The sequence below is a fragment of the Ptychodera flava genome, chromosome 4 (assembly GCF_041260155.1).
Source record: "Ptychodera flava strain L36383 chromosome 4, AS_Pfla_20210202, whole genome shotgun sequence".
Lineage (NCBI taxonomy): Eukaryota > Metazoa > Hemichordata > Enteropneusta > Ptychoderidae > Ptychodera > Ptychodera flava.
In genome coordinates, this window is record NC_091931.1 from 13,152,194 (window position 1) to 13,295,842 (window position 143,649).

The window sequence follows — 143,649 nt, forward strand, 5'->3', positions numbered from 1 at the left end:
AATATAATATGAGCAAAGACTGAGGGGAGTACTGCTTTCTTTCATATTGCGAATCCCACCAACGACACGCTGCCAGACTTGAGAATGATGTATACTCTTAGGCATATCAATGCACAAAGGAGTTCAGGCGAATCTGAAGAGTAAAGGACGTAAATAAAGCTTTTGAATAAAGTGTTGCCGCATCTTTCGAATGTTAAATGTTTCTTTTTATAATATTCACACATACAAAATTCTTGAAATAGTAAATCATAGTTTGTTTTAATGTCCAAATGTTCACTGCTCAGTCTCATTCATTCTGCTATTATATGTTTTCCTCTAGCGGTTCTATTGCTGCTGTACGATTTATTTCAGAGTAACCAGATTCCAACAACACGAGACTGTGTGCAGTGTACTATCAGCGGTTGATCCGGCGCGATTTCACACATGAAACACGCTTCAAGAAATAACCCAATTTAATTTCGTCCACGAGTTTCATCAAATTCTCATTAGACTTGTTCGATGAGTCCGTTTAGTCTAAAAGTGTTCACGTTGGAATGAAATGGCGGATATCATTTTCCAAACTAAATTACCTTCGCTTGTGCGTCCAGAATATGGAATTTAAACAAATAAACGAACGGACAAATGAAAAGAAGGAACTGTGGACTAACCTTCACCAGCAAGAATAAAACAAACACGATTTGTGCTTCTGTGTCGACAACATCACAGTCGAGTCAAACTAGTCTCTTCTCGGGAGGTAGATAAACAGCTGTGATATGTGATATTCAGAAACCCTTAGGCGTAAACTTTGGCTTCAATAAGTGCATGGGCTCATCGTTCTTCCTCAATTTAGGCTAATTGACCACCGAGACGAGATATGGCAAATTAGTGAATGTATCGAATCTCGGAATGCCCACTTCTGCTGGTGAAAGAGTTCGATTCTCATCCTTTCGCCAATGCTCTATACAAACAACCCGAAAACATCTGTTTACGACAGGTAACCGTCAACAAACTGATGGCTAATTTGGATAACGTTTCACTTTACACGGCATTTTCGCCAAAAGCCCCTTTTTTTCAAAAATGCATTCAATTTTCGGTAATTATCAGAGCAATGGTAGGGTTTATTTTTAACATAACAAGCAGTACGGTTATTGGATGAATATATATATATATATATATATATATATATATATATATATATATTATATATATATATATATATATATATATATATATATATATATATATATATATATATATATATATATATATTCGGGGCGTTCACTGTTGGCACTATGCTGCGCTCATGGTATGTATTGCCGTTGGAGCACTCTGGTGAGTCCATATTTTCAATCCTCAACAATGTGTAACCGTACACTCTGTGGCCCAAGTTCAGAGGTTGCCATAAGCCATTATGGTGATAACCGGAGGGCACATTGTATACATTTTGTGTATTTCGCTCACTGCTTTAATAGTAGTTAGAGCACTCTGAGATTGTTTGGGCAGCCTCTTGCGTAATATAAGGGGCGTTCACTGTTGGCACTATGCTGCGCTCATGATATGTATTGCCGTTGGAGCACTCTGGTGAGTCCATATTTTCAATCCTCAACAATGTGTAACCGTACACTCTGTGCCCAAGTTCAGAGGTTGCCATAAAGCCATTATGGTGATAACCGGGAGGGCAATTGTATACATTTTGTGTATATATATATATATATATATATATATATATATATATATATATATATATATATATATATATACATATATATATATATATATATATATATACACACATGAGGGCACATTGTATACATTTTGTATATATATATATATATATATATATATATATATATATATATATATATATTACTTCAAATACATCATAAAAACAATATTTTCATGCATTCTGCAATCTTCAGACAAGATTGAAGGATGCACGATACTTAAGTTACAAGTTATTTTGTACTTGAAGTAATTTGTGTTATTGTTTATAACGCTCTGCTTTTAGCATTGCTCTGCTTTGAGCATCGAGGACTGTAATTTTCTACGAGTATATATATATATATATATATATATATATATATATATATATATATATATATATATATATAATATAGTGTGTGTGTGTGTGTGTGTGTGTGTGTGTGTGTGTGTGTGTGTGTGTGTGTGTGTTCAGTGCGTGGGAACAAGAGTAATTTCAATTTTGCTTATCATGATTTTAATCGCTGTTTTTGAATATCAACATTTCTATTTCTGCGATCACGAATGAGAAACGACAACGGAAATAAAATTGTCTTTTTCTACATTGTCTATTTTCAAATAGTGCATATTTTTGACCAGAATCAATATTATATTTATATCAAAATTTAAGGTTTTTTACCCTAATATACACCTCCTTCCTCAAGTAAATTATTGTCACCATATTAAACTTTCGATTCTCAGCTTTTTTTAAAAATATATAGTACGAAGGAGTTTTCATGTTACCTTTGATGGGAAATATTGCTTAGGGAAGTGTCGATAACGTGCAAGGTCATTTGAAGTTTTGTCCTGTGTTGTTTTGTCCCATATTATTTGACCTAGCAGTTTCTGCACCGTGCAGCCTGTCTGGACTGTTACCACTACATCACACGACGATCAAAGAAAATTTGCTCGCTACTTTTAAATTCGCTGCAGGATATTAACACTCGCTGCATACAGGCGATCTGAAAATCTCGCGGTGCCCCTCCCAGCATAGAAGTCAGATCATATTTGTTAACGTGAAAATCGACAATGTTTTATCGATAACGAGTGTAAAACACTGTTATGTATGCCGTAACTTCTTCAAAAATCTGTAAAATTAGTTAGTTTTGATAAAAACCCAGGGCTATGTTTAGTTGAATGGTCTGGTGAACCGACAATAAAGAGCTTTGCTTCTCTGAAAACTCTCCGCGTATGTTTTAGAGAGTGTGTTCAGATTTGAACAAAACGAGAACATTCACACTAAGACATTTACTATTTCACGACAAACCGTCAACTATTGATGCCCGTCAACAGATGCAGATGCGATACATGTACACAGATTCTCAGAATTTCAACAGTTGACCAAAATCCAAGTTGTTTAATTACTGCGGAACTTACGGAACTCTCTCTTAAATGACGTCACACGGTTCATGATCAATAGCGTCTCGCTTACACACGTTACTCAGTACAGGGGTTAATACGTGTATTTACTTACCTATGAATTCACAAATGATGATGGTACAAATCCCTCCAAACCTACCCTGCAAAAGTTTTAATTTGATACTTTTGGCATCGTCTTAATAATATCAAAGGCGCATGAGGATTAGTATTCCCCTGCGAACATGACATTTTCTCTGTCTTTGAAAATGGCATTCACTCTTTCTGTAAGACAGGTAACCTGACCCGCTGTAGGATACAGTATACACGGCTCGAAACCAAAAGACTCAAACTTCTCCTCAAACACTACTAAAGTAGTATGCATCTCGAAAGTGAAAGACTATATTTTTGCTGAAACTTTCCTCAAAGAATCTTTCAACCCTTCTCTTTCAAAAAAACCAATAACAAAAAATAGAGGGTCACCGTGTGAAGTTTGAACAAATTACCCAAGATATTACCGATATTTAAAATTCAACATGGCCGCCACCCCGATGTTAACCCTATTGGGAAAATAACATTTGTATTTTCGAAAAACTATAAGACGGATAAAAATTTTCTTACACCAAGGGCTTTAAAATGAACCCCGACAAGTGGTATATTGTAAAAGTTTGAGGGTCCGAATCTCTTTCCCCGTGGCGCATTCTACCTTGATGAAGGCATTCTCTTTCAAAATCAGAAATAAGGAAAATCAGGGGTTAGATATTTAAAGATAAATACCGAATCACAAAAACACTTTTGCGTTATTAACTAAACTTTATGGCAGCTCTTTGCCTTTCAATAGCTTCCTATATAAAGTAGGGTTTCCTTGGAGACCGTGACGACAATACTTTACCGTCGATTTCAAACCTAATCTTGTGCGGAACACTTGAAATTTAAAATGACAGCCATCCCTCTGTTGACTTGTAGATTTTCACCAAAAAATGGCGAAGACTTTATTCGTAGACCCGTCAAGTATCGTGAGAATTTGATAGTCCGCGAATGCATGTTCTCGAGGTACATTAATATATTCTTTGATTTTACAAGGACTATTAAATATAGACCATGATAACTGATGGCATCCTTTGATAGATTTGCATCGCCCTTCAGAACATACAGAAGGCATGTTTGGTGTGTTAATCTGCCGTGACAAGAAAATGAAATGTGATCGCAGACTGAGGATTAATAGAGAAAACCTCCTTCCGTACACCTGTCAACTCAGGTGTTGAGATAACGTAAAAGCGAAAATAGCAAACACATTATTTTAACCGTGCAGTATTTGAATTGTCGTATGACTGTAATCTTTAAACTGAAAGTTAAGGTTGTCAATAAACTGGTAGGGTGGAACATGTGTGTCCCTGCAATCCAGGCTAACGATTAGAATATAGATGCGTCCTCTTAATTCAAGTAAAACCATACAGACATAATTTTCTTCGTGAAAAAGCCGTTACACAGCTCAATGAGCATTGGCTTTTCTCGGCGATTAAAAATGTTGCAACCTCTGCTTGAGATATTTATTTGTTGCCGTCGCTAAACTTTTTAGCTTTGATGAAGAACGGCAAATTTCAACACAGTGTACTCGGTCCATCGAACGGATTCAAACTTTCATATTTGGCACGCGCACAAACAGTGTTGTAAGTAAAATTCACAGACACATTTCCAGTGTTCAAGCCAAGTGATGATACCCAGGCTAACCATTTAATTGTACATGCAACGTTTACGTCTCACGCTCAGATTTGTGGTACTAATCTAAATGCACTGTAGAGTGTATACGTCAATCACTGGACACACTGTTATTCCCAATTACTCATGTTCCCGGTTTTCCATGATGCATTGTACGTACAGAGACGTATGGGAAAATTGCCTTAGCAATAAGGCCTGATTGCAATGCCTTTGCTTTGAGGATGTTTACTGTACGTCCATTCCGGCAACGTGCATCGTATGTATCCGTCCTGTGGCACAAATTTACCATATTGATTATGAGTTCGGGCTGTGAATGTGTATTACTATGATTAAAGGTATACTAGTACCGCGAGCGTAAGTAGCCGCAGTCTACAGAAATTCGGACTGACTTATTTTCAGTTTTGCGCCCGTGATTACTACCTTAGATTGTAGTCTGACTTCTCTACGTATGATTATGGTTTCTTTTGGTTGTCATTGGTGGTGATGCAGTTCAATTTCCCCTTTTCTAAAACCGCAAGTTTCAAAGATTTCGTCAAAATTTCGGAAAATATCTATTATTACATGTAAAATAATCGAACTGCAATGTCATTTGAATAACCATTATTGCATCGTCGTATGCAAAGTACTATAGTATTACCCTCGTTGCGGCATCATGGAACGGAAAGTATTGCTTTCGGCAATGCCCTACTGACCCTCAACCAATGATAGGGAGTAATGTTGTGCCATTTCCCTGGTAGTTGCACTGCACTCTAACGGAAAATAGATATACATATCCATGTGTTCCAAAAACATCTTTGAGAACGGGCGTTTTTGTTCATCATCAATTTTGTGAAAAAAAGACAAAACACAACTGTAGGCCTACCTAACCCGCAAAGGATTTCAAATACGTGATGTATATTTTGAAAAACCGTAAAAACTAAATTATGAGTTTTTCATTTTAAGAATGGTTTCAACCCGGAGGTTTAAGATGCAGGAAGCATTATAAGGCTGTACACTGATGTGTTAGTATCATTAACAATCTTATTTCTCCAGTAATTATCATGGATGTAGCTATATTGTAACATTATCTCTCCTTTCCTAGCTATAATGATTTAGGTTTTGTTTTCTTCTATTTTGCCCCTTTACATCAATAAAGAGCTGGGGTTTTTTTGAAAGAGTTCCTTAAGGCCCCACTCCATTTTTTTAGCCCTTGCTTTTTGAGAACAAATAAATACATCGAGCACCCCATTTTTTTTCTTAGGTAGGATATACAACAGTTTTAAGCATGCTAGAACTAACCCTAACCCTAATTCTAAACCCCTGCTAAAGTTGTATTTGATGTGCTTCTTTCAAGGAAAGTTCAAGGTGTGAGGGGGCCTAAAGGAACTCTTGCCATTTTTTGATGTTTATGAATTTTATAGAATAAGCATGGATACTAATCAATCTGGAAGCTGTGCCACCGTCGAGGTCATTCCGCTAGGAGCGAGTTTATTTCCTCTGAGTGTCTCCGACTAAATCACAGTAAAATATATGTACACGGTGCTCCAAGATAATCTCAATTTCTTGGATGGCTGCAGTATTTTGTGTCAGAAAATAATGAAACACCGTGACGATGAATCAAAAATAAGTGTTAAGTTCTTGAAAACCGATTATCCAGTAAGATGATCCGTTTCCGATAACATCGCGCGAGAAAATGTGTTAATTATTTTGCTTGCAAAGAGAAAGAATAGCGGCAGTTTTCAATTAAATTTTAGCATTTTGTAATTTGCTTTGCTTTTATCTCTGGCAGAATACAAAAGCTTACATTTTATTCTCACCGCTTTCACTGAGATTTATCATTTTTTCCAATTTTCTATCTGTATTACCGTTATCGAAATAATTGTCGAAAGGCGAATTAAAGACAGCAATAGCGGGGAGTGTTTTGCCTTTGTCCATGCCCATTGTGCGTTTCGAAACTGAAAGTCCCAAACTTTTGCGCAAGCTGCCCGTAAAGAAATTATAAACCATTCCCGAGTCACAATCAAGATTTCTATTTTCACAAAATCAAGTCAGTGAAAACGGTATTTACTACATGAGCTTCAAAACAGGCCCGTATAAGTCGTAGACCCAAGTAGGAATGTAAACGTTTGAGAGTCCGAATATCTGTCCCGACGCGCAGTCTACCTTTTAGGTATTATTTCATTAAAATAAATGACGTGTTCTAAGTACGTAATGATTCCAGACGAAATTTCTGCTTTATTCAAAGTTACTGTGGTGTTTTTATTTCGCGAGAAGGTTCCGTTCAGCACTCTGTATAGAGTACGTAAAAACATGCCCTTACTTTTATTGAAAACTTAGAGAAAATAGCTGCACTTATTATGTCTATAGGGGAAGAGGATCGCTCTTTGAAGCAAAGGTGAATGATGTCCTATACCGCCAGAGTCTAAAATATCTTACATCGAAGAAATAACACGTGTGTTTTCTACCCAGTACCAAGTGACACGAACGGACAATTGATGTTTTTTATTTTCTAATTTTGGTCGTCCTGCAATATTTTCCACGTCAGCATCTTCCACGTCAGCATCGTCGATTTAAGAAAGTGACGTGATTGTGTACATGTAAGAAATCCAAAATTGTAAAGATTAAAGGGAAATTAGATATTGGAGGAATGAAGAAGAAACAAACCACGTTATTTTTTACACCCAACACTTTGGTTGCCTGTCTCTGGTCTCTGCAGAAGTTCCCTCATGGGCGATCCCGTACAGAAGTTTGATGCGTAAAGTTTATACCCAAGTTACCGTGCGGCTGATTCCCTATTGTACCACGCTCTACTTAGTGACTAGTGACGAGAGACTACAATACTGCACGGATTTCCACGTTTATAGAGCAGCTTAATTAGTGTTTAATTAGTGTTTGAGGCAACGTTCCACTTTTGAAAGATAGCTGCTCCATTAAATTGCTCAGAAGGATCATTTTACAGTCTGGATTACGAATCAAACCGACAGATTGTACAGCAGATTATTAGGACCAATAATAATGTTGACTTTTGTGCGACTGAAATTGTAGCGTCTTGTGATGTAATATTACAGAAATGTCATCTTCAAAAAGGAAATTGATGATGGCTCAGTCTGTAATATGAGGATGAAGGATGGAGTGTTGAATACGAAGCAAAATAAATTATAGATAGTTCTGTATCGGATTTCAAGATCCCAAGCTCCATTGTAAAGTTTTCAAAAACACATTATACAATTGGTAAAGTTAGTATGAAGAATACAACAAGATAAAGTATACACTTAACATCTTTGTAAAGAAAATGTCCTATTAATAATTATGTCATACCAGTATATTGATGGAGCAAATACAGCGATCTGATTGGTCGAGACGCGAAAACAACCGCGGTATATTGGCGATATATCACGGCTGGCATACGCGCGAGCTCACAGCTTGAGCAAAAATCCGTTTTTGAGGTTTCATGCCAGAATTTCAATATACTGTTATGATATAATAGCAATAAATCACACCCAGCGACGGTATACCACTCGATTTTGACCAGTTCATTATGCACTCGCTATCGCTCGCGTGCATATGTCGTGAACAGGTCAAAATCTCGTGGTATACCGTCGCTGGGTGTGCTTTATTGCTTTAATATCGAATAAACAGAATTTACGCAAATTTCTCTCATTTGATAGACTATGATGTTTAACAAAAATTCGGAAGGGCGAAACTTATGTTACACCCGGATTATGGATTGCACTAACGAAAAACCCCGAAGCCAAATTTACGCAATAAACCACTCCAGCGACTGTATACATAATTATCATATACCCATGCCCATATTGCTACATCCTAGTGACGTTCAACGTAAAATATCAGCCGTGATATGCACGATGAACGTCATCAGTTTTAGAGTTTTCCCGAACTACATTAGCAGTTTGTTGGTAAACAACGTAAACAACAAAATGGCTGCCGCTCCCCGCCTGCGAAGCGATGTCGCCGACGTAAAAACTTGAAGGGCTTCGAGGAACACGGGTATTTCTGGTTGCAAAATACGGAAATATCACGTTGAGTCTTGAAATGTTTTCCCATGGTATTTTTTTGGTCAAGTTCTAGCAAACATTCTGCCGTTGCGACAACTGTTGACATGGCAACTCTAAAGGTAAACTAACAAAATGGCGTCCCCTCTCCGCGCGAGCTCCGTGCCGTACGACGATCGAAATCAGAATAGATTTAAAGCTGAGCAGTTTTTGATCGGTTACAGTTGTAATAGCATATTGCACCTTAAAATGTTCCTTCTGTATGACGATTTTGTATCCCGGTGTCTTTCATCTTGGGATTCATTGAGATATGGACGACTTGCAGTGATCGCGATGCCGCGCGTGATGTTGACATCTTCGTCGTATACTTTATGAATGAAGCCTGTTCACATAAACATTCTGATATTTATGTGCAAGGCGTAATAAAGTAAAGCCTCAAAATTAAAGGTTTTTCGTTCTATTAGTAAAAATTCCCTAAAATTATGGGCATGGGTATTTGATAAATCGGTTATTACCCAATATCGCCTGTTCCTTGTGTCGTATCAGCATTCGTGTCATTTGTGCTGCGTCTTACACTCGACTTCGTCTCGTGTCTGACGCAGCACAAATGACACTCATGCTGATACGACACAGGAACAGGCGATATTGGGTAATAACTTTTAATTTTTGTATCTACTGTAGAGTTCGCGTTCCGTGCCACTGTCGCTGTGAAGGCAGTGAGGCCCTGAACCATGCATTATTTCAATATTATGCATGTTGCGTAATTTTTTCTTAACCCTTTCACCCTTTCACCCCAAGTTCCCTTTGTAGAGGTCCAACTTTACCATAGAAAACAATGGATTTGGGACAAACCATGGTGGTGAAAGGGTTAAACTCGCCGGTAAGGTCATTGTTATTGCAGAACCAACCGTTTTGTACTTTTAAAATCATGACGAAATGGACGATGCTCAACTTGTCAATACAGATCAGCCTGTATGCCTTGTCAAATATCATTCATAAAATTTTAAGTTTGATTTATTTTTAATCATTTAATAATTATGCAAATTAAGTACTTTAATTAATTACATTATGTCGCAAATCATAAAACTCATATCTGAGCTCCGGCTTATAACCTGGCCCTTGTAATTGGTTGGGGACAAGTTCTCATAGTGCACACATATTTTATTACATAGAAGTAGCCAATTCCTCAATGTAATCATGTATAACAGAGGTCGGTATGAATGCAGATCATTCACCCTATTTGGCTTACTCTCTTTATTCTCTTCCATATTCTGAGAACACATTCCTCTTCTCTTCCTTGGCCAGCAGTAGAAGTGCAATGCGTATTGTTTAATATTTCCCTCTATATTTTTCATTTCACTAATGTATACCTATCGGCGCAGAGTGAGGCGCCTCTGTTCTCTTACCTCCATGAAAGATCAATGAACGGGGATGAACTTCCTTCCCCTTCTCTTTGTCCCGCATTTTAGATTTATACTGCTTGCAGTTGTCAGGCTTTTAAGGCACGCACGTGCCATCGTTCATCCCGTTTTGCTCATCTGCCTAGTGAATGCCACAGCGGGGAAGGGTGCTAATGATGGATGCCTTGAATTGAACTCACAAAAGTGTTGCGAAACTGAAATGCGATATATTCTCGCTCGGTTGTAGTCAACTTCCACGATGCATTAGTAGTGTTAACGCCATAATTCTTTATAAGCGGAAGCCACTGAACGAAAACGAAAATATTAGCCAAAAGGCTGATATGTTTACCTTCTAATGTTCAGTTACAGAGCAGCTACCGACTTCACTAGCCAACTGTGCGAAAGAGACTTTCTCAGCGCTGGCTTTGGAAAATGAAGCACGACAGACGGACGCATGGGATTGACGTTCCTCGTTGTGATATTGCTTTGCCAGAGACGTTGACAGTCTCTTTCTCACCACAGTGCCATGGACGAATGTGATCGTGGCTGTGGTTGCTATATGAGAACTTGATCGATCTGATGTCGAGCAAAGTAAATTGTAAGCCTCTGCAAGACACACAAACGACTGAACACAGCAATTTTTTCCAATTTGCCATTTTTATTAGTGTTTGCCATTGCTGGTTGACAACTCAAAATGTATCCTGTATTAAGTCACTCGACAAAAAAAAAGAAAAGAAAGAAAAAAGAAAAGAAAAATGCGTTACCATCTTCAGTCACTTATATGACATAAGTGATAGGTACGGCGTCAAAAGTTCAATTTCATGTGAAATACTAACATATCTATTCCAGGTACACAGGAACTTGATCAAGAGACACCACTGAGTCAACATACTCAATCTGAAACCAAGGTGTAAGTGTAGCTAGACGCTTATGCTAAAGGGCGAGACACTGTGGGGAACCAAACACCTTATACACGACGACTAGGATGTCAGTTAAATGTATAATTATTCTCCACTGAGGACTAAAATGCCAGCGTGGAGCCTCTAACAGTTCTCTTTCTAATCATTAGGAAAGTTCTCTTCTATCTCTTTTTATACAATTTTCCAGAGTATTGTCACGTGTGGTCCGTCTGTGAGGAGTGATATTAATAACGTAATTGCTTGGCGTGTCACTAAATGTGGGACCAGGCCCTGCCAGGCTATCAATTCCTTTTATTCAATTCTGTAACTTGTGACGCCACCTTGAATCATAGGCGGTGAGAATACTTTGTGTTATTCGCCCTCAAGCGCCAGAATATGCTGAATTTTGGTGGGATAATAGAAGTTGGCTTTCAAGTCAACTAGAAAAACGATAGAGACTTGGCATTTGGATAAAAAAACAGTAAGTTTTCCCAAGACCTCACCAAAGCTTAAAACTTAATAGCTTACAAGTATATTGATCCAGTCGCTTTGGCCTTCTTATGTCGAATGAAGGAAGTAATCACGTGATGGCCAATTTCGGGGATGGAATATTACATATGACGAATCGCCCAAAAACCTACACATTTTATCGCGGTGCTAAATCATAGAAGACAGTCCCTCAACGCTTCACTGTCTAAGGTTAACTGAACGTGTACAATAAAGAACACATAACACTGAACAAAATAGAAAGTTTCTACTCAAGGTTGCCATTTTAAGATACATACTGTAAGGCGACAGCACACAGTACAATAAATTACCCACAATTCAGTTTGCTTTGTACACACGACATTAAATTTTTCATAACTTTTCGGTACTGCCTGAAATCAATAATATAAAACCTCTAGATACTCGATTAATTATATCTATTGAAAGTACGATTAGATATTTCAATATAAATTTCAAAGAAACCATTAAATAACCGTAAAAGTAACATTCTGCAGGTACTACAAATGCCATACTTTTAGGCAGCAAGTTATGACAACGAAACTGAAGGGGTCATTGTCTGAGGTTACTTAGCATGCAAATTTCTTTTGTCTTTCTGTTTGGAAAAAAAATCAATATCCTTTTGTTTCATATAGCAGGTGCAACTAGTCTCCCTACTTTTCATTACATTATTCTGTATGGCTGAAGACACAATCAGTGGAAAATTTTACAATAATGCTATCTCCTCTCTCAATCAAGCATAATTTTCTAAATCATTTAAAATGGGAATTGAGAAGAATGGTGTCCTCAAAAGTACGATTTCACAATTTAAAAAACTAGTATGTGAATTTGTCTACAAATGGGAGACACAGTAGATTTCACTGAGGAGTTTCCGTGTGTACAAATCATGATGAATTATGGGAAATCTTCAGTACTGTGAAGGGTGTACGGGAGAATCTCGCTGAATCACAGGGAACTCTGACTGAGTAACAGTGAACAAGTAAATAAAAAGTAGAAAACTAAAAAAAGGCCAAAAGTAGACAGAATAAACAAAAACAAACAAGTAAACGAAAACAAAAGTAAACAAGCAAACAAACAAACGACTGACGGATCGATTGTGAGACTCCATGAAACAGACTATAGTCTGTTTCATGGAAGTCTTCACAGTCGCTCGAGAGCTATTCAGCTCTGGGACTATTCGCCCCATAGACGAGTATACAGAAGCGAGTTCTCGCTTCTGTATACTCGTCTATGGGGCGAATAGTCCCAGAGCTGAACAGCTCTCGAGCGACTGTGAAGTCTTCATGCCGGAAAATGCCGAGAGGTTTTGACCGTTTAAGAAGGGCTTGACTACGCAGTTTCTGCGTAGTGAAGCTTCATTACGTATTCATGGTGACCCCTGGCCAGCTGTCAATAACTTTGGGGGCTTTTGTCTTTTGGCCTGCTTTGCATATGCGTCGTTGGACACGACCTGCCAATCACCCAGGTAGTCAATTAAACTATTAATTGACTGTTTACCGACCCAATTAACACTATCCAGCAGTATCAGTCATATGTTAATCGCGTGGCCCGGGTGGGCACAACGTGGGAACGCGTGTATTTCTATGTGTACGTTTCACTTGTGGTGTCGTTTGTAACATCATGCTTTTGAAGTCCTTGTTTCACTTACAGTATTACCTTCAAGGTGACGGGCTTACTATTAATGTTCAGTATCATTGCACCGAGTTCTGCCCACGGTGAAAACCACCTGTTTTGCCTGCTAATTACTGTCCGTCGCTGCCCGTCCTGAATGTAGCCTATCATAGCTACAGTAATCAGTCAATATATAATACCCCGCGCCTTATACTTTCTATATACACTTGTAAAATCATAGTCCGAGCCGTAAAATTTTTGACTTTCGATCCGATATACAGGTTGATCGTTGAATCGCACCGGCGCATCCATGTTTACTTGCCCAATAAGCTTACTACTCTGCAAAGGGTGGGTAGATGGAATTCCAGGGCCAAAATGAACACCGGGGCGAAACTTTTTGTGAATCCATGTGAAAACATAAATCATTTATCTGTTTTGATATATACTCCTTAATTGTAAGTTTGATCAAAACCGAGACCACATTCAAGGGCTATGCAGACTGTCCATGTACGCACACACAGGCAACCACGGTGAATATCAGCGTCAGCGGCATAACTATCGGGTCGTAAATCGATCGGCGGTTTGGGGGCCCTGGACTATGATTTTATAAGTTTATATCACAAACAAATGTTGTGGAATATTAAGATATCGACCTATTACTGTATTGAAAAGGCCAATTTCGTGACGGGCATTGCTAGAAGAATGACGGGCAGGGACGGCAGTAATTAGTAGGACTGTTTCTTTGAATACTGTTCGATATTAAGTGACGGTCAAACTTTTGGGTGGTGCGCGTGACCGGCGGCACTGACACAAACTGGTTTGACAAGCATATAATTCAGGTTTTGTTCAGTGTTGTTACCATTTGTCCGTGGTGGAAAACATTGACGGAAAACCAGAGAAAACGGTCCCGCTCCGAGAACAGCCCCGAGACGGGGACGGCCACACTTGTGGTGTTGTTTGTACCATTGTGCGTTTGAAGCCCTCGTGTTATCTACAGTATTACCTTCAAGGTGACAGGCTTACTATAAAAGTTCAGTGATCATGGCATTGAGTAAACGTGTTACATGTCATGATGTAAATCACGCAATGTTTTTTTTTTTTTTACATATATCCCAAGGATTTGTTTTCGCTTTCTTTTGCCCTCGCGAAGTTTGCGAAAATTTCTCGCTCTGAAAAAATTTCCGGCCACAGTATCATTGAACCCACTCATTTTTTTCTGGGTGACCTGTGACCAAATGTATGTAATAGTTAAGTCGATCATGCGGGGAAATAAAGGAGTATTAAAAGCAAAGTTCTATTCGTCTATGTCCGTTCATTGTCAAAAGTCAAGGCAAAATGGTGATCCTGAATGATTTCATGACCATTGGGCGATAGAACTTTAATTTACTCTGCAGTGCGCCTGTTCCGATACACAAACATTACGACACTTTGTCTGGGTAGGTATTAAATTTGGTCTGGCCGAGAAAAAAAAGGCAATCAAGACCATAGTCCAAGTTTTTAGAAAACTAACTGGGACACGAACGGGATTCGTGAATCAAATTTTGTTGAGCTTTACAAGCTGTCTGGTTCACGGCTTATTGTGCACAGGCCGCGTCTTTGCCCTTGCCATCGTGTCATTGAACTTGTAAATGGACGCATCAATTTAAACGATTTCTTTTTATGAATGTCCGTAAGTTCATAATCAAACACCGATTCGTTTGAAATTCGTTTGCCTGGTACAAGCAGGCTTTGTCATCGCGACGATTCACGTGCTGCCGCGGGGCCGTTTTCTCGGACGAGGCGTGGGGCCGTTCTCACTTGTTACCTTATGACGCAAATCAATAGCGGGCACTTAGGTTTTGGTCAAGGTACTTGGCAATTTATTCGAAGTTTGACACCAGAACTATAAAACCAATAACTTCAGGGATAAAAACAGCAATACCGCCACCGCTACCACCAACAATAAATCATCATCAACAACATTAACAAAACGGGTAGACATAAAAAGCCAAAAAATGGTTTTTGGATGCGAAGATGGCTCTTGCCATATAAAATCACTGACAAACAGTAATTGAAAAAAAACCCAAACAAATGTAAAGGACGGGTGCATGTGACGAGATAACGTATCGCATTTTTAAAGTGTACAATATCAACTTACCTCGCACTTTCGGTCGTGTAAACACTTTGGGGGAGCCATTGAGCCATTGAACTCTTCTCTTCTCTTCTACCACAGACAGTTCTCGCTATACTGTCTATGTTTATAAAAATAAAGTCATCTGGCATTTTGAAATTTCTGTAGGCTCATATCGAAGTCGGGCGATTCCATGGCTCTTTGGGGCAATTAAGTGTACGTCGAGCTTAAGGAATGTGGTTACATTCGCGATGTTTTATTCGAAATCATTTATTCTAGGGCAAATGCACACAATTTATGCCGTTGGAAATACTGGCCGCTCATAAACAAGACAATAAACTCAATATGTGTGCATCTTTACTTTTATTGTCAAAGTGCCAACGACACCTACAAAATACAGAATAGTTCAGTCCAGGTATTTGCAACTGTGCCATCAGACTGGTCAACCGAAAATCAACCATAGGTGTCTTTTGGCACGCGTATACGCCAGACACCTAGGCGACGGTAATCCGCACCACTTATCACTATCTTGAAGGTACTCCTCCCCCTATACCACTGGCTATCCCGCCCTCAAGGCAATACGTCATTCGACCAAGCATTGTTATTGTAATTTCCTGCATAAAATTAACAGCGAGGTCAAACGGTCAAAACCTCTCGGCATTTTTTCTCATGTTACAATTTACCCGTCAGTCGTTTGTTCGCTTGTTTACTTGTTTGTTTATTGTCTATCTTCCTTATTTGACCGTTTTTGTCTCGCAATTGAGTATTTACACTGTAGGTTTCAGTGGGGCATATCGACTACGGGATCGGTAGATCGAGCCGAAAAATCGATCTACTTAGTACCAAGCTAACGAGCGCCTGTGTACAGGATCATACCATAGACCCTAAAAACGGATTTAGGGTCTATGATCATACACAGCGGCAGCTAACAAAGCTGTTGCGAATTAAAGGGTATTCGTATATGTAAGCGAGTAGGAAAATGTTATTCTTTGCTAAGTGGACAACTTGGAATCCATGAAACCAAGAATTGGATTCCACTGTTGGGGCGTCTGAGTAAGATCATGTGGCGAGTAGAGGGCAATAGGTAACTTTCGTGATGGGAGAGAGCCAGTAGGGAATTTTCCTGTGTTGGGAGAGTGGAAATCTTGTGAGCGAGCGGGGACGATTTTCAAATCGTGCTGGGAAGACAGTTGCAAGCAACTGTCACTCTTCTCCAAGAATTGTATGTTTGATTGGACTGAAACTATGGTCGTACTAACGTGCTCTTATCGAGATATATGTGTGTAAAAAAAACAGACCCTAGTGAACCAGTCAATATTGAAAGACTTCCTGGTTTGGATAAAGCGGGTCATTTCAACACACACAGCGTACAGAAGGTCGAGAGAAATGTCGAATTGTAGAACTGAATTAAGAATAGAATGTTGAATCATAAAATTGAATTCAGAATAGTAAAACTGAAAGTAGTAATTTTCGCATGAATTGGACGCCATAAGCATTGATTTTTTATTCCACCCGATCGTGTAAAGTGCGCCCTCAAAGTCAGAGGTAAACATACAAACAGGGGTCATGGGAATGCCAGGAGGCTGCGGTCCAGTCCAGAAAATACACCCTTGATAACTGAAAGTATCGTCTCTAATGGCGATACCTCTGACGCTGGAATGGGCTCGTTTTTGTTCATATTGCGTATTTTTATGCTCGCTGATAATATAGGAGAATATAACATTCTTACATATCCCATGTTGTCGTTTAGTCAGAATTGTGCAAACCATGATAAAAATGGTATCTAGAGTAGAAATTACAGTTCAAAAAATATCACGATCAAATGAAACAAATGATTGCATAAGGTGTCTTTGTTTGCCCCCAAAGGTAGCACAACAAACACCTAATTGTAAGGAAAAGGTAACTTGATTTAAACAGTTTGAAATGCTTTTTAAGGTTCATGGTGGAGAGCAAATGTTCAAAATTATATAACTCTTAAAAGTTTTAACAAATAGTTGAGATGAAGGTATGGCACAGCTGTGCCATACCTTCAAATTTGGAAAATGACATTGCATGAAATTTTCTCGGTGGCTTTTAAAAGCATACAGGCACCCTAACACACCACTACTAATTCATTCATCCAAACAGTCCCTTGTGATAATGCAACAATATTCACGCCAACACCTTCAAGCCTTCAAAGCAGTAGTAAAACTATATTTTTGTTGAGGATGAGTTAGGAGGGTAAATATCGTTAGCAATTCCCTTTGGTAAAAGCAAGGCAGTCATATTTTTTGGGGGGGGGGGGGAGCTGCAATGTCACAAGGGTTCCTTACCACTCCCCACTGAGGTTCTCTTTATGGGAAGCTACAATGTTACTACGGTTCCTAAACAACTGGTACTCATCAAGTTCCCAGACTCTGGCAAAAAAAAAAAAATGACATCGAAAAAAGGTATGTATGATTGAGAGTGATTTAATGTACACAGTGCATACATGAGAGCTGACCCTGTTAAGTTGAAAAGTAGGACTTCAAGAATTTCAGAACAAATTTGATTTCAAAATTCATAGAAAAGCTGCTATGCTTGTAGTGTAATGTTCCGATTAGTCTTCAGTTATTTCCACATTAAACACATTTCTACGAGGTAAAAATTTGACAGAGTGAATCGCCTGCTTGTAAGCATCACTATATCTAGTGTCGTGGTTTAAATTAGTATGTTGATTTCAAGCACACTATTGATGATTGCCACACTGGCATGCTTTGACTTCTTTGTACACGGTAAAACACTCGGTGGCCAAATTGCAAGTTTGATTGTTCTTAATGGAAATACCGACACAAACTGTCCAAATTAAAGCAATCGATGCATTGTCAATTCATAGTGCTAAGACTAACAAGACTTCCCATTACTTAATAGGTATATGTAAAAATGCCCGCATGAAAGAGCACAACGGAAAACACCTTTGTCAACATCAATATGTCTTGGTCCTCACTGGGTAGTTTATACAGGTACGTACACTGCAGACCAATCAATCAGAAATCACCGTTTCGAGTTGTCAAGCATGACTGCAACTTGGCTTACCAATAACCATTGCTCCATCACATGTCAGCAATCACATTTAAGTTCTGTTACCACAACGTAACTGAAGACTGCTGCATAAACAGATCTGTATGTTCTTTCCTTTAACTTAGATTTTCTCTCACGATGTCACAACATGACATCACTATAAATTCCACCTAATAATTATAGTGGTAAAATGAAATGTTTTGCACATTGTTACAAATGTCACATGCCATATTTGGAAAACAAAGGAAACACACATGACATCACTGTCGTCATGGTGTATCCAACACACTTGCTGATACATGTACTCAACTATGGCAATTTTTCATGTTGATATAAGCAACCAGCAAACTTCCTCAGTAGAAAATTGTTCTTGCTGTGCAAATCATAGTTTTCCACCGCAAGGACTATCCTTCCACAGGGTGTAGGCCATTTCTTTGTTCCAGCTTCCTGGCTTTACTACAAGATCTGTTCATTCCTTTTCCAGTTGCATCACACCAGTACATGTAGGTTATGCCGTGAGATACTTCCTGGCGTAGAACTGAGCTTTCCTTTCAAATGCTGCCGACTTGATGGGCGAGTTTGGTTCATAGAATGGATTCATTGCGTTCTAAATGATAGAAAAAAAAAGAAGACACCAATTAGAAATGACAGCGTGATTTGACTGGGAGCCTGATAAACACTGTGTGTGGTTAGTTTTCTGAAATCACAGTTACCATATTGAGTGGAGGAAAGGGTGGTATGACGATGAATAACACTTGACATGCTTTAGCAGAGAGTCTTCAATGTTACTTGACTTCTGAATTTGGAAAAGATTCTCACTGTGCATCATCACGTGTCATCAGAACATCAATGTAAACACTTAAATGTATAAGTCAGTTGATAATCATCTGAAATACACCATCAGAAATGAATCAGTTAAAGGGACAAAGTCACCCATTTTTCATGAATTTTGTTTGATACAAGATACTACTTATATTGTTTGACATGTCGAAAGATACTGAATGAATTGGTGACCATGCATATATTCGACCCCCTTTTTAGACACAATACATGAAACCATCGCGAAAATGCATTAATGGTCATGACCATTAATGCATTTTCGCGATGGTTTCATGTATTGTGTCTAAAACCGGGGTCGAATATATGCATGGTCACCCATTCATTCAGTATCTTTCAACATGTCAAACAATATAAGTAGTATCTTGTATCAAACAAAATTCATGAAAAATGGGTGACTTTGTCCTCTTCAATGAACCCAGCAACTTCCCAAAACAATGATGCACCAAGTTTTTATCATTTTTACCAAACATGGCAAAATAAAAGTAGCTGGCTGTTAAGATATAATCATTTAGAAACAAGGCCAGTAAATTGAATTATACGATTCATGAAATGTTGTACTATTACCGTTATATACTCTATGCCTGCAGATTATTTTGACAAGGAATCTAAAACAAAGCACAAAGTTACCTCTTGTGAACAAAATAGCTGGCATCTCAGTACCTAAGGTCAAAATTATCTGCTGATTTGGCCCCTTGTTGTTGCCCTAACATTTCCAAATACAGGTGTAATACCGTACCTTGACGTAAACTTCATAAACTTCTTGGAAGAAGTTTTTGATGCCATCTTCATTTTTCACATCATGTAGCATCATGAATCTCATACGTTTTCAGAGGTCAAGGAGAAAGAGAGCTTTGTAATTTTTTGCATGTTTGAAATGAGTAAGATCATATTAAAGGGAGAAAGTAGGCCATTTTTCATGAATTTTGGTTGATGCAAGATACTACGTACATGTATATTGTTTGACATGTTGAAAGATAATGAATAAATGGGTGACCATGCATATATTCGAACCCGGTTTTAGACACGAAACCATGGCGAAAATGAATTAATGGTCATGACCATTAATTCATTATCGCGTTGGTTTCATGTCTTGTGTCTAAAACCGGGGTCGAATACATGCATGGTCACCCATTCATTATCTTTCAACATGTCAAACAATGTAAGTATTATCTTGTATCAAACAAAATTCATGAAAAATGGCCGACTTTGTCCCTTTAACATATGAAAACAGAAGAAGTATTTTCAATGTTACAATCCCTTCTTTCACTAGAATAAAGGAACTGTCACAACCAGTGTTGACTGAAAAGATATGAGCGGTTCACTAATCTTTTCAAAGACTCTGTACAAGAGATGCATTGTAATGTGGTGCCTGTGGGTGTAAAGACTGCTAGAGGCACGTACATCTGGATGTCTACTGTCAATCAAAGCAAGCTTTCAAGAAAAATAAATATAAGGTTACTGATTTTGGATAAATACGGCTTCCTAAACATAGGGAAGGGCAATGAAGCAGGCAGATGACAGCGTTACTGAGATCAACAAATCTTCCACTTTATTTGACAGTATTTGATAATAGCATGGAACAAGTACCTACATTATCTGCAGCGAATATTTTAATTAGGCCGAACAAAAGTATGGGCGTTTCCAGTAACATGGCTCTGAAAATTAGGGCAGGTTCATGTTAGGAGAAATTTTTTTTTGATTTTTATTTTTTGTTGGCTGAGACCCATAAAATACGGTAACATTCTGAATAAAATTCCAAAAAATATAGGGCTGATTTTTAAAATATGTAATAACTTCTTGCCAAGCATACAGCAACCCAAAGTTTAAATCATTAACATAGATACGACGGTCATGAAATGTTTTAAAGCAGATTAGCACCTCTGTTGTCAAATGCTTAAATATTAATGAAGACAATAAGTATGAAAGTAATCTTGTACTGATGAAATTGGCAAAAAATATTGAATGAATGTATGTCTTTTTCCCCAGACCTATGATTTCATATATTACTTCCTTCTTTGATAAAACTGATAACAGGCTTGGCCTGACAGAGGACTCTGATCTCTCACTTTTAACCCTCTGACCAATACCACAAGTGTGAATGCTGTGACGCTAACAATAGAAGTTGGACTGTTGGCCCTTCACTTAAATATGATATGGTGAACAGACTGAAAGACAGTCAGGTAGGGTTTGTGATTCTGAAATTTGGAAAGGATATGACCAGCAGTTACGAAGGCTGACACAAACCATTCATTGAACTTGTCAACAGTCTTCAAATACCTATAATGAACAAAACATCCAAATTAGAACAACACAATGTCTGTTACTAACACAGCATGAAATCAATGACATGTAAATGGATGGGAAACTAAGGTTTTCTATGACTTCATGGTGGAATATTTGTGTGAGCAAGAGAGACACTATGTTAACCCTTTGAGTACTGCAATTATTCCAAACAAAATCTTTGTGTAACATTTTACTAATTTTTATGAATTTTTCTATAATTTTTGTGACGATGTTGAACAACATGGACATTAATTTTCATTGCCTACAGTTTTTTATCAAATTTTGGTAAAAAACTGTCTTTGTTATATTTCAAAAAAGCCAAAAAAATTGACTTTGGCACTCAAAGGGTTGTAAGCTAATCATGAAACCATAATAACGATGGATCTGTCTAACATGTACTGAGAGGCCTTAAAATATTTGGTAATAGACAGCAAGGGTGATATTGCTGTTGAACTTGTTATGAAGTACTGCACCTGTGTGAATGAGTTGCCTGTGTCCTGGGATGATCAAATCAGGCAAACCACACAGTTGATCAACGGTGTACCTGTACATGTTGGCACTTGACAAACTAACTCAAATATACAGCCCAGTGTATCTTCAGGTTCACACATCATGATTCCAGCAACTGCCATGTTGCTAGACGAATACAAACCATTCCCATGTTCATGGTTCCTATCCAATGCCAAAGCAATCTCTACATGCATGGAAAGCATGCCTCTTGTACACTTACATGTTATTTGTGGTCCACATGTGTTCGTCTACCAGATCCAAGGCTGCATGAGCAATGAACTGATTTAAATGTCTGTGGTCATCTTTCTGTAAAAATAATATTATAAAATATCAGAGAAAGATATTTAGTATTTTAAATATCTTTATGTAATACTCTTAAAGCCCCATTGTAGTTGTACCTTTTATCATTTTCTTTTGATCCATAAGATTGTTTGAGATCAATCGCTAGTTATGTAAAAATGCTCACTAGAGTGACACCACAGAATGTTATTTAAAACATTGGCAATGAATGTAAAACTTAGATTTAAACTAAATGTTTTTTGACTTGCAACTGAAATATAGATGACGCATAGAAGCCCACATGAATATACTTGTAAGTGATCAGATCCAGCACTGAGGATTGGAACATTGACGTTTTCAAACACATTTTGGCTGAATATTAGCAGTCCAAAAAACATCTCTCTCGTGAGATTCATCATTGGGTGGTGTTTGTTGGCAACTCAAGGCAAAAAGATGCCACTAATGGCACTCTCACTGATAAAGTCTCTGGCAGAGATTATGTAGTGCAGCTACAACATCAGTAAACCATAACTGTTTGGGAGGCTTGTTAAACACTGGCGTGACCGTTACAATCAAGTACGCTGAAGCATGGCTTCCTATCACTACAAATCATTACAGTTGCCATGACAGTGATATAGCAGACGGCATAATTTTTCCCTTACCTTAACATCAGCTCCCTTGGATTGTGACGTATGTTCCAATTCAAAGACAGGATTATCATGATGTCCCACTATTGCAAAGTAATAGTTCCCTGACATGATGGTTTTGTCCTATGTGTTATCTGACTTCTAAAAATTTTCTATCAGCACTCCATACAGCACTATGAATTAACCATTTAATACATCTGTGGAGAGAAAAGAGAACAGGGTTTGCTCATAGGAAAGGGAGACAGATATCTTTGCAATACTCAAATATTTTGAGAGGAATATGATACAATTAGTGACTTTAACAAAGGGCTGTATGCGTACATCCATGGGAGAGATGTTGGGAAAAATTGCTGTTTCTTTACAATAAAAGATTTATGTGACTTGCTGAGTATTTTTGGACAAGGACTTACTCGACAAGTTGCCCTGGTATGTTACATATTTGAACATGAAAGAAATATTACTATGCTACTTTATAAGTGACCATTTTTATTTTATTACATATTTTCTATTGCCAAGTAGTGTGAGAAGTCTTCAACGTATAGATAATTTCACAGTCACAGTGGTACCCAAGTCGATTTTTTAACCCTTTGAACACCAGTCTATTTTTGTCACCTTTATGAAATATATCAGTCAATTTTTTTCTGATTTTTGCCAAAATTTTGAAAAAAAGTGTAGCGGATGAAATGTGATATCCATTTGGTCCAAAATTATGAAAACATTCAAAGAAAAATTTACAAAAATTGGTATAAAATTTCATTAAAATTTTGGTGGGAAAAGTTACAGCGCTCATAAGGTTAATTGGGTTGCCTATGGTATATCAATGCAATCATATTCTGGGACATGAAAAATTGAACCGCAGTCCCCAAACAATATACTAATGGTTGCCAAACCTTAGCAAAAAAATTACCCCCAATTTTGAAATGTCACTGCCATATCCCGTGTATCTTATTCAAAGATAGCAGCCAAGTTTCCTTTCAATAGCTTTTTCATATCAGCTGCATTAAAGGATTGTAGCTGCTAAAACATGCTGAACCATACATTAAAAAAGCATTTGTTTGGTATTCAATTGTCATTACGAAACAATACCATGCATTACAATACAATTTGGATTATTCCATATCATAATATATTGATAAGTGAATTCTGCGAATGCTTGTGGACAATGGTGTGTGTGTGTGATACAAACCCTAGTGTGTGTCAGATGATACGATAGAAATTTGGGAAAAATGTCTGTGTTTAAGATGAAGAGCAGCTGAGGGGGATGATCAGACAAGATCAAGCCTGATCACTGATCAACACGGAATACAACGTCAGTGGCATGTACTGATTTCTGCACAGTTGTATCATACATCCATGGTTGTATGTACCTTGGAGGTAGCAAAAGTGTTTTCATACGAGATTCAACACATACAGTCCCTCCATACTCTATAGATTACTCTTGTACAGAAGTACTCAGGGATGTAGAAAATAGCCGGCTGCTGCAAAACACAACCACCTGTCAGCTAAAATTTGCCATTTGTGAAAATTTAGTTTTTAGTAAAAAATTAACACATTTTGTACAAACTTTATGTGCACATATAGTGTAACCATCTGGACTTGCAACACATAACCAAAATTTTCTACATCCTTGGGACTGTAATATATAGTTGCACTATCATCTTCTGTACAGAGTTGTCCTCACTTGCCCTCTGAATGAATTTTGATTCAAAACACATATCATTCTGTACTTTCAATATGATGGAGGGGTTTGCATTGTTTTAATAGTACGACTTGTTTTCTCAATCTCAATTCTCATCATGTTACCAGACATGTTGTCTATAAGTAGTCAAGCTAGTTGTGGATAAGTTTTATGTGGCTGGATCTGGGCTCCGAATGCTTTCTCGAAGCATGGAGCCTTCATTTAGCTCCATGCCCGAAGTTACACCATGGAGATTTGAACATCCTACGGACTGTGGGCCTCCAGAGGCAACACACCCACCCATCTCGTTCCGGTATCGTCTGTGCCGGGCGCTTGGATTGCACGGAGCTAAAATTATTCTCCACGCACATTCCTTATAAAAGGATTGATATGAAAAGATCGATAACTTCGGGCATTTTGAGGGCCAAAGCCAAGGTAACAATGTCGCGGGGTAATCTGAGCAAGGTCAAGTAAAGAAATTAGATAGACCAGAACCGTTCGTTCGTGTATTGTTGCAATTTGCTGCAATTTCAGAATCAGATGTACATGGCCATGGCAGGCGACGGACTGAGATTTGGTCGTTCCATCAGATCATCGTAACTGGTGTACTAATAAAACCCCTAGGAGTTGGCCAAACATTCCTTCCATTACCAAAACGTAAAGGGTGAATACCTTGTTATTGTTACCTGCCCTGAGGAAGATCAGATCGATGGGTTATCCTCACTACCCGAACCCAGCTGTAATTTTCATTTCTTACCATCCCACAATGCATTGTAGTTAGCAGCCAATCAGAAATGAGAGGATATAAATGCGCGCCATGTATTTGTTTGCATCTTTGTTGGTGAAATAACCTTCCGATAAAGAATATAAAACATAATCATTAGCGTCAACGTATACTAGGGCTGACTATTTTGCAAGATCAATCATCTATTGAGATCAACTTTCCTGGAAGCACATTCCAGTGACTAATAGTATCCTTGTATTTAGTTTTTCGAGTCAGATCAAAATTGAATTTTGTATGTTTTGAGCCCAATAACCTTACTTGGGATTACATATTCTACCGCGGAGCACCAGGTAGTTCAAGATGGCTGCCATGTCTCTGCATTTTTGCGAAAGAGAGTCGCAGTGATCATTCTGGTGAACTCGGAAACTTATAGGTCTTTGAGTCATTCTCGTGGAGTGCACCACAAGGTATGTTTATCATTCTTGTCGACTGTTTGATATAGAAAGACGTCAAAATAGTTTTGGCGCAAAATTTAAACTCACCAGGTGACTCGGTTGTCATGGCTGTGCAAGAAGCTAAAGCATTGCCGGACTGTAGAGTTTAGCGCCATCTTTGGGACGCCAAATATTGTACTTCTCTCAACTTGTATTAGTATTGCTATAGCAATGCGTAAGCGTTTATGTGCCACTAGCTTGCATGATATTGTAGATTTGATTGCCAAGGAAATGTGTTTATTAAAAACCTCTGACGGTGTGACATAATTCGAAGTAGAGTGGAGCCGAGGTTTATGATTGATCGAAGTGACGCGTTTCGTCGAATATCGTTCTCACATTTTGACACTTGTCAGTTCGTTTCAAAACACAATTAACGCTATGCTAATATCATTGTTATTCAATGCACAGTATGATATTATTATCGATTTAGAATTGGTTACTATAAACAGAGTGCCTAGTGATGAAAAGAACCGACCAACCCAATCAAAATTTCGCTCATGTTACTGAAAATGGAAGCCACAAAAAACATTTCGCGGAGTTCCCACGGGCAGAGCGGACTAGAACGACGTCAGCTCCCTCAACCCACGTGCTCCGTTTGACTCTGCGCCCCACCTCCCCCGCATCCCGCCTCTTTAATTCTTATCATATTAATAATGTAGCAATATAACTCGTTTGACTGACAAGTGATAGCGAAAGTTCTGTTCTGAGATAGTGTACTGCGAGCCCAGATACGCAGCATCATGATGTGTGTGTAACTGCTGAGACTGAAACTTTCCTGTTTCAACTTGCTTTCGAAGTTCATGAAACATGCATCACACACAGTGACATACCACCCTATGCGGAATGTGTATAAGCCTGTCTCAGCAAATTACATTATGATGATTAATAGTCAAACTATTATCATGACCAAACGCTATTTTTACTTCTTATATCATTAAAACTATGAATTTAAAAAGAAATTATTTTTCATATACATGATAGATTTAATGTAGGAGTCATACTTTTGAAGGGATTTGTATTGTGTAAATACCGTGCATGGTATGCCTAAGGTCAAATTTTGTTAATTCAACAAATGTATTCTTTCGTTGAGCCAATGACGCTTAAGTATTTAATCAATTTCTGTTATTGTTTTATTTTTCCTCTTAATAACATCGTTCCTTTTCTTCTATAGTACTCTTTGTATTTTGCGAATGAAACAAAGTTGGCAACTGTTTCTATAATTTAAAATGGGAGAAATGAAGTGCTCTGATCATATTTTATTCGCAACATTAGCAGGTGTGCCCAGTCCAATACCAATGCAGTATAATAAATTATCTGTCAGAGTGCGGAAGATAAAATACATACCTGTTGAGGGTCAATAACATTGTATAGAGCCCATAACATAAGGACTACGTACAAACGTGATTTCATGTGTGTACATGCATGTAGCTGTCACTTTTCTGATGTGTAGCTGGGTTGTGTGTGTGACAGTGGCATGCCTAGACAGTTGTTGTACATGAATTTGGCAGCCATCGCATGTGAGACAGTTCAACCAGTCTGTAGTTGATGCCACACAGTACAGATGTCAGGCTATTTTGTCGTGGCTTTGCCTCTGAATTTATAGTGACACCATTAGTTTGTGTTCATTACAACTTTCAAGTCGTATTGTACTGTGTAACTCGTAGCACTGCACTATGATTGGTGTTATAAGCAGGTAAACAGATAGTATGTTTTCCCTTTGTGTTCTTCTAATCCTATACATTTGAGTGTACAAATACTGCATCTATTGTAAATAGCTGTTTGTGAGTACCATTTGTTTGCGGAATCCTGCCATGGGTGAATATGTATGATGATAGCAAAACACCGCTTGATGATAGATACATTTCCCTGGTCAAGTAATAGTTACTGTCAAGATTGAGTGTATAGCACTGATTGCAGATTATGAGGGGTCGGGAGGGGTGTGCTGCCACTGCTGTACCTGGAAAAATTGTCTTGTGCAGAACTTAACATATAAATACTGTTGCTGATATTTAGTGCTGTTTTCTTTCTCTTTACCAATGGAAGTTATTTTACATATGCATGTAAACTTTGTGTGTCCTTGATTCAACTGCCCTGAATGTAAGTGCAAGACAATAGGACATTGTGCTGAAGTTATAATTGGATTTAGAAGCAACCCTACTCTATTGAGATATATTTCATTCAGTTCCAGATGCGTATATCTAATTAAGGATGGGCTTTTATTTCTGTAATTGAGTAATCAGGTTATAGCCTCCTTATGTCCTGTCCATATATCGTTGCCTCGAAAATCTCATTCAATGTCATCTCTACAGCACGTTTCAGTATGAATCGAGTGTGTACATGATGTGTGACTTTTGGAACACGTGAAGAGCACAGGAGTGTGGAAGTGAACGCTTCTGGCTAACAAAACATTTATCTCCCTAGATTTAGTATTTACAAGAGTAGTTCTTATTGTGTAAAGGTTAGTGTTGTTGTCTATGGTTTGTAATCTCATAATAGGTGGCTGCTTTCAAACTTGTATGGCTCATACTTTCTACAGGAGTACAATGGCAACCGGTGTCACAAAAGCCTCAAAGGGCAGTTCATCTGAACCGAGGCGGCCCCTATACAGAAGCAACCCAACTGATGAAGACCAACTGCTGAACTGGAATGACTTGTTTGATGATCGGCTCAACAATCTTGTGAGTTTCTCTGTTCATGCATTGTCCTATGATCTCAATACTTCACAGGATTGGATTTGATGTATGAACAGTTTCATTTTGTGGATTTAACAAACTTGATCGGGTCTTGAACAATGAAGCATCCATCCGAACTTGCTCCTTTTTTAAGTTGTCAGTGATATAGATAACATGGCAGTCATAATTCAAATGAAGGCTAAATAACAGATACACTGCCTTGTGCACATTTTTAGCAACTAGAAAATCATAGATAAAGAATCAAATATATTTTGTTGACAATCGCAAAAAATGGAAGTATTTAATTTGGTAAATCGGTAAAAAGATCTCTACACTGTAGCCAAGAAAAGATTAAATGTAAAAAGAGTCAACAAAGCTGCAGTTTTGTAGCTTAAGTCAAAACAATACTGGACTTGAAATAATTTCTATAACTGCAGGCTGACTGGCGTCCAAGTTCTACATTTGCAAATCAGCTACGAAAGGAAAAGAAAAAGAAGGAGCCAAACCGAGACAGAGACCGGGAAATCTTACAGAGTGCAGAAGCATCACCTTCAAGCCGGAGGGAGAAGAAAAGGAAAGAACCAAACAGAGACAGAGAAATGCCTCTCAGTGCTGAGTCACCTCCCTCTAGCAGTGCACTGAGACACCACACACCAGCTACATATCCTCGAACACAGTTCAGTTCTGTCACCACGGCTGCTGAACGCTCAGCCATAGAGTCACTCAAACAGAGATTGACATTCAGTGAAACTGATGATGTAAGTACACCAGCACAGTAGCTCTTCTCAGCCTTCCGTCTTTCTGTGAATTTCCCTTTTAGTTTCTCTTCCACATATTTTCACTATCTCTACCATGTGAACAGCTGTTTCCTTCACAGTAATATCACAGATAGAATAATTGATGGGATTACATCATGGTTTCATGCGTCATGTGCAGTGAAATGAGAAACTTTAACAGATACATGTATTTTTATTCCTGACATACTCCCAGGAAAGGTGCAAAGGTTCAAGTACTGTCCATCAAAAATTCACAGTCAGGGTCAGTACCTATCAGTACTGTTGTCAAATGATGTTCTGTCTCGGTGGCACACACTGTAAACAATTTAGTGCGTTTTGTCATATTGGTATATTAAATGCACTAAATAATATTTCTATTCAGACTTCATGAAATGTAGAAAACATGGAAAGTGCACACATACAATGAACTTCAGTTGAAGTAAATACTTCTATTTTAATACAAACCAGTCTTCCAAATGCTAATTTCAGACTGCTCGACTGTATCCCACAAACTCTGTCTGACATCATCATATTCAACATACAACCTGACAGTTACATTTGCAGTTTAGATACTTTGTAAATTGATGCAAATGCTGTATTTGAAGTTAGCGTATAAACATGAAAATATTGCAGAGTTTGTTGTTCCCAATATGAATAGAGGGATTTTCAAAATATGTTTAACTTCATTTCATGTGGAAGCCTTATATTTAGTATGGTACAAAATGTATATGTTAGTTTTTGTGGTTTTCAATATTTATATTTGTCAAGATTCTTAATTTTTTCAAAAAAAATAGTCTGTATTACACAAGAGCTTTCAGTAATACTCCAAAGTCAAAAAGGGAATTATGTTACTGTAGTAAAGAAAGTTGACACAAATTTTTCTTCTCTATCAGAAAGTTTATCCTCAGTAGTAATTCTACATGTAAAATACGCATTTTATTTTATTTTGGTTTTAAACTTCAAATGGGGAATTCATGGCATACTATGTTATGATTGTTATCAGTCAGGTTAACCAGTCATCTAAATGAGGGTATTATCTTATCCTCCACTGATAGCCAATGACTTTTTAACCTTTGATTTTTATCTTTAAACACCATGGAACGTACAAAAAATACTAAACCGGTATACAAAGTACATTCAGCTGATGGTTACAGTTAACCTCTCTATGTAGATGACCATGTTATGGTATTTCGCGCAGTTGTTTTTATTGCTGCAGCTCTCACCAGTCTTTCAGCTCTCACCAGTCTTTTAGACACACCAAATGCCTTTCATGCTGCATCATCCAAAAATTGATATATTTCAATCAGAGTGCACGAAAACATGTTGCACTGACAAATAGTAATCGTTCGATTAAACTTTCAACTTTTACAGAAAGGTAGTTGTGTCAAGGGTTGAAATGAGTTTTCCCTAATCTGTACGTGTAAGTCAATAAACGGTACCTCCAGTGATATACTGGTATTTTGTCACCGGTCTGTGACCAATACAGCGCTCACTTTACCTCGTGAGGATTGGACCACTCTGGTAAACCTTTGTGATCATTTATCCTGATGAATGAGTGACTTGATGTTGTCAAGAAGTGTCTTAATGTTTTCTGTACTTTGAGTCATTCTATCATCTGAACCATGTTGTACTAACATCAGAGTGTTACGCTCAAGCCTTCATTACAGGGAGAACTATGAGGAAAGTTCAGCCTGCCAGGAGTAACAAAAATTGTATTATTGAATTTCCCCATTTTTTTGTCATGTTTTTTAGAACAAACTTCTCTGTAGTCCATCATCTCATCACGGTAACAAAAGCATTGTCTCAGAGCTCCAGAGGCCAAAGTATTTTAGACAGTTCAGGGCTCGACGCAAGGTCAAATCATCCACTAGCCCGAAGACTAGTAGCAGTTCATTTTTAGTAGTCCTAAATGAAATCTACTAGTCCTGCTCAAGCAAAGCCAAATGTTGCTCTCATGTTGTAAAGAGGTGTATATGACCATTCTCATATTTTTTGTCGCAAAGGTTTTTAAACCCAATAACTAACTTTCATGCAAGACTAGCACATTTGCTTACTGCAAAATGTTTAACTTTGAATCATATATAAACCACAAAAATAACCTGAATGAAATGTCCTGTGTAGGAGGAGAGGTCATGAAAATAGCCTATTACCATCAAGAATAAAATCAGACGTAGGAATGAATTTGTTGGAAAATTCTTCATAGCTCAGGTAGTGCGCCATTAATTTGCAAAGAACATGTTTGTTCATAATGGGGACAGACTTGTTTCTCCAGAACTGAAATTCATACAGCCATTCACAAATGTTCCTGTGGAGTGCCTTCATATTTTTGACATATATCACATTTTAAATTGACCAGCTTGTGGGGAGGACCTCTCATTTGTAATAATGGTTTGTGAAAAATTTTGTTTTTAATAGTAAAAATGTTGCATTTTACCATTTCATGTGCTTGTGTCTTTTATGAGTTTTTGCCAGTTACTGGTAACAAAATGTGATTAGCACAAAAATAACCAATGACTCCCAGAAGTGATTGGATACAACAGTCTGATACACCCATTTCATACGTTGTTTTTTCACTACTGTTTTAAGGTTCACTTCACTATTATTGCCCCAATAATTTACACTTTTCCACTAAAATGGCAAAACAATAAGTTGCTAGCACCAAGTTATTATCGGTGAGGAATTCCCTCACCTGTACAAGCAGTAGCAACTTGCCATAGCACTGTTTGGCAAGCTAGATGGCTCTTTTTAAGATCAGCTTCAATCAAGCTAGGGGTCTTGACTATATATGGAGGTCAGCATGTGGAGGCATTCTAAAGCAGGGTCAAGCTGGCTACGAACTATCGGAGGTGTTGTTTGGGAATGCCCCTGAAGAAATCTTGAGAAAAATCTTCTTTGAAAGGCAAGGATACAGTGTTTGAACGAAATTGTGGGGTTGCTCATGTTTTTAGGCGAAGTGATGAGCTTCAAGCAAACCAAAATACACGACGTGCAGACAATTCTGTTTGATGCTCAGCATTGAGCCATGTTTCCCGGGGCCATGTTACTATGGCGTGTACAGTACAATTTGATTCTCCGTAGCAGGTAAACTGTTTCATTTTAAGTTGGTGATCAATAAAGTTTGCTTCACTGTTTCACTGTCCAATTTGTTTGGGTAAAAGTTAGTTTATTTTTATATAAATGATCGAGGCTTGGTTCATTCTTATCGAATGAGTGGCCCGGCGTCCCATTAGTTTTGTAGCGATAAACTTTCCTGGACAACTACGGAACTTGAAAATTGCACTAGTCCACAGGACTACCTCCGAAGACATTTTTACTAGTCCTCTTGAAAATTTACTAGCCTCGGGCTAGTGGGCTAGCGCTTATGTCGAGCCCTGCAGTTTACAGAGTATCCTAATTCTCTGGAAAAAAATTAGTTTGTAATCATTTTACCTTTGTGTCTGTATATCTCTGTACAGCAAAGCACAGATGCAGAGGGAGCCCACGCCGCTGCCAACAATGAAAGAGACGTAAGCAGACAGAGACTGTTACAACCACTGCAAGCACAAGAAAGCAACTTGTTGAATGATTTGGATGTTGTGAGTAAAATATTACACTTGGTTTATTTTCAGTAGATGTCTGAAACCATCCTTCAAATTTATCTATCAAAAAATGTTTCTCGACCTTTACTTTACTGGATAAATATGTTCTACCTAATTGTAGTCTGTATCAATAAAATATGTTTCAACTGATTTGCCAGCTTAAAAGATGACATGTATTTAATCTTTGTTCCAACATTTAGGTAGAAACAAATTATCAACACCAGCTTGTAAATTCCTGGTGACTTCAATTTTGATCTTCTTTTTACCAAGTTTAATTTTTTAGAGTCTTTTTTGTGCTTTGTTTCCCTAAATCTAAGAAATTCTCATGTAACTAGTGAATTTAGACTTGATTGGCATTGAAGACGTGACCCATATCAAATGGAATGTTGAGAAGAGCTGCAAGTATAACGGAAAATTTACTTTTAATGAAATTCAGCATGGTAGCATCAAGTTCTTTTGAGAAAATGATTAATTCGAAAAATTTCTTGAGTTTAGTGGCTAAAACAAAAAAATCTGCAAGCTGTCATACCGATTGGAAACTTTGAGATGTAATTGAAACTGAGTGCACGGGTAATGCTATGATAATGTTGACAGGCTAACTCCACCATTGTTTGTTCATCAGCTCTCAGAAAAACCATGTGGGCTTCCACTGTTTCACTATTTGTTTTCTGTTATTTTACAGCCTGACAGAAATCAAATTGTCGCAAGGCTAATGCAAATACGGGTGAGTAGCTTTCAAGACAAAGTTTGCTTTGAGATAACACACTGCTTTCACAGTTTTGACCCAATTCCAAAAATAGCCATAATCCATTATCACATAAAGGGGAAAAATGAATGATTAGTAGCGTTAAGTGTCTTTTCCAATCAATATGGTGCAATGAATTTCAATTACTTACACATGAAAACTTAAGAGATTTTTGATTGAAAGTTTCAGAGATTGCTTCTGATTTCCTGAATTTTCTGATGACTTTGTAGGATTACCAGAAGCAAGCTAGTGCTATGCTAAGCAACCTTCAGAATTCCACTGACAGAGCCACAAACACCGACCAACTGCGGAAACTAGAACGTCTGATAGATCATCTCAAAGATCAAGAAAAGGGATACACAGGACTCCTTCAGAGAATGTTGGTAAGCATTGCCATGTATAAATACAGCAAGTAACCCCCCCACCCTTCCCATCATTTCTAGCATGTTCCTAATCAATCAGCATGCAAGCTGTAATTTAACCCTTTACTCCACCATACTTTGATACAGTCCTATTGTTTTCAGTAGGATGGTTGAACCTATGTACAAGAATACGGGGGGTTAAGGATTATTCAAAACAGATAAAACTTGGGTCAAGGTTTCCATCAGAAAGTTAATGAAAACCCTAAGAGCATTTTACATCTACTTAACTGCAGACTGATGACCCAGGCTTGCTGGCAGCTCAACCAAACCAAGAGAACAATTCCGGGGAGTCTAACACCACCTCTCTAGCAGAAAGCACTTCCATCAACATAGATGCACAGTCTGATATCTCCGAGGCAACAACAGTAAGTCCTGTAGATACCTACGCATGATGCATGTTGGTCATAGCATATTTTGAAAAAATATTATAATAGCTAACTTAACTATTCAAAGAGGTAAATTGAAATTTCTATAGATTAAAATGAATAATTAGTTAGTCTTCTCCTTTCTCAGCTAGGGTTACATGTGCAGTCAAATAGTATAATTCTAAAAAGAATTTAACAGAACACCTATCCTATCCAACAACATTCTCACTTAAACAAATTACATTGTACTTCTCATAGAAAAACTCACATTGAATATGTATGGCGTATTATCCTACTTATGTTGTGAAGTTCTCATTATGCAAATGACTGTTGGATTGATTTGATAGTGTGCTGTGCATTTCAAAAGATAGTCTGCTCTTTCAGCGCTAGCTTTGAGTGAGGCATTACTCTGCTGGCTGCGCTGGCAGTCCCGTAGTGCTAAATGACGTAAACTTTGCATTTTTGAAAATGCTTGGTGTGTAATTTTACATTTCATCGATGCTGTTCTGTGGGAAAAAAAGGAAGGGGAGTTCACAATGAGGACTCGACCACAGATAGAAAGCCAGTTGGGAGACTATAGGTATGATCAGGATGGCTTCTCAGATAGCGACCTCGATGACAGAAACCCGGCCTCGGAATCTACACTGACCGCCGACGTGGAGGAATTGAACCCCAGCTCGTTGTTGTCTTTGAACCTGGCTACGGAAACCAGCTTGGACGAGACACTGGTTCCCAGCACCACTGCATGGAAGAGTGCACAGTCAACGACTAGCAGTGCAAGCAGCCTGAGCAGCAAAGTGGAAAACGTCAGCGTGGACACCAACGAGGTACAGAGAGAGAGGATGATGCAGTGGTCTTGCCTACAATCTTTCCAGGGGTGAACACTGACACTGTCTGACAACACACAGACAAAACAAATCAGTCAATCAATCAATCAAAGAAAGCAAAAGAAAATCATGCCCCTGCCAACACATGGTGATAAGATTTTTTTCATGGTTTTAAGTGTTTGAATAATTAATGCTTGTGGATTTGGATGGTGATGAGACCCTAACCGGTACTTTTTTTATGTGGTTTTACAGATTCAGTGTTTGGTTTTGGTTGTTACCTTGTGAATGTGATTATAAATGTCTTGGTCTTTTTTGTGATTCTTTTATTTTGAAGGAGACAGGTGAATGGCAATGCTGCATGTTCTGACTGGCTTCTTCTCGTTTTTTTTTTCAAAAGACACATCTTCGTCTTTCATCTTTGCATTATCTTTCTGTTGTTTATGCTTGTTCCCTGTCCTCACCTTCATTATCTCAGTGTTTTGTTTACCCAATACCCCAATCCACCTCAGTCTCAAAGCATGTCGACCAAAAATCACTTTAGTTGAGCTCATGTCAAGTCAGAATCCAACAATTCATAACTTGTTGGTGGAGGGTAATGCACGTAGTTTTCAATTATTTTTTCCCCAAGTTTGTGTGTGTTTGTCTTTTATGATATTTGCATTTCTATCTGATAAAGTGACAGTTTTCTTGTGCATGTTCAAAGCCGGCAAACTCAACCGATGCAGTCTCGCTGTGTGTCAGATTTGTGCTTTCTCAAAAGTCACCCCTGTTGCATTGGAGGCCCACTGCCTATCTTTTTATCCCTTTCTGTGTGTGTAGATCAGCTTTTGTTCTTTGTTTTTTTTTCAACGGTAGTCATCAGCGAGTGTACTTCGATTCCCTCTGTATGTGTAGATTTAGAATCCTATCACCACATCCTAATGATCACCTCAAGCATCCATTTTTTGTGTGTCATTTGCACCAAGGTCAATTCATACCTTCTGCCACTGTCTCTCTGTCATCTCAACGAGCTTGCTGTCTTCTCACGACACCGGCTGCTGGAGAGGTCACTATTGCAAATTTTGAGCAAAGACATTACATAATACAAATGTATACATGCCTCGTCGTTTCCACACTCTGGCTTTTGAGCACATTCATTTACGTCAGAAGCGCTGCTCTGGTTAAGAGTTGTATGTAAGCAATCATGTTGTCGCTTGCAAGCCCATCACATGAAATTTAAAGTTCACACCAAGTTTGTCCCGTGTGTAAACATTTGTACCACCTCACTGCAAGGAATGCAGTGTAAACTAGAAATACAAGTGAAATATTCTACTCCAAATATTAAGATCCCACACCAATAAAAATGTCAGTTGCATTTCACTATATAAGATGACATACAAAATGTACCAAGAACTGTATATGCACATTCATATAAGGATAAGTGAACTAAAATTGTGCACTGAAATTTAAATATTTGCACTCGTACAGGGGATGATTTTAAAGGACCCCTTACACTTTTACTGTACGGCAACTCATTATTTTAAGTTTAGATGACAAAATTCCAGGACATATTTACACATTTGTGAGTCTTGCCAACAGTAAAATTTCAATATCTGCTGCAAATTTTACGAAGAAAATTGTAGACTTCCTTAGACATGGTCTAATGATATAGGCAGCCATGTGAATGCAATATCCAGGTACTCATGAAAGGGCTTTCTAAAACCAATCACAAGATGTTTGGAAGAATTTAATGAAATTAGAGTAAAAGTAGTTCAGAAATGCCCAGACAAGAAATTTCAATTTCAACCTGTGTGTCAAATTTGTTCATCTGTGTGACATGCAATCATTATAGAAAACCAGCCATGAGACACAGTAGTTTGTTGAACTTTTAATTTTCACACAAGTCAGAATGGCAGGATAAATAGTAAATAAAGGTTACACAGTCTTCAAGCTCATCAGATGAATGTTATCATGGACATTTCTATACATAGAAATTGGACGAAATAGTGTATACAATAGACACACTGGTACATGCATTTTTCAACCATTTAGTTGTATGTACCCCATGTTGAATGGCTGTTGAAATAGATGACACAGGATAAGCCATCGTGTAGCAATAAGAGACACAAGATATGCCTGCATAATGTCCTGTGTAGTTTGGTTAGAATGTGAAGTGCAGTCAAATTAATTTTATCTTCATCAGCAAGTTTAAATAAAATATCAAAAAAGTAAGGGTAAATGTAGTAAAACCCAAGTTGCAAAATATCGGATATGGATATAAGACTTTTTGGTGTATGCGTGTTCTTAGCTGTACTTTTCATTCTCACTGGGAAATGCGTTCATGAGACACTGTCAAAAAAAAGAGTGTCTTTACATCATATGTATGTTCCTATTCAGCAAACCTGACATAAAAGTAAAAATGTGTGGCTTCTATCAAAAATGACAAATGCTGGTGTGAAGGTTAGAGGAGTAAGAAAACAGTAGTACACTCCATGAATACTGCATAAAATGGCAAGATTTTGTGCAACTGCTAATCAACACACAATGTTCAACTTGTCTTGACGCATCAAGTAATTACTAATGTCCACTATCCCATCAGTTTGACAGTCATTTGCAGTTCATCAACTTTCTCAAGCACTTTTGCGTTTCTTTACCTTCCGTTCACTCGGTAATTCCTGACTACTTTCCATTTCAATAGGAGGAAATAGATCCAGCCATTCAGCAGGAAGAGTTAGAGGGACTTCGTCAACAGCATGAATTGCTCAAGAAAATGGTAAAGCAACAGGAGGAGGTAAACATCGTTTATTGTCTGTTTGTTTGTTTGTTTCTCCAATTATTTGTGTATTTATTAACACAATGAAATGCCTACTGATTATCTAAGGTATATCAATCAGTGAAAGTTTTTGAATGACATGTCCTTTACGTTACTGTCACAGCTTAGAGCCTTGCAAGGGAGACAGCAGTCTCTGTTACAGCTTCAGAGGCAGATTGAGAGTCAGCTGGCAGAAACACAGAGAGAACACGATGACAACAGAGACAGAGATAGGCAGCCACCCAGGGAAAGACCCCAGGACAAAGAAAGCAATGTCAGATGGAGAGAGAGGGACCAGGGCAGGGGAGACCGAGATGACGACACAGGTGTGTGACCAGTGTTTCTTTTTGACATGCAACAGTGACACAAAAATTGCCCTGCTATGGCAGAAATATTGGATACTAATCTGCATGCTATGAACATTTATATAATTACAAAGAGTCTTTCTCAACTAGCCTATTCATTAAGACATGTCTGACAAAATCTGAACCATACTGTAAACAATCAGCGACTTCAGACGACCCATTTCAACTACACAGATTGACAAAAATGTTCAGATTGTGTTTATGTTTGTGCAGCTTTATTGGTTTTATAATGTGAGTGTCATGAATGAATGATGGACACCAGCAAAACACACAGCTTGAAACACACCTTGAACATGCCACTCTCACTGATAACACTCATTGCTTGAAGAGCATCATACCATGCACCACTCATTAACTACAATCATGTCCAGGCTGGTAATCTGTAGATGCATTCACTGGTGCTAGTTACCTTGAACTTGTGGACTTGAGATCAGTTAGATATCACTCTTACTTAAATTGTAATCTTTGTTGGTTTGTCACTGCAAGAACCATCCACACAAATGTCTTAAAAGTAGTGGTGAGACAGATTGACAAAATGTCACGCTATGTTGTTAATCATGTCCACTTAGCACTTCTGTGTATATTAATATCACACAACAGAACTTCACGTAAGTTAATTCACACCATGTTCTTTTTGTTTGGGAGAAAAGTACATTTCACGGCAACGGTAAACTTTGTATTGGTCACTCAATTAGAGCCATACTAGATCCACAACTAGTGCTTAAAAACAGCCTCATTTCCAACACCCACCTTTCCCACCTCCCATCCACCCACAATGCTGCAGCATCTCAACAAACCTCCACGACTGACGCTACTACAACCACAGCCACTGCCACCACAACAGATCAGTCTGAATCCTCTCTCCCAGAGCCAGGGCTGGATCTGGACGTGGAGAGAAGACGGCTCAACCTGCTCCAGCTGCTGGCCGAGGACAGAGAGAAGAGGGCAGCGGAGCTGATGTCAGCGAGGGCAGCCGATCAGAGGGATAGAGATGTAAGTGAAGTAAGCATGTTCGTCTGTCTATGTTCAATAATTTCAAAGGGGAGTGGGGGTGGGGGGATACCATCTGTTTTACTCACAGTCATTCGCAGCGACAGGAGAGATCCAAGAATTGAAGTAACACAGCAACTGATACTTAATAACGTCAGCCATGAATCTTTTCTTGGAAATTTGAATTTGTACAAATATAAAGATGTACATGCAACCTGTACAAATGTAAAACAGTTTGGTCTCAACATGATCACCGTTGAGAATGCTTTTGGCATTAAAAAACAGATTATGAAACTCAACGTTCTGTCAAAAAGTTAGGCAAGAAATGTCTAGTAATTTAGTATTTATTTTGAGCCACAAACCTTCATCTCATCAACATTCAAGTTGCTGACCCTTCACAGACCCATGTACATATATTGTCTCCTTTCTATTCAGTCTCAGCTCCTAGCCATGGCTAGTGAACACCAAGAATTGCAGGATAAACTCCAGGCTCTGCAAGAAAAGAAACAACAGATGGACAATTTACTGCAGCATCTACACACACTTAGAGATCAGCAACTGAATAATCTTGGTAAGTCATAGCCATACATGTGTTTTTGATTGGCATGGCCCAAATCTGTCTGAGAGTCTTAAAGTAATTGTGCACATTTGAAATTTATGTAATGTTTTGTGTTGAGCAATCAGTGGATTTAATTTTGTGTCAGAATGGCCAACCCTTGATGCAAAGATGTTTGTTACATTTAGCAAGTGTACCAACAAACTTTAAAGTAATTGCTTCAAGCCTAATCTTGGTGCAAGTAAATGATAATTATGTTTCTACTGCATCATTTTCACCCTTCAACTACCAAATTTATGTACGACCCAAAAATTGTATCATTCCCATAGTTAGACCTCAGGTGAGAGTGAATCACCCCATTTCCCAATGTAAAGGTCCAACATCCTGGCAGAAAACAGAAAAATTGGACAGAACCATTGTGATGAAAGGATGATGTGATCACATGATTCTACTTACATGGTTACAGAACCAGAGTGTCATCAGTTTTCAGTACATGAGATACATCGTCATCTGCGTACTTTGCCTCCTTGAGATATTTGAAGTATGCTATGGCAAATGTAATGTTCACTTTGGTTGACGTCTCTTTCTCCTTATCAGATGCAGACTCTGCAAGTGCCAGCTCCTCCCAGCAGCGTATCAACGAATCGATCCAAGCCACAGCATCAGCCAATCAGACTCCTCATGATGCAACTCAAGAACTTCTGGATGCTCTAGAAGCCAGAGAGAAGCTGGAGTGAGTGTTAGATTTGTTAAAAAACATTTTGCACCAGAAGAACCGCAGACCAATGCTGACAGGAGTTTAGAGTTGAGAGGAAAATTATGCTGAAAAGTGATTCCTACTTACAAGTCTGTATAAAAGTCAGCTGCCTTCTGTGGCAATGGAGTTGACTCAGAATGTTGTAGTCGGTGCACTGTTAGTTCAACAAGTTGCATGTCCTCCAAAAGTCCTGTTCCCATGTCAATATGTTTTGTCTTGTCCTGCCTTGTCAACCACTGCATTGATAAAATAGTCACCTTGTCCCATGCTAGTGAGACACTTGTGAAAATATGTGAAATTAGGTGTGTAACAGGTGTCATGGACTGAAGGAAGAAATCATCTAAATTTTATTTATTTATACGTACAATCTTCATTCTCTGTTTAGGACTTCCGTACCTAACCCCATCGCTTGTCCGATTTCATCTTTTCAGAAAATTGAGAGAAGTGAGGGACAGGCTTAATCGCCTGCGTGATCTGGTCCAGTACTATCAGAGTGGAAACGAGTTTATCCACTCAGAACCCAATCCCAATGAACACACAGAGGAGACATCGTCCATGGCTGACTATGAAGATCCCATCCTGATGAGAAACCTGAGGTGAGGGTCAGATCATACCTTGTGTTCTGTAACCATGATGACAAAAATCAACCCTCTTGGTTTATTTCCATGTCAGGGTGAAGCTATACTTTTCCCAGAAATGCTTTGGCAAGCTTGAATGCAGAGTCAAAATTATTGTACTTCTTAGAAGTCAGGCAATGGCATCTTTGTTAGACTAGAATGCATTATCCTGTAACAGTGTCGTCGTTGTTTTGGTAAGGGTTTTCACCAGTATGGAGGGAGGGAGTGCCTTTTGAAGTATTGTACTTAGGTTGTTCCAATTCACAAGCCTATTATATGCTTTTGATTTCCCAAACATTTTTAAATGCACTCTTCCTGCATACCTGTACAACTTATTAATATCATTTTACTCTTAGAAAAGACAGGCATTGTTTCAGTCGGTGTCACACTTTTCATATATGTATGTTAACAGTAATATTTATGCCACAGAGCAATGAGTAAAATATTTCTGAATATTTTGTGACAGACAACTACAGAGGGAAGATGTCACTCGAGTATCAAGACAGGACAGAAGGGAATCAGAGGTGAGAGAAGTTAAATATTATATTTTTAGCAATAAGCAAGTGATGAGAACAGTAGAGAAGCAAAGGACTGACATTGGAAAGTTATTGAAAACATCCTCTCACATGTGTCTTAAATACTGCGCATTGCTCCTGTGTAGGTTGATTCCAGGTTGGATAGATTTTTCCGAGTGCTTTGTGTCTACACATGTAATTTCATTCCTCATGGGTTTAATGAATCTTGACACACCTGTAGATATCTGAGAGCACCAGGGGAGAGTCCCAGCAGCGAAGTGATGATGGAGAAGAAGATGAAGAGGAGGAAGAAGAGACTGAGGATATGGTTGATGGAAATGAGAGTAACCCTGGCGACAAGAGTGACAGTGAAAATGAGGAAGCCGAGAGCAATCACAGTTCATTGCTTGGTGCGTGGGGTGATGATCCAGAAATTCAGGAGAAAGTCAAGTAAGTCTTTTCTGCTTTATATCAGAAATTGGTCGTGGTGTTTAGAGTTTGTTATCCTGTAGTGATTGCGATCCTTCCAGTGATTTGACCCATTTCAAAATCACCAGTTGTTTGTCTGAGTAAAAATTGAACTGTATCGTGAGTTGGCTCTTTATATTACACTGATTTCATTTTGTGCAGTCTTTGTATTTGAACAGTTCTCAAATCATTCAGTTATTTTTTCTCTCTGCCACTTTCCATATACAGAAAATTGAAGGCAGCCAAGAGAAAACTGAGGAGATTGCAGGAACTGGTAGCTATGGTGCAGCAGACACCTGAAGCTGCCGAGGCTCTGCCAGATGATCTTGCAGAACTCGCTGCTAGTATTGATGGAGACATTGCAGCTGATTATGATTTGGATGCTAGAGGCAGGAGACTCTCTGGGCAGGGAAAAGTTGATGAGAAAACAAGGTAAGAATACGAACTGGCAAACAAACTACACTGTATTCTGCTTTTAGGGAAATCTTGATGACTTGTTTTAATAAGGGCACTTCATCTCATGCATTGATCAGTGAGACGACAAAAGATTGTTCTGTCAAATGTGTATTCACATATATGTTTGACCATGTAAAGACTCCCAGCATGAAATGTAGGGCAGAAATGACATTGGTAATTTTTGTAATGACTTTAAATATCACTTATCAAGTCAAAAAACAAGCCAAAGAGAAACGAGCTGTTAACAAACTGGGTGCTTTACAGAGGATTGTTTTCTTAGAGCAAGGCAGAAGTTTTTACAGATGCATATGTCAATTGTCTTAATTTCAATAAACATCCAAGTAGGGGCTGTCTACATCAGCAAGGTGGACACAGATCTGCTAAACATTGAACAATATCAAAATGCAACAATTTCCAAGTCTTGTATAATCTCCCCATTTCTACCACACACAGAGAGGCCTACTACATGGCTAAGATGAGACAGCAAAGAGGAGAGCTCAGTAAACTGATGGAGGAGAGACAGAGATTAATGACTGTGCAGCAACAACTGAAGAGTCTCAATGAACACTTCCCTCAAGCCACTCTGGTCAGTTGGATTTTTGTAGTACAACAAACTTTGGTGTAGACCAATTATACTGTGTTACTGCCTGTAGCTGTTGTTTTCCTACATTGATATGAATATTTACCCTGCACAGAAAAAAGGATATCAGTCTTATACTGAATGATCTGATTGGCTACTAATAAATAACTCTAGGTGACAAATGTTGAGATTAATCCATTTCAACACCTGCTAAGTTCACTTTAACCCATCTATGGTTAAATGAAAATTAAATAAATATGCAGAAATTTTACATTGGTTGAGTAGGGAAACATTTGCTTCATTATTATTTAGACCACAAATATTCAGTTATTCAATTATTTAAATACTATACAGGGTAAGAACCCAGGAGGGACCAGGAAACGTCCAACCAGTGCTGGCACTAGGAGCAGAAGGGCCATGGACAGCCCGAGAGTTTCACTTCCAGAAGGATCTGGTGAGTTCATAGCTTTTGAAGAAGAGCATAGATATCTATAAGTGTTTGACATGCCAATGATGTAGTGACATTGATTTCCTGCAAATGAACAACTTGATCTTTAAATTTAAAACTGTACATGAACCATGATTCTTTCTTGAAAAGAGATATTACCAGTGAAATCAGTGAAATGAAATTATGATTTAAAAGAAATACTGTAAACTGTTTTCCAGCACCTGTTATTGAAAAATGTTTTAACTGAAAATAAGTATTTTAAACTTGATTAAACTTGCTCCAACCTGCTTTTCATCAGTCTGTACCTGTAAAACTTTTTTCGCAGCAGAAGTGGAATCTTGCAACAGAGAGCTTTGGTCTGAGATGAGAAGACACAAAATACTGAGAGAGGAACTCAGACAGAAGAGGAAGGAGTTAGAAATTCTATTGCAAGAGAGCAGGAGGCAAAGGGTGAGTCTCTTTGCTTGAAACACCTCCCATCCTTCAAGACTGTTCACCCCTATTGCCCCATGAGCAGTTCCATACTCACTTTTTAAACACCATTGATTTGAGCCAAGCCATGATCGTTAAAGGTTTCACCCTTTCACCACCATGGTTTGTCCCAAATCCATTGTTTTCTATGGTAAAGTTGGACCTGTATACAGGGAACTGGGGGTGAAAGGGTTAAACATCAGGAAACAACTCTGATGTTGTTCAAATTTAAGTTACGAGCTGTTCACCTTACAATGACAGTTTTGTTCCATACTTGTTTCACCTGCTGAACATTCCATCTTCTCTTTGCAGGCCATGGATAATCAATCAGACAGGGGTACTTTCTCTATACAGAGTGACAACAACGATGGCTATGGGTAAGTACTCCTTTTCACATAAAAGATGTTCAGAGCTCTTTAAGTCCAGAATGATTTGAAATGTCTATCAATCAGCCATATACCATTACAGTGGAAAGATTTCTCACAGATTGGATGATACTATGTATCAGTTTTGTGTAGCCTTAGTGTAGAGAGTTCAGTCTGCAAATGAATACATTAAAATATAGGGGGGGGGGGGGGGGGGCAGTATGTCTACAATTGTATGAGTCCAAATAATACCAAGGTCATTCTTCATTTGCAATGACATTGTTCCTTTTTCAAAACTCTCACAGAATGAGTGCAGATGTGACTACGCAAGCAACCTGGGGTGGCTCAACAACACACCTGAGTGACATCGATGATGAGGAGGTGGATGACGGTTACCCTAGCGACGGCATCGTCCAGGTTGAGGAGGAGGAGGAACAGGAGGATACCTCGGATCATGATACTTACACCATTGAAGCCGACTACAGACATCGCTTGAGAAGACCCCAGACATCCAGCGAGATTGTTACTTCCCAGCAGAAGAAGAGAAAGCTGATGAATGAGGGTAGGTGTCTCTTTGTTCCATTTCCAGTCAGCTCAACATTGCATGGAAAGAGAAAGTGTATCAGTACTTACTCAGTGTATATAGATATTGGATGTAATTTGGGCAACTTCATGGGTCACAGATCTTTAATTAATTATGACATCATCATTAATATGTTACCACTAGATTAGTATTTAAATATCAATTTGTTAACACGCAACAAGTATCCCAATTATGAAAACCAAATGTATCTACTGTACATTTGAATCCATTGTTATTCATGCTCTCTCAAATATAATTAGAAGGCAGCATGCAAACAATTAAAATATCAAATGGTAAGTGCAATAAAGCATCACACTCATCCACTATAACCCTCTTTCACAGATGAGCCAACAAGTAGGAGGCCGTTCAGTGCTGGAGACAGAGTTTATCACTCCAGGTGGCCATTCATGGGATCCATCAGACCAACACGGCAACAGCAAGAGGTAAGGCAGCACAGAGGTAACCTTGATGCCGGTGATCACCATCAGTTACTGACAGTCACAAACAATGACAGCGCTCCACTCTTGAAGCAAGCTTGGTGACCTCATGATATCCATTGGTTCATTTGTAATGGGCACGCGACAGTTTGTGTAGAGATCTGAAGACTGTGTTGTCAGAAACAAAAAGGCATTATTTTATGTGCAATGAAGGCAGTGTATCGTAGATTCATCGTTTAGATATTATAAATTTGATGAAATTATGTCAGAAATCTTCTCGCTGTCAACTGTGATTGCTTCAAATCACAGAGTATAGGCTACATCTTTCAAGTACCAGCAGTATGTAGGCTTTTTGTCTGAGTTTATGAAATCTCTAAATATCAGTAATAGGACTTTTACCACTATGCCTCTTATCACTGCTTCTCAACATAAAAATCACCTGTGGAGAGAGCTCATGCAAACAAAAAATTTCTCATTTCCGTTTTTCATCCCTCTTCCAGAATGTGAGGTCTGCGGAAGAGCTGATCCAGGAAGATCAGAAGAGGGAAGACCCCAAAGACACACAGAGTCAGTTGCTTCTCTGGCAGTGTCAGCAGTTGCAACAGCAGCTGAACACCAGTACAAGCCTATGTCACTCACTGATACGGGACATGCAGAGTCTCACAACCCTGGTACAAAGCTCACAGACAGGTGAGGGTAGAATTCACAGAAAGCAGTTCAAAGTGCAGAGGAGGTAGTGGTGGTGGTGGTGGTGGGGGGATGGGGGTTAAAAGTATATAATGAAGTTAGGGGCGATTTTGTAACACATTCCCCCACGTTTTCGCTTGTAAAATAAGTTTGAAAATGAATGAGTTGTAGACCCTTGGAAAATGATTCAATACAGCCTATCCTTTGACGCCGAGACAGTCAACTTGAGACATCTGATGCGTGAAACAGGACAAAAATAGTATTCATTATACATACAGTAGTAATATGTATGGATTTATCTTACAAATTTTATACAGTGACTTTTTATCCTTGGTGCGTATTCATGTACTATATATGTGAGTCAGCTGAAATAATCATTCAGGAAAAATTTTCCAATCAGTGTTGCTTCCTTGTATGGTTGAATCTGTTTGAGCATGGTCTGTACTCAGAACAGCTTAGAAATGCTTTCCCAGGGACATTGGGACTGTTCTGTTTGCATTGTTTGTGCAGTTTTTCTCTCCTTATGGTGACGTCTTACTCTCCAAGTGTTGTCTCGTTTCAGGAAACCCTTCAAGTATGGGGTACGGGGCAGTGCCCGCAACGCCTTATGGCATATCACCCACCAGTCCTCCAACCCCGTTTAATCCTCCCCCGTCACCGTTCAACGAAACCATGCACAGCTACAACATGCAGCTACAGCAGCAGCAGCTGATGCTGAACTTGAACCAGGCCTACAATCAGCTGTACGCCCAGCAGCTTGAAATCCGTGCCTTGCAGGAACACTTCCAGCAGCTTTCAACCAGAGACAATGAGAACCAGAACAATTCCACAGCGGGCAGTCTCCGGATGCCACACTCTTTGGATGAATCAAGAGCCAGCAGCCGTCCCCAGTTTGCAAACCAGGGCGTGTCTCCGTACGCTCGTGCTCACTCGTCATTGAACTCTCAATTTAATTTGACACCGCAGTTTCCAGCCACATTCTCGTATCCCAGTACCTATGCAAATCACTACGATGAAAGACTCTATGCGTCGGGCAACCGGCGGTCTGCAGACACTGCAGGGTACCCGCGGTATGAACGTTATGACACAAGCGGGCGTTACGATTACTTACAGCTGTTCCAAGAAGCCAACAGGAATCCATGGCAGGACGATGCTGCGCGTACATTTCCACGGAGACATGAAGCAAATGACGAAGATGAAGCAGATGAGGAGGAGGAGGAGGGACAGGCAGAGGAGGAGAGAAGAGATTTCTCACGAGTACCACCACTCAATCTAGATGATATTCTCAAAAGAGCGTAAGTTCAGCTTTTACATTATTAAGCAAAAGACAAAGAGGTCTGTCACTATCAGCAATGAAATCACAACTGCTACAACTTTGTCTAAGTGAGTGTACCACTGTTCTGTGATAAGGGTCAAACTTTTTAAAGTGCACTTATTTTCAACCCCTGCACCACTGTATTGTGGTACAACCCTATTGTGTTTCTTAGCTAGTTGTAACCATTCTCTACAGAAATGAGGATGACAGGATTAATGTCAAGAACATGGTTCACACATGCCAGTGTGAAGACTTCGAAATAGTTAAGGGTTTCAGCTTTGGAAAGTCACTTGTTATGAGTACACATTTCGTCATAAAGTGTATTTGAATATTTTTTACTTGACACTTTCAGGGAGAAGAGGCGTGCTGCAAGGTCACAAGGAAATCCAGCTGCAGTGGTCACACATGTACAAAGCCCAGGTAAGTGTTTCCACCACCCACTGAAGTGAATGCATACATCTGTCAGGAGTTAAACAAACATTTATGAAATTGTAAATTCTGTAAAAAAACACAGAGATGGTGAAGATCATAAGGTCAGATGCAATGAAGAGCCATGAGTTTGTTCCTTTTACCTTCTATCGGAAGTTTGTCACCGCTTTTGTGATTCTAGACTGTACATTGTAGTTAGTTTTATATTTAGAAAAGTAGCTGATGATGGTGTCATATTTAAGCTTGGTTAACTGTCGGTATGGCTACTCAAAATAGGTGTTTACAGTCCTGCAAACAAAGGGTAGCTAGTGTTGTCTATAAGCCAATAGTTATCATGTATTAACTAGCATCATTTTACTATGTACCTAACAATACCAGTGGGTAATTCTACATATACAGCACAACAATCTCAACAGGTAATGAAATACATGTAAACTGCACTGTACAATCTAATGCTGTGGTCATTGTAATGAAAGCAGCCGTTGATGAACCTGTGATAAGCAGTCTAACTCCACAGTCTTAACTTTACACCACAGGTAGTCTCTTGAAATTGAGTTCTTTTATGCTGTAAAAATAAACTTACTTTTTTTGTTTCAACAAATTTTCACAGATGTAGTGGGCACCAAGTTCCCAAGCAGGACAGAAGCCACCAGGAACCTGGCACAGAAAGACCGTAGCAAGAATCCCAGGGCAGCTTACTTATCTGGCTATCGGCCTGGTCTGAGTAGTGGAATCAGTGGTACAGCATTCATAGACACTGCCAGTATATCCAGTGCTATGTCCAGTGTACCCGGTGCTCTCAATGATGACGGTAACAGGACAGGAAGGTCAATGAAGTCTACTAGTGATGTGTGAGTGTTTTTTAATCTACATCTGCCAACTTCATACATAGTTTCCTTTTTTTCGTCAGTGTATGTGGCAAAGTGATGTAATATTAGGAGTGATGTTAACCCTTCTTGTGCCAGCCCTGTCACTTCCTAATCTGCTGAGTCAGTAAAAAGCCATATTGAACCAAAACCTACCCATGTTTTCACCCACTTGGCATGGTATGTTATCCCTTTTCCTGCCAAGTTCGTATTTCACCATCAGGTCAAGCCAGTTAAAAGTAGTAAAGCAAAACATGTCCCATATGGTGCATTTTAACAAAGACTTGAAGATTTGAAGGTCCCTGAAGACAGAGATACTCTATACATGATTTTTCACAGACTAAAGCTGATATAACATACCAAGCCAAGTGGGTGACAATAAATATGGTTTTGGCTCAAACTGCTTTTTACTGACTTGGCAGATTTGGAAGTAATACTCTCTGGCAGGTAAAGGGTTATAGTAGGTTTAGTCACTATAGTGCGTATAATGGCAGGGGCCTTCAAAAGTTCAAATGTTTAGTCACTAAAGTGCGTATAATATCTATGCCCTCAGGGGCCTTCAAAAGTTCAAATGTTAAAGTCTTTGTTAAAATACAAAATATAGGACATGGTATTCCAAACTGATATTAACCAACTTGACCTGATGGTGATACAGGAAGTTGGTAGGATAAGGGTTAGAGGAAATCAGTCACCTGTATCCATTGTAACCTATCATTGATTTTCATATAAAATTATGCATTGCTGCAGACGTTCAATGACAAGTTCATGTTCCCCAAAAGCGTGTTGAAACACCAACTATTCAGCTTATCCATACAGCATCTACGTATGTAAAGTTCGCTGTCATTGTTCACATTTCAATGTTAGTCTCGGCAAGAACTCACTTGTCAACAAAAACAGTGCAATCTACACAATGTAGGTGCTGAGTTGACAAGCTGAATACTGTATATCCAAACTTTGGTTAGGGAGTAGAACAAGAAACTGTAGTTGTCATTAAAAACAAGTAAGGAGAAAAATCATCAAAATGTTACAGCTGCTTGCCCATTAATATCGTGCCCTTATGGGAAGCAATTGCTATTAAAGGTGTGAAATAAAATGTGTTAGTGTCTCATAACGAACAAATCTTCATTATTTTTGCTCGTTGCATTTGTTAAGGTCGTTCACCCTGTCCATTTGAAGAGTAACATGAACTATGTGATGTCTCATAAAATGATGGTATCTTCATTCTTTACCTCATTGGTTTCAACCTAATTCCTCACTCAAAAGCAATAAAACCCTTTTTACAGCTATGCTTTGGCCAAAACCCAATAATATCCATGGTGAGAGGATATGTGTAAAAGGAATTTGGAGAAGAGGTAAACTTTACCAAACTACTGTCACTACTTTGCGTTTATCTTGCATTAATTTTATTTTAGGAGTTTGAACAGTAAGGGATTTTATGCTTTGTAGATACTGGAATGGGATAAAAATTTATAATGCCACGACTTCATTTGCCAGAAATTTTCAAAGGTGCCATGTTTATGAAACGCTTATGTTGCTTTTATAGCATAAATTCACATCAAATAACTCATTTCTTTTTCATCACAGAGACTCTGATGCACCAAGTGATTTCTCCCTGTTTGAAGCACTGAGGGAGAACATCTACTCGGAGGTAGCTACTTTGATCTCACAAAATGAGTCCAGACCGCACTACCTTATAGAGCTGTTCAGAGAACTGCAGATGCTCACCTCGGATTATCTGAGGCAGAGGGCGCTCTACGCAGTTCAGGACTTGGTGTCCCGGTACCTGACTGAGGAGAGTCTCTCCAGGCCACTTCCAAGTGTAGTAAGTATTTTTTGAGCCAGTGTGTGCCCTTGAGTGTTCAGGTGCTGTGTTTGGTCCTTTTGGTGTCATAAAAGGATCACAATTCTTCAATAAACATGTAAAATCGCTTTGTGCAATTTCATCATGCAAAGTTGGTATCGTTTTATAGCTTGTAAGTAGGGTGTAGTAGTTTGAAAATATAGGGAGGAGGTGAGTATTTATTCAAGGATGGCATTGCCAAGTCAGCTGTGGACTTAACACATTGTGTCAGGAAGAAACCATAACACAGATATACAGGCAACAGCCTTTAAAGTACTTAAGGAAGAATGCCCCTCAGGAACAGATATTTTGACTCTCAAACTTTTACAGTTCTGTTTTGGTTTACTGCATGTGGGGGCTTATTTTTAAGCTCTTTGAGTAAGTAAAGTTTTCTCCAGCTTAATTCTGTGAAAATCGGGAATTTCATTTTCCCTATATATAACACAGGGATGGCAACCATTTTGAATTTCAAATATCAGTAAATATTTGGTAATTTATTTCTCTCGTACCTAAATTTGCTCAGTGACTCCTGATATATATTCTTGATTTGGAAAGAGAATGGTTGAAAGCTTGCTTTGGGAAAATTTAAGCAACAGTCTGTCGCAAACTACATTAAATAGAGAACAGGAAATGGTGAATTTCTTGGCTATGCAGTTTTCAACTTCCATTAGGTACTGTAAGTGAGCACAGTTGACTAGAAATATATTGCTCTTATTTCCAGAGCAAGTGTATGTGTTGCTGTCCACTGGCAATTCAATACTTTCAGCTTTTATGTTTTTTTAGCTCCGTCTGCTTTTTTGATGCAGTCGGTGGTTTTATAGGTGACAAATTACTGCCCTTTTTGTGAAGTCTTTTTGTGAAGCAACAGAACAGACTGGTCAATCTGTCAATCCCTGCACTAAGTCCCCTCGCGTAATTGCATGTTGTCATCCATCCTGCATTGATTCATTGACATGGCATGCTGTAGAATCATCATTGCATCTTTCAACCACAGCCTTAACTTTGCTCATTGCATTGATCTACCATTCCCTCCAGAGATAATCAATCCTCTTTCACAACCCCTTCTATTTTCTTTCCCCAAAGAAACAATTCAACACCCTTCTCTCATGCATGATATTCCCACTCACTCATTCATCGTTCTGGTCGGTGTAATTCATTGCATTGCTTTGCTTGATGATATTTACAGCCCCGTCCAGCCTGGCAGGCCTCCACAAACTCAGAACAAACACCAAGTGAAAGCATTGTCACATCTGATGACGAAGAAGTGCGGGTAGGTGTTACACTGATGTGTACAAAAAAACCGCTAACACAACCACTACTAACACTAACTAGGTGCTTCGTCTTTCACTGGTGGAAGTCACTGACATTTGGTTTTATTTGACTCTTTTAAAGCTTCTGTAAAGTAGAAATCCTTGCACCTTTTCTCCAGTTCAAATGTTAATGTTTATGAAAGTAGTTTGTTTAAAAAAGCACTAAGACCATCCACCCATTTCAGTCATTTCAAAAATCCAAATTCCAAACATCAAAGTTCTCACAATCATTTCAGTTAAGGATTCACTCTGTCACTCCCTATGCGTAGTAAATTGGTATAGCCTTGCCATGAAGAGGAAAGCCAAAGGATTGTACATTCAGACAATGTAGGGTAGGAAAGGTATGAAAACAAGCAATAATGACCCAAATAGTCGAAACCAGTCATAGCTCGGATTTCCTAACAATGGTTGTGTTTGTCAACAGGCTCGGCTCTACGCCCAGAACCCAAACCTCTTTGGCTACACAGAGCCAACAATAAGCTCTTACGACTATGCAGAAAATGTAAGCTCAGCCAGTTCCCTGTCCACTCCTACAAACAGCCATGTAGACAGTTTTGGCTTTGCTAATGATGATTTGGGAAACACTGTTATTCACCTTGATAAAGCTATGCAGGTATGTCATATCAGTGCTCTCAGAGTCCAGAGCATTAGTCAAGCTTCTTTTTGTGATGTAAATTGTCTGTGTAGATTTCAACAGGGCCTGTAAAGACACATCTTTTGCTAGTAGAGGTGAAAGTCACAGCCAAGGTCCCCCCAAGCATGTAACCTTTGCAAATGCATGTGTGATACCTAACTGTTCATCCTGTTAATTTGTCAGCACTGTCATCACTTGTCTTGTCACGCTAAATCTTTTCACTTTTGATTTGAAGCCGTCACCAAGTGGGAGTGCTGTTTGTAATCTGTTTTGTTCAGCATCATCTGTAATCAGTGCCCAAATATTTTTACATCTTCCCCACCCCAGTGCTTTCTGTCTGTGTGTGCATATATAACTCTTCTTTCCTCTCCCCGTGCGTTTCTGTTCCTTCCCCTGTTTTGTCCATGCAAATTGTCTTTCCTCTCTGTGTACCAGCTAGCTAGGTTCGCTATAATGCAGATCCTTTAGTATATTTCATAAGACGTGAAAACACAGTTGACTTTTGCCAGGTAGATGTTGTTTACAAAAAGTTTTGACCCTGGGAGGGATGCAGTTTTACAATTCTGTTGGAATGGGACACCAAGAACTAGGATTGCAAGACTTTGGGCGTCAGTATTGCACGTCAGTGGCTCAGTGCAAGAGGGATATAACTCAGTCTTTGACAAATCTGTTTATTTTTCATATTTATATCCTCTGACTTGATATTTATACTGCAACTTTTTAGAATATCCCATATGTACAGTAATCAAGTGCAATATCGATGTAGATATTTCATCCTTTGAAAATCAAAAGTTACCAGATTTTCCAACTTATTTTACCATTGCTTATAAAGGAGAGAAAATCAGAGTTATGTCTCTTGTGCTCTTAGCAATCAACATTACCATGGAAGTTGTAGCTAGGTGGAATACAACCACTGCCCTCTGCAGTTTGATCATGAAGTAGACATCACCATAGTGTAATAGAGATTAGTTTCAGTCCTACAAAAAACAAAAGCAAGTTTTGTGTGTAGATACGAGTCCACAGCAGGCTTGACTTCACTTCAGTGGAATGTTTTTGAAGAAAATTGACATAGGACAAATCAAGCAAATCTCATAATAAAACATGGTATGAAAACAGTTGAATTTATAATGTTGGCTACTGTGGTAGATAATTCTGATTGAGAGTCACTTGCTTTGACAGCGGATGAGAGAGTATGAGAGAATGAAGGCAGAGGCAGAAGTGGAAGGCAAGGGGGCGTCCAGTTCACTCAGTACTCCAGCCAAGAAAGACAGGACATCTGATTTGACCAGTAACAGCTCAGCTCAGGATGTAGGCAGTGAAAGCTCAGTTTCTGATGTCCCGGTAAGTAGTCAATACACAGACTTGTTCTTCATGGAAATCACTGTTAGCAATCTAGACAGTGTGGCACTTTCAACTTCTTAGCTTCTTTTTACAAGTTTCAACAATTGCAGTAAAGCAGAGGTTTTGTCAGATACATGAAGAGAACAGTTACTCAAATATGTGTTGATGTACATGTATTTCCTTCCGTCTTTTAAGGTAGTATGGGCCTCAGAATTGAAAGGCTTAAACTTTCGCTCAAATTCATTGTAAAGAAATTTGAAATCGCTCTCTTTTGAAATTGAAAATAAAAAAATTGGATTCATGGTGCACAATTTGGTTCTAGCATAGACTTTAAAAACGGAAGGACAGGCAACTAGCTATTTTCTTTCATGTTATCCTGGTTATAATCCGTGAAAAACTTGAACACTCATTAACATAAACAAACCTAACTGTTTATCTCTCGTATCGCAAGCTCACGGAAATTCCCGTGATTTGAGAGACTTGTCAGATGCGAGATTATGTTAATCACTACAACATTGCGATCAGCGCACGCTCAAGCTTTCGCATCTAATTTCAAAGTGTCGTGTTGTAAACAACAATGGCCGATTGAGTCGGAGACGCGTGAATTTAGTCCTAGTTTTACAAATGTACGTATGACTTCCTCCCAAAAATACTAGTTCAATCCACGAAATAAGACACGTAGAAACGTACATTACCACTGTAATGCATTATCATTACAACAGAGAAACATGAGACGGTAAGAAAAATTACTCAGAGGAAACGCACAAAATGTCGTGTTGTAAACAACAATGGCCGATTGAGTCGGAGACGCGTGAATTTAGTCCTAGTTTTACAAATGTACGTATGTGCACTGACTTCCTCCCAAAAATACTAGTTCAATCCACGAAATAAGACACGTAGAAACGTACATTGGCACTGTCATGCATTATTAAGAGGGTAAAAAAATTACTTAGTTGAAACGCACAAAAAGATCGTCCATCAACAGCAATGGCCGATCGAGCTGGAGATGCCTGCACGTGAATTTGGTACAAATTTGGTGAATTTGGTACAAGTTTTACAATGTAAACATGATTTGCCCCGCAAAATACTAGTCAGTTGACGAAATACCTAACGTTGAAACGTTTACTATCATTGACATGCATTATCATTACAGCAGAGAAATATGACAGGGTAGGAAATTTTCAGTTGAAACGGGAAGTCGCTTCGTAAACAACAATGGCCGATCGGGCTGAAGACGCACGAGTTTTTAAAAATACTACAGTGCCGAAGTGCAAGAAGTACATAATGAAGTAAAAGAAAGTTTACAGCATTACACATGGATCAGAAATAAACGGAAGAGTTATCAGGGGTGTACAATGATTAGATTGCAAAATTAACTTTGCCGACTCGATCATGAATTGACGGGAATTACAAAAAACAACAACAATAAATATACCTAATAGTGACTCATCTGTCGAAAATGGTAGCAAAATTGTCTGTAAAAATCAATGGGTAACACAATCCTTGAAAACAACGTGAACTAGACCCCGGAACAGAACGCGACTTGACTCGACAGCACAGGTATAGCGTCTTCTGTGTAGCTCCAGTGCTGCCAAGACGTCACTGTGTCATCACGTGACGTGTTTTGCGTTTACATAACTGCGCAGAGGATTATAACCCAGATCGTACGGGTTAACACGCAAGTTTCTTTGTCTTTTCCGGCAGTTGCCTGTCCTTCCGTTTTTAAGATCTATGGTTCTAGAGAAACAAATTACACCAAATTTACCGACTCGCGAATTTCGAAATTGTCACATCCCTGTGTTAACTCTATGGGGAATAATTAGATTTTCAGTTTCCATGATGATAAGCTGGTGAAAACTTTCAACTACTCTATGAACTTCAAGATGAGCCCCAAGAAGTGCAGACTAAAAATATTGTAAAAGTGTGAGAGTCCAAGTATCTGTCCGTGGGGAGACTTGTGGCACAATAGATAGCTGACATGCTCACTTTAGAGAGAGAGAGTGGACTGTCGAGCCATTGAACATCAATAGCGCGATCTTAAGCAAGGCACTTTACGTCATACGTCCTTGTATACTCTATTCAATTCACTGACAGGGCTTTTCAGATTTTCATTCTCAGCATCTGCAATGTCATTTGTCGTACTGTACTTTGCAACTAGTATCTTCCATACTCCAAGGATGCATTAACAACTTTCCGTCCCCCCTTGCCTCATTCTCAGTACCCCAGAATAGACACAGGTCAGCTGGACCGACAGATCAAGAACATCATGCAGGAGGTGATACCCTATCTCAAAGAGCACATGGATGACGTGTGCTCTCCGCAGCTACTGGCTTACATCAGGAGACTGGTGCTCACACTGACCAGACAGAGGGGAGACAGTCAGGAGTTTGTCAGATTCTTCAACAAGCAGCTGGGATCCATCCTACAGGATTCCCTGTCCAAGTTTGCAGGGAGAAAGTGAGTGTTTATCGTTCTCCAGGACGTAACCTCATCCTGTCCTCATCAGAACTGTGGTACAGCTATGTAGTGTTCAGTGATGCGGTTGCATCTCTACCTATAGGGTAATGGGTGTGAACGTGTGAACAATTAGCAGGCATGTTATTTGTGTGCACCTGTACAAGGGGTGACAGTTTGCGTTGCAACCAATGCATGATACTGTCTGAATCTATCCAAGCCCATGCAGGTGTTTAACGTCAGCAACAGAATATTAATGTACAAGAGTTTGGTTCAACCGAGGGGGTTTAATCAAATTGGCATACGATGAAGCAAGCAACCAAGGGGCTGTACTTAAGTTTTGATAATTTTTCTCAGTATAGAAGTAATTGTACAAGTGAAAAAAATTATTTCTTTCTAGAGCTGTCCTCTAGTGCTTTCTGTTGTTTTGGTCAAAATAATTGCTCTTTTGATTATTTATTATTTGGTTATTTACTTCTTTGTTTATGTATTCAAATGTGTGTTTGTTTTCCCAATAAAGAATGAGAGAGTGTGGTGAAGACCTGTTGGTGGACATTTCTGAAATCCTCTTCAACGAGCTGGCATTCTTCCGACTGATGCAGGACCTGGACAGCACAGGTGTGGGTGTAATGTCCAGGAGGCACGAGGACAGCGAGACCACGGGGACGGACACTGGTGCCGGTCAGACAGGGACTGGTGAAGGTGATTTATTTGCACTTCTGAGCATGGCCTTGTCATCTCAATCAGGCATGTCTAAAGTTGTCTTGTCTTGTCCCCTCTCTGTGTATCTGTGTGTCTGCCCTTTTTCAGTGTCAATTCCCAAATATATATCCAATGTGATAAAATTTTTTTCACGTACACTTTTGGAGTGTTTTGGTGTACAGCGTGTGAATTATATTAGTGCATGAATACTGTAGGTACATAAAGAAGATTCTATCCACACAACCAAACCAAATAAAAAAATAAAATGTAAATTATTTGCTAATGTTAAAATTGAACTAAATTCAACCCTCAACCCAACAACACTACGTATGGTCTATTTAAAGTCTTTCAGTGTAAAATGTAAACCCTTACAATAGAAGATGGAGTGACAAGATTAGTGGCTTGAGAGAAAGCATGCTTTGATTTGAAAACTTTCAAGTGCATTCGGCAACTATTACAGCCAATTTCAGCGTAAATTTGATGATTAGTATAAACACTGCTGTTAAATTTATTGGTGTTTCTTGAAAGTTTGTGTGATATGGGCATTGGAATAATAAACACTGTCAGTATGGTACAGTACCTATGTTGTACCAAAGTATCTCTATTTCTGTGATACTTAGCCTGCTTAATGCTTTAAACATGATTGGAACTAATAAAGGATAAATGGATTTTCATAGTTTTCAAATTTCTCAAAAGTGTTAGGTGCTCTGTAGCTGATTCTTGCAATATTACAAATTACTCATAAAAACAAGTGTGTAACTTAAAAAGAAAAGCAGATGAGCTGAAATTTGCAGATCAAATAGACATTACTTCACCATCCATTTATCCCAAATAAGTTCCAATCGTGTTTTTAGTGGTTAGACAGTGCTGCTAAGAAGATGACAGTGTTGGCAAGTAGTGATTCCATGCATAGATATTGGATGAAGTGTCTTACATATGTCTCTCTAGGCACCGTCTGGCAGCAGACAGTAATTGAAGCAACTAAAATACAAACAGAAACAGAGAACAACAGTTGATGGCATTGAGAGGGTGTGGTATTTGTCTAGCTGATCATCAAATTTAAGCTGAAATTGACTTTGACATGATGAGAAAAAAGAAAAGTGTGATCAACTTCTGGTCACAACTGTTTTTCATTTCAATTCAATACTCCACAATGTGTCAACAGGTCATCTTATGAGCAGTTCAACAGAATACACAGGTAAAATAAACTCACTTGGGAAGTGTCTTAACCATTCTTCCACTCTATTCTGTCCCTTGATGATGTCATCTAACCAATGATGTTCTTATCATAGGTGCCTCATTTACTCTGCTGCAAGCACAACTCTCAGTATAGATAGGAAACAGAATTGCTTACATTTGCATATTGTCTGTCTCAATACTCAGTGTCACAGGTTAAAGACTGTTACAACAAAAAGACTTACATCTCTAATTGGGATTTCTAGATGTGCCGTACTTAAGTTACTGGTAAAGATTGGTCACTTTCCCTTGAGGGGACAGTTGAATACTCTGTCAAATCACTGTGATCAGGGCACAGAGTGTATGGTTATACACCAAAAATGTTTTAGTGTGTATTTCATCATCAGCTATTGGTGGAACGTATTTGGTGAATGGACCTTGCCAAAAACCATTGTTTTTTGTTGTTCAGATTTGTAGTGTGCCCATGGCAGCCATGTCTGAACTTTGACCTCAGATTGGGAGTTTACCTTAGTCACGTCACTTAGTTTGGACAAAAATTTTGAGATTGTGCCAGTCTTTACAAAAACAAGATTGTTTCAGTGCAAGTTGCAGTGGAGTAAATAAGGCGACTGATATCCATGTCTTTGTGTAGAGAGTATGTTAATATGTAGTTCCTGACTGTACATGTGAACTAACCCTTATTGTTCATTTCTAGTCTTCCAAGAATATTTGTCCCCTTTCGTGTTTGTTTTGAAACGGTTTGAAAGTAAAGCTTATAAAAAACTTTTAATTAGAGTGTATTACTTCGTCAATGACATTTGTAAGATTTTCTAACAAATTTACAAGACTGGTCTGTCTGTAAATATAGTGAACAGCTAATACTGAACTCAGGAGATCATTAATTTGTAGAAGTTTTGATGTTTATCGTTGAAGCATAAGTATCTTTTGATACTAAAGTCATTCATTATCAGTGGATTTTCATACAGTGCCAATATTTTCTGTCGTTGATGAGCACTTTGCCTTGCCCCTTCACTGATGTCTTTGATATTTGAGCAGAGTTCAGTGATTTCCACCATTTATCAAAGCAGAATATTTCTGGTGTTGACATTTTCTATTTTTACCTCAGTGAAGATTCACATCTGTATAGCTCCATGATCCAAGTGCTTGTCACACAAAACATTTGCCATCCTTGTTCAGTTGTGTCACAGAGATGAATTGGGTCATACCAAAACTTTGAATCTCAGCAAGTGTAGTCTTTTTACGACAGAGAAACATACAATTAAAGAGCAGGAATTTTACTGCGTCGTTTTTACCGGACTTCAGAGAATTGATATCTTTGGGTTCATATATATTTATTTCAGGAGAGAGCACATCAGAAGAAAGTGATGATGAAGAGAGCAGCGATGAGGATTCTGATTCAGGATCCAGTGATGGAGAAGAGGAAGAAGAAGAAAAAGAATTGCAGAATGTGGAGACTGCCATGGCGATAACACCAGCTGAGGAGGAAGAGCTTGGAAAGGTTGTAAGAAAAGTTTTTTTCTTGGTTTTACATCAGAATAACCCAGATGGGACCCAGATTATAATGTAATGATCAAACATTTTTCAGTTCAAAAATAATTCATGAAAGTCATAGCACTAATGCTCTGGCTAGGATGACCCCTGTTGTAGCCTCACTGGCATTTTCTGTTTGTGTTTCAAAATGTAAGATGTACTTCCTGTGGATGTGTTCAGAGGGATTGCTGTCTGTGCTCTGTGGACTTGCAAAATGGAAATGGTCATAGCCCAACTTCCTATGGTTTGACCATCCAACACAGTATTCTATTTACATACGCTGATATGTGTTGGTCCAAGATTGAAATGCTAAGAGACTACGTACAGATACTCAATTTATCTTTCAGATGTACGACTATTGCAGTTAGCTTAGCTTGCCTTGATTTAGTTTGATTTCATTTACTGACTTATACTGAGGCTTGATTTTTTTCTTATTTTTTCCACTGGACAGGCACGTGATGATGCTATGGCTGCCAACTTTGATGTCAATGACAAAGATGAGTAAGTAGAATACTGTGCCCTCAAGTACTTCTCCACACAGAAAATCTTTGATACATTCACCATTGACACAATATGAAACTAACAGATGTAAAAAAATTAGATCATTAAGCACTTTGCTATCCAACTTTTAAGATTTCTGACCTCTGTGAGTCAATTTAGATTTTTACCCTTATACAGTACAGCCCACGCAGAACCTGTCATTGTGCTGGCATTTTGCGAGCACAATGCCAGCACTCTTAGCGCATTATGCCAGCACAATTGGGTGTGAAGTGCCAGCATTTTAGGAGCACTGTGCGAGCACTTTACGGGCACTGTGCCCGCACTGAACAAAATGTGCCCGCACAATGCGGGTATTGAACTAAAAAAATGTGCACGCTGAGGTAGTTGTCGGTGACAACATTGCTACACTTGCCTAACTGAAATAGCGGCGGCTGGGAGTAACTGAATAATCTTGAGTCCTAAAACAGCTCCAAACTCTCTTTGTCTGCCTAAGGCAACTCTAAATCTTAGTCGTAAACAGGTCACAGTAAGATATTATCACATGGCTACAGTATGCGTAGAGCTCCGAAGAAATCTACCTCAAACTCTGCTGGACCTCGACACTAGACCTCACGGATCATGGTCTAAGGTTGGAACACGGACCTGTAGACCGTGGTTGGACGTGCTTTGTGAAAAATTGCAACAAGTGAACATTATTGTGGCCATTTACAATAAATCAAGTTCATGACACATATCAGTAATATCATAGGCACAGACCACATTGTTATGCAATATGCCAGGGGAATTTTCTGAATGAATTCGTCCGTCATTTGCCGTAGAGTAGACATCGTAGTACACTCTACGACTAATCCAGGCACTGAGATGCCAGAATGTGAAACGAGAAAACCTTGTTCCAAAATGACCTATAAGTCGCGAAATGTCCAGACTGCAAACTGCATGCCCTGTCCGATCGGGCATTTCCAAGCAAATGTGGCTACCGCTAAGCCCAAATCTGCCTCTGTAGTCATCGTGTAAAATACAATTCTAGGTTTCAGTGAATTAAAGCAGGCGGCTTTATCCGACCGGGAAATATGACAATAGAAGTTCTGAACATTTATACAGGTCCTGTATTGTATTACGATGTACCGTCCCTCCACAGTTTGTAGAAAGTTAAAAGCATAACATTTTTACCTATATCGATGCGATACATACTATAGAACTAAATCTGAGACGCTTTCTGTCAGTTTTGGGATGCTGGTCTTCACAGCAACTTGCGTCTATCGGCTTTAAAAAACGTTAAAAATTTTCGGAGTTAGACTCGTGTCGATATACTGTCTCCTGTGTGAACGTCCTTGACCCGAACTGCGACCTTTGTTTCATGACGAGTCAAACATACATTGAAATGTAAATGTACCAAAATTTACAAATTGAAGTGACTTGACTGAACTTATTTCGTGGTCAACATGTATTTGACGTTCAGAAGTGACAGATAATAAACGTGAATAATTCCATTTTGTCGAATTGAAAGCCCTCTGTGGGACCGTGGTTCGACAACATGTATTTTGACGTTCAGAAGTGACAGATAATAAACATGAATAATTCCATTTTGTCGAATTGAAAGCCCTCTGTGGGACCGTGGTCCGACAAAGTCCCATGGGAGCATAATGCGTCGAGGAATTTGCCTGCTATTCTTGGAAACTGCTGGTTTCCATAGCGACCATGCGACGTGTAGACCATTGACTGTTGACCGATGCGGTCTTATACAATAAAACATTTTACATGCCGAACTTTCACTTTGAACCAAAGATTCGAGTCATATAAAATGATGGAAATAGCAAAAAATACCTCAAAAGTTGTCATTGTCGCTGTAAAAACGCACCATACATTTTCCCATACATATCAAGGCTATATACTGTCAACGTTATTCAATTCTGCAAACTCAAAGACGACGAACATGTACTTCAATAAATCGCATAACCCGTGGAGAATGTGTCATAAACAATACATTTCCAGAAGTTCTCGGTATGGTGAAAATTGGTGTCATACATCTCCGCATTAGCGCCCCGCCCAAAACCTTTTATTGCAGTTTTAATTAGGTGTAATACAGACAATCGCCGGTTCAGATTTTTAATTTTTAGGGGGTGGAAATAAAAACATAATCTTTGAAATCCTTGTGTGAGTCTCATTTATTCCAAACTTTTACTCGTAATTCCTTCTTCAAAATTTGGTGGCCCTTAAAAGGCCAACTTGTTATGTGGCACATTAACTTTATTTTCTTTTAGTTTTTGAATAGTCAAATGCATTGACGACATTTAAAACTGCGTCAAACAACGATTTAATCGCAAGTATTTTTAAATCGTACCGACTGTAACACAAACCTCGGAAAGTTAGAGAATTTTTTGGTGCTGATGTATCCGTGGATCAAGGCTGATACCAGCATGCGTTATTATCAAAAAACATCCAATGTCGGTACGTTAATGTTTCTACAAGTAGTGATTATACGTCTGCTTTACTTCAACACTAAAATGTCGCTTTCTTTGACACGTTGATGCGAGAAGCGACATCGTTCTTTCGTTATGACTACCCATTGCACTGAAGTTATGACTGAAGTTGGCAGTGTTTCAGCGTGGTTGAGTTCATCTAAACAATAACCCAGGTGCAGATTCGAAACATTAAGTTCATGGATTTATGATTCCTTCAAAAAAGTACGGAATTATTTTTGTAAAAAAAATATATTTATTCCTTTAAAAGTGTTTCCGAACTTGATAGTATACACCAGCTATGTGATCGCAATTATTTAAACAATCATGCCGACGCGAATCTGTACTGTAAATTGTTGCATACTTCGATGACCTTTGTGACCCATCGCCTGATCATGCTGATTAGTGCGTAGACGCTATTGAATAGGCTGAGGACAATGTCTGCTCTGGGTGGCGATTGCAATCCTCGTCAAGTCTTCAAGGTCATCTGGACGACAGTGTAGCAAAATTTGACGTGTTTCCCGGGCAACTCTTCCCGTTTCGGCCCCAAGCTTTTGTTCACAATGTAACCAGGAAAGTTCGTTCTTCTGGTACCTCAATGTATACTTATTCGATGTGGAGGGAATGTCGTCGCCCGAGCGACTGTCTGTCACAAAATAAAACGACACTGAAGACCTGTGGTGACGTAATAGACTTCACTGTGATATACTAATAACGTTCAGAGTGGGAGTACGATTTTGAACACACCGCAATGAGCATATTTTACTGAGTTTGATTTGATCAACGTAAAACACGACATGAAAAAGACATATTTTTCTGCAGCAAATAGTTGGGGGCAGGAAACATTTGAAATTCGGTTTGTAAGGTGTCGACTTGAACGGAAAATACTATCAGAAACTGGCACAATGTTTTAGTTTTCGTCACTAAAAAGTTGGGGTTGGAACAGTTTTAGAACATCGGACTTTTTTGGCATGGTATTGTCTGACGTTATCACAAAAAAGACGTGATATTTTTTCAAGATTTTTGGCCCCAATTTCATTCGGAGTGCATGGAAACAATTTTGAATATTGGACCTGATCGGGTATTAGTTCATTTGAAAAATATAAGCAGAAGCCGTATTTTTTTCGGTAGTATTTGCTTTCAGATGGTCGTAATGACCCGGGAAACAAATTTTAATGTTTGACTTCATCGTGAAGCACCGGTGGCGATGAAAAATTACGCGGCGTTGTTGTAGTTTGTATGATTGCGTTGGCAGTATAATGATCATGACTTTCTCTACATCGACTACCATGTTGTCCATTTAATATTTTTCGTACGGAATATCCGAGGAACGTATCAAAGCTTCATGGAAATTTTCCTATCGCAACTTAGATAATGGTTCGACCAACGTGTACTGTCGCGCGACCTTTCACCCTCTGTAAACATCGGCATGATCGGCAAGAAAGCTAAACGTCGAGCGCTGTCGCCCAAAACGAATATTTTGTTTTCATGTCTGTTGAGAAAATTCAAGTTATTACTTACGAACATGGTCAGTTTACTCCACTCACATTATTCATTTTATTTGTGACACAAATAGTGATAGTTGGCTAGAAAAAATGCTGATAGAGACGTTCGGCTTGTGAAATCATTGAAATTTACGAGGACAGGTTTACGAAGCAGAACCTCAGTCGCGATTTTTGTGCTTCTCAGTTCAATCGTTCCGTACTTCGAAAGGAAAAACCAAACCATATAAGAGTATGCGTCTTTTAGAATTTTGGTCTTTCCAGGCGTCACACAAAAGAACCTCACCTGCATGTACATACCGGTAATATCATTGTGATAGACGGACCGTGATTACTGTATATCGAGAAAGTATGACGCGCTACAGGGGAGTAAGCAACGAAACGTTATTTCTGACCTCCTTGCATGGCATAAACATGATAATGTGAACTGAAAATAAGTGTCATGATTACGATTAGGCATGAAAAAGAGGAAGAAAGCCGTGAAACTGTCACAGAAGTTCAGCATTTTTAGTTCTAAATCGTCTTTTTTGACAATTGAAAAAAAGAATATGAGCTCGTATAGACTAGAGTGATTCAAGTTAACAAGCATTCACTTCTGCCATGATAAATCGTCTTCCTGTTATAAAGTACACATTTTGAAAAATAGCAAACAGATCGAGAATTTTTATTGTTGTGTTGACTTGTCTTCTACGATGCGTTACGGTCATGGCAACAACTTACGTGTACATATCGTCACCATCACAGCCTCAGTCAGTTTCTTCAACACCACTTCTCACGACCAGTGATGTCATCTTTATTTGAGAAATTCGATAATTTTCTATCGGACTCGAACTTCACAGCACACCAAGTCAGAGAAACAATTTCACAGTAACAGATCATGCATTGTACGTAAAGAGTTTTCACTTTACCCCCGGCCTAAAATCGTACTAGTATTAGTAAATGACACTAAACGTCGCAACTCCCACCCAATCAGCAATAGGTCAAAGTTTGGCGGCTGAGCGGATAAGGACAAAAACCACGCACTACAGTAGTCACTTGTACATCCACTTGTTGCAATTTTTGTCCACAAGAATGAAACTCCAACTTACATTCACATGCAACAGCGTTCAACTCAGCCATACAGTACAGTCCACGCAGAACCTGTCATTGTGCTGGCATTTTGCGAGCACAATACCAGCACTCTTAGCGCATTATGCCAGCACAATTGGGTGTGAAGTGCCAGCATTTTACGAGCACTGTGCGAGCACTTTACGAGCACTGTGCCCGCACTGAACAAAATGTGCCCGCACAATGCGGGTATTGAACTCAAAAAAGGTAGTTGTCGGTGACAACATTGCTACACTTGCCTAACTGAAATTGCGGCGGCTGGGAGTAACTGAATAATCTTGAGTCCTGAAACCAGTTCCAAACTCTTTGTCTGCCTAAGGCAACTCTAAAATCCATAAAAAAATCTTAGTCGTAGACAGGTCACAGTAAGATAATATCACATGCGTACAGTATGCGTAGAGCTCCGAAGAAATCTACCTCAAACTCTGCTGGACCTCGACACTAGACCTCTCACGGATCGTGGTCTAAGGTTGGAACACGGACGTGTAGACCGTGGTTAGACGTGCTTTGTGAAAAATTGCAACAAGTGAACATTATTGTGACCATTTACAATAAATAAAGTTCATGATACGTATTAGTAATATCACAGGCACCACATTGTTATGCAATATGCCAGGGGAATTTTCTGAATGAATTCGTCAGTCATTTGCCGTAGAGTAGACATCGTACATGAACTAAAGCATGATTGCGAAACCTGATACATAGAAGCACCAGATTGTAAACCATTTTACTAGTATATTAGGGAGGGTGAAGAATAACAAGTTTTGAATTGTTGCCCGGTCAATTTGTTGTATTTGAAACAACGCATCCTTTTTACACAGGTAAGGAAACGAGAGCGCCCAGGAAATAACAACTAGCATCGAAATAAAATTTGTTTTTGAAATCAACAGCTTGTATTTTTGTCCTGAACTTTTTACGATTACACGAACGACTTTGCTCTGGATCCGACTGTCTATAGTAGACATAGCTGCAATAATTGTAGCCCTTGGTTGGTGGGGATTGGGCTTCTGTCGTGCGGCTCGCGCCAAGGCGCGAGCCGCACGACAGAAGCCCAATCCCCACCAACCAAGGGCTACAATTATTGCAGCTATAGTAGACACTGCAGTTAGCAATATCGAGTCACTATCATACTGAAGTAAAGTCAGCGGTGATGTCGTAGGAAAATGCAAGTGTTTTCATTGGCTTAATGATTTTTCGTGCTAATTCTGCCGTGTTTGTCGCAAAAAAATCGAACTGAAGTTTCAAAGGTAGCCGAATCGGCGAACCATTTTGCTGAGATGCCAAGTCCGAGTTTTGTAGAGGCACCGTGGTCCATGGATGTCTCGTACAAAAATACATCCGCGGTCTGTCCGGTCATAGACCTTAAAAACCGTTTTTAAAGTCTATGGTCCGGTGCGTGTCCCTTTTAAAAAATATCTGAGCCATCACGCATGCACTGTGTTGAAAGAGGGTCAGTAGTACCATGGAGGTAGTAGCTCCATGGTAGTACACTCTACGACTAAACCAGGCACTGAGATGCCAGAATGTGAAACGAGAAAACCCAGTTCCAAAATGACCTATAAGTCGCGAAAATATCCAGACTGCAAACTGCATGCCCTGTCCGATTGGGCATTTCCAAGCAAATATGGCTACCGCTAAGTTCGAATCTGCCTCTGTAGTCATCGTGTAAAATACAATTCTAGGCTTCTTCGGGGAATTAAAGCAGGCGGCTTTATCCGACCGGGAAATATGACGACAGAAGTTCTAAACATTTATACAGGTCCTGTATTGTATTACGATGTACCGTCCCTCCACAGTTTGTAGAAAGTTAAAAGCATAACATTTTTTTGAAAGTTATATCGATGCGATACATACTATTAAATCTGAGACTCTTTCTGTCAGTTTTGGGCTGCTGGTCTTCACAGCAACTTGCGTCTATCGGCTTTAAAAGACGTTCAAAATTTTCGGGGTAGACTTGAGTCGATACTGTCTCCTGCGTGAACGTCCTTGGACCAGAACTGCGACCTTTGTTTCATGACGAGTCAAACATACATCGAAATGTAAATGTACCAAAATTTACAAATTGAAGTGACTTGACTGAACTAATTTCGTGGTCAACATGTATTTGACGTTCAGAAGTGACAGATAAAAAACGTGAATAATTCCATTTTGTCGATTTGAAAGCCCTCTGTGGAACCGTGGTCCGACAAAGTCCCATGGGAGCATAATGCTTCGAGGAATTCTCCTGCTATTCTTGGAAACTCCTGGTTTCCATAGCGACCATGCGACGTGTAGACCATTGACTGTTGACCGATGCGGTCTTGTTCAATAAAACATTTTACATGCTGAACTTTCACTTTGAACCAAAGATTCGAGTCATATAAAATGATGGAAATAGCAAAAAATACCTCAAAAGTTGTCATTGTCGGTGTAAAAACGCACCATACATTTTCCCATACATATCAAGGCTATATACTGTCAACGTAATTCAATTCTGCAAACTCAAAGACGACGAACATGTTCTTCATTAAATCGCATAACCCGTGGAGAATGTGTCATAAACAATACATTTCCAGAAGTTCTCCGAATGGTGAAAATTGGTGTCATACATCTCCGCGTTAGCGCCCCGACCAAAAATTTTTATTGCAGTTTTAATCAGGTGTAATATTCAGACAATCGCCGGTTCAGATTTTTTAATTTTTAGGGGGTGGAAATAAAAACATTATCTTTGAAATCCTTGTGCAAGTCTCATTTATTCCAAACTTTTACTCGTAATTCCTTCTTCAAATTTGGTGGCCTTTAAAAGGACAACTTGTTATGTGGCACATTAACTTAATTTTCTTTTAGTTTTTGAATAGTAAAATGCATTGTCGACATTTAAAACTGCGTCAAACAACGATTTAATCGCAAGTATTTTTAAATCGTACCGACTGTAACACGAACCTCGGAAAGTTAGATATTTTTGGTGCTGATTTATCCGTGGATCAAGACTGATACTTCAAAAAACATCCAGTACGTTAGTGTTTCTACAAGTACTGATACGTCTGCTTTACTTCGCGTTCTTTGACACGTTGATGCAAGAAGCGACATCGTTCTTTTGTTACGACTACCCATTGCACTGAAGGTATGACTGACGTTGGCAGTGGGGAAAATGCCGCCAATGGTAAGAGTACCCCTGTTTCAGCGTGGTTGAGTTCATCTAAACAATAACCCAGTTGCAGATTCGAAACGTTAAGTTCGTGGCTTTATGATTACTTCAAAAAATTACGGAATTATTTTTGTAGAAAAATTATATTTATTCCTTTAAAAGTGTTTCCGAACTTGATAGTATACACCAGCAATGTGATCGCAATTATTTAAACAATCATGCCGACGCGAATCTTTACTGTAAATTGTTGCATACTTCGATGACCTTTGTGACCCATCGCCTGATCATGCTGATTGGTGCGTAGACGCTATTGAATAGGCCGAGGACAATGTCTGCTCTGGGTGGCGATTGCAACCCACGTCAAGTCTTCAAGGTCATCTGGACGACAGTGTAGCAAAATTTGACGTGTTTCCCGGGCAACTCTTCCCGTTTCGGCCCCAAGCTTTTGTTCACAATGTAACCAGGAAAGTTCGTCCTTCTTGTACCTCAATGTATACTTATTCGATGTGGAGGGAATGTCGTCCCCGAACGACTGTCACAAAATAAAACGACACTGAAGACCTGTGGTGACGTAATAGACTTCACTGTGATATACTAATAACGTTCAGAGTACGATTTAGAACACACTGCACCGCGCGTATTTTACAGAGTTTGATTTGATCAACGTAAAACACGACATGAAAAAGACGTATTTTTCTGCAGCAAATAGTTGGGGGCGGGAAACATTTGAAATTCGGTTCGTCAGGTGTCGACTCGAACGGAAAATACAATCAGAAACTGGCACAGTGTTTTAGTTTTCGTCACTAAAAAGTTTGGGTTGGAACAGTTTTTGAATATCGGACTTTTTTGGCATGGTATTGTCTGACATTATCACAAAAAAGACGTGATATTTTTTCAAGATTTTTGGCCCCGATTTCATTCGGAGTGGGAACAATTTGAATATTGGACCTTATCGGGTATTAGCTCATATGTAAAATATAAGCAGAAGCCGTATTTTTTCGGTAGTTTTTTTTTCAGATGGTCGTAATGACAAGGGAAACAAATTTTAATGTTGGACTTTATCGTGAAGCACCGGTGGCGATGAAAAATTACGCGGCGTCACCGTAGTTTGTATGATTGCGTTGGCAGTATGATGATCATGACTTTCTCAACATCGACTACCATGTTGTCCATTTAATATTTTTCGTACGGAATATCCGAGGAACGTATCAAAACTTCATGGAGATTTTCCTACCGCAACTTAGATAATGGTTCCGACCAACGTGTACTGTCGCGCAACCTTTCACCCTCTGTAAACATCGGCATGATCGGCAAGAAAACAAGTCGAGCGCTGTCGCCCAAAACGAATATTTTGTTTTCATGTCTGTGGAGAAAATTCAAGTTATTACTTACGAACATGGTCAGTTTACTCCACTCACATTATTCATTTTATTTGTGCCACTAATTGTGATAGTTGGCTAGAAATATGCTGATAGAGACGTTCGGCTTGTGAAATCATTGAAATTTACGAGGACAGGTTTACGAAGCAGAACCTCAATCGCGATTTTTGTGCTTCTCAGTTCAATCGTTCCGTACATCGAAGGGAAAAACCAAACCATAGAAGAGTATGCGTCTTGTAGAATTTTGGTCTTTCCAGGCGTCACACTAAACAACCTCACCTGCATGTACATACCAGTAATATCATTGTGATAGAGGGACCGTGATTACTGTATCGAGAAAGTATGACGCTACAGGGGAGTAAGCAACGAAACGTTATTTCTGACTTCCTTGCATTTAATTGCATGGCATAATAAACATGATAATGTGAACCGAAAATGAGTGTCACGATTACGATTAGGCATGAAAAAGAGGAAGAAAGCCGTGAAACTGTCACAGAAGTTCAGCATTTTTAGTTCTAAATCGTCTTTTCTGACAATTGAAAAAAAGAATATGAGCTCGTATAGACTAGAGTGATTCAAGTTCACAGGCATTCACTTCTGCCATAAATCGTCTTCCTGTTATAAAGTACACATTTTGAAAAATAGAAAACAGATCAAGAATTTTTATTGTTGTGTTGACTTGTCTTCTACGATGCGTTACGGTTATGGCAACAACTTACATGTACCTATCGTCACCATCACAGCCTCACTCAGTTTCTTCAACACCACGTCTCACGACCAGTGATGTCATCTTTATTTGAGAAATTTGATAATTTTCGATCGAACTCGATCTTCACAGCGCACCAAGTGAGAGAAACAATTTCACAGGAACAGATCATGCATTGTTGTACGTAAAGAGTTTTCCCTTTACCCCCGGCCTAAAATCGTTCTAGTATTATTAAATGACACTAAACGTCGCAACTCCCACCCAATCAGCAATGGGTCAAAGTTCGGCTGAGCCGATGACAAAACCCAGCACAACAGTAGCCACTTGTACGTCCACTTGTTGCAATTTTTGTCCACAAGAATGAAACTCTTACAACTTACAACTTATATTCACATGCAACAGCGTTCAACTCAGCCATGCATTCAAGGTCAAGGTGTGAATGTGCCTCACATTGCAACAATGCCCGCACAGTGACGATGCGCGAATCGTGCCCGTACAGTGCCGGCACAGTGCACTTTATCTGCCCGCATACTGCTGGCAATGATGCTCGTTTCGTGCGCGCACAATGCACTTTTTATGCGGGCATTGTTCCCGCACCAGTGACGGGTTCTGCGTGGACTGTACTGTACATTCAAGGTCAAGGTGTGAATGGGCCTCACATTGCAACAATGCCCGCACAGTGACGATGCGCGAATCGTGCCCGCACAGTGCCGGCACAGTGCACTTTATCTGCCCGCATACTGCTGGCAATGATGCTCGTTTCGTGCGCGCACAATGCACTTTTTATGCGGGCATTGTTCCCGCACCAGTGACGGGTTCTGCGTGGACTGTACTGTACCTGTACATTGGGAATTTTTTCGTGCCAAATAAATGCTTGTGAGTCAGTTTCGCATTATATTTGCACAGAAGGCACACTGATATTGAAAGTGGAATGAGAATAGAAATGGAGTCATATGCAATGTTGGTAGCCGGGCATGTTGATCATGTAGATGAAAGATGTGATTCTGATTTGGAATTGTGACAGGCACAGATTTATCCGGTCACCAGTAGTGGAATTCAAATTAAACTGGCTGTGAAAGTGAAAACCCTCATTCAGGGTTAAAAATACACACATAAATTGATGTTGTTGACTTTTTTGTCGCATGTACAGAGACAGCGAGACAATGGCCACAAAGACTGTCAAGATAGAGCTATCTGTCAGCGAGTCAAAACCACACACCAGGTAAAGCATTCAAAATTCTTCCTCTGCTGCATGTAACTCACTGCAACTAATAGTCTCTGAAAATGTTATAAACTTACGAATCCTAACTTTATGACCTGTCAAGAATTTTGCAGAAAATTCTCAAATGAACCATAAAAAGCCATAATGATTAGCAAATGCCTATGATGTCGATGACGGCGGGTAAGGTTCTTGAAGCAGTACATGACAAAGTGTTCATCCCTTGATGATTTTCAGTACTGGCAGCGGTGAAGAGGACGAGGAACAGGATACAGTTAGCGAAGTCCAAGAATACACCACAACAATCATGGCGGCTACAGCGGCCAATGAAGGCTTTGATGCTGAAATACAGGTAAGTTAGTCATCAATTTGTCATCAGACACGCATCCCCCATTCTGTTGTTACTAGCCACGTCTGCGTCAGGTCATCGTTTGTCAGCATTAGCCTAGAATATGTAAGCTCAATGTACGCCATGCCAGATATAATCATGTGACAGCTAGTTATTACCATGTCATGTGGCATGTCTCACTTTAGTCCACCATTGCTTGTCTCAGAAGTTGTTACTGTCTAGAGTAGCCTGGGCGACCCGTCTCTTGAGACAGGGCTGTACCCTTCCATTTGTGTTAGAGGAAGGGTACAGCCCTACCTCAGACACTGGATCGTCCAGTCTTTGTCTTGAGTTGATACATTTCTTTTTCAAGTCAACAAAGTCAGAATCTCTTTCTCCTAAAAGCATTGAAATATCAGTTTCACTGCTATTTGCATTTTGAGAGAACTCCAGAAATTTACCTACAATTGTCCTTCGTAACCCCCCTGACACTCAAATGGCTCTGTAGGATACCCAGGCAGCGGAAAGCGCCACCAAGCAGAAAGAGCAGAGCGAAGAAGAGAAAGAGGAGGACACAACGGAGAAAGTGGAGACCATGGAGGAGAAGGAGGAAGATTCTGCTCAGAAAGCTGAGACTGCTGAGAACCCTGCTGAGGATCCAGCACCAACAGAAGTACATGTACTTCAGGTCAACGGAGACTCTGCCGCCCAAGATAAAGAAGATGAAAACGAGGTGACAATTGATGACTTGCCTGGATCACTTACAAGTCTTTCACAGGTATGACTGGGCTGTACATGCACTCTGTAATCATTGTATGGTCAGGTGGACATGTATATGTAGCTGTATTTATGGGTCGTGTTTTCAATGCATAGTTCTTCCAACAGCTCCTCTACAGAACTTGATAATTTTGTGCAAGTTCACTGTATTGATCATGACACGTGGCCACTTCATGATGCTCTACGTTGCTTTGTCCAATTTTGAATGAATTGTCAGTGAATTTCACCCATGCAGGACAAATCTAGGCAAATCTTAGTGAAGTTCTCACTAAGGCAGTTGAATGGCAGAGAAGATCATGAAATTACTGTGCAAATGTTTAGATAACAACGATTTCTACAAGCTACTTGTTATGTTTCAACAAGATACTTGTTAAGAATTATGGAGCTGGTACAGCAAGCAAACTGAAAATGGTTTTTCCTTGGTCTTAACCCCGATTGTAACCTTCACGCCTACTCTGACCTGGACCCCAGTGCTGCAGCTAGCTTCCTTTTTAGTCCATAGTTCTAGATGCTTGCCCACGACAAGGAAACATTGCAGCAGTGTATAAATTCAGCTTAGCTGTTAAACTAGCTGGTATGACAGAGCTTGAATTTTTCACTTTAAACCATGATGGGTATGCTATTTCCTGTAGATCCAACTTCAAGAAAAAATGGATGAAGAGCAAGCCGGCAACACTGCGGTGCAAGCAGCGCTAGAGGTACTGGAAAGTGGGGGAGAGTCTGAGTTGGCAGGGGATGCTGATAGCTTGAAAAACCCTGATGCATCGCTGCCGGAAGACGCTGTGGAGGGGAAGGCACAAAGTAACCAAATTAGTAATGATGGTAGGTTTCCGCTTGCCCCATGTGATCAATGACTCATTGGCAGGTTGTATAATGCAGTGAACAATTAACATGCTAATTGGCGATCTGGTGTTGGTTTTACGTACTGTCATTCAGGGAGGATTTCATCCTGTTTAAACTCCAAGCAAAGCTGAGAAATACTGGGCCCACAGGAAACAATTCAATGAATTGCCATATTACTAGGGAATCAAGTTAAGGAAAAGCCCCCTAAGAAAACAGGATTTTTTTCATGAGGAGGATTGGACCTGATGTTGTTTAGACATGCGAAACATGTAACACACCAACCTTGCATCTCACTACACTCGCTTGCTTTCAGTGTTGTCTAGCCATCTCACAGTATATCTAAGAACAGCTGTAGTGATACCAGCGATTTGCAGAGATGACCATGATTGCAACTGAAATGCAAAAAATTTATTATCCTGGCAGTAAGAACAAAGAAAGTATTCAATGAATATTTCATTGCATTAGATGGTTTCCCACCTGTTTTTATTCTACCCTTTTCTATTTTCTCTTGATTCTCAGAGTCAGAAAGTGAATGACCAAGCGCGCACTTGAACTCAAGAACTGGGCCCTGCTGAAGGCAAGATCGGGTCACTGCCACCAAAGCAAAGTAGACACTATGAAGCCATGTACATATGAATTGGTCAAAAGTTTCAGACATCAAAATATAAGACAAATTATGTCCATGACTTATTAGGATGTACAGATCTTCTCAATCTGCTTGGTGTTATTATATCACTTAACATGTGTCTCTCATATATATATATATATATATATATATATATATATATATATATATATATATATATATATATATATATATATATATATATATATATATATATATATGAGTATGTATGTTTATTTACTATTTTCAGGACCATTAAAATTTAATTGAATATTGATTTGGACAGTAAAAATTAATTGAAAACTTACTGATTGTACATACATCATGTTCTGAGTTGTGAAATTCATTCTTTACCCATTTGAAAATTTACTCAATTGTTATCACGTTAGTATTTGATGAAACTGAGAAAGAGAAATAGTTAACCAGATCTTACTGTCTTTGAACGATGTGTTTCCTCTTTGAAGTTGTTTGTGACTGATCAGTGAAGAGACAAAATGTTTACAAAATATTTAGGATTTTATTTTAATGATGTAGGACTTTTTTATGTTAGTCAACATGTTCAGAGCAAACTGCCATTTTCTCATGCAAAAAAAATGTGAATATAATGAAAAAAATCTTGTACTTGCTTTACAAAGAAAATCTACTTACGTTGAAATTTTCATTTACCCTGTGTGTTTGTTGACTGCCTCTTTTGTTGTGCATAAAAAAATATAGCAATAAAATTCTGTATGATTGTGGTACTTCGCTTTCTCATTTCAGAAGCTGTGAAATAGGTATAACTGTGTTCTTTGATTGCTAAAATTGTTCATTTCTTTTTAAAAGTTCTCGTGATAGTGGAGATGGGACCAGTGGAAAAGCAAAAATCTTCCATGTACTGGGTTGAGTGAATGAAATCATCACAGTATGAAGCAGTAGGCTTATCACAGTATGATGGCTCAGTACTAGAGGGGCATATAGCCTGTGTTAAAGCAAAGGCAAGGAGATACGCCCCACTTGCATTGGGCCGTCAAATTTAATTATTTTCACTTGAGAGTATGAACAATTACATCGTAGGTGGAGCCTTTCTGAAAATATGAAGGTTTTTGTTTTTTTCCACATAGTCCTCTTTTATAGCAATTGTTGATATCTGAAATGTTCACCTGCAGACAGGGCATTTTCTACAGGTTTCTTTCAATGTTTATTTCATTCCAACCTAATCCTATAGTAAGGTCTTTACCTTTCAGATTGTCAGAGTGTGGTCCACTCATTTTTTCAAAGGCACTGATGAAAATATACACAAGAGAGTCAAAGTCTCTCTCAGACTTGTACTTATGTCGCAAAAAAGTAAATTAAAATGATTATACTTGGCCTTGAACTTTTTCAAATGAATATTTGAAGAAGCTTCATTTCTCCCTTGTACAAATCACCAATCACCTCAAACGGCAGTATAGGTTAAAGGTCACACAAACTGATGTAAAAATAACCCACAGTTGCTCTCCTACCTTATCCAGAATACTTGAACCTCCTGTACAAAATTGCAAAGAAATTTCAAACGTGGAAGACCCTTTGTAAGTTGTAATATGTCTATGCGATCATAAGCACTTTTGTTTATGTAATAGAACCAAGTTACACCATCAAAAGATGTTCAAATCCTTTAGGTGGTGAATGGTTTGGTTTATTAAGAAGATACCAGACCTTATGTTGTATTTTAAGATTGGATTTGTTGTCACCAAATAAAAAAAATTAATTTGGTGATGAAATGCAGATTCTGTGAATAAGTTAGCCCAGTATTAATGTTCATATTACAAATCATTGAGGCGAAATGAATAATAGAGTGTGTTGAATTCTGATTAAACTAATTTTGTGAGAATATATACTCTTGTATCATATTTCTTTAATATGCATAAACAATTTTTGCAGTGTCATTTTTGTATGTTGATGTGATTTTTTTGAAGATTATAGATGAAAAAACTATGCCTGTCTATTATGCAGTAATAGTTGTGTGTTTATGAGAGAGAGAGATGTGCGAAGCAGATTGTCAGATGTTTGAGTTTGACATTGGAATAAATTTTTTGTCAGTAAGACTGATGTGAAGTGTGTTCTCACTCATTTTTATTGGAGACGATATTCTAAAGCAGGATCAAGGTGACTGGTACAGTCAACATATCACAGCTTTGAAATAATCTGATTTTCTTCATTGTCAAATTTCTGCTGCAGAGCTCACCCAGTCAGATTTTAAAAGCTTCACAATCCACTCACAGAGTACAATCTTGCCATGAAATAGATGACATATTTTACTGGCCCCCCAAAGTTCACAACTTTCTTGTTATTACAACATACATCAACCCCACCGACGACATACCTCCTCCCTCCATATCAACCACACCAATGACATATCAACCCCACCAACGACATACCCCCTCCCCTATATCAATGAGAGAAACTGATATGTATGTCACAAATTAATCCAGATGGCAGCACTCGTAAAAGAACTGTCAACGAATTCCATACAAGTTTGAGACACTGCAATCTGGTTAAAAATCTGATGTTGTGATGGTGACAATTTCACCTTTGTCATTCTCGTTATAGCTGATAGTTACCTTAACACATCTGAATCATTGCCATAGAAGATTGTCTAAATTGTCGATTTTCACAAAAATAAGCTGGTAAAACTTGACTCCATGAGCTTCAAAATGATCCTCCCACAAGTGGTAGACTATACCAGTATTGTAAACATTGTAAACAGAGTCCCTGAGGCGCATTCTACGTTTGAGACTTACAGACATTTTGTGTACTGTATATCTTTTTCTATTTTTAATCTATTTTATCTTTAATCTGCTGGCCCTGATTCACTTTCAGCAGAACACTTTATTCTTGCTAGTACCAAAGTGTCAGTTTTGCTTAGTATGTGCTTTACAGCGATGTTGGTTCACGGTCTATTTCCAAACAAACTTTCTGAAACTATTTTAGTCCCGATTATCAAAGATAAGAATAGTAATGTAAGTAGTATAAACAACTATCGTCCGATAGCATTATCGAACATTGCTTCTAAGATAATGGAAGTTGTTATTTTGAGAAAAATTGAGTCGTTTCTGGAAACTTCGCCTTTCCAGTTTGGCTTCAAGAAAGGACATTCAACTGATATGTGTCTTTTGGTTTTAAAGGAAGTTATCAACTACTATAGGAAACATGGAAGTTATGTCATTGTGACTTTCTTAGATGCATCTAAAGCATTTGATCGAGTAAATCATTGGTCACTTTTAAAGAAGTTGATTTCCCGTAAAGTACCAATCTTTATTGTGAGATTTCTCCTTGTCTGGTATAGGACTCAGTGTATATTTATTCGTTGGGGCGACTGTGTTTCATCTGGTTTCACAGTTTCTAACGGTGTGAAACAAGGGGGAGTTTTATCACCAAAACTCTTTAATGTTTATGTTGATCAGTTAAGTACACGACTTACAAATTCTTTAACAGGGTGTTATGTAGGGGGTTGCTTCGTAAACCACCTCATATATGCTGACGATATTTGTTTGTTGAGTCCCTCTGTCAAAGGGACACAGAAGCTGGTAAATATATGTAGTAATTGTGGTGATATTTACGACATTACTTTTAATACTGGAAAGACTGAATGTTTATGTGTCACTACTGACAAGTCAAGTACTGTTCGTTTGCCCACGGTATATCTTAATGGTGTTAAACTTGTTTTCGTAGAGAACAAAAAGTATCTTGGTTATATATTAACAACCCACTTCAAAGACGATGCTGACATTGAACGACAGAAAAGATCGTTCTACGTTTCAGCTAATATGCTTCTCAGGAAATTCTGCTCATGTTCTTTTGATGTTAAATGTACGATATTTAAGATTTATTGTCATCAATTGTATGGGGCACACCTCTGGTTTAACCATACTGCCAGTGCCCTGAGAAAGTTGAGGGTCGCCTACAACAATGCGGCTCGGATATTTCTAGGATTTGACAAACGGAGTAGTGCCAGTGAAATGTTTGTTACCAATAATTTGTACAACTTTGTACACTTCATAGAAAACAAATGTATGGTTTTATGACACGCTTATCGAGAAGTGAAAATATGATTGTTAGGTTGGTACATGATCGTCTTTACTTCATCTCTGATATTTGTAAATTGTGGATCGATAGTGTACCTTTGATTTTGTCTTTCTCTACCAACACAGAAAATCATATTTTTGTTATGCTTTAAGAAATTTGTCTACACGTGAATCATGAATTATATGGACTGATTTAGTCCGAAATAAAGTGAAATAATAATAATAATAATACCAGTCAATAGACTTGAAAATTAAGGTGCAGTACTAAAGCTTGTGTATTGAGGACTCTGAAATAAAACTGTGAATCCGAACGGTAGTCATTCATAAATAAAATAGGAGGGCCAACCTTCCACAAAGTTTAACTCGGAACATTAACCCTTTGAGCGCAAAAGTCAATTTTTGTCACCTTTAAAAAATATACCCTGGTCAATTTTTTTCAGATTTTTGTCAAAAGTTTGATAACAAACTTTACCCAATAAAATGATGTCCATTTGGTCCAAAATTATCAAAAAATACAGAAAAATTCATAAAATTGATAAAAATGTTGCACTAAAATTTTTTATGGGAAAAATTACAGCACTCAAAGGGTTAAAGACGGACAGCAATTAAACAACATACACATCTGATGAGAACACCTCAACAGTAGCTTCATATTTTTAACCATAAGCAAACTAATTAACATGAACATCTCTTCAAATTTATTTCTACAAAATTATATCCTTCTAAGATCTAAAGTGTAAATGTTCATTGTCCCAGAAAGTGTCAGAACTTTCAAAAGGCTATTATATGCATGTTATTACTCATAAATAATACAGTTCGATTTGTTGCAGGAGTTGTACATTGTTTACGTGATTTTTAACGACCACAGTAAGACTATACGCCTTTTCCCTTTTTTGGTGTCAAACTATAATTTAGAGACGGGAGTCTGCAACCCTCGTAAACAATATACAGAGAAAGGATTCAACGCGCACGCGATAGCTAAGGCTGGCAGAGTTCCGAATGCGCGCTATTGCCCGTGAAATCGTTACCTTACATAGTTTTCTACGCACTATCGCCTTCTGCTCTCGTGCAAATGTTCGAAAGCTTTCAAGTCGGCCAATTTTCCATCTGTAAAAATGAATTTCGGCAGAATTGTATACAATGCCAAGATAAATAAGGCTAAGCATGCATTTTAGAAAATTCTCAATAATTTTTGAGATATGGCAGGAATAGGATTAAAAATTGTACGAAATTACAAAGTAGAATTTTGCCATTTCAAAACTTAGTGTGTATTTCACGGCCGACAAATCCATGCCCGGGACTGTAAAAGAGTATGCCAACAATCACTGAGTAAAATTTCAGGGGATTTTGAGTAAATTTGGAGTGGCTTAGGCCTAATCTTTTCAAAAACATGCTGTGCTAATCTGTATATCTATGACGTCACTCGTTCCATGACCGGTAACCATGCGTCTGCTCGGTTTTGGTGCCATTGTCTTGCATCTTCGGGTCAGTAAGTGCATAGAAACTCTTATTTTGCCGATTTTAGGAATTTTCCTTAGCAACCGTTGCCTAGATACTTGAATCCTTCGGTATCGCCCTGATATTACAATATTTATTGCAATAACATAAGCTACCAACCTTGCATTACATACAAACCACAAGAAAGTCATTCCGGGGTCAAAGACTATATAAACAGCCGCTGTAAAAAAAAAAACAAAAAAAGAGAAAAACTCAGGAATAATAAACTTGAAGAGGCCACGAATCGCATATAGCCTATATTTCGATTTTTCATCAACCTTACTACGAAAGAGACATTTTTACAATTCTATATATACATATAGGTATTATTTTTACATCTGCAAGTCGCTTCTTGCAATATCGAAACAACCTCGTCTGTCTTTCTATCGACAATTTCAAAATAAATAATTACATACGATGGCATGGTTTTGGGTAGCTATCATTTATTATTCCAAAAAATTGAACTAGTAAGAAATAAATCTTTTAAAACAGATACAACATAATGGAATTCCACAGCATTTCCAAAGCTAGGCTGGCGTAATTACACTACTATGTATGCCTGGCAAAAATCTACAAAAAATTATCAGATTAATGACTTACTGTTATTAAAAATCGTGTTAAATTATGTTGAAATGCTTTGAGCTTGTTAAAATAATATAACCTGAGTGTGAATATGAAGCAGTGTTACCGTATATTGACATTTCAATTATTGGCTGGACAGCGGTATAACTTTGCGTAACACAATTGGAGGTTGGGTTGATAGACAGGCTAATAAATGATATAATTCAATTGCCTTTGAAATTAACTTTAGACCAAAACCAAAACCAAGGCAAAACAATTTTCCGTTTTTCTTTTGTGTAAGTAAAATTTGAAATAGGAGAGATGAAGTATACAGGCCTCGTGAAAAAGATGTAAAGGAGAATAGGTTATACTTGAGTACATTAAATACAAAAAAAGAGCCGAAATATGTTACATTTTGGCAGAAGCCCAGAGCTGACTATAACAAACATGTTCTCTATACATTGACATATATAATTTACAATTTCTAAAGCTTCAAAGTAATTATACTTTGGCAAAATATTAAATCTTTAAATTTAATACCAAATTTTATAGCTGATATATCATATAAATCATGAATCACCTTATACAACATTCCACCCGACGAGTGTATTCTCTAATTATATATTTTTGCATATTGAGATTCATGCATTACATATTCTGCACTAATGTCGTTGATTTTAGAGCAACCGGATAAAGCCATTGCCAAGCTCAACTCATCCCTCAGAATCTGTAACACTTGTCTGGCTCCTTCTTCCCCGTCATATGCAAGCCCATAAATGATTGGTCTTCCAACAAATACAGCTTTTGCTCCCAAAGCCAATGCCTTGAAGACGTCTGTACCAGTACGTACACCGCTATCCATGTAGACTTCAACTTTACCACTAACTGCTTCAACGATCTTTGGCAGGACTTCTATTGTTGGTGGTGCGTAATCTAAATTTACACCACCGTGGTTTGACACCACAATACCAGCAACTCCTTGCTGCACTGCTAGTAAAGCATCTTCCGGGGTCAAAATGCCTTTGAGGATAATTGGCAGTTTGGTGATGGATTTCAGCCATCCAATACACTCCCATGTAAGTGAGGCATCGAACAAATCTATGGGAGGACTATCTTCTTGCTCGACGCCTTCTTTAGCTTCATCCTGAAGCTGATTTTGGAAATGTGCAAGATGTATTTGTGGTGGTATTTGCAATCCACCTGCATACAAATGACTACGTCGTTTTCCCATGACTGGCATATCCACCGTTAAAACCAATGCTTTGAAGCCAGCTGCCTCTGCCCTTCTCACCAGATTTTCAGATATTGAGCGAGGCCGAAAAATATACAACTGAAACCATCGAAGACAATTGGGAGCAGCCTCACTTACTTCCTCCAACGATTTTGTTGAGTATGTACTCAGCGCCATACACGTCTTCATTGCATTTGCTGCTTTGACAGAGGCCAATTCTCCCTCGTCATGGGCCAAGCACTGAATCCCTAATGGCCCAATACATACCGGGAAATCAATTTTCTGACCAAGAATTGATGTTGATAAATCTCTTTTTGAAACATCTCGCAGAACTCTTGGTTTTATCCAAAAACGACGGAACGCGTGTCTATTTTGCTTCAAACTCACTTCCTCATCTGCCCCGGAAGTATAATATGCCACGTTGTGCTTACTTAAGTGTTCTCTAGCATACTTTTCATAGTCATCCACACACACCAGCATCGGTTTTGACATGGTGAATCGAATTTTCGAATTTTACAAGCCTGAAATAGATTGAGGAAAGCAACTGTAAGATATATGACCAAAAGTGTGGATTTAATGGGTAGCAGTCAATAGTTATTTCTCCTGTGTGTGAATATGATGAATATTCTTTGTAACTGGGTCAAATGTGTGTAGTGGACAAACACAACACGCCTAGCCATTGACCTTTAGCAGCTTTAGCAAAGAAGGTTGCGGTGATTGGGAGTTCGGGGGATCTTAATGGCAGCTGTACTTTTCCCCGTCATTTGTACAACATTCATGTTCCTTGTGAGTAATATATATCGGTTGAAATGTTTGGTGAGCGGAAATGGAAACAGGGCGAACTTACCAGTTGGCGTTTGACGTACGGGCTCACAACGATACAATGGCTGTGAATACCGAATGCAAATGACAACCGCGGACCGGAAGGATAAAGTTCAGGGACATTACATTCGAAGACCGTTCACAAACAACTCTGGTGGGAGCTTGAGATTTGAGAGGAACTTGAAAAATAAAGTGTACGTTAGGAACGGAACGGAACTTGAAAGTACTGCAACACTAAAAGGGAACTTTGCAAAACATAATGTTGCTTAGTTTAAGGGTCGTACTTGAACAAAAATCACAGAAAAGTGTATACTAACAAAAATGTTCGCAGTCATGTATTCATTGCACATTGTATATTTAAAATGCTTTCTCACACCCATGAAGATTATCGGAAATCACGTAAAGCTCCTCTAGACACTTTGCTCGTGAAGAGAACATTGCTTGTTTAATATATACAAGAACAGACATGGTGATCTAGATTACAAGGACTCACTGGCATTGAGCACAATGTTTAACCTTGTTTGCGTTCTACACAAAATAATTTGTGCAAAACTCTCCAAGAGTGACATTGAACCAAAGGTGTGTAGTTAAGTTGCTAGACTGATGAGTACTTGTTGATGGCAGAGAGACTGTGTTCTGACAGACCGTATAGGACCCTGTGTCTACGATCCACACTGGGAGGCGAAGTAATTTCACAAGTGTACTTGCATGCATATATTGACAGGCTATTAGCTACATGCCTAAAATACATATTTTCTCTTTAGGCAAGTGAGTCAACTTAAAGAATTCTCTGGTCTGACGATCTTTAGTGAGACTCAGTGAAAGGCTAAAGGCTTGTAAGACATAATGTTGTACCAAAACATGCCAAGTGAATATATATACATTTAGTGTGTTCATGGTTCTCCGCATTGGCCAATTTGACAGTTGTTACGAGGGAAATGCCCTCTATCATTTTTCTAGTGACCAAGTAACATAGTTTGAATTCCCTTTGTTTTCTTCTGCTTATTTGCGTGACTAGGTGTTTACGAATCATGTATTTTTGTTGTATATAAACGTGTTCATTGCCACGTCACTTTGACTTTCCGCAAGTGCTGGGATCGTCGGAAGTCCACGTCCACTGAGTTTCCCAGTTTTGAAGACCGAGCCCGACTTTACTGACTTCTCCCGCTGGTGCCGAAATTGTGACTGCAGTCTAGAAACTTTGTGTTCCTGTTGACGCCTGAGGAAGTTTTGGTATAAGAGTTCCTGTGAGTAAATTACACTTATTTGGAAACGTCCTAGTGGTAAGAGTTGCATGCTGTGACTTTCTATGAGGATTATTTTACTTGTGCGTCGAGCTGCTACGTGGCTGTTCTCGATGGACTGATTCATCCGGACGGGGTTGGCACTATTTACCAGTGTGTTTCAAATTAAGAGAGCTCTCGTCGTCGGTCCTGTGGACACTTTCTTAAAGCTAAAGCAAATACATATTTTGTTACTTGGTCACGCTTAGAGTAGAGATAATTTCAATATTGTAAAGTTATTTTCTTGCTGCCACTACGTGACGTTCTTTAATTGAATAAGAATAAGGAAATGTTATCAATAACCTGTGTAAGTTTCCTTTATTTGACCATCTTTTGTTGCGGCCAGCGGGTCCGCTTGGAATTGTACCACTTTGATAAAGACAATGTAAGACAGCCATTTCCATTTGCCTTGCCGACTTCCCGTGGTCGTAACACAGTCTTTTGATTAACGTTATCTTTGCTACATATTTTTCTTGGCTGTTTCACTTACTTTAAATTGCTAACCCTAATGAATTATCTAGAGTGTATCTGCTTTTTCTAGGTTCGGCGATCCCCTACAGTTTGACTTAAATACATGTTAAAATCTATCTTAAATCCCCTACATTTTATGTTCCTTCGGCTCTTTTGGAAAGTTTGGTATTCGGTTTAGCCCAATGGCATGTACCTCTACCTCTGCATTCATCATCACATGTGATGTGAAGTTATTTGTCCCGGTTTTAAAATAGAACAAGGTATAAAATTGCCGCAAAGTGTGTTAAACCATGAAGAAAACATATGGATGTAGTCACCCAACAGCTTAACAAAGTCACTGATATGTTTCTTTACTTTTTAGTCATTTTGTTAAACATAAAGTCTTGGACTACGTTCCACATGATGCCCGCGACTGACATCAATCCCCCCGCATTTTCTTGACATGGATGATGTTTTAATATCCCTCGTGTACATCAAAGTCCGTGGCGTTGTCGTAGAGACTTCAGCTTCTTCATTATCCAGCAAAGTAAAGTGGAAAGCAAGGACACATTGGTTCACATTTTATACCATTTATTTAACGAGATTTACAGATTTATCGTTCACAACATTTTGTCACAAATCTTTAATATCAATCAATGTACATCAGAAAGAGAGAGCTACGCCTAGAGTTCCTCGTTTAAAGAAATAAAATGTGTCATCCGGACTGCAGATACACTTTGCATTGTCACAACAAAAACAAGGCAATACAGTATTCCTTGTTTTATGCACAATTTCAAATAGGAGAAATAAAGTATGCGGGCCTCGTGAACAAGTTGTAAAGGAGAAGACGTTACCCTTGATTACATTAAATAGAAAAAATTGAAGTGATTTTACTGTTTGACAGAATTCCTCAACTGATTACAACAAACATGTTGCCTATACATATCCTGTACAAATATGAGGCTCCAAAGTAATTTTACTCGGGCAAAATGTTACCTTTAATATCAAATTTGAGACGATACAGTCCTCTTCATTAATTAGGTCTATGATAAAAATACTTTGATACAGATGGCGCTCAATGGACCAGAATGAGTTCCATGATGGTGAAAACATAAAACCAACGTAGGTCGCCATCCTAATTACAAAAGGTCATTAAATGAGCCTCAACTAGGAATTGATCGACAGGATGTTGCCAAACATTTTTGCATACTATCCTAACTCTAACAGATTATCACCGGTACCATATTTCATAAAGTTTGATGCAGTATTTACAACACTATGAGATCAACACTGTATCAAGTTTCATCAAATTTGACGCAGTATTTGTGGATATATCACTCTAATTAGGAAAGTTCATTACATATGCAATTAAAAATTAATTAAATTGACACTGATACTGTCTTTTTTACTGTTAAAGCAATGTGAGCTTAACATCTGTACCAAGTTTCATGAAATTTGATGCAGTATTTCTTGACACATCAGCATAATTACGAAACTTCAGTAATTGACATGATACTGCTACATGACGTGAAACAAATTGACGTGCATACGTATCAAATAGGTCAATGCCCTTGTACCAACTTTAAATGATACTGGTGCAAATATGTCTGAGTTATGGCTCTGTACATGAAAAAATCGTAACAAAATCGCCGCCATGCAGCCATATTTGATCTTACTGTCTTAAAAAATCAGTATGCATATGTATGACATAAATCAATGTCCATGTACCGGTACCAACGTTGAATAAAATTGGCTGAGACTTGCCAGAGTTATGGCTCTCGACATGAAAAAATCCATGACAAAATGGCCAAAATGTGGCCATATTGGATCATATCGTGAAACAAATCGACGTACATATGTATAACATAAGTCGATGTCCTTGTGCCAACTTTGAATAAATTCGCTTTCCGATTCAAAATAGCACCGAGATTTCTTAATGAATCTGAAAATATAATGTCACAGTGACCGATTCTCAGACTATCTAACTTTAAGGTTTCAATGGTGGCGAGAAGTGAACAACATCTATCTTGTCATCATTCAGACAAGCATGTTGGATTTCATCCAACCGCGAACGTTATCAACACATGCAAAGTTCAACACCATTTCGAATGTCGTCAAGTGTGTTGCAGACGACATAGATATGCGTATCGTCCACGTACATCGTACAATCGAGTCCATGATTTACGATGATGTTTTCCAATGGTGCCGTATAGAGAGTAAACACGACTGGACCGACCACAGATTCTTGTGAGATACCACATTTCATGCGTGAACGTTCAGATGATACAGATCCAACCTTTTAAATGAACGAAATCAAGACAAATCGGTGCCAGTGATAAAGTCGCCTATGATAACGGTGCGTGACTATGCAGAATTCCAGAAAACGGAGTAGTGAAAGCCCTATGTTTATAACCGATTTAATGTGTAATTTTGATGCCCTTATGAGAAGGCATCCACAGTCTTGGACGAAGACTTTCTGTGTATAGCAACATCATTGTGCGTTGTGTGTTTGAACTATTGAATTACAAGTCTGAAATGGGCAAGCTATTGAACAAACTACTTTTTGTTTGACTCATCTAGCATCTATAACAGTTTTCAATACATGACAAGTATTGACTATGAACAGGATCAGGCCAAGCACTGCACCTTGCTGTTACCACCATCTATGGTCACAGACTGGTATCCGCTAGTGAGACAGGATATTTTCGATCGAAGTGCTGTACCTCTAAGCTGTGAAAATATCTTTATAGGAGCAGCAGGTCGTGGTCAGTTGTGTCAAAAGCAGCCGACAAATCTATATATAACTTTGTTGAGCTCAAAACAATTTTACAAACCTTCTGAAACCTAAAAACTCTTAAAGTTCTCCAGGAAAAGGTAAAGAAGGGACTTTTTCCTAAGAATCTGCATGTTAATATCTATAGGAACGAGCAAAGTGAATTTCAAAAGAACTGCACAGGCGGTTTCTAGGAAGATTTATGACTACCAATGAAAAATAAAGGCAAAAAATTATCTGAAAATGCAGATGGGTAGAGGTAAAATTTTTCAGGCTTTTTATGTATGTAATCATGAAAAAAGTGTCAGGATCTGTTTTGGGAAGACCGGCATGATGCACACACATGCTAGATGCCAGTGCTAGTTCCAAATTTAGTGATGATACACAGCACTGGAGATATCCCATGATTCATTATGATTTGTACCACTGATGATTATTTAGGGAAGTCTACCATGTCTCTCATGTATACACAGAGTCATAGATTAGTTTTAAAATTCTGAAAACGTACTTTTAAGCACAGCTATCTTCTCTTTTCCATTTTAAATGATTTGGAAATTATGCTTAATTGAGAGAGGAGATAGTATTTTTGTAAAATTTTCCACAGATTGTGTCCTCAATCATACAGAATAATGTAATAGAAAGAGGAGAGACTAGTTGCACCTGTTTTATAAAACAAACAGATGTTTATTTTCTCTAATAGAAATGGCAAAAGAAATCTATATGCTGACTTTTCTCAGAGAACGACCCCTTCCAAAATGTACCTACAGAATATGTGACTTTTGTGGTAATTTAATGATTATTTAACGCTTATTTTCAAAGTTTTACTATATCTAAACGTAATTTTACTACATATTACTAAACGATCTTTATATGCCTTCTTTCACTACTTATATGCAGAATAGAAAAAGTTAAAGAAAAGCAACCTTCATTAGTACAAATCAAACAGAATTGTGGGCAATTTGTGCTGTGCGCATGATACCATAGTTTGTCAATCACCGATTTTGTTGTTTGTTTAAAAATTGCTTTGACTCTACTGGACGAAAAAATGTTTCCAGGTAACCTTGGGGGAATACAATTGCTGCAAGGATGTGTGAATAAAAGTGTTGCCATACCTATTTCCTCCAGCCGCCACCCCCCTCGAAATCAAATGGTCCACCTCTTATGAGGGATAATTCTCCGTATGAATTGGCACTTTTCCTGACATCATTTCGTTATTCTGCAAAAAGCTGTTTAACTACCGGCAAATCGAATTCAGTTTGAGGTTTTATCAAAAATAATAAAATGTCATAAGTTATATTGATACTTTCCGTTGATAACGTCAGTTAAGATTAGTCTTACTTTCTCCAGTCTTAGAGTCTCGACTGTGTAATGTAACCCCAAAACCCTAGGGTGAATTATATCAATTTTTCCAGCAGACTGCCAAAAACAGAACAGTCAAACATGTTGTAGTACAGGGCCATTCTACAGAATGCACCGACCGCTGTCATATTAATGACGATGGTGCCACAACATTAGCATAAAGGCTACATTGGTAAAAATACTGAATGGCTCGATCTCACCCTTTATGTAGAATAGCTCCATGGAGGTGAAATCTTGAGGAACAGGCGAATCTGGCATTTTCATGAACTCTTTACTTTGTCATCTGAATACAATCATGAAATGTCAATAACATGCAGTTCTTAAATTTTGTAATGAAGACTGAACTGTGCAAATGGCTTTATAGTCAGGACGCCGGCATGGCATGGTGTCTTTATTCAACCTATAAATCACAGACAAAGAGAAACAGGCTAGCAACAGACATTGTTCAAGGCGTAAAGCGGTTACGTTACCCATCCATGTTCGCCTCGCCTCAGGTAGCTCTCGCCTCTCTTTTCCGGAGAGTACCGACCATGCATCATTCGGTAATCTTCAGATTTTCGCCAATTGTCAAGCGAAAGTGTATTCGGCAAGGTTTGTGTTGTTGTTGTCGTGTGGTGCTGAGCGGAATTGGCGTGCTGGCGAAAACGGGAGTGTTTTGAGCTTCATGATCAGGAAAGTGAGTTTTACCATTTTAAACATTCCTCTCATATTTTTATGAATATATAATGAGTGTGTTTGAACCAAATTTGAAAGTCTTTTATCGATACTGTCTGGTTTTACTCAATGGTTTACGTTCAGTCATACCGCCTTTTACATGTTCGTCAAGGAAGGACATGTTTATGAAACTGCTGGCGTGTTATGTTTTGATCGGCGTGAAGTAGTGTTTCTGGCCTGAGAGCTCACAAAGTAACTATGGTTGCTACGCGACTGGCAGCACGATGCCATCTCGTCGTATTTTTCGCATAATCTCGTGCAATTATCAACCACAAACAAAATCTCCTAAACGTTTAACACCTTTGAAGCTCATTTTAATATGAAAAGGCCTTAGTCTACCGAGACGACCATGGAACAAAAGGCATGCCGTGTTGCTAGTCTTTTTCTCTATTTGTCTGTGACCTAATGCAAGACGTGTCTCGATGTTTTCGAATATGTAGGAATGCACACGGGTAAGATCGATATCTGTTCCGAAATGTTACATTATATGATACCGAATTCTAGGGCAATATAGACTTCACTGTCAATACAACAACATTTGTGAGTGTATCCATCAACTCTAATGCTCGCTCCGGAATCTACGGCACATTGATACGGATGTAACGAAGTTGCACACAGAAAGATCACTCCGCGTATGTGCGTATAGATATGATCAAGGGGGTCAAACAAATAAATGCGAAAGAAATTTCAGAAGGATACTCAAGTTCTGTTCCTGCGAAGCTCCATATTTCAATACCACACCGCAGTGGAAATGGTGGAGAAGCAATGACACTTGCAGAGCCAATGCAAGGCGTAAAAATTTGCTTTACCATTAATAAGAAACGAGATTTGTAATTTGCGCGTCTCTTTGCTGAGAAGAAGGCAAAATTTAAAATTGAAGTTATTTAAGTTATGTAAAGGGCACACATGCATGGAAAACTCATAATTATTTAATAATCGTTCTGTAAAACGATATGTGTTCATTCCATAAACGTGTATTCTAATTACCATATGAACTGGTATAGGCCGCAAGTTTCATAGAAGACAAAGCACTAGGAGGAATAATGTTGTTTCATCACCTCATTAGGAAGAATACATACATAGATAAAGTCGACAAACAGCTTAGCAAAGCCAAGGATATGTCTCTGTACTGTAAACGCGCAAAGTTATTTTGTTAAAGGTATACTGTCACCTGTTCCAATTTTGCCACAGTTACCATGGAAAGAGAAAATCTAACCAATCACAGATTTTGAGCGGGTGGCCGCTTTTTAAAAACAGCGCCCTCACATGGACATTTTGAATACCAAGGAACGCCTCTTTGACCATATATGGGCATATTTAGATTACAGGTGACTGTATACATTTAAACATACGAATTTTTGTATTAAGTTCCATATGATGCATGTGACTGACATCAAATTTCCGCATTTTCTTGGCGTGTACATGTGTTAACAACCCCCGTGTAGGCCCTACACCTAAGTCGTGGCATTGTCATAGGGACTTCATCTTCTTCATTATCTCGCAAAATAAAGAGAAAACCACGATAGCTTAGTGCACATTTCATACCATTTATTTAACAAGATTTAAATATCTATCGTCCACAACACTTTTCCCCTCTATAGTATCTGTCAAAACATGAAGAAAGGGAGGGCCACTCATAGAGTTCCTGATTTAAAGAAATAAAATAGTCAATCCAGACAGCAGACATACTAGTGTAAAATTCGCTGTCATCCTTCCACACCCAAACACGATTAGAAGAATTAAAATAAAGTCAATAAATTTTGCTTCCTTTTAAAGACGAACGGTATGCCTTTCTATTATGTTGTCATTTTTTCCACGTTTTCTTTTATTATTGTCAACAATAAGTAATCCACTTTGAATAACAATGTAACGGCAATCCACAGCCACAAAATTGTATCTCTCTCAATCTAATATAAAAGCTCTAATAAAAGTCCCCGACATTTTAAAAATCAAAACATACCATTAGATATAAATGATATAATTAAAGTGACATGGAAAATAACTTGAGACGTTATCACAACCAAAGCAATGCAATACAATTTTCCGTTTTTCTTTTGTGTAAGTAAAATTTGAAATAGGTAAAATGAAGTATGCAGGCCACGTGAACAAGATGTAAAGGAGAAGAAGCTATCCTTGATTACATTAAATAGAAAGAGCCGAAATATGTTACATTTTGACAGAAGCCCGCAACTGACTACAACAAACCTGTTCTCGATACGTTGACATAATTTCCAATATAAAGCTTCAAAGTAATTATACTTGGGAAAAATATTAAACCTTCAAATTTAACATCAAATTTTATATATTTGATATATCGTATAAATCATGAATCATCTTATACAATATCACACCCAATAACTTCATTCTCTAATTATATAATTTTGCATATTGAGATTCATGCATTACGTATTCTGCACTAATGTCGTTGATTTTAGGGCAACCAGACAAAGCCATTGCCAAGCTCAACTCATCCCTCAGAATCTGTAACACTTGTTTGGCTCCTTCTTCTCCAGCATATGCAAGCCCATAAATGATTGGTCTTCCAACAAATACAGCTTTTGCTCCCAAAGCCAATGCCTTGAAGACGTCTGTACCAGTACGTACACCGCTATCCATGTAGACTTCAACTTTACCCTTGACTGCTTCAACAATCTTTGGAAGGACTTCTATTGTTGGTGGTGCATAATCTAAGTGTCCAGCTCCGTGATTCGACACCACAATACCAGCAACTTCATGCTGCACTGCTAATAAGGCATCTTCTGGGGTCAAAATGCCCTTCAGTATAATTGGCAGTTTGGTGATGGATTTCAGCCATCCAATACACTCCCAGGTTGCTGAGGCATCTATCAATCCCCCGGCACCAAAAGAATCCGGCCTGGCGTCTTCGTCAACTTCTTCCTTAAGCTCCTTTGGAAGATTTGGAAGGTCTAAGTGAGATGGCAGTTGAAATCCACCTGCGTACAATTCTTGACGCCGTTTTCCCAAGACTGGTAGATCCACTGTCAACACCAATGCTTTGTAACCACCGGCCTCTGCCCTTCTAACCAGATTTTCAGATATTGTTCGAGGTCGCAAAATGTATAACTGACACCATCGAAGACAATTAGGAGCAGCCTCACTAACATCCTCCAGGGATTTTGTTGAGTATGTACTCAATACCATACACGTCTGCATAGCATTTGCTGCTTTGACAGAGGCCACTTCTCCCTCGTCATGGGCCAAGCATTGCATCGCTAATGGGCCAATACAAATTGGGAAATCAATTTTCTGACCAAGCATTGATGTTGATAAATCTCGTTTTGAGACGTCTCGCAGAACCCTTGGTTTTATCCAAAAACGACGAAACGCTTGTCTATTTTCCTTTAAGCTCACTTCCTCGTCTGCTCCAGAAGTATAATATGCCACGTTGTGCTTATTTCGATGCTTCCTCGCATACTCTTCATAGTCATCCACACACACCAGCATTGGTTTGGTCATGATGAGTTTAATTTATGGTTTCACAAGCCTAAAATGGATTAATCAAAAAAGCATGTGTAACATATTAATCAAAGGTGTTGCTTCAGTCAGTGTCAGTCAAGAAAGGACTTTCCGGAGCGTGATGGCAATGAATTGTTATTCAATATCACTTGGTTAGATCAAATCACTCTCCTTTCTCCTGAATGGATAGACCATGATGTAATGTATGTGGTAGACAAAAGTACAGTTAACAAGTACTGTAAATCTGTGACCTTCAACAAAGTAGGTCGGTAATGGGAAGGTCGGGGAAAACTAGTCGTACGTACTTTTCCAATGTTATGTGTGCAAGATGTTTGTTCGTTCTCAGTAAAATAATTCTGATCAGCAATTAATTGACGAGAGAACGGAAACACAGCCAATTCTTACCTTTTGATTTACCATACATGAAATCAGAATGATGCGATTGGTGTAGTGCTTCAATTGGACTGGCAAGCTGTTGTATCGCACTTCCGTGATGTGCAACTGTGCGCCAAATACCACAGACTGGTGCAATTGGTGCGCATCCTGTTGATATAAATTCTCATCATGTACAATGACGTCACTGTCCCTCTATATTTTTACCACCAGAAATTTGTCACCTAAATTTTGCACTTTTCTAACTATGTATGAATTATATAATTGAATTCATACAATATGGGCTCATTGAGTTGAGTCGACACCAGTATGCTGTTACGGTTGTCATGCCACCAATATGTTTCACTCATTTGTATAAATGTCTCGGGGACACTTGCGCAGATAACTTGCAAACCAGGCCGAGTTTTGATTATGTCTAACATAGAAATCCGCGCTACGCTCGCTCGTGCGTGTGAAAAACACAACCGGGAGCTAGGTCATGTGTCGAGCAGCACTCTATTGCTCAGTATAAATGTCCGTTGCTAAGTTACATAAGCTCTGCCCATCATCCCAAAGCCTTATACTTTTGTTTGTGAATGTTTATCAAGGCTTTGGTTTGGATATAAATGTATTCTCCTCTAGACTGAATCGTTCTGGTGGATTCTGAAAGTCGATGGGTCAGAGCCCGACTTCGTGTACCGGTACACATCGACCTTCTGAGGCGGTGTTTGTCTCTAGTCATGTCACCTTATAATTTTTATCCAGCACCATGGCCCAGTCTGAGTACTTTGACTGAGCAAAGGGAGTTGGTTCATATATAGTCAGCTCCTGGACACGTCTCTGTGATTTGTTGTGCTGTTTTATTCTCAGTATAAGGACGCGAGTATGGGGATAATTCTCCGCATGAATAGTCACTTTTAGTGACCTCATTTCGTTGATCTGTAAAAACTATTAACTATGCTAGCATACTGAATTCAGTTTGAGGTTTTATCTTCCAAAAATGTATATCAGTGTCAAAGGTCGAATTTGTACTTTTTGTTGGTAATATCAGTCATATTCACACTTACTCTCACTTTTTCCAGTCGTGGAGTCTCATGACTGTGAGTATAGTAACGCCTTTGTGGAAATATTTCAGATTTTTTCCAGCAGACTGCGAAAAACAGAACAGTTAAATGCATGTGCAGAACAAATCGACAGATGTCACATCAATGGCGAAGGTGACAGAACATTAGCATAAGGCCACCATCGGTAAGAACACTGAATGGCAGTTTCTCGTCCATTATGTAGTGGCCCCAACCTCTTATATCTATTATATTCGTGTGACGCCGACTGATAACGAATTCACAACAAAAAATCAGACAATGCAGGTGAAAAGCCTTGATTTGAAACCTAACAAATTTAAGGAAACATGTTTTCGCACAAGTGATCAGAGACTGTGCACGGAGTCAAACTAGCTATTGAAATTTCTCGCGAGCACCACGCCACGCGGTCCCTTTGCAGTGCACACTGGAGAGGATCCTATTCACGAATTATCTGGAAAGTACGATGAGTTTTATTGATCGGGAAATCATATCACTGCTAATTTAAATAGTTAGCTTAAAATCCATGTGTTGATTTGCCAAAAATCGTCGATAGGCATGTTGAAAGGAACAACCAGCGACATGTTTGGTTTTTCAAGATGCATATTTATAATATATTTAAGTAATAAACACCACACTCGGCGACGGTTACCGCGAGGTTTTGATCCGTTTACGACATATATGTGCACGTACGATGGTAAGTACATGGAGTGACCTTGTCAAAATCGAGTTGTATACCTGTTGCTTAAGTGGTTTATGTCTATTATCTTAGTAAGAAATTAAATTTCTGGCGTGAAACTTCTGAAAGGGAATTTTCTGAAGCTGACAGCTAAAACCGTGCTATATTGCGAATATAGGGGGTATTTTCACGTCTCGACCAACTGCACCATCCATATACTGGTATGATATAATTTTATATATTTCGTTGCAAGGCATACATATCTTCAATTGTAGATTTAGAAAACTTATGAGATATTTACATCGCACATAGCCCAACACTACTACAAAAATGAAACCGCTTCAGGCCTTATTCAGCTTTGTCGGATTGCTCTTCTAGCACGGATTCTCAAAGCTGGCGAACAAAACAGGATGCGCCTCCTCGTGAATGGCTCCATAGAGGTGAAAGCTTAGGAAACAGGTGAATCTGGCATTCTCATGAACATTTTACTTTGTTCTGAAGTCAATTGTAAAATGTCAACGACATGTAGCCTCATAAATTGTATGTGGACAAAAGCAAAGTGCTATGAATTCAAAACAAATTCATGCAAAAGAAGTTTCAGAAGGGTACCCAAGTTTTGTTTGTTCGAAACTGCATCGCAAAAACCATACCAGAGTGGAGATGGTGAAGACGTAATGACACTTGCAGAGCTATTACAAGGCATAAACATTTGATTTGCCAGGAATAACAACGGGATTTCTAATTTGTTTTCAAACAAGGGAAACAATTGCCTGTGACTTTGTTCAGAAAATGTAAAATTTAAGTTGAAAGTGATTTCAGTTATTGAACGGACACACATACAAAATACTTACCACATCGACGGTCTTCATGATGATTTTTTAAAGATATGTGTGTTTATTCCATAACATGTATTCTAAATATTATTATTATAAGAACTAGTTGAGGCCCAACGTTTCATAGAAGACAAAAAGTTTGGATGAATAATATTGTTTAGCTACCTGATATCCTGGGGTAATGAAGAATACAAGCATAAAGTAAAAAAACAGCTTACAAAGTCACTTATGTTTTTTTGTACTGTAAACGTCCGCTGTGATTTTATTAAACAAAGTTTTGTTCTAAGTTCAACATGATGCCTGTGACTGACATCGAAGTCCCGAATTTTCTTGACGTATACATGTCTTAATAACCCTTCGTGTACACCTAAGGCCGTTGCACTGTCATAGATATTCATCTTCATTATTATCTCAAGAACTGAAGTGAGAAAAAGAATAGACTAGTTCACATAGCCTTTATTTAACGAGATTTACAGGTTTATCGCCCACAACACTTTTGTCGCCATCTTTAATATCATTGAAGAAAGTTTATGAGAAAGCGAGTGTCACTCCTAGAGTTCCTCACATTAAAAATAAAATGGTCAATCCGGACAGTCGGTATACTTGGCATTGTCACAACAAAACAAGGCAATGCAGCTTTTCTTATTTAATGTACAGTTTGATATAGGAGAAATAAAGTATGCAGGCCTCGACAACATGATGTAAAGGAGAAGATGTTACCTTCAATTACATTAAATAGAAAGAGTCGATTTGGTGTTACACTTATTTGACATTTTCTCGCGACTGATTACAACAAACACGGACATTGACATATATCCTCTACAATGTATGAAACATCAACGTAATTACACTTGAACATTAAACCTTTAGGCCTAATATCAAATTGTTTAGCTGATGTATCATATTAGCCCATGAATCACATGATACAACATCATTCCCAACAAGTGCATTCTCTAATTATATAATTTTGCATATTGAGATTCATGCATTATGTATTCTGCACTAATGTCGTTGATTTTAGAGCAACCAGACAAAGCCATTGCCAAGCTCAACTCATCCCTCAGAATCTGTAACACTTGTCTGGCTCCTTCTTCCCCAGCATATGCAAGCCCATAAATGATTGGTCTTCCAACAAATACAGCTTTTGCTCCCAAAGCCAACGCCTTGAAAACGTCTGTACCTGTACGTACACCGCTATCCATGTAGACTTCAACTTTACCCTTGACTGCTTCAACAATCTTTGGAAGGACTTCTATTGTTGGTGGTGCATAATCTAAGTGCCCACCTCCGTGGTTAGACACCACAATACCAGCAACTTCACGCTGCACTGCTAATAATGCATCTTCTGGGGTCAAAATACCTTTTACTATAATTGGTAGTTTGGTGACAGATTTCAGCCACCCAATACACTCCCAGGTTATTGAGGCATCTATCATTCCCCCGGGAGCAAAATATTCTGCTCCGAATTCTTCGTCAGCTTCTTCTTCAAGCTGCTTTGGAAGATTTGGAAGGTCTAAGTGAGGTGGTAGTTGAAATCCACCTGCGTACAATTCAGCACGGTGTTTTCCCAAGACTGGCATATCCACCGTCAACACCAATGCTTTGTAACCAGCCGCCTCTGCCCTTCTCACCAGATTTTCAGATATTCTGCGAGGCCGCAACATGTACAACTGAAACCATCGAAGACAATTAGGGGCAGCCTCACTTACTTCCTCTAAAGATTTTGTTGAGTATGTACTCAGCGCCATACACGTCTTCATAGCGTTTGCTGCTTTGACAGAGGCCACTTCTCCCTCGTCATGGGCCAAGCATTGCATCGCTACTGGCCCGATACAAATTGGGAAATCAATTTTCTGACCGAGAATTGATGTTGATAAATCTCTTTTTGAGACGTCTCGCAGAACCCTGGGTTTTATCCAAAAACGACGGAATGCTTGTCTATTTTCCTTTAAGCTCACTTCCTCGTCTGCCCCGGAAGTATAATATGCCACGTTGTGCTTACTTAAGTGTTCTCTAGCATACTTTTCATAGTCATCCACACACACCGGCATCGGCTTTGACATGGCGAATCGAATTTTCGAATTTCACAAGCCTGAAATGGATTAAGGAAAGCAACTGTAAAGTATATATGACCAAAAGTGTTGCTTCAACGGTTAGCAGTCAATAATTGATTCTCCTGTGTGTGTGTGTGTGTGTGAATACGTTGAATATTCTTTGTAACTGGGTCAAATGTGTGTAGTGGAAATACACACCACGCCAACAGCCACTGACCTTGAGAAAAGATATAGTTGCAGTGATTAGAAGCTCGGGGACGGGGGGAAATCGTAATGGCAGCTATACTTTTCCACGTCATTTGTGCAACATGCATCTTCTTTGTGAGTAAACTATACTGGTTCAAACGTTTGATGAGCGGAAATGGAAACAGGGCAAACTCTTACCTTTCAGCGTACGACGTATGGGATCCAAACGACACAATGACTGCGAATATTTAATGCAATGACAACATCGGACCTGAAGGGTAAAGTTCAGGGTCTGAAAACACCACAGCTATGGACCCACAGCTAGACAGCCGCGAGCCTCAAAATATTTAATGCCAGCAATATTCCTGTGCCTGGTGATCTCTAGCTGCATGATAATTGTAGCCTTGGTTGGCCGTGGGGCTTGGGCTTCTGTCGTGCGGCTCGCGCCTTGCCCCAACCAAGATCAAGGCGCGAGCCGCACTACAGAAGCTCAAGCCCCATAGCGAACCATGGTTTTTCTCGAGGGTCTATGGGCCAACCAAGGCTACAATTATTGCAGCTAGGTGATCTCTAGAGTGGTCATTCGCTATGATGTACGGTAAAGCTATGGAGTTCAGTATTTGTGCTGTGAACAGAGCGTATAGGGGAAAGTGATAGAATCAAGCTGCTTTAGCCAGGATAATTCAATTTAACAACAAATAGGGAGCACAATGTAAACTGGAATATGAAATGCTCTGTCAAGCAGAGTCACTAAATACACATATGCTCATCCATGTTTTACTTTGCCGTATTGCCTGTTCGAAAACTCCTATAGATCCTTTAAATGTAAACTTGTATTTATATATATATATATATATATATATATATATATATATATATATATATATATATATATATATATTCTATTATTTCAGGTATGCGCTACATTTAGGGTCTATTTTTAGATGAGAATTTAGAACAGATAGACGAGCAAAATACACGAGTGAAATTGTGAAATATGCCGTATACATGGTGACAAGAGACTCATTTTTTTTTACCGGAACGTACTTGTAACTTTAACACAATATTAACTCAATTAGTAAACTCCGATCTAATTAACGAATGATTTTACACACATTAAAGGTAACTAGTTGTAGACTGCTTTTTCTAGTTTATTATACACTTAATGTCGATTTACGGAGGCCTTTTACAAACAAGGTATCCACTTCAATACCAGACTTTCGAAGTGTAGGCTCTACAGATAAGTTTCTATGCCTATGAATTGATTGTGCAATTTCATTTACAAGGAGTTTTATGTTTTGTTTTTTCCTTAATCAAGCATAATTTCCGTACAAATTTGTAATAAAAGTCCTACGGGCTGCATGTGGCAACCGATGATTTGAAATTATTTTATTTATTTGTACAAAGAATAAGTTCACTTGTGACACTTTGGAAAATAACAAATAATAGTACCTACTTCAAGTGGAATGATTTACACAGGAAAAGTAGTTCAGATCTTTGGAAATAAGTTCATCATCCCAACAAGGAATACAAGTCGACTAATTATACACAAGGTCATCTCACCATTTTGGGCGAGTCGAGGAAGTCGATTCAAAAGTCATCTTGAGGACACCTCTCTGTGCTGTACTATGTTATACGCTCCACGGCTCCAGGTTGAGTATTTATCTCAGTCAGTTCAATCTTGCAGTCCCTCTGTATTTCCTGTTACGGAGTCTCCGAGTGTGGGCAGCGTAACCCATTATCAGCGTTTTCAAGCAGACTGCGAGCAACAAAACGGTCAAACACGTGTAGTTCAGAACCATTCCACAGAGCGCATTATGTCATATTAACGGTGATGGCGCTACAATAGTCCCTTTGGAGCAAGGTCTGTTCCGTTCGTTGTTTTCTCGACCTCCATGTGGCGACTACAACCTCACAAAACTACTGTGTTCGTCAGCTGTCAACTCATCAGTGAATTCAGAATGAATCAATCAAACAATGCAAGCGAAAGCCTTGAATTGAGACCTGACAAAGTCAAGGACATATGTTTCCCCGCATGAGATCAAGGTACACAGAGTTGAATATTGTAGCTATAACATCTCCTTCCGTGCACCGCGCGGTTCCTGATGCGTTCTAAGAAAGATTCTATTTATGATATATGTGAATTTTATCGGAAGGTGAAGTTGTTTGACTTCTCACACATTAAGCATTTTCCCTTAAGGTAGTCCGCGCCCCGAAACTGAAAAATTTACACTTTTGCTCAAACTTTTCTCAGGTAAACTTTCAACCATTCTTCAAAATCAAAACTAAAAGTCGGCGGTCACTGTGCAAATGTTGGTTCCAGAGAAACAAATTGCACAATATTTATAGGGGTATTTGAAATTAAAAATGGCATCCATCCCTGTGGTATCTCTTAAGGGGAAAATCAAATTCCTGATTTTTACAAGTCGGCGAAAACTTTATTTACTCCGTAAGCTTCAAAATAAGCCCCAACAAGTGGCAGACCAAGAGAATATTGTAAAAGTTTGAGAGATAGGATATCTGTCTCTGAGGCGCCGTCTATACCGTAAAAAAACACATACGATGATTTTGCAATCAACTCAGTCCGATGAGTTAAGTCAATCATACTTTCTCTGTATAAGAATGGGTCGATTGGCGTGATGGAGAGACTGATTGTAGACCTACACCTATCGGGATGCACTGTGAATCTCTCTGAAAGGAGGTATTCTATTTTCATTCTATTTTCTATTTAGAGAATGCCCAATCAATTCTTTAAACATGAAACAAAACGATGCTGCTATTTAGATCACCTTGTCGTGAGATACAATGGCCAATCCTAAAGCAGGACCATGTGTAAGGTTTGGTCACCGGTAACTAAGCCGAGATTCACAAATATAGGGGGCTGCAGGATTCGCGATTGAAATCTTAATTCGCTTTAAATCCCCACAATGCCCTTAAAAACCTTTAAAATCTAACGTTAACGTTTACCCCTTTATATGATTCAAGTGTTAAAATTCTCCCCACTATAATATAAACAAACATTATTTATTAAGCCACCGATATTAAACTACTTTTGATATTTTTTTGTATTTTTGCTCTTTGTATCAACTTCAGCTTTTATTGAATGTCAAGAATTATTCTTCTACCCTGCCCTTTAAAAATGGGAAAAGACAATGCAAAACAAAATTGTCATTTTTGCTACATGTACTCTTGTTTCAAATAAGATTATAAATTTCATGAAGTAATATCGAGTTTTTGACTTCACTTTATTTTTGTTATTAATACCAAACTTGAGGTTTTGTATCGCAAACTTGTACCCTTCATTTTTGAGTAAAGTATTGAAAGTATAATAAACTTTTTCTCTGCTTTTTGAAGCTTTATCGCATGAAGGGGTTGTCGTGTCATATTTGATAAGAAATGTTTCTTTTAAAACAGTATGTTGATTAAATGCTATAAACAGCCATATGCGTGTAAACGGCTAGGGTAGAGCAACGGTCAGACGACATGTGGACTGTGCAGTGTAACTTTCTATTTGAATCACAATAAATGGTGAAACTTGTATAATATCTAAGGTAATTATTTCCTTTTCTTATAGCTAGCTCAAAGGCGAACCCACGAAGTAAACCGCCAGGAAAACGATGTAGCAGCCGTCATCTCTTGAAATACTCACCTGTGGTCGGCAACACTACTTACTTGATCAATACGTCCGAGGAAATTGTAGAAAGAAAGCTGTACTGGTAATTTGATTTGTACCTTTGTGCTTCTTCAAGGATAGTGGGAGCTCAGAGGGTACTCATGCCAAGCACACTGTTGACAGTGACAGCGTGACAGGGAAAATGAATTGCTTGATGCAACATTTCACAATCTATGAGTATTGTTTTTACATAATTGAGATGCAGCATATTGTGTATTTTTGAGAGTCATTCGGTGATCATGGCATTGTATTCACTGACAATACAAAGTGTGCTACTACAGGTTGAATAGTGATCTCATAAAGTAGAACTAATTAGCCAGGGAATAGCTCGGTTTTAAATTGCAATGTTCACCACTTTAATTATAATTAATCATTACTTTTAAAAGTACCCGAGAGGTGTTTGCCTGCTTTTCCCGCGCACTGCTATCATGAAATCTCTCTCTGGGAATTATGCAAGTTGTTAGCAGTGCGCGGGAAAAGCAGGCAAACACCTCTCGGGTACTTTTAAAAGTAATGATCACTTGCATAATTCCCAGAGAGAGATTTCATGATAGACTCTTCCCAGAGAGAGATTTTATGATAGACTCGAGGTATATATATATATATATATATATATATATATATATATATATATATATATATATATATATATATATATATATATATATATATATGCCTCTTCTAATTCTGCTTCAATTTATGTTTCAAATTGGTTTTGTTGATAATAATAACGAAGCAATTCAACAAAAAATGTAAATACAACTTCATTTTAGCGGCAGTCAAAATAATCCCTAGAATACTATCATTTCAGTCTTGTCTGATTTCTATCAATACCAATAATTCTACCGTATCCGTTTAAGGGCCAGTAGCTGTCGGTCTTGATGATATTTTAAATGTCAGTGTTTTCAACGTCAACTTGGATTTCTTATTCGAATCCCAAAAGCATGCGGAGATACTTAATGTTGTATTGTATTGTTATATTTGGCATTTGATTTCTTGTCTGGACTGGATTTCAAATGTAGACACCAGACTGAGTGCATTTTGCACGTATAGCCGTTGTGTTCACAAGCAAAATAGTGCATGCGCTTTGGAGCAGCAAAAGAACTTGCAATTGACGTACAAAACGACAATTATAGTGAAAATACTTTATCAAAAGTCACAGCTACTGGCCCTTTAATCAGCTGAGCTTTTTACCCTACTTGATCGCTGGGTCTGCAATCTTCCTTTTCCTGACAATTATCATCATTGTTAGCAGGTAGTTCCTTACAGACAGAATACTTCGACATCATTACACACGGTATAAAAAGTCTACCTGGTATACCATCAACCGTCACGACAAAGCGGGGCTTGGTGTTGTTGACGCTATTTTCCATGCATGATCGGCTCTGGCGACTTAGGAGACTAAGAAGACATATTTGATGTCTTTGGAAAAAGAATTATCTCTGTCAATATCGTTTAATTTGAAAAAAAGATTTATGTTGTTTGGCTTCCTTGAAGCGGAAGCTCAACAAAATACACAACTCTATCCAAGCTTGCAGACAGGATAGATGGTGAAAAACCATTTACGGACCCAATTGGTTAATTACACGAAAACTAACGCACGGTATGCTGAAATACCGCAATCCTTGGCGCAACGTTGAGTACAACAAAGTTGATATGGCACTGGAAAGGTTGACACAAAGATCTCCAAAGACGTTGGTTATGACCTCAACGCCATGCAAATGTTTGTAGTTTTGAATATGACAGATTTTTTTTTTTATTTCTTAGCACGTATTCTATTTTTCCCAAATAACGCAATTTTTTGCAGATCTTCATCCGAATGCATTCCCTTTTTTTTAATTCAATCAGCATGGCTACAATGTTTTGGTTAATTGCATATTTGTCTTTTCGTCACTATATACTACCACTCTAAAGATTCAACAATTCACTCCCGGATTTTCTTGATATGGACGTCACACACTGCAGCCAAATGAAAAGCCACTTGCGTCCAGCTGCAGGACTTCGCCCACATCCAACAACTTAAAGTTGAGCTAAAACACTGTTTCTGGTTTTCATGACACTTGACATTGATTTTGTTCAATATATTACGACCACTTTTATTTACAAACCAATAATCGAAGTACAGCGTGAGTTGTCACTCGATTGAGAAAAATAAAGACCAACTTCATCTTTCAGGAAAATAGTGCCATTTTAGCAGCTTGCGTTTGAATACCTTGAAAAAAAAAATTACCAATATTGTCTCGAACGGAGTGTTGAAAACAGTCGGGGAAGAAGAAAACCAGTTGATTTGTAATGCATGCACGCGTTATTTGGGGTTAAACAAGAAACACCAACAGTAAACGGATAGTGGATCAAGTTTATGGCACCCTTTTAGAATATGACGTCGAGATTCTTTTGTTTCCGTAGCATGGGCGACATCAATGGAATTCCCAGCACGTCATTGAGAACATACATTCTCTTCAAGGGGAATAAAGTTAAACACGTGATTTCATACAAAAGCAATCAACATCATATCAACAAAAAAAGTCAGGCAACTAATACACACCTGTCATCTCTGGGATACGATACACGGTGGGAAGGCAAAGTGCGTGTGAAAACTGCCGTGTCGGTGGAATCAAACAAAATAGTCTTTGAGGGAAGCGTTCCAAAATTCGATAATCCGAAACTGAATTTGAATATGAATTCTTAGAATTTATAAATTAATATTTTCCTGTTTCTATGCTGATTGTCGAGCACGTCAAATAAATCGACATTTTGGGCAAACCGTTGTGATACTTCACTGATCCTTTCAGGTAGAATGCGCCTAGGGGAAAGATATATGGACTCTTACAACTTTAATTTTACAATGCATTTTGGTCTACAATGTGTGGGATTATTCTTAAAAAGTTTAATTTTCCGAATAGAGTTAAAACAGGCGGCCATTTTGAATTTCAAGTGTCGAGAACTATCAGGAAATTTGTTTCCGTACTACCAATTTTGCACGCTGACTCCTGACTTTCATTCTTAATTTCAAAAGTTTGAGCAAAAGTTTTGATTCTTCCAATATCGAGGGGCGCACTGCCTTGAAGACGCAACTCACTGTGTAATTCTTCGACGGGCAGACCTGATTTTGACAACGGTTTCCAAAAAGTTTTGCCGTAACAAATCCCTAATTTGTGGCCTTATGACTCTATGCCACAAAGCTTGGTAAATAATTCTTCACATGAAATGCATTGACGACATTTGGACGGAATTGTTTGAGGATGTCATCAATGGCAAATGCTCAATTCAGACAAAGGTTGATCAGGATGAACATGTCCAGGATTTCAACGGCATATTTGAATGTGGCCATGACCACCACTCAAATTTCAGGCCAATCAAAAGTAGCTGTATATATAAAACGTCATCGTGGAAAGCACACTGAAGTCGCAGGAGGGCGATCGGAGACAAGTAACTATTCCCTCCACACGATGATTTGAATCATCCAACTATCTGTCATTGGACGGTAATCTTACAATTATCAGTACGGCTGCAACAGTGCCAATTTAACGACAGAGTGTCGTAAGTGTGTTTAAGTCTTTTAAACAATGCAACACTACTTGTTCAAAATGTTGCACAGAAAATCCGGGGCGGCTTTGCGAGAACGTGACAAAAGCCCGCCTTCATAATGTCAATGTTTTAGCGATCCGTCTTGCCGTATCGGGCGATGGAGTGTTCTGTTCAGATTTCGCCTACACTGGCGTTGATTGTCTCCTCACAACGCATTGCATCTGCGTAAAATTCTATTTGTTCAGAGTACTGATCAATGTTTATTTTCCTAGTCCTATCATGGAGGTTTTTTACCTCCATGGTGCCATTCATCCATTAAATCGACAACGCTGGCGGTTTTGCCTGGTCCTTTGCGATGCGTCCGTGCTTGGAGAGTTTCTTCATCAAAATAGTCTTGTACTGGTGCCACGTTTCTTGCTCCTCAAGGTTCTGCATTGCGTCCGCCTCCGATACGTATTCTCTGTTCTATAGTTGTATAACGGAATAGGAAAACATACAAACGCTGTAAAACATTGCCCGCAGTATTCGCTTATGTCTATTTCTCGACAGTGAGAGGTGCTTCACATAATGGTTGAAGTCGCTTTGACTATATCTGTACTTTTTGTGAAGCCATTGAAAGTTAAGACTTAAATTCTTTAAGTTGGAGTCAGTCTTCAATTTATGCCTTACTTGGATTTCGAATGGTATTGGGAAATTTGTTCTGAAAACTGCCAAACAGAGACACTCGGGCATTGGGCAAACTTACCATCGTCTCCAGCTTCAACATTGTGACAGTACCGGCATGCTGTCGAAAGAATCGTTTATTGATCTTGATAATTTCAGCACCGTCGCTCCACTGGAATGAAATTACAGAGAAACACCAATGACAATCACTACGCTATGGCACAAAATTTAATAACCAAATTTATGAGCCAATCATTGTCGCGCGAACTGAACATTGCACGGAAATAATTGTGTCACCTGAAAACTGCTATGATTTGCAATTGCAATATCGTCCGTTCATTTCTTCTCGTCATAGAAATCCAGCATTATAAAATTATATAAACGGTTATCTACTGAAATGCCTCAGTGACTCACCACACTAACTCCTGACCTCCGAGCGCGACTCAAACCTGATATGTCATTCAAGCCCTGCAACAGATCAACAGAAAAGGTTTGCAACCACACACACTTCACTTTGGAATTGCAGTGATATGGAGCTGAATTCGATCTCATGCTGTACCTACTGAGACTACATGCATACCATGTCGATGTGGCGCTACACAATCCGTAGAATGCGTCTTGCCTATATAGGAACTACGCCATGACCAACTTGTGTTACAGGACAAGGAAGCCCGAGGCGGGCTGGGTATTAATGCACAATTCAAATTGGCATACAGGCCTGGCTACTTGATGATAATATGCAAACGTGTAAACAAGATAGGCCGCATCCTGGAAGAGTATTGCTTGGACTGGCACCAAGTTCACTTTTGAAATACACGGGGATCATTAAGATAAATTATTAAATAAAAAACTTACGATCATGTCCCCTGCTTTGAGAAGATCAAGTTGTAGATACGCCCTCCTGAGCGGAGTTTCTTCCATCTCGTCGTCTAGGAACTGCCTTCGCTTTCGAGCGATCTGTGTCTCCGTCCTCGCTCTCTGCGTCATGAACATACTCCTGCCTTGTCTGTTGTTGACTAGCGATTGCCTCTCCTTGGAACCGGCCAGAGCCAGCGGAGGCAGTTCAATCGACACGGATGCCCGGTGAAATTTCTTTTTTGTGGAACCCTTTGTGAATCAAGAGACAGTTTGAGAATTTAACTTAATGTTGTGGATGTTGTGTCTACTCAGGGGTGGAAAACTCTGTTAAATAAGGGAAACTAGTTGCTGGCATTAAAGGGATTCCATCACTCGTACTTGTGGTAGTTAAATCAGTAATTGCCTCTTGAAAGTCATGCAATAAGAGTGCGCCCTCTAACCGTAACCATTCAATGAGCAATGGATGGGCTGGTGGCGAGATTGTACTGCTGCAAGTGAACAAAGCCGACAAGCCTCTTTTACAAGATATGGCATGTGTTGAACCGCAGTTGATCACGTAACTTCAAGTTTTGCATGTCCAGATAAAATGCTCGATAATGGGTTTGCATCGCTCTTTGTACAGGCAGTAATTATGTTAATCAATCAATCGTCATAAACAAGTTCTTTACCGTCACCTCATCGACGTGCTCAGTTTCATCTCCCATCTCACTTCCGTCAAGCATGCTTCCAACAGTCTCTGGATGGAAGAGGAAAAAAAATCTAAATGTACAGAAATCTATGGTGACGTCACGACAAGTCAAATGGTCACAAAAATTACCAAAATTGTATATCTGCAACCTTTGACATTCTCTCACGTGCTGTACAATTATGTATTTTATCCATCATCCAACTGGAGAATGGCTATTTACAGGATTAGGTTCCCACTACACATTGCCCACTGGGGCAATGAGGAGCCTAGGGGAATGAGTACGCTGGCCTGACCGGGTCTCGAGCTCTCCATCCTCCGCTAGTGAGGAAGGCGTCCTAACCACTGCCCCACTGTGCCTCCTCTTTGTTTTGAACAGAGCTGCGCTTTCGAGATTAACTTGTACTATGCTACTCTATCATGTCAGGGTTTAACTAAGCAACTTGGGGTACTGATTCCTCTTGCAATTGTATGAGAATCCATGTGATATCGTCAAGAGCTTGCTCTTGATTTCGTTAAACATTGCGACATATCTGCTTGTCACGTGTAACAAACAAGCAATACAAATGTAGGTAACAATTTTACAGACTACCTATTTCTGCAGATGGGTAATATATTAAAATATTTGTACACACTACATACTTCTGCAGACTTCACACTGAACTTTAAGTTGAAAGATGAAAATCTGATGACGGTAGAAATTCTGATCCAAAAGTAATATCAAAATTTACACGAAAGTGTAATAATATAGGTTTATGTGTGGGTCTCATATTTGTCGCCTTTTTTTACACGTTTCCACCAGTGACCAAAGTGCAGCTTACCTGACTCATGATCTGTCATGGTGACTACACTCGGAGTAGCTTCTTTGCTCTGGTGTACTACACTCGTCCTTCGACTTGTTGGTATCTGATTAAAGGACGACCGTGGGACAAGAAAATGGTATTAGTCGTCTGCGGGAGATGGAGTTAGCTGTGGAGTTCGTAGCGCCCCCATGAGTCAGCAAGCAGTTACAATAGTCTGACTTCGATGCTTCTATTTACTTTTACAGTGTTAATATTATAATGTTACATTGTTGAATGTTAAGTGTGCCTTACTTTTGAATGAGTCTGTGAAGAGTGTGTTACATTAACGATCCCGTAAATGATGAATGGCAAATTAAAAAAAAAAAACCAATGGAATAAATTTACATTTTTGTTAGTGGCGTACTTCATAACAAACTGCGACCACCACTTACCATCCCGTTACCATTGAAGCCTAATGATTGTGCGTGGGGGTTACACACAGTGAGGTGCTCGGGAACTCTTTCAATCTGTAAAATCAGATGGGGAGGGGGTTACGCGCAAAACACACACGCTCACACAATATTTTATCTCGCCCATTAGTCACCGCGCATTGATACACCAAGTCCCTGCGTGGCACACCGAACAAAAATGTGAATCAGAAAGAGACAGATACCGGGTTAGAAAGGAAAAATATATTTAAAAAATATCACCACACATATTTTAAGTTACCTAGATTTAGCGATGACGTCATTAGTCACCGATATAATATAACCAATGAGAGTTAAATGATTGAGATATTGGATGTTATCACGTATTACTTTAAAATGAACTTGTCACACATGATGACGCGCTTGCAGAAATATATATTTTGAAGGGATGCCCGTATGATCTTTATCACGGTTTGCTGAAGTAATGGAATCAATTTCACTACGTCTTTGTCAAGAAACAGTGTCCAAGCAAGGACGAATTTATATTTTTGCTAAAAAGTTACCAGGCTCATAAATTGCTCACCGCCCTGTGAAAAGTACGATTTTGACACAGACTGGACACGTGACACAACACAGATTGTGGGTAGAGTGAAAAATGAAATATAAAACGACAAGAGGAATCGAAGATGTAAAGGCTGGTCTTTGAGTCTCATACAACTCAGTCTTCCACTGACCTCCGGCAAAGTAAAATTTTTCTGCCCTCTTTCGATTGTTCGTTTCAGCTTGGTTTCCAGCATCGCTAGAAAGTAAATAACAAAAGCAAAACAGACAAGTTATTCCGGCTATATGTAAACAAAATAAAATATCATCAAAGTAAATTTGTCCAGCTTTCTCAGACCTCTAACGATATTGCATCCTAAATTATCTTGGAGAAACAAACCCAGAGAGAAAATACTGTGTGCGTCAAGAGGACTTAGTGAAATGTACCCTGTTCCCACGCTATTTACATGTGTGATGATATCGTTTTGCGCTACTTGCTTTTCAATTCCTGTTCAATCTTGTTTTCCGCTCATTCAGATGGTTCGCTTCATCCGCCTCAACCTAGACACTGATCCACGGTAACCCTAATAGAATTCGGGAAAAACACAAAGCCACTCCCCAAAACAACAAACAAATTACACAAAAAAATCGACTCACCATCAGCGTGGCTGTACCCCTTTGCGCAGCCCAGTTTCTCCAGTCGCTGTTTGCTGCTAAGCCGTTTGTCCTGCGTAACGTCGACAACTTCCTGTCGCCGGACACACTTGCACACACCCTGCAATGCAGTCAGCAAGATGAGCGACAACGGAAAGTCTGACATAACACTCACTTTATATTGTGCTTCAAAAGAGGTGGAGAACGGCTCAAACAATAATGTAAATTCAATATTGATGTTTAATCGTAAAGGTATATTCATTGTTAATGAAACAAAGTCTCGTAACATTTTACACTCACCGATTTCACCACGTACAGCCAGTTTCTAGTGTTTGTGTCCTTAACCACCTGTTTATTTGGGCTGAGAGAGAGAACATTAGAAAACAAATTTAATATCCTGCTCGTACTTTGTGCTTCAGGTAAATGTTTCAAAACAGGATTATGCATGACTAAAGAAATTTAAATACTGCTTGAAGATAAGCATTGCACGGTTCATCGCTCCAAGTTTAAATTGGATATTTTATTTGTGTAAAGTTCTCACATCATTCGACTCATACGGTAAACAAGATCCGCATATGCATATCTATCTACCTACCTACCTATACCATCTATCTATCTATCTATCTATCTATCTATCTATCTATCTTTCTATCTATCTATCTATCTATCTATCTATCTATCTATCTATCTATCTATCTATCTATCTATCTATCTATCTATCCATCGGTACGGTACACGATGCTTCTACACGGTGCCAATAGACATGCACGTAAACTTTTTTCGCAACATATTTTTAAGAGAGTTAATGAAGTATAACAATGAAAGTTACAAAATTTGAAACCAAGCCAGTTGCCTTTATGCCCAGCAGAAATACTAAAATGCATTATTGACGCCGTAGATGATAAACTACAGAGCCTCTTTTGAAAAGAATAAGTCGTAAGCAGATCGTTTGGTTTTAGTAGAAAGTACCCGTAACTGACAAGCAGAGAAATTGCCATTTCGCCTGAGGTCACTTCGTATTCATATTTGCATGACTGTCATCCATCACCTGAGTACGCATTTTTCTTATTTAATTAGTTCTGTTCTATATTTTGAATTCCCACTGTAACATCTAACATCAACATCTCCATTAACTGTGCATTAGAATCCTCAAAACAGTTCTAACATTGCATATCACGCTCATTCTCAGAATTCGGAATTTGCAACTGTATTGTGTTCAGGCCTCCAGCCCATCACATCCATACAACTTAAACACATAAAGTAAAATAATTACATAAACAGATTGCACTACTATCGTGAATTTGAAAAGGAAATACATATTATCAATAGGCTTCCTTCCTTAATTCAAAAGCTTGATAAGTAAATTTTGCTAAATTACATATAATTTTTCTGTCATTACTCGTGAAAAGTTTGGTTAAAGTTCATTGACCTGGGTTACTAATCGCCCCATTCGGCAGAAATTGAATCCTTAGATTGTGGTAAAGATTACATTCGAACAGGAAATGAAATTCCATCTTCAAGAATTCGTCTTCAGAATTCGAAACCTATCTACGCCTTGAACATTGCATTCAGAGCGCAAAAATATTTTGGCTGCTACATCACAACTTGAACACCTCGGAAGATTGCACGTGAGCGACAATTAGGTATACCCGAGCTAGTTAGTTAAAAACACACTTGTATAGCTTCGGGTTGGTTTCCACCATCGTGATGGTTTTAGCCAAAAACGTGGAAAGAGTGCGAGTAATCAAAAAATCTTTTATACAGCGCTCACTCCCGCAAAACCCTTTAGGCTGATTGTGCATTAGGGTGTACATGCGTGGATCAGAGGACATACATACCCATAGTACTTGAACTCTATAGCTTCAGGATGATTGAGGAATTCTTCACAAGGAAACTCACGAAAGAGATCAACAGTTCTGAAAAAAAGCCATAGTGAATTGCATAAACGTGATTTGAACAACGGTACTACAGAGGTGAACAAATTATTGGCAATGTCAGAGCTCGGTATGTTGACAATTCTCGCGAAAGATTAATGTTAGTATACTTACCGGAGAAAGTCGATTGGCGGGCCGGCGTCCGTGTTTTGCAGGAAAAAGTAATCCTGTGAGAGATATTCAATGTGAAGTTTACAAGCGAATACTCGAGCAAGTAAAACACTCTTGTGTTATTCCTCACACACACATACATAACACATCCAAGCGGGAGGAAGATCGCGAACATCTACTCACCTATGGCCGCCCACCTTACTACCTGTTATACCTCTGTACCAAACTAGTTATCTACTATCTGCTGACTTCCTTATCTGCCTGCATCTACAAATCAATTTTAATGCGTAACGTAATCATAAAACATCAGATGGGCTAATTCAGTTCATCGGTCGTCCACGCTCCTCTCCCACCCACCCATCCATCTACTTTTTCGTCCATCGACAGTCACGACCTTACGTACCTTTTTGTCGACGAGTAGTACTTCTACGGGTCCCTTGCAAATCAAATTGGACTCTCTGTTCCATTGTTTTTCCATTTCTTCAGTCTAAAACAAGACATGAAATTGCTTGTAGATTTTACGCCCATAAAACTAGCACAGTAATCTTACAGCATGCATAATAGAAGTAATTAAAAGTTTGGCATTTTAAAGTAGTGTACGGACTTTAGTCGAACTTCATGTAAACGTACGATTTATGCCTGACAACATTTTAAGAAACATGTACTCAATCGAAGCTTATCTTGCATTTAAATCTAATGAACTGACGGAAACCGGGGAAAATGAGGAAACCTTCTAAACTTCCAGAGACGAAACAAAAGCGAGCTCTGCTTGTGCTTTCGCGATCAGGATTGAGTTAGTTTCTCTGGGTCTTTGGTCTCCTAACAAGCAACTGACAGACAGTGGAACATAACTTACATCTGTTATCTTTCCTTTGTTCAGGAATCCCATCGATTTCGACACTTCGCCGGTCTGTAGTTTGTATTGTCGCAGCATATTTACTGTTCAATATGAAATGGTGGGGGAAAACCGGTTATATGAGGTTGTAACATCTATGTAAATATATCAGTAATACAGAAGGTGCGACTTATGTCCCTGTGAATTCAGAATTTCAAAAGTAAAGCCTAATCAATCAATCAATCAATCAATCGATTAATCGGTTTTTATGACGTAAGTCAGCTTAATGAGATTCAATCATAATTGAAATCAATCAATCAATCAATTCATTCAATTGATTTTCATATACAAACACATGGTCATGCTGTGCCAGCATAGGCAATCAATAATCTTCTATACAGATAAAGTCTGATATCGCAGTGAGTAAAGGAGATACCCAGGTACCGACCTCTTCCCGACAGAATGTAATAGAATCGATCGGGTGGTTTGCCCTGGTAGGCTATGACACGGCCGTTGTCGTAACGTTCGTAGGCGACTCGTCGGGCCATCTCTTCCTCCATCTCGGTGGAAAACATGGTAAATGCCTTGGTCGTCCTTAGCACCCACACGATCTGATAGTGTGAAGTAAAAAATGTGTGTTCAGGGTCACAGAGAATGCCAAAACAGTCAAGTATGAAATGTTGATGATGTGAGGGATGAGGTGATAAGCAGGAGTGCATACTTGTCGTGCTGTCTGTCTCTAGAATTAGAAGCTGAGTTTACTTTTGTGGGTCAAGTTCAAAGGGTACTGTGTGTGTATATTTTATATATATATATATATATATATATATATATATATATATATATATATATATATACAGACAGACAGACAGACAGACAGACAGACACAGACAGATAGACAGAGACTGTAAAACAATACTCTCCAGTTACAGTGGGACCTCTTCTTGTTTTACCGTTATTTCCACTCCGAGCTTGTGGTTAACTTTTCGTATCGACACGATACGGTTAAACTCAGCAAATTTCAGAACATGGGAACAGATAAGATAAGTCGGAAGTGATACGAGACTATAAAATCCGTGCTGGTTGAGTTGTTAATACAAATATTAACTGTTGGAATTCAACAACAAAATCCAAACAATGCGCACTGTATGATTATTGAAGAAGACCAACCTCGCTCATTAGCGTCAGATACGCATGCACGGGCGTCCAAATAAAAGGTTACACGCAAGGAAGTTGTGTATATCTGGAAGATTTTTAAAATCCTTCAATATCTTTTCGCCTTGTCTCGGTCAAAGGCCCGCTGTCTTTGTATCTGTATTTTTCTCACAACTATGCGTTTTACAGTGGGAAGGAAAAAATCCAACTCGATTTGATAAAACTCTTGAGTTCCGCTCTCGATGTCAGAAAATATTTAACTGGAACAGTGGCATATTAAAAAACAACAAAATATCCGAGTGCATGATAGGATAATGTTTCGGTTTGTATTTAAGTATTTAAAGTCGCCATAGAAGCCATATGTGTTAAAATGGCGTATGTGGTTTTGTATCACTGAGATCCATGTACACGCGTCAAACATCTGGGTCAAACTTCAGCGTAAAGTGTACACAAATCAATAGTTACACAGCGCTCTGCGTTGGTCACTTGGAGTAATTAAATTCCGTTCAGGGATTGTAGTTGATACACGCGATTCTGTGGGTACAATGGTGGCCTTATTGTTGCATTACTCAATCGACAATCGGTTCCCCACCACTCGATGATTGCGTCTTTCTCAAGCAAAACATCAACCTTGTATCCAAGCTGGCACACAGCCTGAGCCCAAAAAACATTATAACTAGTTGCACAATGATCGAACACAATTACGGCGGGGTCGATTTAATTTAATATCATAATTTCTTTCAAGGTGCTTGTTAATTTATCACCGACTACATTGTCGAATCCTGATCCGCGAGTCACATTTATATAATTTGCATGTCCGTGATAACAACTATGAACGACTCTATCGGGTGAAATTCCTTTCGTCATGGAAGACAGCTTTCCAATAAAGAAACACTCCGAACAAAAGAGAAAGGAAGCTATATGAGAGGAAGGGTATGTCCTATTCTTAAAGTAAACGAACACGTTGACTGATCATTTATACTGGAAGGCGACTCACCCTTTTAAGGTATTCTGCGTCTCTGTATTCCGGTCGCGTAGTCAAATATATTTGTAAATCTAAATGAATCTGTGAAAATAATAAAATGATATATTTATGAAAATGCATTTATCGTGCAGTGTATCACTCTTCAGTGTCGCTTTACTTCGTATACGCCGTAAAGTAAGTGTCGCCGACGCATCTCCGTGCATCGTCGAGCTAAATCCTTTACCGCAATGCTTGCCTACACCTTGAAACAGTTGATTACATATAGTGGCTACCGTCTTCGAGCAAAAACATTTTATTACCCTCCGGAAATGACGACGTATTTTTCGCCTTTCGATATTCGTACACTAGCCTCGTTTCGATATGTAACATGTCAGGTCGAATCTGTAGCTGCATGGGAGCGGGCAAGGTAACATTAATCATCTACAAAATACACTGTGTATTACCTCTGTTGACAACATACCAAACACACACAGCATGATATTCAGTTGAATTTAGTGTTTCAATTTCAATTTAGTGTTTTCATGTTCGTGATAGTTGAGGTATTAAAATAGATTTGTTCAGAGAAACCCCCCCCCCCCCCATCGTGGTTAAAAAAAACTCACGCTGCTTTTTCCTGGTGCATTTTTGTTAAAGGTGGCATTCAAGCTTCCTTCGTCTTCTATTTCGTCAGATTTTATCGCCGCATCATTCCTTCCGGGCTTCTTTTTCGTCTGAATATATCTAAAAAGAATTGAGTAAAAACCCGTCAGAGTGCTACTATGAATCTGTGTAAAAAGTAAACTACACATGTGTGTAAACAATAAAGGTACATCTAAGTGAGCTTTAGACGTAGCTATTTATCTGGCAAACTTGTTTAACGCAAAATATAAGAAAACCCTATCCTTTTTTAAGATATGCCTTTTCATGAAACTGGCAGTTATAAATATTTTATCATATTACCTTCGTCGAACCCTAACCAATGTCACCTCAGTAATTGAATATTAACCTGACGAGCATAGAGACAGGTAATTAACTGACTGGCAGACTGACGTAACTGTATGCACGCAGAGACATCAGTCACGTGGCGATAAATACATGCAGACTTCTTTTGAGGCAAATTTGGACCAAAAAATGGTGCAATGCCAACCTAAGAACATTACGTACAGCGGATTCTGCATTTTAATAAGGTCGTACCATTTAAGGCGAGTAAATCATCATTTCAAAACATCAAATGACATTCGTTCGCAAAGCTAGGAATGTCATGTATTGTCAGATATTTTCAGGACATATACTATCGCATGAATACTGCAAGTTCTAAAAACCTTTCCGATACACTTCAGTCGAGTTCTGGATTGTTCAATACATAACGTAAAGTAGAAATCGTTGTGATTGTGGACAAGTAATGTCCAGTTCATGTCCACACGATCGGAAAGTGCGATTTTCTTTCTAGCAAGAGCACCTGCACGATTTATTCGGTCAGCAGGAATTCAACATAACGCATGACGGAGCTTAGGCGGCATCATGTCGCAAAAACAACTCACCTCTTGGCGGCATCCATGAATCTGACGGCAAACAGAGCCATTCGTATGGCATATTTGAATTTGTGTCGGACCTGTAGGCAAGACAACAAAAGTATGAGAAATGCTGCCTCTTTGACAATATCTCAGTATTCTTACACATTATTCTACTTATTTATTTTACCTATCTATAGCACGTATAGGCCTTAACTTTACATTGTTGCTTTAAATAGGGGTATCGTCTGTATGACAGATTATTGGCGAGCTAAACGTTACAAAAGTGTCGGTTACAAACAAAAGCAATAGGGAAACCATTCGTCTTATTATCTCATTGTGAGATCAAATTATCCATTTTGATTTACAACTTCATACAGCCTCCCGATTGCAACCTGTAAAATTCAAGGTCAAATTCCGACTCTTCTCAGCACAGTCGGAGCTTTATAGAGAGAAATATGAACGCTTAACGATTTATCTAATGTTTTTATCGAAGTCCAATTCAGTTTGTGTGTTTGTGTGTTCGTGGACGCTTTCGACAGTTCACTGTCTTGAAAAAAAAACATTCTAGACTTGCAGAATCACTAACGGTTCAAGGTTACAGACAGACATGACGTATCAGATGAAATAACTGGTGTTAAAAGGCATACCTTCCATCCTTTCCGACGCAATTTTGTAAACGTGGCCGTCGACTGGGAAGTCAGTTCCTATTTCGGGAATAAAGATTGAAAATTTGAAAGAAATTACCAGTGGCAGAGAAAACGGCTGGAAATACTTGTCAAATACACGTATGTACTGAATTGTTCACATTAAATAAATATTAGCAAACGTGTATGCATGAGACCAAATAAAACTGGAGGGGGAATCAGAGAAAATAAACAAACAAACAAATCAGAACGAACAGCAATGAACCATTCCTAAGGCACCGTGTGACAAAGGTGAAAGATTCAACCATCGTCCTGTGATTTCACTTTGACGATAATTAAGCCTTACCAAATCGAAGGGGTGAGTTGTTCGATTTGAAACTCTAGTGACAGTTTTAAGTTTGCATTGGCTCTTGTTCGGTGCGGCTTCTTCATAATTTATTGGCAATATGCAAAAGATTGAAGAATGGATGTCAAAAGAGCAAAAAACTATGCTATTTATGAACGATAACACAAAATCAACTTGGTTACCTGGGATACCACGACCAATAAAATCATACTCGAACCTAATTGTATTTCGCCAAACTCTGACCCCGTGACCCGAACGTCCAACTGACGCAGCCCTCTTGATCAAGTATGTGTGTTTTTAACATGCATGAAGTGTAAAGTAAAGGAAAGAGGTTTCGCGCGGGCCAGAAAACACGTTTGAGTGCGTGCAACACGTTTGGTTAACCTCGTCCATCTCGCACGGACAAAGACGGTGGTTCATTTTCTTTCCTGTTTTCTAGAAAGTGTGGGTTGTTTTATGGTCTTTGAAAGTACTTTATAATAATCAAATGTCAATGTTTGAGCCTAATAGAAGCGCAAGGAAGTGTCGACATGTCACGTGACTTGCAAATCCCCCGAGGCAGCCGGGCTTTTATAGACGCGATTCGTCTGAGTGCAGCGAACCGATAAAGAGCATCAACCAAAAATTATAGTTTGGTAAACAAGGTACTTAAGGAGAGGGAGTTTGACCTGACAGTTGACTTCTCCGCTCAAACCCCCGCAGGTCACAACATAATGGAGCATGCGCACAGAGCGGTTGCTTTGAGACGAAGACGCAGTGTGCACCTGTTGGTGACAGAGCTCTCGCCTAGACCTATCACCATCTATACACACAGGTATAGTTTGTATTTCGCATCTCAGGAAGTATGAAATGAGGAGTACATGCCTTAAAACTGTGTCTAAGGGAAATTTGACATATAGGTCAAATGTTATTTACCGAAACGGCTGACAATAAAACATTGGGCAGGGGTGGGGGCAGGGGAAGGAACAAACAACGTTTAGGATTTCACTCTATACGTCAGGTGCTTTAAGAATACAAGTAGTTCCATTCCCCCTGGGGCTTCCTTTGGCAGTACTTCAATTTCTTGCGAGTAGAATTACCTGACGACGGCTTAGCGTATGTTGACGAAGAGTTAGACAAGAAATGTCCGAAAAACTATTGTCTCTGCGTGTGCTGGTGATTGCGCGCTATGATTACAGAGAGATAACAAATTGATCTTCCACCATCAGTCATGTCACCGTCGTTATTTTCCTCTCAAGGTTCACAGCCACGATTATGACCTATCACCGCCCAACTATAACCTTAACTATCACCGCATTCCGCAGGGCTGGGAGTATAGTTGCCTGTTTTATACTTATCACAGTGGCGTTGTGGGTTCGCAACAAATGTGAAATAAGGCACCTCAGACTACTGAAAATTTGTTATATGGAATGATTGATACGGAATCATCATCATTTAGGATTCTCCCTGATTGAACAGATGACAAATTCACATTCTGATTCTTTCATTCATCCATCTACGAAGATACGTGCGATTATTACGGCCTATCACGGTAGCACTACATTGTCCGACATTCCTTTATACGATTGTACATGCAGTTGGTGAATTGTGTTGAATGCAATCTGTGCATTGCAACTATATGGCCATGAGACTGCTCACTAAGACATGCCACACTTTGACACCTGTCGCTCAAGTTGTGCAAGCTCTTGAAACTTGAACTTAACTCTCTTCACTTGTCGTATTTACAGCGTCGTCGGAGGATATGATTTATAAATAATGAGGGTCAAACTTAATGTGTCTCGACGCCGAGGACGTGGTAGAAATTGTCATGCATTGTCACGCCTGGTTTTCAGACCTCAATGGTATGAATTCATACTCATTCTTATAAAAGAAGGGATTTTGCACTGTGTGTTTTGTCGGTTTGTATGAGCAGACTTGCTATACAACCAAGTTTTCAATAGCGAATTATACATCATTGCAGCCTGAGGTCATACGACGGATTCACATCTTCCTTTAGGCCAGTCTAGGTCGGGGACAAATCATTGCCAAAAAGGTACATGTGATGCTATTGTCCTGCAATTGTCAGACATTATAATCCATTCGATCACGCCTCCAATTGTTCGATGTCGATAAAATTTGTTCCTATACGAGGTTAGCCGAGGTAAACCGGTCCCTCGGGTGATCGCAAATTTGTTGACGACAAAAGCGTGATATATGCCCCACTGTGCTACAAACCTCATGGGAATATAGTCTAATATACATTTGAGTATCGAGAATAGGAAAGCTTCGTTGAACTGGCGGGTACCAAAATTCGACATTCGCTCTATACTTGCAAAGCTGCAGTTTGCTTATGCTTTTGTGCGAACGCCAGCGAGTAAGGGTGCATGGAGATGTAAGAAGACCAACAGTATTTATTTTAAAAACAATCAAACGTGTTACAGAGTGTATCAGATGTCGGCAATATTGTCAATAAACTAGGGGAAAAAGTTACCAATGCATGCAAGAGTCACACTTGCAAACTGAAATCCGGTATCCAACATTTCTGGTTATAGTTTAATATTGTTGGACAATAATTGAATCTTATTTTATTACTGTTTTAAAAACAACTGTCTCAGTTTTTCTAAATTCGAAAATTGTACGTTTCTTCAAGGAGTTAATACAGGGTGTCGGCCATTTTCTCGGTTAATCTTTGGTAATTTGCTTTGCCCGCGCCAAAATTTGCACGGTTACCTCGATTTCTAATCTTGATTTTGAAAGAGAATGGTTGAAAGATTACTTGAAGAAATTTCAGTTTAAGTCTTTCTTTCGAGGCGCATACTACCTTGCTGTTGACCTGCTGAAAATACAGTATGCCGTTCATCACAGGGATCAATTAAGTGTCTCGCAACAAGGGGGTACTATCGACTTATAAGAGCACAAGATGCAATGACGTCATCACTCTGCCTGTGCGATTTGCAGAGGCTGTAATGACTGATTCGTTACACTTAGATCAGTTTTGACGGCCACGGTGAACGTGTACCTTAAAAACTGTATTTGGAAGACAAGGATTGTAAGTTTCATTGAAATTCTGTGGTTGACCTTGTCAATTTCAAGTGTCTGTTTGTCCATATTCTAGGTCCTCAGATAACTTTCATTTTAACGAGCTGACAATGTTAAAGGTGGGTACAGAATGTGTAGAATGTAAGCGAAAACTTCGTAAACAGGCCGCCTTCAGAGTACAAGGTGGTGACCAGCGTTCGATATTTCATGACTTAGTCACATTTCATTTTGCATGTTCACGAACAACCATGGCCACTCCACTGAAAGACTGAAATTCACTGAGCCGTGTCGAATTTGTCGACCATGACCGAGAGACTCGTTACAATAAACTTAAATCTTAGTATGACGCGTGCCTTCATACTGTTATGATGTTATCTTTTGACGATCTGACAATCAAGCATTTGTGAGTTTACTGATCCCGTTCCCCGACAAGGTACCAACATTTTACAATACACCAGCGAGAATTCAGTGAAAGACGTTTCTTTTTTGACCGGGGGGGGGGGGGGGATGCAAAGAAGAATCTGAAAGCTTATCAAGAGGCCGGTCAAAAAGTGAAGGACAAAAGTTTGTCAGGGAGGTAACTAAGGATGGCAATTCTGGTCTGCACTTACTTTCGCTCTCCAATTTTACACTCAAAGTACATGTAATTGTTTTCTAGGTTTTACTTTTTAGAGCTAAAATAAAAGCTGTTATCTAATCGTACAATTGTGTTCCTGACAACAGTTAGAGGCAATGAAATTTGTCGTAAAGGCCTACTCCACTTGGGCAAGTTATGATCTGCAACTCAGGGAACAGAATCCGTGTGCTCGCAACATATCAATGGTGCCGGAGTAAGAGGCGTTTGCTCAGAGGGTCAGAATATATAATTACCCGGTGCACTTAGAAGTAACCCTGAAGACAAATGCAACAGAACTTGAGTTTCTAGTGCTACATAAACCTTGCACAAACTTAAAGGCAATGATCGTCACGTGAACGGCAATGTATTACAAATATTGGAACTAACGTGTATACCATGTGTTTGATAAGAAACATCTTAAGTTTTGAGATGAAGCAGAATCTGCATCGTAATCAAGGATATAAACTTGTAACTTACCAGTACGTACTTCCTGATTGGCTCGTCAAGCTCATCCAGCATGGTCGAGCCTCTCTCCTGCCTCGGTGTGACCATGTCGCCAATTTCGTCCAAACGGCGCTGGATCGTCGCCAGGGCGTCATCCTCTGGAAGTTTAATGGCGAGAGTTATTTTTCTGGCGTTAAATTGTTGCTCCATGTAATCGTCTGTTTCTGAAACAATTCTTTTGATGTGGGAAGGGGGTACGTATTTTACGACAATGTCTGGGTCCTTTTCGTCGTCCCCGTTTTCCGAAACGGCTTTTCCCGGAGCTTTATCCGATTCGGGTTTTTCGCTCTCTAGATCCGAAATTTCACCCCCGTCGTCGCTTTGCTCACAGTGACTATTTTCATCGCTGTCGTCGTTATCACCGCCGTTTTTCTGACTAGTTTCGTCATCCCCGCCGCTTTGCTCGCCTGCTTTCTTTTCGAGGTCCTCGGCGTTTTCAAACTGCGTTGCAACATTCGCTATCAGAACTTCATCGGAGTCTGAGTAACCTTCCGTTTGGCGAGCATTGTCGGCGGCAGTGTCAGTCTCATTGGCCGGTTCGCGTACTTCAAAACTAGCGTTTGACGGAATCGGCGCCGAGTTCAACACGGGCTCTACAGGACCCGTGCCCGCTTTTTGCTCGATCGCATCGACTTCATCCGATGTGATCGGTGTTGGGTTGCCGTCGTCGATGTCGACAGTGGTCGACTTTGCCTCTGCGTGCGGTTGGAGCTCGTTTTCGATCACGCGTCCTGAGTTTTTCGAGTCCAGTTGATCCGGAGTCGAGAGAGTGTTTGTGGTACTGTCTTGCTGCATTTTGTATTCACCTGACTACGTGACGGTTACAATTAAACGGTGTAACATGCCACAACCAGTAAGAAGGGAGTCATTACAGGAGCAATTTACGAAGTTGTTGACGGAGCAGATAACGATATCACCACGCCGAATAATATCCTGCCAAAACACCGAAACGATACCTGTCCGGGGTTTCAAAAGCCGTTGTTGAGACGACAAGCGACGATATCGTTGACTAGCTTTCTGTACAGGTTGCAATCGAACCGTACCTGTATAAACCAAGACAGGTGAATGCTATTGTTGAACAGGTAGTGGAGTGACTGCGAGACGTATATCAACACCGGCGCGAGGTATAATCATAGCGTTTGTTGTCACCCAATACAACTTGTGCGAGGCTCCAAAGGGAACGTGATAGACCCCTATGTTTTGCGGCCGCTGTAGTCTCTGCGTCCGTGACAACAATATGTGGCCGCGGCACCGAATACGGGTCGTTGCTAACGAGGGAGGTCCTCTGGGGGTCACAGTGTTGCGTGTCCTCGCGTTGGCGTGAAAAGCATAACAGGTGCTCGTGGTTAGTCCGAAAGAAAATGTTGACCACAAAAACACGCAAAAGTGCACAGTCTTTCCTCAAACAGGACGGAAATGGCCCGATTTACCGTCGAAGTAAAATTCCGATAGAAAAAAGACTCGAAACAGTCGCTAAAATGATCACAAGAAAGTTGTTTTAGAACGGTGGACACCTGCCGAGGTGTGCCAGACAGAATGAATTGAGACTGAAGAAAGAGAACAATGAATTGACTGGCACAACTGTGTTACCACATAAAATCAAGTTAAATTAGGTCCGTGCCAAGATTGTATCGATCGATTTGTCCTATATTGACGGCCATTTGGGTGTTATTAATTACACGGGAGTTAAAGGTTACATGCAAAGACCACCTCAACTGCTTTGCAACGCGTCCGTCATTCTCGCCAAAGAATGGTGGGCGTCGCCGGCCGACTTAATTTAATTGTCTGCTTTTAGCAAAAACAAAAGAAGGCCATGAGTGCGAACACTGCCTTGTGAAATAGTGTCACCGGTAGATTCCTATCTCATTTGACCGACTGAGTGACTGGACAGTCCGTGATTTATCGCGAAATTCAGGGCTACCTATGACGTGTGAAGCGATAATTTTATTGCGCTCGGTACAATATGTTGCTGTGTGGAATCGGCAAAGCGCACATCCTGGCCGCTAAGGGGCACCCTAGAATTCACTTCCTATCCCCTATGTGTGTTTATGAGACAATTAGCTAGCCCGGCGATCAACACTGGAATTACAGGCTAATCTAATTGTTTGCCGACCGAATGCCAGACAGCCACGAACGACACGTTCCTTCAAAGTCCCATCGATCGCTTGTGGACACCCAGGTGGAACGAGATAAGTAAGCGGGAACGGCTGAGATGACGTTTACGCCAACTTTATGACAAGCATCAAGTATATGCCCTTGCCATTCACCGATACAACTACAGTGATAACGTGTATGTTCACTGAACATGTTCACAAATCTCTTTGGCTGTTACTCTGATGAACGCAACAGGTTGTTCTGAAGCGCGCCCTCAGTGTGCAGAAACACGAGACATATGCACGCTGGAACGCCGCCCAACTAATCACATCGAATCTAATCTTATTACAATTGATGAGTAAGATTATTATTTGAACTGCTAATCATATTTTCAGCGAAATTCAAATCTTTCGATGATAACAGACAAGTCGTTCGCAGCAATGAAGCACAACGTTTTGCCAAAGATTCCAACCAGAGCATGCAAACTTTCATAAGCTTATTACACTACTTGCCACAGTCGCTATCATACATGTAGCATGATATAAATGAAAGAGTGTTCGCTCTCCATCAGGTGCAGCCAACGAACAATGCACTTTTAAAGGGGCCCTTACTATGGTAAGATATACTGTGCAGGACAAGTAATGTGAACTGACTAATTTTAAGGAAGAATGCGCCCCAGAGACAAAGAGCTGAACTTTTACAATATTCTTTTGGCCCACCATTTGTTTGGGGTGGGGGTTAGGGAGGCTTACCTTGAAACTTATGGGAAAAGTAAAATTTTCACCGGGTTAGTTTTTGAAAATTAGGTCTTTATTTTTCCCCATAGAGGGAATTTCACATATCATTAAATATCGTGTGATTGACGACATTTACTAATGTGATTTTGTCGTTAACTGAGAGATTCATGTATTGAGTGATAATAGGAAACGTTAAAATACTCTCAACAAGCGAACGATACACAGTTACTAAAATATTCTTGCTGACATTAAAGCCTCTCAGTTTCCTGAGGAGTAATAAGCGCTGCTGTGCTTCACTGTGCTTTTTAAAATAAATTGAGTGTATTCTGTAAAATGGCATTTCGAATCTAAAATTGTACCGAGATATTTAAAAATACCGTCAATTACGCTGTACCTTCTCTAATGTGTGGCCAGGTCAGGTAATTAGTTGTTGGCATGGAGTTGTTGGTAAATAGTTGATGATGTAGGGGCATGAGGTGAGATATGGACCCAAAGAACCCAAAAGATGATTAAATACATCAATCAAAAAAATTCTACGCTACAGTATAAACTGCCTAGAGATAGTTCAGGGTGGAAAAAAGTTAAATAATTCAGAAATAAGAATTAACAGTCCAAAATAGTAATGACGCACTTCCCTACTGACCTGAGTGCATGTGAAATACACAACCTGGCATCTGTAAATTAATGTATACCAAGTGATCATTTTAAGTCACTTTTAACTGTTTTAAGGGATATTCCAAAGAGTCCTGTGGAAATGATGAAAAACGCTTATCTGGTCTTGTGTTTGTAAAACCTCATGGCTGATAATTGTCATAGTATTCAAAAGAAATTGAAAGTGAAGAAATTACTGTTTTTAATAGGCATATTTTCCTTGAAATACAAGACCGTGTAAAGAATATATGCTAAGTGTTTAAGAGTAAATTTCTTTTCAAAAAATAATTTAATCTGTGACCAAAGGATTTTTATTCTTTGAGTTTACAAATTCAAACATTGCAATTTGTTCAATCATCTTGTGCAGTGCAAAATTTATAAAATGACTGAAAAATAAAAAAAATGGCAGAATTACAGTCTTTGTGATGTAAAATCATGGGTTGACATCACGATAATTGTTAATCTGTTCGAAGTACTTTCTATAATTTAAAAAAGAAAAGTTCATGCAGAAACGGTAAGTATATATTGTCAGCAATGTAGTGTTAATTTTGACTTTACATCAAAATATGCCTTTACTGGATACCAAATATGTAGGGCGAAATATTAAAATCAGCCGTGTTCAGCAAAATCCACACAACAGCATTGATCCTTTTCTAATTTGATTTGATTTGCTTATGTTATCCTTGTATGACAGTCAGTGCAATATGGAACTTGAACACAACACAGTGAATAAGTATGCTGTAAATGAAATGGTGTGGCTGCATCCACATGCAGCAATAGGAGTGCCTTTGTCTCTCACCCCTCATTTCCAACCTGTCCCATCCCTGAAAAAATAGTTTGGTCTTATATTTATAATGTTAATAATTTCTGTATTTGTTAAAATGTGCGCATCTCAAAAACTTTTGATCATAAACATTTTCATTGTTTTTTATAGCTGACCAGTCAGTTAACCTGTTTATTTTGAATATTTGCGCATTTTTTTTCAGTATTTGACATTTTCAGAATAGCTTCTTATTCAATTTGTCATTTTCTAAAAGTTAAAATGCTCCTTTGTATGGTCAAGCTTTCCACAAGCATCAAATGTTGTACTTCATATAGGAAGGTCTGCCTCTAGAGGGCGGGCATCATGAATAGTGTTTGTTAGTTAATTCCTCCACATAAACTTCTGATTGTACTGTAAACATTGAACATGGCCGACGTCCGATTTTCCTGTCTAAAACTTTCACTCATTTTCGTTCATATGACTCTGAAACTCAAGGAAACGATTGGGAAGAAAGAGCTATCTTGAAATATTGAGGTACTCGCCGATATTTTGCAAAATTAAATGAGAAAAAATGCAAGGAAAATGCCGACAGGCTTACACAATGACTGTTTTCAGACTCAGAGGCATATGATCATCTGCAGATTATGCGCAACAGGCCCATATCACGTGAGGCCATGAGGGGATTATCCACGCAACTCAGTACCAAACACTAGCGCACACAGGGTGAGCAAACACAAAGTGAGTACCCCTAACGTCAGCTCAGTAGTCTGTAATAGATCGTAGTCAACTAAGAACCTTGGAGAAAGGCTTACATGTAACACTGTGGCTATGCCGCTAAGTCCCTTTTGATTTTTGTCACAGCTCAAAATCGTTCTCCTACACCTCAACCTGAACCATGAACACCCCCACCAGTCTATGATATGACCCATCACAATGGCATAACGTCAACGGATCTTGACAGACGGAAGTATTGACAGACGGAAGTAGTTGACACCAGCATACTGGTTTTCAACTCTAATACCTTCTCTGTCTATAAATAGACACGAGAAGGTAAAAATTGACACTACATACATACATACATACATGCATACATACATACATACATACATACATACATACATACATACATACAGTGTTTGTAGTGTGTGCGCCATTGTCATTTAAAAATCAAGGCACGATGATGTGCATTAAACAGGTGCGGCCAACGAACAATGCACTTTTAAAGGGGTCAATACTATGATTAGATATATTGTGTATGACAAGCAATGTGAACTGACTAATTTTAAGTCAAAAGGGTAATTAATTAGCTGTTCATAATTTGCCCTCCCACTAAAAATTTTTCGACCTACCCTCCCACACTCAAACTTCATTTTTACCCACTCCCCACTTATTTTTACCTGTTTCCCCTCCCCACTGTGAATTTTTGAAGCTCCCCTGTTCTGTGGCGAAAAAAACCTTGCCGATTTCTCCTGCTCTGGAAAAAATTCCCCTCAAAATTTTGTCATTCCATTTCTCCTGCAGACACTAAAAGTTATAAGTACTTGCCCTGTGTCCCGACTTGAATCCCCGGAAACACCATGTATGGCTCAACTTCCCCTGACCCCGTTTTAAAACTAGTTTTCCCTCTCCTCGTTTTTCGCCGAGCCCTGTCCCCAGGACAATCAATCGATCTGCCCTGCCCTACAAAAAACCCTAAAATTTGTCCCCTGCCACTCAAAAACGTGTCCCCTGCCCGAGCAAAATTAAAATTTCCCCTGCCCTCAAAAATTGCTCCTGGAACAGTTTTTTCGATGAATAGCTCCGTTGGCTGCACCTGTCTCCATGCCCTCTCTCTGTACTATATTTAATTCGTATAAGGAACTCTCTGTCTGTATTTCTAAATTCTTGAGTGTCATTATCTTCTCGGCCTGTCCGTTCGTCTGGCTGTCTTTCTAGATCTGTATTTCGCGCCTGTCGGCCAATCCTTGACAGTCAGCCGGGTTGACTCTTTCTCTTGTTTTCTGTTGCTCTATGAAATTTCGCAACTTTTAGGAGCCTGTTAGCTTCTGATCATTTGTCAAATATCGGAGAAAGAGATGAATGCCAAAATCCACATTAAACCGAAATTCTATCATGTATACTGCGGTCTCAACTCGCATTTACAGTCAATTTAATGTGTATGAGGTCATATATTACGCTACTTAAAGCAGTATCAGAGCGTGTCCAAATCTGGGACGGCTCTCATGTTTACGTTGGGGTCAGTATCTTTGATGTATTTAATACTACTAGCTCTGCATATGAAATGTGTGCTTTGATCTTCACCAAAAGTCATGCCAAAATGTCTATTGTGCAATCTGTCAATATATCCTGAGTGAGTGGGTGAGTACGTGGCTAAGTGTTTGGGGTTTTGTGTGAGGGGTCGTAATGTCAACGTCACGACAGCTGAAGTTTGCCCCGGACAGCTTTGACGTATTGTCAACAATACGGTGACATATTTTACACAGTCCGTTGTCTTGGCAAGGCTAATACTTGGTATTTTAACATACTTTCGACAAAAGAACAGCAAATGTACTTGTTTGATGGAACAGAAATTATGAGAAGTTATATACAACACAATTGGAACTAATTTGGGAAGTTGGATCTTCATATATTTCAAATTTCTCAAAAGTGTTAGGTGCCATATAGCTCACTGTTGCAATGTAGCAAATTACTCATCAAAACAAGTGTGTGACTTAGAAAAGCAGATGAGCTTAAATTTGCAAGTTACAGTGACCTTACTTCACCATCCAATTATACAAAATTAGTTCCGATGGTTTTATACGGACATTGTGACCACAGATTTTAACATGTCTTATATCAGTGACACGCCGTGTCAACTTCTGGATAAAAATTTAACAAACTTTTCATTGCATAATTGTCTGCACTGCTATAAGGGGGATAAAGTATAAAAAAATTTCCAAGCGAGATGTAAAGATTAAGTACGCCTACAGGTCCGTAGTTTGTTTAAAACATGAATGGAAAAATTCTTGTGATTCTCGGTCATGGGTTCGCAAAGATTGTAAGTTTGCCCTGTGAGGGCGTCGTCAATGGTTCCGATCGAGTCGTCGCAATAGTGATATTAGTCGGATCGGTGGAAGAGTATGGACTCATTTATAAAATTGAAACTCTATCTTTTTGCTGAAAAAATAACCTTTCTTTCGACGCTTTGTCATTTTTTACTTGAAAATACATCATCCACGTCATTGCAATACTGAGCAATCGGGGTCACCAGCAACTGCATGCAATTTGCAATCTACGGAACGAAAGCAAACAAGCTTTTATTGCGTTTGCCGTAATGATGTCTTAAATCAATGTTTGAAGGCAAACAGACGCTGACTAAACGCTCGGTGACTCAAGTCACCACGTCGCTAGAGCGTGTCCGTTGCTATTGGAGACGGAAATGAGATCTTCTGTCTGTTTTAAGAAATCTTTCCTCGGAAATGCATGCATTTTTAAAGTTTTGTTCATTGCTCCTAAAATAGACCCTGGTGTCAGTGGAATAAGGCAGCTTTGTTTCAAAAACTGTTTCTCTTGCCCTTTCAGTCCGATGCTATTGTCTTTTTTTTTCTGCTGCGCAACACAATTGAAATATGGAAAAGAAAACGCTCATCCGGACTTCAAATTCATGCGCATGGTCGATGAACGAGAGATGTACATCCTGTTGTTTATTCGTTTAGCTCCTGGTAGGTACATAAACAATTTTACGTATTGATAGAGAGAGGCGCGTTAGCGTCGTCTATTGTCCGATTCAATTCCTTTCGCCGTGTAGTTGTGTCTCCTCGCTCATGTGAAAACCTACATCGCAAAAATTTATATCATGTGATGGAAATAACGAAAGCTGTGTGGTTGAGTTGGTTGTAAAATGAGTATGTTTTCACCCTCAGGGCGAATCTGTTAGTAATTAAGATCAAAATACAAGTAATTATACGACCAATTTTAAAGATAGTTATCTGACCGAGGCACAGTACAGGCAGCGACATCAGGTGCAACGCGTCCTAGTTGCAACGACGACATCTTATTGAGTTGATAAAATTGTTCCATTTGCCGCTGAAAAGCCGTTTTTAGGGCGAATATTAATGAAATTGAAACGCATCTCGTCAACAGCAGCGGACATCATGGGGTATTGCCTAACGTGATGGTTAAAACAACGCTGAATAATATATGCCACAAAACATACCTTTCTCTTCGTCTCGGAATAAATTTGGAAGCGATATCATCATCCCTGGTGTAAATTCAATGTCCCTTTTACCATTCTTATCCAAAGGGAACACCCTTCACTCGCTGCTTTGGTATGTTTTCGGAGAAACTATCAGCGCAATAGCGGTTCGAAAGAGTCGCCGCTGCCTGTGTGACGGTGGAGGTACGGTACTCCCAACATACGGTTTACTTGACTCGCTCTGCAGGTGGTTTCATTAAACTTTCAAGGGAAGTTAGCATTAATAATTAATGGCGCTGCATATTCAAACTTCCCAAGCGATTGCTTTGCGCAATTTAGATAACACTGGAAACGAGGTCAAGCTTGGAATTTATTCAAACCCGCATTTGAAATGGCGAGTTCTATTTTAGCAGGCCTTTGAGGGTGACTTGTGTAAGAGGCGGTTGGAGTGCAACCACCAGTGCACCAGTCGTCGTATCGTCGACTTGTCCTTGGGAAGAAAAACTCTCGTTTTGACTCTAACTTAGTAATACATTTAAATGATCAAACTGGGACAGAAAAGGACGACGTGCACAGTACATTGATAGAAGTGTTCACGTTATGAACAAACGTTCTATCGACCTAAAATAATATATTCTGCACGATTATTACCCTTCCGTCGCTTTGGGATTTAAAGTGAGTTTAAAATGCATTAGTTTCAATTGCTGCAAAGTATTGCATTATGGGTAGGTCGATCAACGAAAAGCTGGTATGACCAATGCTATACGATTTCTATGGCGACCGACGGAGTAGAAGTAGTTTCAGGCCAAAACCACGAACTCGCCATGAAATAACGCCCTCACCGTTCAATTCATGAACATTTCTCAGTGGGGGATGGGCGGCTGACTCCGGCATGCACCCAAGTGCAACTAACTGCAAGTTCAACGGTTTGTTTACCAAACTTTTATGTTCGAGATATGATAAACTTGACATAATTCCTAAATTATCTCTAGTCCATATAAAGCCCTTGATTGTAAAACTGGGTAACTGAAATGCGGCCCTATCACCGAATGTTTGCGTTGGTCTGGCATATGTCAATTTTGGACGACGATAAATCTGTCACTTCGGATCGTCAAGATATTTAACGTTCCCATGACTACTGTGATGTATATGCGGCAGCTTGAACTAATAAAGGTGACAGATAGTGGTTTCGCGACTTAACTATGGATATTTGTGACGGATGCTTTTCTGGACAGTCAAATGAAGACCGCTGACAGTCAAATTTAGTGCGCAGCGGTCATCGATCGGCAAAACAAATAGTTCGGCGTACGCATACTATCCTTTCATATTGCGATCACGGTCACTTGACCGATCATAGCGTTTTTCTGACAGTCATGTATAGCGCCCTTTTCTCAGAGACGTCATTGTCGTTTCCAGTGCGACCTGATTCACTATGGTAACCGTGTGGGTGTATGGCAGCTAGAGTGTTCGCCGAAACGACGCGTTCACGTCGTGACTTTTTTGTTTTCAAAAGTGGTCAACCGGGTCAGGTTTACACCATTATACATGTAAGTTGACAGATAAAAGTTAATGTCTGTCAAACTGAAGGATCCCAGAAACTTACTGGTTGTATATTTGGAAGACAGGGTTGTTTGTTGCTCCGCTTTCTCTGTGTATAAGGTGATGGTGACCGCTTTATCGCCCACGCTGTCTCGCTTCTCAGTGCTTCGCCGGCCGAAACACGGGCGACTGAGCAGTGTGAGAACCACTGGAAAATTCAAGTGAAATGAATTGACTGTCGCCGCTAGGCTCCTGGGGACAGGTTTAAGGAACATACGTTGATTTTATCAAATGTTATTCGTATCGAAATCTTGCTGTCGTGTTCGTTGCTGTCACATAGCAAAACAATAGAAAACAAACAAAATAACGAATCAAGCAGACAAAACAGATTAGAGAAATCTGCCCGATCGACAAAACTGAATATTTCATATAGAAAGGGGTGTTTTCGATGTGTAAAGATCGCCTGAAATGTCATTACAGAACATGTGTCGACCGCGATGCATATATTTGAGAAAAAGCTTTAAAGCCACTTGATACGATAACTGGATGTTGTTTAGGTTATGCAACCAACATATTAAGCATCACTTTAAGTCGGATACTGCAGTCTCCCTGTCTTCGAATCCCCACTCAATGTCAATGTCAAGAAGAAGTATCTGCCGTATCATTGTGTAAATAAAAGTTCCAAAATATGATGAATTTCACCGAAGAAAAAAACGATATCAGTTAATATGTGCTGTTCTTTAAGGTAGTATGGGCCTCCAAAGTGAAAGACTTAAAAGTTTTGCTCAAACCTTCCTCGTCGACTCGGAAACGTTCAACATTTCTTTTTACAAAATCAAGCATATAAATCAGGGGTCACCGTACAAATTTGTTATACAAGAGAAGCAAATTACCTTAAATTTACTGACACTTTTGTGACTTTAAATTCAAAATGGCCACCGCGCGCCTTCCCTTGTCACCTCCATTTGGGGAAAAATTGATTGTCACCTCCATTGGGGAAAAATCAATTTTTATAAAAATAAGACGGTGAACATTTTACTTACTCCAAGAGATTCAAAGTAAGCGCACACAAATGGTAAATCGAAAGTCCGAATATCTGTCCTTGAGACGCATTCTACCTTAACAAATACTGTAAAAAGGGACAGAGCGAGCAGGTGTTTGATATGACTTTAGTGAGAAAATTTATATGATATGAAGTAAATTCAACTTTCTCTGTCAACTATCGGATTTACCAATAATATGGAAAAATTCTACTATTGTGGGACCCCTTCCCGTTCTTCCTCTACTGATGCAATATGTATCAAAGTCGTTACTTGTCACGTCGAGTCAAGGGCATGTCCACGAAATGAAAGAAGGGAGGGGAAGTCCTGGAGCGGTGTGTGGGTGAACGTATTTGCACTCTGGCTCGACTCGTTATTTGACTCGCGGTTGTTCTTACATGTAAAGTCATGAAAGGAAAGATCGCACGAGGGCACTCCGTATGATAATGACGCAATCAGGCAAGACCGAATGTAAAGTCGACTCGTACATGTACAGTGTCAGGTCATTACTATTTCAAGTTATGATGCGTTGTCCAGCTAAATATCCGGTTGTAAACGCAGTTTTTTATCAAATGTAAATTGGACTACACCCTTGTATTGGTAGGACAACGTACACGTTTTACATAAATAAAGGTAGTGAAATGTTCTGTCTAACACATGGAAATTGTCACTACAACGTCGTGTAAACGAATCCCACTCCCCTCACTCTCCCCTCCCCCCTGATGGCCATAACACGATGAGACACAAGTACGTCTCTCCGGGAGACCAGAAAGCAATGCAGTGTTATATTTCGCACTACGGGCCAAACAGAAATAAACAGAAAACACTGGCTTACACAGAAAACCATGTCTTGTGCTCGAGTCTTTAATTCACAATTTTGAACTAGGTCGAGGGCCGTAAGCATGACGCAACACAGTAGAATGCCATGTACCTGTGTTCAACCAATTTTCATGAAACGTATTGTACGAACCCCCTCCCCCGCCCGGGGGACTCCTTTGTATTATTCATTCAGTGCAAAGGCGCAAACTCAAAGAGGAAAATGTCCGTTATCTGAGAACAGCCTGGAGGTATGTAACGACGATCTATATATTTGAATATGACGTTTTAAAAAGAAGTTTCCCTGACAACAGGCTAGGATTTTCCCCCGGGGGAAGGGGATCAGAGGTCCTTTTTAATTGATGATTATTTCCTGATCCAACAACCATAGGGGGTTCATCATCAAGAGAAGAATATAGGTGCACCCACTCGTGGTTACAATTAACCAGATATATTTTCAGCGAACAATCCACACTAAACGTTACACTTGAGAATTTTACGAACGAGTAACTGGACTCAAATTGCAGGGGTGGTGTGGGTTTCGAACACAAAGTTATGAGCCATTAATAATACTCCGTACAACGATAGATACATAGATACATACATAGATACATAGATACATACATAGATACATAGATACATAGATAGATACACAGATAGATAGATAGATAGATAGATAGATAGATAGATAGATACATACATAGATAGATAGATACATAGATAGATAGATAGATAGATACATACATACATACATACATACATACATACATACATACATACATACATACATACATACATACTACACATACATACATACATACATACATACATACATACATACATACATACATACATACATACATACATACATACACACACACATACATACATACATACATACATACATACATACATACATACATACATACATACATACATACATACATACATACATACATACATACATACATATACGTTCCATCGTATGTATGCTAATGCAATCATCGACACACATTGAAAGAATTTGAGCGATGCATTGATTCCGACCACTTTGAAAAGTTTCCCGGCTACGCAGATCATTTACGGTACAGCCCGCGGCACGAAATGACTCCGCTTATAGAGCACAGAGGAATTTCTCCTGAAGAAATTGTGATGGTGCCTGGCAATGCAGTTTCAGACCATTTGTTAGCGGAGCGGTGCATTAGCAAAATCACCGCCATTAAAGAAGTGATGTATTCGTCATTGATCCCACTATATTCCGGGTGTATCCGCCGTGCCAACGTCGTGTAGATATTGCTTACGAAAATTTCCAACAAGGATTTTCGTAATTTCAGGAAGTAGTCACGAATCTTTCTTTGGGATGATAAATAACCCTGTTCTTACTTTTCGTTTTAAGCTTACAGCTTTATCATTTTTTTTTCCCATGTTTGGCTTCATTGAGTGCGTTTAGAGTATTCAATACTACAGTGGAATTATCTTCAAGTGTGAATATCGTGTGTAAAATGACCCCCTCCTTTTCATGTAATGATCGGCCCTGAATAAGAATGCCCAGCGCTGTCAGCCGTCCTTGAATTGGAACATGCAATCACACTGTGAATTATGTTAATAATGAAAAAAACAATTAATAGTATTAGCTCGGGAAGTATTACACGATAAATGAATTCGCCGTGTATTCCAATTACAGCCTATTACAGAGAATGGGCGACGCCGCGTTAATCGAAGAGAACGACGGGGCATGTCTTGAGCAACTTTCAAAATTACCCACGGTTCCAAATATGTAACCTACACCACGGACAGACTTGTCGGACACTTCTAAAGTCAACTCCGCCGTGGCGACGGTCAATATTTGAGATCTCAAAAATAGCACGTCGAAGAATGTGCCAGCATTGTCTCTCAACTTAACTGCAACAGAAACTTTGGCCTGTGCCGTTGAAAGACAAATATCAATATTTTGAAAGCCATTGTTGAAGTTTCCACAGTTTCAACAAGCATACATGATGGTTAGGCTTGCAAGTATCGACGTCTTCAAAAGCTCTCTGCGTCGCAGGTCAGTGTGGTGACGGCTTGCACGAGTAGTTCGCCTCGGGCACAGCCCACTTTCAAAGAATACAAAGCTGAGGAATGCAGCACCGAGAAAGTTAAAGGTGTCTTGATGAATGAAACGGCAATGAATGAAGATTTTTAGAGCATTGCATAAGCGTTGCGGGGATTACCTACACTGGAACAACTTAGCTATAAATAATCCTCGTAATATTACAAAAAAAATACTTTGTCAATTTTTTGATGAAAAAATCCATTTATTAAGCCTACATTTACACTGTGTTGATGGATATCGATGCATAATTTATAGACAAATCTTACGCAACAAATATTCAATGTTCTCAGCGAGACTCAGTAATGTAAATTAAAAAGTATGTCAGTGTTATTTTTTCGTATCGGATTACGAAATGAAGACAGCACAGCCGGAATTTGGCAAATCATCGCGAGCCATGTTTGCAACCAACCGTGTGCGGCTTTGTTCACAGTGAACAGGTTTACAAAGTTCTGTTTGAACGGGTACAGTATATTCGAGCACTTGGAATCTTGTTCACGCTTTGTGTATGGCATTCACATCGTACTTAGAAACTGTCACAGAGACCCATGACAATGTTGTTGTTGCTGTTGTAGCGTTGTTGCTGTTATTTCAAATTTAAGTCGCCGTAATTGAATATGTAGTTGTACACAGGCTTCTTAAATGTAAAACTGAAATATGTCAACTCAGTCCAATTAAATAATGGAGCGTAACAGGGAAATTACAGATTGAGACTCAAGTTATCGTATATTTGGAGGAGATTGTAATGTGAAAATAGATCAGCTAAGCAGGAGCGTCGTGCATTCTGCTGATCGCAGCGGTTTTCTGAGTATCTGGAGTGAGTTCCTTCGGCAGGGAGTACACGTCACACCGTGTTAGAGTTTGATGTGTCGCAGCTACGTGTCAGCGTCGAGAGTCGTTGTCATCGGGTATACGATTCAAGTACTCGGGCCGATTAAAAACAAAATTATGGGGATAAAATTTCCCATTTTGAACGGCGGAGGTGCCATCCGCAGCGTCTAGGTTATCAAGTAGAATGCCCCCTACACGGGTTTCTGCAGTCTCGTGACGTCATCCGAAGTGAAATGAGAACGGGGAATCGTTATTCATGTACCGATATAAACTCACCCCGCGAAGCGAGAGCGTGACATTCCACAAAGATGCCATTCAGCTTTATAAGCCGTCCGGGAGAGTATGGGTAATTTACAAACACGCATTAACCGACGTTTTGATGGATGTGTGAGCGGGACCATCAACTAAACGTATCCTGCCCCTTCAGAACGTCGCGTTGATAACAACCGAAATGAAAGAGCTAGTGTTTCGAGATCCCTCGTATAGACTTTAACGACCGACGTGAGGTCTGGTTTTGAATCATGAGCAGAGCGAGGGCTTTTTTTTTGCTTGGAGGGTGCTGTATTATCATGTTGATGACGTCATAGTAAACATATAAATCGACGACATGAAGCTCCGACCAACTACGGTACTCCCAGCCTGTTTCTGAGCACCAGTAATAAAGTTTTCGTCATATGAACACATTCCAAAGAGTCAGCATAAATAATGTTTTCCGACAGCCAGTGGATGGAATAATTTCTGCTTTGCTTCAATTTAATGAAAACTTACCTTCTTCCAGTTTTGCCTGTCCACCTTCCTGCCACCACCTTCGGAAACGAGCGTGAAATGCTCCAGAGTCTGGATTCGTCTTGCTCGTCATACTCGCAAAAAACGATAGAAACTACAGCCAAGAACACCCGTCAGTAGGGTCTATCGTTGACATGAGAGAGAGAGAGAGAGAGAGAGAGAGAGAGAGAGAGAGAGAGTTTAATACTAACGTGCGGTAAATTGAACAGTGCAAAGATAACCTAACCTGTAGTCCTGTCACGAAACGTTTTGTCGTACGACTATTAAAGTCGAGCTTCACTATAGACGTAAATATTTGGTACAAGGTGTATCATGAGTGAGAGAAAGTATTCTAACACACCGGTAAAGGAATATCATCTCGACCGTTTCGGTCATTTCGACCGTGCACTCAGGGGGCTATCGAACATGATATCGCAGGTAAGGCCGAACAACGTGACGGCGCCATGGGATCTGCTCCCCGTCCACTAGAAAATCAACCTGTCGCCTTTGAGTAAATCACACGGTTCATCACACTGCACTCATCGGCTCTCTTCCCTTAATTCACACATTAAATGAAGCCGTTGCCGTGTCCAAGGAAACGCGACGCGAAAGATCCCCCGGTTGTAAGATATTACTCACCGCAGGCATTCAAAATTAGAGGTGCGTTACTTCACGCCAGATTTCACCGTTATGCACACAAGTTTGCTTTTCTGACATTGCCCGCACCCATGTTTACTCAAATACAAAAAAAAGTTACGCCGACGATGTCCAATTCTGTGTTGGGGCAAACAATAGCAACGAAGAGGACACGCAAAAATGTTTGCAGTGTGCGTCTATCGCAACAATCGCTTCTTGTTGCGAACATCGGCTGTCACAACACAGACAGAACGTCATCAGCGAGCTGTATTCTTAGAAATATCGTTGAAAAATTGGCAGTCTCTTGATCGACCACATCGGCTGAGTCCGCACCGTGTTTTATTGATTATAAGCTTATTGGCGTGCTTGTCTCGAGTGTCGGGTAGCAATTATCGGGTACACATGTCTAACAACCGCCCTTGACACTTGGCGAGCGTTGCGTTGATCTAGGCGTCACTCATCATGCCAGGTCGCGACGCAACCGAGCTGAATCATGAATAGCGCGGCAGTCGCCGACGTGCCTAGAAACAGAAAAACAATTAAAAGCTGAAGACAAGAGATAATCTTGTCGTGAATATAACATTGGCGGCTCAGAAAACTACTTCAACACTGTGAATTCTACAGAACAAGGTAACTTACCGGTTTCCTAGACTTGCTTCCCTTGGGAGTAACATACAGTCCGAATTAGTTGCCGTCGTAATGTTACAAGCCGAGTGTTAAATATTAGGGAACTCAGAGACCCAACTTTCACGGGGAGTGTTCACCGCTATTTCACGATGCTGCCCCGAGGTCAGCGACTATCGACCTCGATGGATCTGTCTTCCAACTTCTACCTTTCCCGCGGGGTAACAATGCTATGATGCACTTGCATACAACCGCATACAGAACTGCGAACAAAAGCGTTCAGCTGCCTCACCGGGACCTTTACTTGTCAGAGAACACCAAATGCCCCCTTACTGTGCAAGGTCAGAGGTCGCTCATAACCGCTCAAGTTTCAATGGCTCTCGTCAAATCGGATGTCTTTTGCCATGCCAACCGATACCACGCCGAGAAATTCCGACCCCGCTCGCGGGCGATCACGATACGGTGTGGTTTCGAGTTTTGCCAACAACCGTGAATCCATACCCGGACAAAGGTAACCGAAAAGGAAAAGAATAGGGGTTTCAGTGTCACAATAAATACAAGTGTCATCCCACGAACACACTAATTATACTGGAAATATGTTGTGCGAGGCCAATTAAGAATAACAATAGCCCTGGTCGTCATGGAAACTGCAGGACACAATGATTTCCTGCAGCGAGTGCTTTGGTTGGATGACAATAGTTGCCGATCAAGCAGTGATAATTCACTCTTTCATTATCTCACTACTTACTCACTCCAGCGCTCAAGAACAAACTCTCTTTTCGGATTTCTACTTTTGTTGCGCTCCAAGCGCAAAAATAAACCGGTGATGTGTCACCGAGAATTACATGTATGTCAGGTCCGGGCCTTGTTCAGTTGTCGACGAGACATGGCTTGCTGTGGACGTGCTTCGCATAGGCTTGGTGCGGACCAGACTACCTCTCTCGACACCAAAACCCGGATCCGTGCACGTGCTGTCAATAAATGTCGGCGATATCATCGCCGGGGAGGTGTACGGGAGAGACGCGGTCGATAAAACGATGTACAATGTACAGGTTTTGTCAGATTAGGTGAAATGTTATCTTGACCCGAAATGACCCCTTGCTGTAGGAGTCGGTAATTCATCATTGTGACAAGTTTACAGTTGCCGAGGATCGTGTCTTATGGCTGCAAGAGAGCACAGATAAAGCTATTATGAGATTTTATAATTTTGCTATATTTTATTCCATTGCCTCCCCCGCGATGCATCGCGGAAATATGAGAATGGTTTGATTGTCAATTTTTAATAGATTCGTCATTTTGGAGGCTAGAATATATCTTCTTATTAGACTGAGCTATGATTGCACGAAATATGATCAGACTTCTCGCAACACCTTCTTTTAAATCTACCGTGGTCGAGGAAGCATGACGCAGCGAAGAAACTATTTCTCCGTCCTCGGCGATACCAGATACGTAGTTGATTGACCTTGGCCCAAGATACTAACTTGACAACTACTTTGAAGAAATAGAAACAAGAACGACATCATTCAGATTCTTCATCATCATCATCATCATCATCATCATCATCCACTTAAAATGAGCAAACACTTTTTTAAATTACCTATTTGCAATAGTAACCATCCTTTTCTAGGGTTACGTGTATTTGATGACATGTTTAGCGACAAGGCAAGTGCTATTAATTGAAAAAAAAAATTGAACAGAGAAAAGCATTCACTTGTGGCTGTGTAAATTATGTAAAGACAGTTCATTGTCAGCACAACAGTATGAACCGTACGATTTAGTTATGATCACCCTTTCGTGGTACTCAAACAACTGCGAACCTGTCAAGCCTGTGGCGTTCCGCTACTGTGTATTTCTGTGTTTAAGACTACTCACTCACTCACCCACTCACTCACTCTAAATGATCGACAAAATCTCAGATCCTCATAAGAAACCGTGAACTCAGTCAGTCATCTCGATGTACATCAATATGGCGAGAAAAGTACGGCAGGCTAGCTCAGAACATAATATATGTCAGAAACTCATGAAAGCAAATCTATGCTGGGTGACCTGTGGCTTTTATAGCTGATTCATACCAAGGAAAGGGCATAAAAGTTGTATTAAGCATACACGCACGGTCCGGTACAGGTCACGACGGTTGTCAGATCTGTCGCTAAGTTACGCAGTCTTTCTCGCAAACTCGCAACTGATTATACAGCGTCCAGTGTTAGTTGTCTGGATCGGACACGTCTACACGTTAATAATTTGCTTCATATAAGCATCAATAAATTACAGGTTTGTAAATTATCTCCAAATTGGTAGTTGAGACTGGCTCTCAGTATGTTCAAAACAAGTTTGAACATTAGGTACTCGTTTAATTGACTTCTTCGGTTGCTTGAAACTCGTGAGAATGGAAAGCGGGCCCACTTCTCCTTTCATATGTTACCATAATGCTTTCTTGAAGAAACCAATTTCTAAGATTTGTGTTGGAGAAAGCTTAAAACTGGTTACTGTATATTAGTTATTGTAATATAGGCCTATATTGAGAACGATATAATTCCGTCTTTTGATGACGTCATCTTAAAGTTCCATTAGCTGTATCTTCTGGCGATTTTTCCGTTAGTTTTGATTGAAATGATCACTGGCTCATGTTGAATAGCATGTCAAATAACAGCGAATCGCATATTATTCGGAAACGTTACGTGCCCTACAACTAAATAACATGTGATTTTACAACGAAAATTTCAATTTTTGTCCGGACAGAAATACAAACTCTGTTGACACGCGGATTGCAACGTAGGCATTCTTCTGCACCTGTGCGAGCCATTTACAGCAATTTCAAAATAAATATTCATTACTTATGCCCGGTACTTACGTCGTAGTCCATTGTCCGAGCACGTTGCGTAGCCAGATGTCTGGCAATCCACGACGCAATGTTGTTTTGATCCCGCAATAAGCGTGAACTTGTACATGCCAGACGTCAACAAACGAGCTCGGAAGGGCAACACGTTTGAACAAAAATTAGCAGTTTTATGTGGCTATAACATCACTAATCATGTTTGTTTCTTCGTAAAACAACATTTTGCAACAAATATGAGCCTCCAACATAGAATTTTCCGAGGTAAAAAATGGTCAAAAGTTACAAATAATGGCCCTTTAAGTGAATTTTATTGATGTCAATATACCACTGGCAGCGGTGTCACCGAAAACAATGAGAAACAAATTCGTTTACGGGCGTGTGTTCAGAGCACCCCCGGGTTTATGATATTCCTTTTCAAGAAAGCATCTCCCTTTATTGTATTTTGTTCCTATTCTTGTTTAAAGCCAAAAGGCAATACCTCAGCTCTTCGCGTGTTCACATGATGTTATGCGAAAATCTTTCGGATTCTGCAAGGCTCGTCAAATTTTTCATCTTGATCAAACCACGTATTTTGGATTTACATCCTAAAGACTATGTAAATGTAACAAACTTTCCACTCCCTGCGCTTCCGGACCTTCGAGGACTGAGCTGAACGTAACAAAAACTTCCCTCAACATCTGTCTGTTTCTTTTGTGTTCAGCCCTACATACGACAGTAGCCATCGGTCGTGTCCAATATATGTCAACTTTCAATAAAAAAGAAGTATACGCGTATCATGATGTCTCAGTCTATCTTTTGTCCTCTTTGAAGTTATCACAATGCAAACAATTCCGGTAATGTTATTAAAACCATGCAGGTGGTTCGTTGTTTGTCATCTTATTCACCAGATGAAGTATTTCGTTGCATTGCATGCCGGGAAAATTCACGATCCCTACCGTCGCATCCGAGTCCATCGAGACTTGTAGTGCTGTCGAGATCAACGGCTGGCGATTGGATAACTTTGATAACGGTCCCTGGGCCCTCAGGCGGGACCATGCTTTGTTTTACTGAGGGCAAACAATTGGAAAAAAGTAATACAGACAAATAGGTAGACAGACAGAAAAGCGGACAAACTGTGAGTGAACCCAAGAGGTCGGGCTTTTGATGTGAATTTTCAAACTGAATTCCCAATATTTAGTTCGACATCTGTGTATTATACCAGTGTGTTACTGGCGAAAATACGGCTATCTGATTGGTCGAGATGTGAAATAAAGAGTGCTATATTCGCGATATTGCACAGTTTGAACACGCGCGAGGTCTTTGTAAGAGAAAATCCATTTTTATAACGTTTAATGCAAGAATTTCAATATACTATTATAATAGCAATAAAGCACACCAGTAACAGCAGGTATACTACCACGGTCTTGATCGATTCAGTCCATATATGCATTTGCTGTCGCTGGTGCGTGTTCGTGAGCTGGTGAAAACCTTGTGGTATAACCGTCGCCGGGGAAGGTTTATTACCTCTCGTTATCATCTTCTGGGTCTGCAAGTACAATCCCTGAGCTAAATCTGTAGACTCGAACCAAATCTGGAGGAAGGAGCAGTTGATGCAGAAGTGATGCAGCATATGTTGAGCAAGCTTTAAAGCGTTGGGAACTTACGGAAGAAATGTGTACAATTATGCACGGGACTGAAACATTAAAGAAGCGGTGTTTCTCCACTGAATGATGTCGGTCCCTGGGTGGAGCACTGGATGTTCCAAGACAAACGATGGTCACGGTGCATATAATTCATATGCACTGGGAATTTTCACGAAACATACTTTTTTATCTCACTTTTATGTAGTATTCGCTGAATTGTCCTGTAATTTGACGTTTTCAAAAACTACGGAAAATGTACAACCATTAAATGCTTCGCAATGTAGAAAAAGCTGTTTCGTCTAAAAGGTAGAATTCTGAGAGTGTTGGCAGCAACAATGATTTGATGTCCACCAATTGCGATGGGATGCGGCTCATGGTACTCGTAGGAGCACTTTGGTTTTCAAAAGTTTGGAAGAATAAACCTTGGGAGGAAGGAGTATAGCAAACTGCACCATATTTTCAGTGAGAACTCGCCATCAAGGAAAATATACGTTGAACTTAAAGAATATGTCAATTTAAACAAATTATACAATAGTTAGCAGACTTCTTCTTAAATCTTGTTTATCATGCAGACGTTTAATTCTTTATGAACCGCTAGGAAAACGGAAAATTCGACAACTATAGAACATAATCCATGATCAGCTAGAACAATACTTTTTAGCGTATCATATTATACAGAAATGCCGGGCATGTAATTTGTCTGAGTCGATACATATCCATTATTATCCTGAATCTGTGTCGGTGTAGCCAATTTCTATCGATGGCAAGCCTCGGATGTTAAAAAAGACTGCCCAACCAGTCCCTCTAAAAGTTCATTTTGTCTTTGCGATAAACCGGGGCTCCATGAGAAGTTACTGACATTCAGTTTTTGAATACCGGCATTTCCCCTTTGCGTTGTCATCAATGCTATGCACTTTTTGGGATTTGAATCACGATGGTTTCATTTGAAGGTCATATTAAAATTGTAACATTGTTTCGCTCGGCAATTAATCCTGTTGAAAAAAACGAAAGCCCGATTACGTTACCGTCTCAAGTTGCGCTCTTTTTGATGTGCTCTGGGTCAGATCAGGAGTGTTCAAGAAGAAACACTGGAACACA

General features: G+C 39.3%; 3 protein-coding genes and 3 pseudogenes across 40 annotated transcripts; 1 reads left to right on the forward strand and 5 right to left on the reverse strand.

Moving 5' to 3' along the window:
* Positions 1–17,744: 17,744 nt before the first annotated feature.
* Positions 17,745–25,381, reverse strand: LOC139130928 (trafficking protein particle complex subunit 2-like). Of its 2 annotated transcripts, none has more exons than XM_070696769.1 (6): positions 25,259–25,381; positions 22,924–23,105; positions 22,203–22,288; positions 21,405–21,466; positions 19,926–20,011; positions 17,745–18,956 (listed from the first exon to the last, which is right to left on the reverse strand). In XM_070696769.1, exons 2-6 carry the CDS (start codon positions 23,017–23,019, stop codon positions 18,858–18,860), a joined length of 429 nt encoding a protein of 142 aa, XP_070552870.1. In that variant the 5' UTR covers positions 23,020–23,105; positions 25,259–25,381; the 3' UTR covers positions 17,745–18,857. The 2 variants fall into 2 exon arrangements, with proteins under 2 accessions (XP_070552870.1, XP_070552871.1); XM_070696770.1 differs by having other exon boundaries at positions 25,273–25,368.
* Positions 25,382–25,587: 206 nt separating this feature from the next.
* Positions 25,588–74,554, forward strand: LOC139130926 (pericentriolar material 1 protein-like). Of its 26 annotated transcripts, XM_070696747.1 has the most exons (41): positions 27,361–27,497; positions 28,341–28,482; positions 28,914–29,234; positions 32,708–32,827; positions 33,513–33,554; positions 33,806–33,958; positions 34,231–34,362; positions 34,884–35,189; positions 37,867–37,959; positions 38,105–38,306; positions 39,130–39,347; positions 39,771–39,906; positions 40,489–40,624; positions 41,080–41,244; positions 41,732–41,789; positions 42,022–42,230; positions 42,477–42,680; positions 43,158–43,290; positions 43,639–43,738; positions 44,058–44,182; positions 44,516–44,580; positions 44,874–45,130; positions 45,494–45,594; positions 46,089–46,278; positions 46,838–47,570; positions 47,943–48,010; positions 48,630–48,870; positions 50,470–50,707; positions 51,912–51,995; positions 52,460–52,648; positions 53,849–54,010; positions 56,229–56,467; positions 56,985–57,166; positions 58,332–58,364; positions 59,704–59,864; positions 60,345–60,394; positions 71,825–71,896; positions 72,131–72,245; positions 72,730–72,999; positions 73,631–73,820; positions 74,361–74,554. In XM_070696747.1, exons 1-41 carry the CDS (start codon positions 27,478–27,480, stop codon positions 74,375–74,377), a joined length of 6,672 nt encoding a protein of 2,223 aa, XP_070552848.1. In that variant the 5' UTR covers positions 27,361–27,477; the 3' UTR covers positions 74,378–74,554. The 26 variants fall into 26 exon arrangements, with proteins under 26 accessions (XP_070552849.1, XP_070552856.1, XP_070552857.1 ...); XM_070696748.1 differs by lacking the exons at positions 27,361–27,497; positions 58,332–58,364 and adding an exon at positions 25,588–25,777 and having other exon boundaries at positions 56,985–57,211; XM_070696755.1 differs by lacking the exons at positions 27,361–27,497; positions 58,332–58,364 and adding an exon at positions 25,588–25,777 and having other exon boundaries at positions 39,214–39,347; positions 56,985–57,211.
* Positions 74,555–80,432: 5,878 nt separating this feature from the next.
* LOC139130929 (2-Hydroxyacid oxidase 1 pseudogene) lies at positions 80,433–82,751 on the reverse strand (annotated as a pseudogene).
* A 7,977-nt stretch (positions 82,752–90,728) lies between these two features.
* LOC139130924 (2-Hydroxyacid oxidase 1 pseudogene) lies at positions 90,729–93,193 on the reverse strand (annotated as a pseudogene).
* A 2,487-nt stretch (positions 93,194–95,680) lies between these two features.
* LOC139130925 (2-Hydroxyacid oxidase 1 pseudogene) lies at positions 95,681–98,400 on the reverse strand (annotated as a pseudogene).
* Positions 98,401–103,622: 5,222 nt separating this feature from the next.
* Positions 103,623–139,139, reverse strand: LOC139130931 (uncharacterized). Of its 12 annotated transcripts, none has more exons than XM_070696776.1 (22): positions 138,109–138,415; positions 136,837–136,977; positions 121,305–121,429; positions 116,851–116,907; positions 116,231–116,301; positions 115,313–115,430; positions 114,723–114,791; positions 113,019–113,181; positions 112,592–112,674; positions 112,139–112,222; positions 111,739–111,791; positions 111,529–111,606; positions 109,991–110,051; positions 109,694–109,811; positions 109,231–109,295; positions 108,521–108,595; positions 108,108–108,192; positions 107,270–107,337; positions 106,599–106,850; positions 106,158–106,211; positions 105,826–105,915; positions 103,623–105,545 (listed from the first exon to the last, which is right to left on the reverse strand). In XM_070696776.1, exons 2-22 carry the CDS (start codon positions 136,925–136,927, stop codon positions 105,396–105,398), a joined length of 2,010 nt encoding a protein of 669 aa, XP_070552877.1. In that variant the 5' UTR covers positions 136,928–136,977; positions 138,109–138,415; the 3' UTR covers positions 103,623–105,395. The 12 variants fall into 12 exon arrangements, with proteins under 12 accessions (XP_070552877.1, XP_070552879.1, XP_070552878.1 ...); XM_070696778.1 differs by having other exon boundaries at positions 107,276–107,337; positions 138,109–138,360; XM_070696777.1 differs by lacking the exon at positions 138,109–138,415 and adding an exon at positions 137,473–137,738.
* Positions 139,140–143,649: the final 4,510 nt, after the last annotated feature.

Excerpts from the sequence above, each read along its gene's own strand:
- LOC139130928 (XM_070696769.1), bottom strand. The coding sequence starts at position 23,019 with ATGTCAGGGAACTATTACTTTGCAATAGTGGGACATCATGATAATCCT. Across the intron at positions 22,289-22,923 it reads CCAAGGGAGCTGATGTTAAG|AAAGATGACCACAGACATTT; the intron begins GTAAGGGAAAAA and ends TTATTTTTACAG. Across the intron at positions 18,957-19,925 it reads TTTATGAAGTTTACGTCAAG|AACGCAATGAATCCATTCTA; the intron begins GTACGGTATTAC and ends TCTATCATTTAG.
- LOC139130926 (XM_070696741.1), top strand. The coding sequence starts at position 27,478 with ATGATTGGTGTTATAAGCAG. Across the intron at positions 48,871-50,469 it reads ATGAAGTCTACTAGTGATGT|AGACTCTGATGCACCAAGTG; the intron begins GTGAGTGTTTTT and ends TTTTCATCACAG. Across the intron at positions 56,468-56,984 it reads TCCAAGTTTGCAGGGAGAAA|AATGAGAGAGTGTGGTGAAG; the intron begins GTGAGTGTTTAT and ends TTCCCAATAAAG.
- LOC139130931 (XM_070696771.1), bottom strand. The coding sequence starts at position 122,126 with ATGCAGCAAGACAGTACCACAAACACTCTCTCGACTCCGGATCAACTG. Across the intron at positions 106,851-107,269 it reads AGCACGTCGATGAGGTGACG|GGTTCCACAAAAAAGAAATT; the intron begins GTAAAGAACTTG and ends TGATTCACAAAG. Across the intron at positions 106,212-106,598 it reads TCAAAGCAGGGGACATGATC|GGCTTGAATGACATATCAGG; the intron begins GTAAGTTTTTTA and ends GATCTGTTGCAG.